The sequence below is a fragment of the Stenella coeruleoalba genome, assembly GCF_951394435.1.
Source record: "Stenella coeruleoalba genome assembly, chromosome: 3".
NCBI classification, from domain to species: Eukaryota; Metazoa; Chordata; class Mammalia; order Artiodactyla; family Delphinidae; genus Stenella; species Stenella coeruleoalba.
Window position 1 is genome coordinate 159,610,059 of NC_137148.1, and position 109,537 is coordinate 159,719,595.

General features: G+C 41.4%; 1 protein-coding gene across 2 annotated transcripts; it reads left to right on the forward strand.

Moving 5' to 3' along the window:
- The first annotated feature begins 225 nt into the window (after positions 1 to 225).
- On the forward strand, positions 226 to 91,192 carry LOC307185057 (uncharacterized protein). Of its 2 annotated transcripts, none has more exons than XR_013827871.1 (7): positions 226 to 944; positions 5,469 to 5,550; positions 7,502 to 7,592; positions 10,011 to 10,072; positions 63,059 to 63,170; positions 83,504 to 83,647; positions 91,119 to 91,192. XR_013827871.1 is itself a non-coding variant. In XM_079918840.1 (7 exons), exons 3-6 carry the CDS (start codon positions 7,511 to 7,513, stop codon positions 83,599 to 83,601), a joined length of 354 nt encoding a protein of 117 aa, XP_079774966.1. In that variant the 5' UTR covers positions 232 to 944; positions 5,469 to 5,550; positions 7,502 to 7,510; the 3' UTR covers positions 83,602 to 83,647; positions 84,325 to 88,171. The 2 variants fall into 2 exon arrangements, 1 of the variants encoding a protein (XP_079774966.1); XM_079918840.1 differs by lacking the exon at positions 91,119 to 91,192 and adding an exon at positions 84,325 to 88,171 and having other exon boundaries at positions 232 to 944.
- The last annotated feature ends 18,345 nt before the right edge of the window (positions 91,193 to 109,537 follow it).

A 109,537-nucleotide genomic window follows, 5' to 3' on the forward strand; every position in this document is an offset into this window, starting at 1 on the left:
TGTAATTGGATAGAACTGGGCACCTAGGATGATGTGGTGTTACTATAGTGGGATTTTTTTTTTTAAAAAAAACAACTCTAACTTACCCTTTTAAACATTTCATAAATACAGGTGTCAGTGCCATTTGGAATAGTCTCTATAACAATTTGTCTCCACATTTACTGTGTTTCAGCAAATTTACCTAACAGATGGTGAGTGGGCAATTTTTAAAGGGGCATTTTTTAAAGAGCGGAGGGGGAAGGAATAGAGACAGGCACATACTATATTTGAAGTTACCTCCACGTGTATTTTATGTATGTATACCCATACAATTAAGAAGTCTTTGGATGTTTTATCTTCAAGAATAATTCAGATACTGGATTACTTGAATATCATAAACATTTAGGGTTTAACAGATTCGTTACATATAGACGTTGTATCATGGATTGAAAAGACCATAGCCAGCGGGCAGCAGCGGGCGAAGCGACCGAGCGGCGGCGCGGGCTGGACGGCGGGTGCAGGGGTCCGTGCTTCCTCGCGGTGGAAGGCTGGGGTTCGCCAGAGACGCCGGGTTGCTCCGCGTTGCCAGGTTACTGAGCGCGTGCCCCCCGCCCGCTCTTCCGCCCGGGCCGCCCTCGGCGCCGCCTGAGCCGCGGTGCGGGCTGCGCGGGGCGCCGGGTCCGCGGAAGCCTGGGTCGGGGGCTGCGTGAGGGACTCTCGTCGCGCGTGGACGCTGCGCGAGCGCGCGGGGGACGTAGGGCGCCGACCTGGGGCTTCCCGGCGCTCCGGCTCCGCTCAGGGCGCCCTCTCAGGGGCCTCCGGCGCGAGGCCCCCTTCGTGGTCAAGATGGCGGCGCCCAGGCGGGCCGCGCCGAGGTGAGCTGGAGCTGGGCCCGGAGAGGGGTGAGTCAGCCACGCCCAGGACTTGGACCCCGGGCTCGTCTCCCGTCTCCCGGGGAGCGGCGGGTGAGTGGGCGCGGCCGCGCGTAGGTTCCTCTCGTGGGGTGGTCAGCTCTTCGTGCTCCGCAGACTTCTGTCGTCTGATAGATCTGGGGTGGCCCAGGTTGGAGGCGAGGGTGCTTGATTGGGGAAACCTGAGGGGTTTAAGGACTCTGTTGGGATCGTTTCCGACCCCAGCAAGAAGCTGAACAAGTTTTCTCCTCTCTTCCCGGCTAAGTGTTCTCCCTTCTCTGCAGACGCCAGCTTTTCTGAATCACCTTGTTCCCCGGGGGGATACAGTTGGTGGTTCTGACCGTGGAACGTAGGACCCGGCGCGGGGAAGCCTGAGCTGGTTCTAGTTACTTTGTTTGCAAAGCACTTGTCTTGTCTTTGGAATCTTTGTGTATATAACCAACGTTGGGAAGAGCCAGCGTTTTCTCCTCCAAAACACTGCGAGGGGTAACTTTATACGTAAGAAACAAGTGGGCGTTCACATCCATCTCTTTTCCAACCACTGAGTTTTGGTTGTGTTTCCTTTTTTTAAGTTTGTCTCGTTTTGAACTGATAACAAAACAAACAAACAAAAAAACCATAGCCAGTTACACAAAGTATATACTCTAGTCTCAGTCCTGCCATTAATTAGCTATGTTACCTTAAGTCATTTAATTTTTCTAGGCCTCATTTTTCTCATGTGATGTTTTTTCTTTGGAAAAGTATAGTTTCTCGAAGTCGCTAATCTCTGTGTCATAGTTCAGCTTAGAGAAAACCTGTTCTTATCCAAACTCCATGACATTGTATTTCAGGCTCCAGCTTTGGACTTTGAGTGAGTTGGGGGCAACTTTTTAAGGATATTTTCACACAGCTTTTTTAGTTAATATCAGTCTAGCTGACTTGTCATACTCAGACTTTCTCCCATATTCTTTTGCCAGTGTGTTCCTTAGTCATATATATAAAGACTGTTGTGGGAAAAATGACCTCCTGGGTCAGCTTACTGCATGGTCATCGACACAGGACAGGGAGTAAGATTCTGTGGAATTTACAGAAGCAGATACAGGTTTCATTTTCCATGTCCTCTCCCCTTTCATCTTACAAAAAAACAGCAGGCTTTTCTTGGAGAACTGCCAGATAATGCCATCCTGCCTCCTCAGGGGCCCCGGGGTTGAGTCGCCCAGGGACTGAACTCCAGTAAAGCAGGTGATTGGCTCATGGGTAGGCGTCTGACCTCGGCTAAGTCTATCAGACTGCTCTCCAGGACTTTTCTCTCAGAGCAAAATGGAAGAATTGTCTTTTCTCTCTGGAATTTCTAAGCTGGGGAGATATGACTCTGGGACTCCCAGTGACCATCCAGCACAAGGAGAGACTTTCTGTAAAATAAAGTCTTGCAGAGGTAAGCAGCGCTGAGGGATGGAGAGAGAGCTGGAACCCTGCTGATACTCTGGAACGTCCAGATCCAACTGTATCTGAATATGGCTGCATCCCTGAATTTCTAGTACTTGTTTGTTGAGGTGGTTGTTGTTGTTTGGTTTTTGTTTTTAAATTTCCTTTGACTATTTTGAATTTGTTTTCAGCCATGTGCATTTGAAAGCATCATAGCTAAAAGAGCTAATTTCCTACATTAATGTCAGGTTTGCTGACTGGCATTCCGTAAGTGAAAAATCATATCCGCTATTTTCTTTAAATAAAATCCTTCTAGCTCAGGTTTGAGATATTCAAAACTCTGCCTCCTACCCCCCTCTTTGCAACATTTACTGTATCACCTTGAAGCATTTGTGACCACATCTTTCCCATCTAGACGCAGTTGAGAGAGAGAGCAAAGACTTCTGATATAAACTGCAACCTATACGCCTCCTACCTGGAAGCTTTAGAACATACTTGATTCTTGTCATTAAAGCAAATCTTTTGTTGTTGTCTCCAGGGCACAGAAGCATTTTCATGGCATAATAGAGTACAAAGTACATTAAGCCTAACTCTACTTCTCACCCTCTTTGACTTTAAATAGGCAGAAAAGAACAATCTCAAACACATTTTCCCAACAAATAAAATACATATACGATTATGTTTAGAAGACATTTATGCAACATATAGTCAGACTGATTAATTAATGGCCCTTTTGCCAATTGGCACAGTAAATATATATGTTCGATGTGCTTAATTAAAAAGAAGACAATAACATATTTTTACAGGTTAATTATCTGAGAAGAGTATTGTGCCAGCACACTTGATACTACAGTATTTCATGTTTGACAAGTAACCTTCTTTGAATTATATTTACTGCTAAATGTTTCTTGGATCAAGCTATTAAATTATAAAGTCAAAAGTAAAATGATATGAAATTACAATGATAAAGGGACACATATCCCACTTTATGAGAATAGAAGTTCTAATTTCTTTTCAATACTACTAGTAGTGACCACAATACTAATTTGAGCCCTTACTATGAGCCACTGTGCCCATATACATTTAGTTCTTACAGTAGTTCTGCAAAGGGCATATAATAATCCACACTGTAAAGCTGAAGAAAGTGATTCTCATAGCTGAAAGTCACATAGCTGGTGAGTGGCAAAGTCTAGATTCAAACTTAGAGTCGTCTGACAATGCCCAGGTTGTTGACCACTATGTACACTGCTCAATTGTTGCACCAATAAAGAAGGGCTTGAAATAATTATAGATTTGCCTACCCCGAAACTGCAGTGATTTAAAGACATCAGAGTTGCCAGTTGCTTAACCACATCTACTTACAGTAAGAAATTACATTTTATTTCATTTCTAAAACAAGATTAATTCTGCAGGCCCATCGAAACTTGAGCACACAAATCCTACCTCCAAATGAAAGATGCTTGTTTTCCATTATTCAACACATGGCCCTGTACAGAGGCAATAAATATATAGTAGAATTTTCATTCAAATAAGTGAGAAGAGAGGTTTCTTCTTGTCCTGATTCAGTGCCCATCATTATGGATTATGATGGCTCTTCCCAAACTTTACTTCATTCCCTCCACTCTTTCTACAAAACTCCAGTAATGGAATCCATCATTCAGATATATGTGCAAAGCGAAAGGACTGTATTAATACAGTTGCTGAAAGTCAAGTTGATAGAGCACAGGAAATACATCCTAATAAATGCAACATTAATGTTTGTGTGGGCCTTGGAGTGAGGGGTAGAAGCATTTTCAGTTTAATGGAATATTTTGCCTCTTGCTATGAAAGTGCGGCTTAATAGTCTTGTAATTGGTCATTTACAGAATCCTCCATCTCTGGGTTTCATGCTTTCTTTACTCTGCAGCTGTTGATTCCTTCTCTTGTTCTGGATGGAAGAGAGCCACTTCAAAGGGCTCAGCCTGCCTTTTTGTGTTATTGTTGAGATGAAGATATTTCCATTTATTAAAGCACACTATTTAAACATTTTTATCATGTTTTAAACTTGACTGTGTTCTGAAGGTATGAGCACAGGCAGACATAATGGGGGATGTTTTCCAGGAGAAAACATACTCTTATCAAAGGAATTATCAGAATTTTCATGTATGGATTGAGAATCAAATTCTGGAGTTAGACCTGAATTTAAATTCATACTCACAACTTATTACCAGTCTCATCTTGATCAAACGGTTACCACACTTCTCATCAATTTCCTTATCTTTGAAAGCGGAATAAGAGAAGTATGCCTGGTGGAGTTACACATCAAGCTCATCTGATAGAATATTCATAAGGATTTTGCACAAAATGTACATGGAAATATTTTAGCACCGAGTTTAGCATGCGATTCGTCTTCAATACATTTAAGAGCTATTATTTTATTATTATTATGCTATCACTAAATATCACTATTACTTAAATGTCATTATTGCTAAAATTGCTGTAAAATTACCGCAATAACCCATGATGAATTCCCCTCTTCTGTTTCCTTTGTTTAAATGGAAAATATATATATAGATCTAGACAGAGAACACTTTAGTGATTCTATTCAGTGGAGTGAGAATTTCCATGGCACTGATTAAAACAAATCCTGAATTGCATGGACTTAAGATAGCAGAGAGGGGCTTCCCTGGTGGCGCAGTGGTTGAGAGTCCGCCTGCCGATGCAGGGGACACGGGTTCGTGCCCCGGTTCGGGAAGATCCCACATGCCGCAGAGCGGCTGGGCCCGTGAGCCATGGCTGCTGAGCCTGCGCCTCCGGAGCCTGTGCTCCGCAACGGGAGAGGCTGCAACAGTGAGAGGCCCGCGTACCGCGAAGAAAAAAAAAAAAAAAAAGATAGCAGAGAGGCTAAGAGATTTGAAGTTAGACATCCCCAAGTGTGAATTCTACTGTGACTCTCTTCTAGCTCTAAAACCTTGAGGAAGTTACTTAAACTTTCTGAGCTTTACTACTAGTTTCCTCATCTGTATCTTTTTCAGGACTATTTATCAAGCATCTTCCTGTTCTCTATGCTTGGACGTATCAATGAATAAATTAGACAAGAGCCTTTGCCTGCGTGCTCCTTCTTGCATGCTTTCTCCCTCCTTACACTCTCGTGTGGAAACGGATGTTATAAATAAATTCTATGCTTTGTCACAGGTTGATGGGCGCTACGGGATAAGGAAAAGGATGTGAAGCTCACTGAAGAGGCTTGCGTTGGGAGTGCTGGAGGCGTGTACAGGTAGGTTCTGATTTTAAATAGGGTAGTCAGGGTGGATTTTATAAGTTGACATTTGAGCAAAGACTTGAAGTGAGGGAGTTGTCAGAATGTATGATGGGGAGACCACTCCCTGGGAGCGGTCCCAAAACTCTAAGGCAGAAATACGCCGGGCAGCTTGGAGGAATATCAAGGAGGCCACCCTGGCTGACTTAGTCAGTGGGGAGGAAGAGACAGCAGGAGGGCTGGAGGTCGGATATGTGATGGGATGGATTGGGTAAGTCCTGGGAGGCCATCACATGCATTGTGTCTTTTACTCTAAGTGTAGGCAGCCAGGGGCAGGATTTTAGCCGAGGTGTGGCATGAACTGTCTCTTGTTTGAAAAGCATAGCTCTATCTGTGGTCTTGAGGATGTGGGGAGAGAGTGGAGTCAGGGAGAATCTCAGGAGGCGACTACAGGATCCTCGAGGTCTATGTTGTTGGCCTGCACCAGGCTGCTAGCGGCTGGTAATTCTCAGAAGTGGCACATTGGGAAGGTTGTGACAGCATTTCGTGGTAGACTGAATGCAAGAATGGAAAGGAAGAGGGGGTCAAGGGTGAATTCGAGATTTAGGGCCTGGGGAACTGGAAAGGTGTGGTTACTGTCACCTAAGATGGAAAAAGTTTGGGGTAGAGCATGTTTGGGGGATTAAAGACCAGTTTTGGAGGTATAAGATTTGAGATGTTTTCGTGACATCCAAGTAGAGATGCTGAGTACACAGTTGGATACACAAGTCTGCAGTTCTGAAGAAAGGTCTAAACTAGAGATACACTTTAATACCATGGAGATATTAAGAATAATTACATGGAAGCGCTATTTTAAAGATAAAATGAAGTAATGCAATTAGCACTCTGTCTTCTCAAAACATTTAATAACTGTTAGCTAAAATAATTACCTGAAATGATAAAATACCTATAGTTTCTTTTGTTGTTTGCAGTAAAAGTGAATAAAATGTCACAATTATTTTAATAGTATTTGTGACACAGTAGTTTTAGTTAAGACACCATGACTACAAACATTTACAATAAACCTTTCAGTCTCCTGCTTTTCACTCTGATAGGGTACTTGGAACCATATTTTGTAAGGTTTAAGTTAGTTGTCATAGGGTACCTCTTTAATTAGAAGTAATTCTGAACTGCCTAGTTCCATGCAGTTTTATATACATATATGTATAATTATTATTTTATGATTTATCAAACTCAGTTGAAAATTTGCATCACTGATATACATTAGAATTTAAGCATTTACCCAGGTACTCAAGGAAAAAAATGTACTTGTCTTGTAATTTCCATAGGGGTACTTACTTTCACATCTTCCCTTCACTTTGCAATTGCAAACATGGCAGGGGAAATATTATCTTACTGGTCTTTGAGTTCCCCTTAGCTATCTGCAAGTCCTTAAACAGCCTTTGTGGCTTAACCAAAATTCTCTTCCATCTTCATTCCGCTAACAGATATTGGTCTAAGCATGTACTTACACTAAAAAATGCATGACCACGTTGTCTCTACACATCTATAATTTTATGTTAACACTAACATTATGTAAGCTATACTTTAATTGTAATTATAACAGATTTTATGTCAACACACATCCATTTCTAGTGTTCATCTGGTGTTCAAGGGGAGAGCAGCATGTCGTAAATTTTATCAAAATATAACATCTGAAGAATAGAACAGAGGGTAATTGTGTAATTCTGTATTCACTCTAATTAAGTTCAGTGGAGTTGGCATAATAGAATTAAGATGAAAGAAAAAGACATCGAGGTACCATGGCTCCCTCTCCTAACACACCCTTTTTGTATCCGAGAGCAGAGACTCAGCACCTTTCTGTACCGAAATGGAGACAGGAAGAGGCCAGAGGATGAATGACAGGCACGAATGAGGTGGAACTTTGAAGAGCAACATGGAAATGAAATACTTCTTTTGTATTTGGTAGGTGGGGAACATGTACCAGCGTGTATGCCTACTGGGACCACGTTTTCCAGAACAGTTAAGCCCAGTGTCAACTATGCTGTCCCACCTTCCTCGTAAGTAGGAACATCCTGTTACTTGAATCTTTGCTTCCTGTTTCTTGATAGCTGGTTGAGAAGATTATCACAGGAACTGCATCTTGTTAGCAAATACACTGTTTTGAAATGATTGACACTCACTGAAGAGTGGCAACTCCAAGCTTGCTCTCTCTTGATCTTGGATTATTTAAGTCTGGAGTGCAGGAGTGGGTTATGGGGAAAGACCATTGGAATTCTTATGTCTTCAGCATAATGGTTATAGCATAATGGTTAGGAGTGTAGGTGCTGGTTCAAATCTCTGCTTTCCACTTGCTAACCATATGAGCTTGGGCAATTTACCTGATTACCTGAACCTCAATACTCCTGCCTATAAAATGATGTTAATAATATTTCATCCTCATAGACTTGTTTTCAATGTTAAAATGAAGTCACTTACACCAAGCACTTAATACAATGCCTAGAGCATAGTAAAGTCTATTATTATTACTATTACTACTACTAATACTATTATTACTATTACTGTCACGATGCCAGGTGCTATTTTTCCTATGCCTTATTCCATTATCTTCTGCCCTGTCCCCCCATTTCTGTCTTGTTTCTGTACAAGGGTAGGTTTGTCACAGAGCATTTTCTTTCCCTAGTGTCTGACTCTTAGTCATCAAGGTGACTGGTCCACGACGCGGCATTCATTGCTGCTCGTTGAAGCAACCCGTTTTGAGAAGGGGAGTTGGATATTGATGCCAAGTTGGGTCAAGGAGAGAGAATTTTCTCTCTTCGGCACTCAGCTAAGTGAAATATTCAGGCCTCAGAAGGAGAATCAGGCAAAGGGCAACATGCTTAATTTCATACCTTAGTGATTAAGAACAAGTCAGACAGGCTGGATTTGAACTCATTTCCGTCATGTACTGACAATGGGATCTTAGGTGCTTTTGTAACCCGTCTGAGGCTCAGTCAACATCTGAAAGAGATGAATAACATTATCAGGACCTAGCGTATAGCCTCGTTGTAATAAGTGAGTAAATCCTTTTAAAACGTTCAGCACGTTGTTTGGCATATAAACACTTAATAAAATTTAGCTTCTTTGACTACTGCCGCTGCTAATATTATTAAGTAGCTGAGCAGATCCGAGGCCCATTTTTTTCTTAGATTGCACATAATCATTTGGACAACCAGCTCACATTGATCAACCGTTGCTTATATATAAACCCCCATGAACCCAAAGGTGCTTTAACTGTCTCCCAGTCAGAGCCTGTTCTGGGAGCAGAAGCAACACCGGCACTACCCCCGTCATCTTTGCCTTTATTGTCACTACACTCGCCTGCCGTACTGAGCACTTTCTGTTTGCCAGGCACCAAATTTAGCCCTGCGTATGCACTATATCATGTAGTTCTCACACTCAGGTGGGAGACATTATCATCGTCCCCAATTTTCCGATAAAGACGCCGAGGTGTTGGAAAGGTAAGAAACTTGACCCACAGCAAGAGATGGAGCCGGAGTATTCAAACCCTTCTCTCTGACCTCAAGAACCCTTAAATATTAGCATACTACTACATCCTGGTAAGAAAATCTGCTTCCAGCCACTCTGGTGAGAGTAGAAATGATTCTCAGTCCCCACATTCCTCTATTGCCCATGCCACCCTAGCCTCAGGACTAGGTGGGAAAGGAAGTGATCTCTTCAAAGAGCAGCCAAAGGGAACCTACTCCCTTCTGCCTTTTCGTAATCAACTAACCAATATTTTATTTCCTTCTTAAGAGTCCCCACGTGTTCCTTTTGGTACTTAGCTTGGCCTTTTAGAATTCTGACATTCTGTACATGACTCATCCACTGTATTTCATGTTAATTTATTGAGGTCAAGTATAGGGTCTTACTCATCCTGAAGTCCGGTTATCCCCTGTCACATCTAACTCTGTTCTTTTCTTCTTGTAGGACATCTGCAGATATTTATTTGAATTTTGTTGAATTGTTCTCATCAATAGTACATTAAAAGTTATACAGAAAGTGATTTCTTATAAGGAAAACCATCTAAATAGATTTCTAGCTCTTTACTTTTTATAGCACTATTGTAGAGATTATAGATCTCCAGGTAATATTTTTTAGATTGAGTTCTTCATATCATCTTATTTTTACATATAATGATAAATCTGAATTTTCTCTATCAAAGCTCTGAGACTTCACTGGCTTATAACTTAGCTTGTTGATATGTGTTGTTGACTTTTCCATTTACAATGATGTTTGATCCTGGTAAGGATGGGGCTGGGTGGGAAGGTACATCTTAGGGCCATCAATTGGTTTTGTAGAGAACTAACAGAAAGATCTAAAGTCTCATCATATTTCTGCAGAACTCATGAATCATTTTATTATAATTCCATTCATTCAGGGAGTATAAAACCATTTTCAAATTGTTATTCCTAATTTGTTCATCTTCTCTTCCTTAGTCTTAGTGAGAAGAGAGCAGGCTGAATGGAAGACAGTCATTATGACCACTGGGGCCACTAAGGTAGGCATCAGTCCCAGAGTTTTGTTTTCATCTCTCCGCTATTAATAGTGGCTAATGTCTTGAGTGCTTACTTGGTGCAAATTACTTAGCCGACCATGGCAAATGGGTTGTGTCATTTCATCCCCTGATAGTCATACAATTAATGTATGTATTATTATGATATCCCATAATGCATACATGGAACAGAGCCTCAGAAGTAGTTATTTGCTCACCAAAATATGGTAGATGTGGAATTTGGACTGAGGTCTGATAGACTCCTAAATCACTCCTAGTGATTTTTACCACTAAATTAAAGTTGTATACCTCTGGAGAGTAGATAGTTTCTAAAATTTCCTCAGCTCTAATGTTTTATAATTAAATTTTTGTCTGATGGCAAGCTTAACAGTTAAGATGGGTAGGACGGAATGCCAGCCTGTTGAATGGAATTTCCCTGAAATGAGCCAGTTCACTCATTCATTCACTCAGCATGTACTGAATGTTTGCTCTGTGCAAAGGCATTTTAGGCATCACAGTGGAGTGAGCGCCCCTTCCATAGACTCTCCTGCAGCACTCAGAGAAGTCTTGGACTGGTTTGCCTGTTATGGAATGGGGCTTGGTGATAGAAGCCTGGTTTGTCCTCCACTGATAAAACTAAGACATGCTCATATGAGTTTAGAGGCATCTTGAAGCCGTGGGATAGTAACACATATGAATCTTACCATTTTTGCCTGGGATTAATGATATAAAGGCTTTGGATTTGGGTATGGAAAATGGGTGCAATTATGGGCGTGTTGGTTCTACATATATATGGACATCACGTGTCATCAGCCTGCAGCTACCTGCCATTCCTCACTACTCCTTCTTTTCACAAACCAAAGAAGTACCTTCTTATCTCTCCTGTGGATAAGCTCTTGACAGTGGCACTAGGGCCTCCCTCAATAAGTACATCATTGGCTAAACCAGTGGTTTCTCAGATATGCTCATTGAACAACCCTTAAGGTGGATTGACATTCCACTGCCGAGAATAGAATATGGTGTTCTTTAGAAATCGGGGGGAAAAAATAGGCCACCAGATGTACTTTCTTTAATTTAAATTGTTTATATATATGAACAATTGTTATATATGTGTATGTATACTTGTTCATATATATGAATGATTTAAAAGTGAAGAGATAGATATATACACACACATATATATATGTATATTTAAATTTTGGCTTCTGTTAGCAAGTAGTAGATTAAATTATTAGCAGATCCATACTGCAGGGAAATAACCAATCAGATTGCATTCAATAGCTTGCTTTTTTGTAGATTTATGGTTGTGATTTTATATCTGCAGGTATGTTTGCTGAAGAAAATATTTCTGCCACTTTACACAAAATTAAATTCATTTAATACCAATGCGGCATGTCTCAACTGTCTTAATACAGTTTTAATCTTGAATCGCATCAGAAGTATGAAATTAGAATCATACCCCAAAATCATTTGAAGATATAATTACTTTCATTTCCCTTATACTTTTGAGACTTTTGAAAAACAAGTATTTAGTTGTACTTATCTGTTTCTGTCTCTCTAAGCATAGCAAACACTGAAACACAATTCTTTTTAAAAGTCAGTATTGAAAATATATTGTCCAAGATGATCAAAACTAAGGAAGTGGCAAAGAAATTCAAAAATTTAACCTTCAAAGGGAGCTTTTTTTGTGAATGTGTAGTACTTGTTCTTCTGAAGGAATTAATCTTTTTAAAAATTTAATTAACTTATTTTTTATTGAAGGATACTTGGTTTACAGCGTTGTGTTAATTACTGCTGTACATCAAAGTGACTCTGTTATACATATGTATATACATTCTTTTTCATATTCTTTTCCATTATGGTTTATCACAGAATATTGAATATAGTTCCCTGTGCTATAGTAGGACCTTGTTGTTTAGCCAATCTATATATACCAGTTTGCATCTGCTAATCCCAAACTCCCAGTTCATCCCTCTCCCACCTGCTTCCCCCTTGGCAGCCAGCAGTCTATTCTCTATGTCTCTGATTCTGTTTCTGTTTCATAGATAGGTTCATTTGTGTCATATTTTAGATCCCACATATAAGTGGTATCATGGTATCTGTCTTTCTCTTTCTGACTTACTTTGCTTAGTATGATAATCTCTAGTTGCATCCATGTTGCTGCTGCAAATGGCATTATTTCATTCTTTTTTTTTAATGGCTGAGTAGTATTTCATTGTATATATGTACCACATCGTCTTTATCCATTCATCTGTTGATGGACATTTAGGTTGTTTCCATGTCTTGGCTATTTGTGAATATTGCTGCTGTGAAGATCAGGGTGAATGTGTCTTTTTGAATTATAGTTTGGTCTGGATATACGCCCAGGAGTGGGATTGCTGGATCATATGGTAGGTCTATTTTTAGTTTTCTGAGGAACCTCCATACTGTTTTCCACAGTGGCGGCACCAACTTACATTCCCACCAACAGTGTTGTAGGAGGGTTCCCTTTTCTCCACACCCTCTCCAGCATATGTTATTTGTAGACTTTTTAATGATGGCCATTCTGACTTGTGTGAGGTGGTACCTCATGGTAGTTTTGATTTACATTTCTTTAATAATTGGCAGTGTTGAGCATCTTTTCATGTGCCTGTTGGCCATCTGTATTTCTTCTTTGGAGAAATGTCTCTTTAAGTCTTCTGCCTATTTTTTTGATTGGGTTGTTTGCTTTTATTGTCATCGAGTTGTATGAGCTGTTTGTATATTTTGGAAATTAAGCCCTTGCTGGTCGCATCATTTGCAAATATCTTCTCCCATTCTGTAGGTTGTCTTTTCATTTTGTTTATGGTTTCCTTTGCTGTGCAAAAGCTTGTAAGTTTGATTCGGTCCCCTTTGTTTATTTTCATTTTTATTTCTATTGTCTTGGGAGACTGACCTAAGAAAACATTGGTATGATTTATGTCAGAGAATATTTTGCCTGTGTTCTCTTCTAGAAGTTTTATGGTGTCATGTCTTATGTTTAAGTCTTTAAGACATTTTGCGTTTATTTTCGTGTATGGTGAAAGGATGTGTTCTAACTTCACTGGTTTATATAAGGCTGTCCAACTTTACCAACACCACTTGCGGAAGAGACTGTCTCTTTCCCATTATATATTCTTGCCTCCTTTGTCAAAGATTAATTGTCAAAGATTAACTGAGGTGTGTGGGTTTATTTCTGGGCTCTGTATTCTGTTCCATTGATCCATATGTCTGTTTTTGTGCCAATACCACGCTGTTTTGATTACTGTGACTTTGGAGTACTGTCTGAGTCTGGGGTGGCTATGCCTCCAACGTTGTTCTTTTTCTTCAGGATTGCTTTGGCAATTCTGGGTCTTTTATGGTTCTGTATGAATTTTAGGATTATTTATTCTAATTGCGTGAAAAATGTCATGGGTAATTTGATAGGGATCGCATGAAATCTGTAGATTGCTTTGGGTAGTATGAGCATTTTAACAATATTAATTCCTCCAACCCAAGAACATGAGATGTCTTTCCATTTCTTTGAATCATCTTCACTTTCCTTTATTAATGTCTTACAGTTCTCAGCGTTTAAGTCTTTTGCCTTCTTGGTGAGGTTTATTCCTAAGTATTTTATTTTTGTGGTTGTGATTTTAAAAGGCATTGTTTTTTTACATTCCCTTTCCAATATTTCATTGTTGGTATAAAGAAATGCAACCAATTTCTGTATGTTAATCTTGTGTTCTGCTACCTTGCTGAATTCGTTTATCAGTTGTAGTAGTTTTCATGTAGAGTCTTTAGGGTTTTCTATATATAGTATCATATCATCTGCATCTAATGACAATTTTACCTCTTCCTGAAGGAATTAATCTTGAAGTTCTACTAAGACTTTTGGGATACCTGTTTTAATGAGCCACTACTTCCTGCCTGAGATTGCACTATGCACCAGAGATTCTAGAATTAGCACAATAAAACTAATAATGCAAACAACAGCAACAAATCTTCACAAACCTTCCTTGCAAGGAAGTAAAGTCCACTGGAAACACAGACAAGTGAAACACACATTCAAAATGGCAGTGATTCTCAAACATTTATGTGCTGAAAAATCATGACAAGCATGATAACCAGGGCAATTACTAGACCCCTTCTCCAGCTGGTCAGGTGTAAGGTCCTGTAACTCTATTTTTGGTGACTGCCTCCAGGAGAGTCTGAGACAGATGTTCTCAGTTGTCGTCAACCTTTAGTGTGCATCAGATTTGCCTGAGAATATTGTTAAAACACAGATTGCTGGGCTCCAGTGCCAGAGTTCTAACCAGTTCCCAGGTGTGGCTGATATTGCTGGCCCAGGGACCACATTTTGAGAACCACCTTTCAAAACTCTGCAGTATGCGGTTGTGTGTGTTGTGAATGAGACGGGCCCAGAGAACCAAAGGAGGGCAAAGGGACTCTGCCCTAAATTAGTCAAAGGTAACAGTAGCAGCTAGAATTGATTGACCCAAGAAAAAATTATAAGAACTTTACCTGCATTTGCTCATTTAATCCTTTCAGTAAGGTACGTAGGTGCTACTTAGTGTTCCTCTTTTACAGGGGTGTCCAGAGAAGGTAACTACTTTGCCCACGTCCCAAACTGGTAAGTAACAGATTAAGAATTCAAGTCTAGGAAGTCTGATTCCAGAGCCCACACCTCTCCCCTTTCTGCATGTAGAGAGGAGTAAAGGGTTGTTGTGAAGCCTTCCTGGGGGCCCTGGCCTCTGAGTGTAGATAGAAGGATGAGTGGACATAAAGATCATTATTTGTGTGTGGTGGGGGTAGGGGAGGAAGTATGAGGGCTTCCAGAAGAGCCCGCCCTCCCCATACATCTGCTATAAGCAAGTCTGATGATCAGGAGTCCGGAACATGAGTATGACTATGGGATACTGAGAAGGGTTCTAGAACCCTGAGGTTAGAGTTCTGGATCAGTTAGTAGGTAACAGAAAGTGAATGAGTGATTTACCTTACTTTCCACGGGTAGCAGGAAGTTTGGAGATAGTCCCTCTAGCGTTAGTCCAGCTGCTGAAGGGCATCACCAGGGGACTGGGTTGCTTCGCTCTTCCAGCTTCCACATCTCCAGCACGTCCACATAGCTTCAAAGTGACCCCAGAATCTCCAATAGTGTTCCAACAATTGGGGCAGGAAGAAAGAAAAGGAAAAAAAAAAGAAATTAAGTAAGAAAAAAAAGGCAGTGTCTAACTCAGAGAGCAAATTTTTTACCACAGATGGTCAGCAGACTTGCACTTAGATCTCATCAGCTCGGATTTTAAACTGGCCACCTTAGCCTTAAGGATAATGGGGTCTCCTAAACCAGGGCTCTGATAGTAAGGAATAAGGAGAGAGTGGTACTGATTAGCAGTGCCTACTGTCCCAAACAAATATTATCCCCAAACTATTTTTTTTATCCTATATTTTACTTTAAAGAATGGAGGGGAAACATTATGTATCTGTAAATAGCCTTTTAGAAAGGGTACAATTATATAGTTATACAACCCCCTGGAGGGCGCCTTTCTTCTAAAATCTCTTTAAAAACTGTTCAAGGTTAAGGACATTTTTATCTTAATTTAGTCACTTGCAGTCGATTATCTTGGAATGACATCCTCTCTCTGCAGATGTTCTGTCAGGCTTTAGAAGATTCTAGAAGTGGACAGAGAAGTGTTATGGTACATGTATTTGCAATATGCACGTCTTTGAAATGAAATCCATTTAGGGACCAAAAGGCATTCCATGTCTTTGCTATACATTTTCACATATTTGCCTTTCCAGAATTCCTTTGAGCAAATCTGTTAGATGTAACCCATCCGTTTCTCCCATCTGAATTCTTTATTACTAAACATTCTTCAGTATGCTCTCACTCCCCTCTGTCAAAGGCGTTTCTCTGGGTCCTCACCCTTCTCATCTCATATGTGAATGCGTATCTTAAACTGAAGCAACAGTCTGCTATGACTTCTCCATAACTTGAAGAACCCGTCTTTGTGGGAAAAAAAGTAGACTTACTAACTTAAAAGGTAGAATGCGCGCAATGTTTCTGAGAGTTAAAAACTAAGGTAAAAACATAAGCAAGGGAAAAAACTTACAGTGGATCCTTTTCAAAGACTTTATTTTACAGAGAAGGCAACTGAGGTTTAAAGAAAAAATGCGTTAGTTAAACACTAAATAATAAACCTTAAACCTCAGTGGAGCAACACATGGACAGTTCATTTCTCACTCACTCAGGAGTGTAGTATGGACTTTGGTGGTCTGAGGGTCAGTTTTCTGCTCAGTTATTCAGGGACCCACCACCTTCATCAAGTGGCTCTACGTTTGTCCTAAAAAGGAAAGGAGAGAGGAAGCTGCAAGCTACAATTATCAACTCGTTATCCTTCAGACATAAACTCTTCAGGTCACCTCTGGTCACATTCTTTGGGATAGAACCATACCCAGATGCAAGCGGAGATGGAGAATGTTGTTCCTATCTTGGTCCTAGTGATGCCTCTACAGGCTGGAGGAGCTAATTAAAGTGTAGTGAACAGCTCGTTGTTTCTGCCACAATGAGTGATTAGCCTAAGGCTGTGGATTAATTATGTGTGTGTCACATATACATATAATACACACAAACATATATATGTGTGTGTATATATCCATTTTTTAGCATGAGTTGACACATGGGGCTTCTGCCGTATCAAAAGAGTACAAACTGCCTCTTGTTGCTTTTTCTTAATTGAAGTTGACTACTACTATCTATTTCCCTTCATTTTGCTACCTCCCCCCCTGCCGCCTGTCAGTATTATATGAAAATTCTGAAAGAAATAATTTCAAAGTTCCCAGTGCTTTTAAGGGTAATAGAATACTCAGACCTTAACAATTTTCCTGTGTGAAACTTTTGCCAGACTAAAATAGTTAACTTACGAAAAGCAAATTTAGATTGATACAAAAGAGAAAATAAGCTGATTTTTTTTTTTTTTACACAAATACCCTGAGCCAGGATGGAAAATAAATGGAAAACTGGAGGAATTTAGATCCTTTTGTTGTAATTTAAATATTTTTAATTGTAAAAATAATACAGGCTCATTGCAGAAACTCCAAAATTGAAAGGATTTAAAGAAAAAAGGAAAAATAACTCAAAATCCCATTTTTGATAAATCATCTCTGTAACATTTTTGAGGGTATCTTTTGAAACTTTTTTGTGACGGGGTGCATATAAATACAATGCAAGTATAAAATACCTTCAATTATTATATCAAACTACAAAACAGTTCTATAACATTTTTATTTAGTAATATAAGTATGACTACTCACCACCTAATAAAAATCTGCAGCAGCATTTTTAATGGTTGAACAGCATTCTATTATTTATTGAACCAGTCCCTACTGTTCAACATTTAGATTATTCCTGTTTTGCTTTGCTAAACAATGAGACAAGCATCCTTGTTCATATGTCTTTGAGCATTTGTTTACTTCCTTAGAATGGACTTCTAGAACTTGAATGGCTGGTTGTCAGTTCTGGTACATACTGACATATTGTCTTCCAGAAAGGTTACCGTGCTTTTTATTTCTACCAAGAATTTAACATCCAATGTGGTTTCTTACACACACTCATCAGTACCAGTATTATCAATATCAATACCAGTATTATCAAGTTTTTTAAAACTTTGTCATTCTAGCTCAGTAAAATATGACACCTGAATTATTTTATTTGTATTTCTTTGATTAATAATAGCAAGGTTGAACATATTTTCATATCTTTATTGGCTGTTAATACTTTTTAGTTTGTGACTTTATGGCATCCATTTTTCATCGATGTATAACAACCTTTTATATATCAATGTGTTTATTTTGTTGTTTGTTGTACATGCAATTTTTTTCTCTTCATTTATTAATTTTTATTTTGTGTGTGTTGAACTTCTTTGATACTGTCAAGTCTATTCAAAAACCCTTTAATGAACACAACAAATGTGGAAAATCAGTCATTCTCCTGCATTTTGTAATCAATGTATTTCCTTTTGGGCAGTATGGAAATGTAGGTTCTTATTTCATCTTATGGTTGGAAAGAATCTATTCCCTCGGAAAGGGATTATAGTCTCCATGATGCAGTAATGGGAGATTTTATAGGGTAGGCAGGGTCTACAGAAGAAAAAACCCTAAATCACACTCCATTGGTGGTTGCCTTATTTATAAAAATGGCATTTGAGGTTGTGTGACTGCCATCAGGTAAGCAAAATTAATTTTTAGCATGAAGTACTCCGATCAGCAAGAACAGCCTAGGATAGGCTAGCAGTAAGAAGTGAGGGGTTATGGGATTGGGGCATAGCCTCTGTTTCCTCCAATGCAGCTGGAAATTTAAACTCTGGGGCTCCTGCTTGATCCAGTCAGCCCAGCTAGTATGTGTTGCCAGGTAGGGTGAATAGACTCAGAAGTACAAGAGCTCATCCTTGGTCCCCTCTGGAAATGAGCAGAGAATACTGTGTCAAGCAGAGGTGATCAGTCCATGGTCTGGAGACTTGGATCTCCTCACATAGTCCTTAAAGTCAGGGTGAGACAAAATGCCAATACAAATTATATTGATGACAGTATCAATGAGGTGACATTGAGTCCTTTGACCCAACGTGTGTCTGCAGTGTACCATCCATTAGTAAATGGGCAAAGCCATTTGACAGATCTATCTGATACAATGAATGAATCTGACACTCATAGTTTGAAAAACTGAAACTGTATCCATTTGTCAAGAACAGTGGCTACTTGTTCTGCTTTATTCCCCCTGGTAGAACTAGGTAACATTGCAGGCAGGCAGTAAGACGTTCCGGCATTTCACCCTGGAGTAGCCCCCAAACTGAAGAAGCTGTCTTATCAGTAGTTAGCTCCTTGTCACCAAGAATATTAAAGTAGATTTGTATGATTAGCAAATTAAAGAGACTGTAGTGCCTACCACTACTGTATTCACTAAGGCACCCAAGTTATTCTAAAGAAATCCTAATAATACATTAGGACCGTTTTGAATATTTTTATTTGATTAGCCATAATCTTCTAGTTATAACATCCATCACCATTTTGACCACTGAAACTTGGCCTTCTTTTCTTACAGCCTAGCCCTGTGGTCTTGGGCTAATCACTAACCTGCTTAGATACAATTTTCTTCTCTATGAAATAGAAACAATATTATATGCTATGAAGGACTGCAGGAAGATGAGCTGTAATGTTTATCAAGTGCCTGGTAAGTAGCCTGGCCCATAATAAATACTTGGCTAATTGTAGATGTTAGTTTCATTTTTAGTTTTATTTCCAAACATTGCTCTTTACTTTTGGAACTCTAAAATTTGTTTTGAGAGTGGAGGACTTGTTGTTTGGATTCCTCCAACACTCTCTGTATATTCTGTACTTCTATCCCTAGATCATTTATATTAATGGAATAAATGATCTTTGGTCTGGTGATTCCAAGGTGACGAGGAGCTAAGTGGAGGTTCAGTATACACCTGGAAGTATGGATTTTCATGCCCAGTGCAAATGTGGGAAAGGCATTATTCCCACATTATAAAGGGGGTAAAGACCTCCAACTTGAGGAGACTCTGGGTTGAGAGATGAGAGATCCTACAGGGTACCACAGGGGCTTTTATGTTCTGTAGCAAGAATTTGCACCTTATACCCTTGTAGTTAGAAGTAAAGCATACCACATAACTAATATGTAGTAAGCATTAGAGTTAGAATAAATACCATTTATTTAACGTTTCCTTTGTGTTAAGCATTTTACAGTTACAACATATGGATGGATACTATATTGTAATGGTTAAGAGTGTAATTTTTTGAGCTGGATAATCCTGGATTGGAGTCTCTTGTTTATTACCTCTTTTTTTTTCTGTTTTATTGAGGTATAATTGACAAAATTGTAAGATAGTCAAAGAGTATATCATGATGATTTGATATACATATGCGTTGTTAAAGGATCCTTCCCATCACGTTAATTAATACATCTTAACAGCTCATGACACCTTTTTCCTTTTTTTCTTTTTTTGGTGAGAACACTTAAGTTCTATTCTCTCAGAAAATGTTAGTTATACAATACAGTATTATTGACTGTAGTAACTATGTTATACAGTAGATCCTCAGACCTTATTCATCCTGCAGCTGAAAGTTTGTACCCTTTTACCAGTCTTCCCCTCTTTTCCCCACCCACACCCCAGCTCCTGGCAACCAGTTTTCTACTCTGTTTCTATGAGTGTGGCTTTTTTTCTTTTTAGATTCCATATATAAATGATAGAATTCGTATTTATCCTGTCTGGCTTATTTCATCAGCATAATGCACTCCTGTTTCATCTATATTGTCACAAATGAAAGGATCTCCTTCATTTTTTTAAGGCTGAATAATATTCCATTACCTCTTAAATGAGTGACTTTTGGTACATTGTTTACACTTTCTAAGCCTCAGGGTTTCTTTTCTTCTGTAAAAAAAATATATATATATACACACTAACAGGTTATTTTCTGATATGTGGAATGTTTGTTGAATCAACAAATAATTAGTTGAGATCATAAATGTGACACTTAGCACTGTATTAACATTTATTAATACTCTCCCTGTTAATTTCTACAATAAAGTGTATAATAAGTAACAATAATAATAGGACTAGTAGTAGTTTTAGCAAATGCATAGGATGTGCCAGGCATCATATACTGTACTACCCTCCTTCATGTGTACCACAAGTTACATGTGGATATCATCTTCCACGTTGTTTCCTTTAAAGAAAATTGAAGCTCAGCAAGATTGAGTAGCTTGCTCCAGATGTGAACTCAGGTCTGAATCACTCCACATATAGGTTCTTAATGACTCCATGTCTTTAATTCCACATCTGCATTTGTTTGTTGTTGTTGTTTTTAACTTTCCAAGCATCTGATCTGAAATTCCTTTCTCTGGGGAATTTTCCACTTTGTGGGTCTTGGTGAGAAACAGAGCCTTCCTCTCGTTATACAAGCTGAACACGTCAGATACACTGTTTACTCACATGCTCAGTCTCCCTTACAGATGGAAAACAGTCGGGCAACCTTGGGTTGGCCAACTGCACCCCTCTCTTGGATTTTGAATGACAAATAAATGGTGTAAAGAAGCAAGGCCAGCAGTGCTGGGTCAACCTCCTGTTTCCTGTTCCTGCTTGGTAGCAAGGCCAGCTAGGACTTATAACATCACTTTGGCCTGATCCTGTAATTGCAATAGCATAGCCTTGGCTTTCGGTTGTTTAGTTACTGAGACCTAACCATAAACTTCCAAAAGTTTCCTTTTCTGCTCAAATTAGCCGTATCCGGTTCCTGATGATTCCAAATAAGACCTTTCCTGATATACAATGGTGACCTACTTATCCAGGCAGATGTAACATCGTCCTGGTAGGGACAGGGGGCAGGCAAGTTCCTTGAACAGCTGAACAAGAAGAAAAAGACCTAAGAAGGAAGAATTGAAGCCAGTTCTGCTTGTGTTATAATTCTACCCGCAGCTGCCTCTGTTTCACAGACCACATGCTAAGGACCATGTCCCTTCCCCTGTAACAGACGAGCAAAGTAGACCCAGGCCTTCCAACCCAGAGACCAGCTGAGCTGTACCATGGGCAATCTAGGATATGAAAGACTTCACTCAATGTCTTTGTCACTTGACACATTGTTCCTCTCTTTGGGAAGTAGCTTCTTTGTGTGACAAGAATATGCTAAACCAACACTTAAGTGGACAGAGGTGAAAGATGCCAAAATTAGCTACAGAAAAAAAGGCGTAAAGACTTGTATTTTCTGTTATTTGAAGGTGTTAAGACCCCACATAGAATATGAGTCCTTTAAAGGAGAGTTGTGAATGGCCCAGGGAATGTTGAATTTCCATGTGGCAATATGTTCTTGATCAGTCATGATGATGATGATGGTAGCATCAGTAGCATTTATCAGTGTTTCCTGGGTGAGAGGCACTTTATCCTAATGACCTTTTATCCCCATAACGACCCTGTGAAGTAGGAAATACTGTTTCAGCATCTTCAGGGTTTTTCTTTCTTTCTTTTTTTTTTATCAGGAATTTACCCTAGATCACAGTTGGGTGGTAGAACGACCAGAACTGGACACTAGCCTTTCCTGAATTCCCAGAGTGTGATCTTAGCAGTTGTATTGCCTGATGCAGAGCCATGTAAATGTTGCCAAAGCAATGAAACGTGTACCTATTTCTAACAGATTCTAACTCAGAAGCTCTGGGGTTAAGTGCAGAGCAGTTGAATGTGATTGTCTTTACAGACAGTAGATAACTTAAGAGAAGTTGTTAAAAAGTATATTTGCATATTGCACTACACTGTCATATCTGTGATTGGTTAGCTATTGAGTAACACAAATCCCAATCCCATCTCTAATCTCATTCATCTCTTGTATGATATTTGACCTAATTGAGGCAGTTTTTTTTTTGTTCTTTCCCACAAACACACATCGAACATCCAAGACATGCTTACCATTTGTGAGCATATTCTCTTAGTTATTTAGGAGTTGAGTAAGAGTGAGAGAGAAGGGCTTCCCTGGTGGCGCAGTGGTTGAGAGTCCGCCTGCCGATGCAGGGGATGCGGGTTCGTGCCCCGGTCCGGGAAGATCCCACATGCCGCGGAGCGCCTGGCCCGTGAGCCATGGTCACTGAGCTTGCGCGTCCGGAGCCTGTGCTCCGCAACGGGAGAGGCCACAACAGTGAGAGGCCCGCGTACCGCAATAAAAAAAAAAAGTGAGAGAGAAAAAGACACATAAGTATGAAATATGGTGATCATTTTTTTAATATCCTTTATGATGTTAATCCCTCTTAGCATTTACTGCCATTCACTCATTTGTGTTATTTGGGGTATAGCAGTTTATTCACACAGCATTTTTACATATGGCTTATCATTTGTATTCTATTTTAATAACACTAATAATTATAGACTATTGACAAACTCATCAGACCCTACATATTCATTTCAAAATCATGAAAATAAGGTGGAAAATGAGGTGTAAAGTGGAAAATCTATGTGTATGTTTTCATTGGTGGAATGAGGAGCTACCTGAATATCACTCCTTTAGCTTTTCCTTCAAATGGTGCACTTTTTCCTCCATGCATAGGAGTCCCTTCCATTAGGTAAACAGTAGTCTTGAGGGCAAACCTCAGAAGTAGAAACAGGAGAACTTTTCAGTTATGGTAAAATCAAACATATTTTTCTTCAGTAGTGAAAAAAAATTCGTCATGAGAAGTTCTACCACCGTGAGTTCCATGGTGAAAAACTTTCCGCTTATAGATGCAACTTCCCCCAGAATTCTGAGAAATGTCGGTAGTAGAGAGGGGTGTTGCATACACCTGTTTCATTTCCCTCTGACTTTTCCTTCTCCTTTCTCTATTGACATTAAAATCTATAGTGAAAGCACATAGTAAGCAGTCTAGGACAATTGATATGACATTTGATCTAAATCTCCAAAGTCTGTTTTAGATGCGGATGCTATGAGAGTCACAGGAGGGGAAAAAATCTAGAATTATTCTTATGTGATCAAATGTACTAAAATAACAAAAGCAAATCTTATTTCTAGCTAATAACATAGCATTCCTTATATGATGTCATATTATGGCAGAAAAGAAATATATGCGTCTATTTTCTTCTGTATTAAAACTGCTAAGGAGTGGGGACCAATGAACTAAATCAATTGTTTTGGGTTCAAGTTGTAGTTTTTAGTAGCCATCCTTCTTAGCAAGTTTTCAGAAGCAAATGTAGTTTGTTTACTATCACCACTAAATGTGCAATTGTGTAGACTTGTGGAAAAAAGTATTGTCAAATATATATACTTAAAAATGATTTGTGTACATTTATCTATTCATATTATTATTCTCCCCAAGTAAATCAAAATCTACTGTATACTGTGTTTTTCTTCTATAGCTTAAAAGGGGAATGTATGTTGAAACTTATTGAAATATTTATTAGGTGTCCACTAAGTGCCAAGCACTCTACTAGGCAGTAGAGATGTTGTATTAGAGGTGGAAAATGTCCTTGACCTCCAGAACTGATACTCTTGTAAGAGAAATACTGGGTCAAACTAAGTCAACAGTTTCTTTGCTACAGAGCTTTTTACGAGTCTTGTGAATTATGAGTCTCTGATAAGGAGATGTAGTGGACAACCGATCCCAAATTTATTTGAAATCTTTTCCTTCATGGACTGTCTCATAGGATTTATGATCCACTGAACACACCTTGAGAGACACTAGTATTCTGCAGTGGTTAGTTAATTGTTTTCTATTAAACAACTATATACTGAATCCATGATATTATTATCTGGATGTTTTGGAGGATACAATGATGTACATGGCCACTGTGATGATAAGGGCGTCCAGTTTAGTGAAGAAGAGAAACCACAGAAGCTGTAACTTAATGTAACAAAGAAATACAGACACATATACATATATTTATATGTAAATTACTATTTATATAGTATACAATGTCTTCTGAAGAAGATAGAGTTGTTTGTAACTTGGGATCTCACAGGAGGTTTCACAGAGAAGGTAGACCCTGAGCTGGGCAGAATTTCAGTAAGTTAATTTGGTTCTGACCGTACGATAAAATCAGGTATTTGCACTGGTCAATCTGACCTTGATGGAACAGCATTCCATTTGCAGGGAATGGTGTGATCAAACATGCAGTGGTGGAGATTGCCAGCTTGTAATATTCTAGTACCTGGAAAGTGTTGGAACATCTGCTTTCTCCACAGTCTAGAAAAGTGAATCTCAAGTGAAATGCACGTATAATGGAGGCCAGTGCTCTTTGCTTTGTACACTGCTTTGATTCTACAACATGAACAATGTAGTGATCTGTTTCGGATTGTCATTATTCGAGAGGGTTCTTAGTAACAGGAGTGGAAAAGGAAGACCTCTCTTCCTGTGTTTCTGCCCTATGCTCTTTTTTTTTTGTTGTTGCTGTACGCAGGCCTCTCACTGCTGTGGCCTCCCCCGCTGCCGAGCACAGGCTCCGGACGCACAGGCCCAGCGGCCATGACTCAGGGGCCCAGCCGCTCCGCAGCATGTGGAATCTTCCCGGGCCAGGGCACGAACCCGTGTCCCCTGCATCGGCAGGCGGACTCTCAACCACTGCGCCACCAGGGAAGCCCTGCCCTATGCTCTTAAGCCAGAAAAGGTACCAACATCACTGACCTGACCTTGACTCAGGTATCTATCAGGATCTACTAGAATCATTCTAGTGAAAGGTAACTAGACGTCCAAAGGACTTAAAAGATACACTATAACCTTTGTATACTTTATATACCTGGTGAAACAAAAATGTCACCTGAGTGGTCCCCTTCCCTAGAAATACCAGTATGTTTTTCCAGTGCATGGCAGAACTTTGCAGGTAAAACTGGGATAAAGGTGAAGAACAGTCTTAAAATTCTAGTCCTTGAACAGCACCTAACACACAACAGGTTTTCAATAATCTTAGCAACAGTATTCACAAATAATGACCATCAGCTTAACTGCTCTTTTGTGCCAAAATATATTACCATATTACTTTTTTTCCTTCAGCTTTACAACTTGGGTTCTATTATTGTTTCCATTTTGCAGATTAGGAAAGTGAGGCTCAGAGATGCTAAGTCACTTGGGCAAGGTCACAGAGCTTGTAGGAGATAAACCTGCACCCTTACTGTTGGATCCTACAAACCAGACCATAATTTAAGTCCTTCAAAATATACCTCAGAACATTTGAGTAAATTAATGAATAAATCCTCCTAGTCAGACTGACCAGATCATTATATTAGGTTCAGCTATAAGTGGAGGAAAGTCATAATCATAGTTGGACAGTTAATACAGTAATTTACTTGCTTTGAATTTTCTAAATGATATTTAGCTGGTAGTTTCATGATGATAACCATCGAATAAAAACAGGCATATTTTGGTGTTTGGAATAAGATCTCATATTGAGTAAAATACATATTGATTCCTAGACCTATATGATGTGAGTAACAGATGACATTGAGATGTCATCTAGAAGTACTCCTGTGCAGTTCATCATGTCAACCCAGCTAATAATTTTAGAATCTTCAGAGTGAATAATATATGCAGCCATAAAGCATATTTCTAATCAATGCAAATAATATTTTTCCTATGCTAAACCCAGAGTGAAGTTATAACACGCATCATAAGATTAATGGGCCATTTTTTCTTCATCACTTTGCTAAATTACTTAGTCTGGAAACCATTCAGAAGGTTGCGAATTGGAGCTGAGCAGTAGTAGTGAGACTGTGCCTCTGATGATGAAACTATTTCCACCCCGACCCCTACTGCTCCCTTCTTGGGAAAGAAGGCAACATTTCTCCTAGAAAAAGTCACAGGTTTATAAGCTGGCTTGAATAATACGTTTGGAGGAATAATGTCTTTTAAGCAGAGCCTATCTCGGCATATAAAATAATTTTTACCTACCATTTAATGAAATTAACACTCACTTTGAGGCTAGGTCTTTTGCCATTTGACTCCTGGATCACGTCTATGGATATATGTTTTTCTTGAGACGAAGTGTGAACCCAATATAGTATCCATCATTCAGTCTATCTAGCTGAGGTACATCATCTGAAGCACAAGCTCCCTGAGGCCAGGCACTCTATCTGCTCTATCAGTGTAGCCCTGATGCCTAGTGTCTAGCTTTTGGAGATTCTTAATAAACATTTGTACTGAATACGGTATGTATATGGTGAGCAAAAGTTGGCTTCCCATTTTACAGTCAAGGGTATCCCACTCATGTTCTGTGAACACTGGATAGCAGAATCTTACTATGTTATTTTACTGTTCCCTTTGCAAATTTCCTGAAAGGGCATTCCTGTCCTTAGAATGTCCATCTCCTCCCATCTTCCTGGAGAATAACTCTTCTTTCTTAAATACTTAGCCCCATTATTGACTCTTTAAGATTGAATGTATTACCTCCTTACAAACAGGAAAATGCAGTGCTTTTTTTTTCGACATTTATCACCAGAAAATTATTCTAACACCTGAAATTCTGGACCTAAAATGCTTGGACTAGTGGTTCTCAAAGTCTGGTACCCAGACCAGCACATCAGCTGCACGTAGGAATTTTTAGAAGTGAAAGTCTTGGGCCCTGGTCCAGACCTACAGACTCGGACACTCTGGGGGTGGGGCCCACTGCCTGTTTCAGCAAGCTCTCTTGGTGATGCTGATGCATACTCAAGTTTGAGAGCCACTGCTTAGACCTAGAACTTAAGGTTTAGGCTTTGGACAGATCTGAGTCCTAAACACTACTGAGACACTGGGGTGACCATGAGCAAGTTACTTCTGGGAACCTCTTAGCATCTGTGTGCCTTGCTTAGCTAATAGTGATTTTAATTAATTAGAATAATGCACACGGTGTACTCAAGAGAGTAACCAAAGCATGCTTTATGTTCCATAAATTCTAGCTGTTTACCATTATCATCAATCAGAGCTTACTGACATATCCTGAAGACATTCTTCTAATAAGTGTAATAATGTGGTTTGTAAAATTAACAGCTTAGAAGAGCATATTACAAAGTTCATCAGACAGGGTCTCAGCAGGAAATCAGGGGTACATCAATAAGGATAAATTGAGCCCAATGTAGAGAATCAAGAGATAGTGTAGTGCCCTGGGTTCAGTAAAAGTGTGGCTACTTTATAGGAGATGAAAGAGAAAGGAAGCCTTGCTGGAGAGAGAGTCCTCCCCAAAGATGCTGTGATGCCCCACAGAGAAGCAGTATACGTTAGTTGGGGGATGCAGCCAACTCCCAGCATTTTGGCAAGAATTAATACCCTAACTTCACTCCCCTCCTTCATTCCCTACAATCTTCTATTGGTACTCTTCATTGGTGAGCCAAACAGAAGCCAGAGCAAGGACACTTACTAAGATAGGCCATGCAAGCCATCCATATAGAGTTGGGTGGAGAAAGGATGTGGAAGGGCAAAGAGGACATATTTCCCGTAGGTGGTGAGCGAGCTGTAAAATCACTCGCCCTTCTAACATCATTGCCATTGCAGGAGCACGGAGGAGCAAGTGGTTAGTTCTGACTTGGCAGATCCAGGAGACTGCAGGACAGAACTGGTATATGAGTTGGGCTTTAAAGGTAGATTTGAATTTTAATGGAGAGTATGGAGTAAGAAATGGTGAAGAACCAAGGGAAAGGGAGATTCATTGCAAATGGAGAAAAGAAAAGTGGCATAAAGACAAGAAAAGTCAAGACTTATGGAAGAGATAGCAAATACTCTGCGTGTGACTGGAGCAGAGAATGGGCAGACGAAGGCTGGAAGTTAAGATGAAGTCATCCTTGAATAACATTAAAGTTTCCTCCTTTAACCTCAATTTCCACCTTCTACTCCCTTCATTAACATTGGAAAATTAAAAGTGAATTTGACTGGGCTGGTGACAATGGCAGTATGAAGCAAAGAGAGGAGAATAAGAGTAAAAAATTTAGTAGTACCTTGGTGAAGCTGGGTAAATGATGGGTGGTGGTGTCACGTCAAAGCATGGGCAAGTGATTGTGACAAATATAGGCTTATTTCTTGACTATATGACTTCAGTTAAGGTACTTAAGCCCTCTAGGCTGCAGTCTCCCAACCTGTAAAATGGGGATAAAACCTCGCTTCCTCCAAGGTTTCTGTGAGGATCTAATGAGCAATGGAAGTAAGAGTTGAGTCCAGTAATCAGTTTTTAATACATATAAACTAATGTGAGGATAAGGGTAAGAATACTTGCTATCATTTATTGAATACTTATTATGTGTCCAATATTGTGCTAGTCTATTTACATATCTTTTCTCACTTAGCTTTCTTTTCTCTTATCTGCCTTTCTATAGGCAAGAGATAACTGATGGCTCAGTTATGAGGAAACGCAGTTGTGAGGAAAATGTCAGAGGGAAAATGTACCAGAAAGTTAATTCCTAATGGATCTGTCAGCCTTAAACAGAGCATGTCTGTGCTAAAATGTGTAAAATATCTGTGCTAAAACTACTCAATTGGACAAGTTTTGATAAAGTATTAACTTAATGAATAGGCATAAACAGCTTGGAGCTTTTTGGAGGGTATGTGGTAATATTAATATTGGTGTGATGACTTTTGAAAGTTCTATGGCGTATAGAAGTCAAAAAGAAGACCCGGAAAGGGGCAAAACTCTCTCTGAAAGTTATTGGGGAAGTCTGGCTAGTAAGACTCCAAAAGGGAGAATCAGTAAGAGGCCAGGTTATTCATAGGCCTTCTAAGAATGTGTCCATGAGAAATATTTACAATGATTGGATGCCGGAATAAAGGAGAACACTGGCTCCATAAATGGTAACTTATTTTACACAAACAGGCTAATGATAAAAAATAATGAAAATCTGATGGATTTTTGAGAGTTTCATTGACCAAACTGAGACAAAAGTGCATAACAGCTAGATGCTCATAGTTTTAATCAGTTCAGTTTGGAGTCAAGCAAAGATAGCACCTGAAATGGTAAGGGACGTTTATGCAAGGTCACAAAGATTTTTGGTGGTGCATTTGGGATATAAACCCATTTCCATAAGAATTCTTTCAGAGGTCAGATGTTTGCTTGTCAAAAATAGCATGAACTTACTTCCAGGAAAAGTTCCTAAGAAAAAATAATTTGAGTAATGAAGAACACTGATGTAACAGTTAATTTAAGAACCCAGAAATAGAGGTAAAGAGTAAAGCAATTATGGGTTAAGAGTCTGCATAAATTCCCCTGGAAGGGGGATATGGTCAGAGATGGCAGTTTGAAAACAGTGAGTCACCAAAAGTAAAAGTTTAAATTACAAGCTGTTTTGGGGGTCTTCAAGAGAGATTTTATAGATTGAACAACAACAGCAGCAAGGATAAGGTATAACGCTGTCATGTAGACTGCAGCCTGAAAAGAAAGCATTGCAGAAAAGCTGCATCATCCTGAATTTATATTTCCGTGCATTTGAACAGATTGGAGAGCAGTAAAGTTGCTTTAAGAGCGAGTGATTTAAGTCAGCCAGCTTGTGAATAATACGAGATATTTTTGCATTTACATTAACTTATGTCCATAAATAACGAACTTTAACAATGAACAAAATCCGTAATCCTGATAATGCTAAGAAAACTGGAAAGATACCTTTACCTTGAAAAGACAGGATAGGGCTTCCCTGGTGGCGCAGTGGTTGAGATTCCGCCTGCCGATGCAGGGGACGTGGGTTCGTGCCCCGGTCTGGGAAGATCCCACATGCCGCTGAGCGGCTGGGCCCGTGAGACATGGACGCTGAGCCTGCGTGTCCGGAGCCTGTGCTCCACACGGGAGAGGCCACAACAGTGAGAGGCCCGCATACCGCAAAAAAAAAAAAAAAGAAAAGACAGGATAAAGAAGACAGCATAGAAATTTAGGGAGATTGCAGTTTTGGAAAAATTATATTAACATTGATTAGCTGCTACAGCTTTGAAATGTGATGATTTAAAGAAAGAAGTAGACTGTTGATTTCTAAAAGGTAATGTGTTGGCTGAAAGAGAAGAGAATCTTGTTGAGACCTAAAGTGTTCTTTTAAGGATATATTTCAATGTCATTTCAAAAAATAAACACATTTCCCATAACAAAACAGTGAGGTTGATGGAATAATGCAGGTGAAAGCTTTTTGGCCCGAAGGAGTTCCATCCTTTGGAACAAAGTTTTATTGTTGAACACACCATGACCCAGGCCTGTGAGTGCCAGCACAGTGGCTGTTTTTACAAGATCTGGTACAATATTCACAGTAGTTCTGGCCTTAGCACTAGGCAAGGATCATTCTTTTTGTATCTTCCTGATTGCTTCCTGTACAGAAATGGGATAATCCCTCCTCTTCTAAACTGGAAAGTAGTTTCTTCCCTCAATAAAACTAGTTTCTTCTCCAGGTTGAGCTTTTCCAACTCTTAGAGGTCTAAAATGAATGATATGAAACATACTGTATTTGCATCTATTTTTATTTAAGAGTTATCTAAGGAGATTTATCTAATTAAATAGGAATTTCCTAAGAGATGCCAAAATAAACAATCAACAAGTTTTCTTTAAAGATCATATATATTATATAACAAGATCCACCTAAGAGTTAAAATATAAGTAGGTATACAATTTAACTATTTGAAGATAATTTTTCTTCTTACCACTGAAGCAATAAGCAGGTAGTAGTACAATTTGGGGAAAACAATATTTCTGGCTTTTGTTTGTTTTATTTTAATTTGTGATATTCATGAGATCTGTTGTGAAGCCTTTGGGTATATAGTAAAATTCATGGGTTTTTAACTTTGTATTGACTCGTATTTTTGTAGGTTTTAAATTTTCTTCTGGCTTTAATTTATACTATCTCCTTTTACTTCTTCATTTAGAAATAATGTATTTTTCTCAGGATTGCAATCTCAGTGCAGTCCTCTACTTTTCTATTTGTTGGACGTTCTCTTAGACATCTACATTTTTATCTAGTTAGTACATTTCTAGTTTTTTATACAATTGATAAGAAGTCTTTAATCTTATGAATTCTTTATATTTTCTCTTTGGAGACAAGATTTATAGGGATTTCCTTGGGCTTAAACTAGAAAGAAAAACGAATTTGCATATGAAATGTTGAAGGCTTTGTTACAAAGTGGATTAACATTATATGTGTGTTTGAAATAAACTACTTCAACCAGAGCACCTAGCTGTTAACCTCCAGATTAAAGCTATCATAAAATATGTGCATGCTTCCAACACATGGCATTGCCTCCTATTACTGCATGTCCAGGAGAAATTGTTTTGTCTTGTAGCAAAAGGCATTAGCTCTTTGCACTTTTTTTTTTTTTTTTTTTTACTGACAGCTATCCAAAAATCAAGCTGAACCCTTGTATGTGAGGACAGAAAAGGACAATTTTTAGACAGGTCTAATATCCAGTTGTACCTTTCAGTCACTTAGAGAGAAGGCTTAGACCCCTGAAGCCCAAAGTCACAGGTTTTTTAGGATTATGGTGGTATATACCTCCAGTTTATAGGAAAAAAATGCGTTGTAGAAAATCCAAGTTAAATTAGGACTAATATCCAAGTTAAATCTAGAACTAAAGTTTTACTGCCCCAAATACATGTAAACTCTAGGTTACTGCTCTGTTGTCCATTTCATCAGTTGCAGAATATTCAAGTTAGTCTTTCAATGCTAACAAGAACATAAAAATGCATTATGTCTAAAAGCAGAACATGATTGCCAAGCCAGATCTGCTCATTACCTGAGAGTTTGGGGGGCCACCCAAGCGGCATCTACTTGTTTGCTACTGACCTTCAGTTAGACTTGCTCAAGAATTGTTACAATGTAATAACATACACCCTTATGTACTCTTGAGTTTATTGAAAACACACAGCAAATGTGCGCACACACACACATACACACCAGCACACCAGCACGCACCTACTCTAGAGCCTAGAATTTTAAGAGTCAGAACTTTTTATTTGCTTCTGGATTAAGATGGACCCTGTATTTCCTCAGCATGCTAATTAGAAACTCGTTTTAAACAATTCAAAACCAGCTTCTTAAAATTCTGTTTTACAAAAATTGATGTTAAATATTGTCCTCAGAGAGGTCTACTCTGACTTTTCAAATTGTTTTTTTCTCCCTTCATGGGATAAACAGTTAGGGTTTCTTTTTGTTTGTTTTTTATCTCTCATTGTAAAAAATTCTATCTTAAAAGCTGATTTATTATTTCTTCCTTAGCATGGATGACGTGGGAACAAAGATGATATTTCATCAGTCTTGTTTTTATTTAAGTTGAAAGGTTATATATTTCTACTATCTACTGCAATACTGCTAAATATTTTTATAGTGCTTGTAAATCTTATGACATTATTTTTTTAGTTTGTATTTAAGGCATTTACTCAAAAGGGACCATATGCCTCAGTTCATGTCACTCTATCATCAGTGTGTATGGTCACTCTATTTTCTAATACTTTTAAGATTGGTTTTGGCCCCGACGTTCCTCTGCCAGATTTATTTCCTTTATTTTCCCCTATATAGCACCATTTGGGCCATTTAATATGTAATTTCCCAACTCACCTTTCATAGTTATTTTAAACATATGTATATATTTGAAATACCGAATTGTTTTGTATTTTCTCATTTTTGCAAAAGTAGTATCGACTAAGAATCACATCCTATTCTTTTATTTTTTCTACACAAAATTATTGTTTTAAAATTTGTCTGTGTTGCTCCATAGAAATTATTGCTTCTGGCCACTGTCTAATATTCCACCATATGTTGATACCATGTTTTGCTTATCCATTACCCTGGTGATACATACTTAGGCTATTTTCAACACTTTATGTCCACCATAAAGCATTAATACACTCTTTCCACATGTCCCCTTGAGTAACAGTGCAGAGTAACAGTGCAGCCGTGGAATAGCTGAGGTAGAAGTCATATATATGCCTTATTTCACAGATTCCTCCCCAGAATAGCTGTACCATTTTCCCCTCACCAGCAATACTTGGAATTTCTCTCTTGCCATATCCTTTGTCACCACATGCTGTTAATCTGCATTTTTAAAAATTAATTAATTTATTTATTTTTGGCTGCATTGGGTCTTCGTTGCTACACTCAGGCTCTCTCTAGTTGCAGCGAGTGGGGTCTACTCTTCGTTGCGGTGCTCAGGCTTCTCATTGCAGTGGCTTCTCTTGTTGCGGCGCACAGGCTCTAGGCGCGCGGGCTCAGTAGTTGTGGCTCCCAGGCTCTAGAGCGCAGGCTCAGTAGTTGTGATGCGCAGGCGTAGTTGCTCCACGGCATAATTTGCATTTTAACTTCTGGACATTTGGCATGTGTGGATTCATATGAAGTAAGGTGTTTTAATTCTGCATTGCTCTGATTCTAGAAAAGTTAGGTCTTCATATGCTTTCTTGCTATTCATGTTTTCCATTCTATGAATTGCCTATCATGACCTTCGCTCATCTTTCTATTGAGTATTCTGTGTCTTTAGAGATGTAGAAGTTTTTGTATTCAGATGTTGAGTCCTTTCTTGGGTTTTAGATAATGTATATGTCTTCTACCCATCAACTGTTTTTCAGTCTGACTTTGGTATCCTTTATTGTACATAAAATTCTTATTTTTTATTAAAGTATAATTGATTTACAATATTATGTTAGTTTCAGGTGTACAACATAGTGATTCAATATTTTTATAGATTATGCTCCATTGAAAGTTACTATAAAATATTGGCTATATTCCCCATGCCCTACAATATATCCTTGTATCTCATTTATTTTATACATAAGTTGTCTGCACTTCCTAATTCCCAGTCTGTATCTTGCCCCTTTCGCTTCCCTCTCCCCACTGGTAACCACTAGATTGTTTTCTATATCTGTGAATCTGTTTCTGTTTTGTTGTATCCATTCATTTGTCTTATTTTTTAGATTCTACTTATAAGTGATATCATTACAGTATTTGTCTTTGTCTGACTTATTTCACTAAGCATAATACCCTCCAGGTCCATCTATGTTGTTGCAAATGGCAAAATTTAACATTTTTTATGGCTGAGCAGTGTTCCATTGTGTACATATGGCATGTATTCTTTATTCATTCATCTGTTGATGGACACTTAGGTTGCTTGCATATCTTGGCTATTGTAAACAATGCTGTTATAAACACTGGATGTGGGTGCATGCATCTTTTCAAATCAGTGTTTCTGTTTTCTTCAGATATATACCCGGGAGTGGAATTACTGGATTATCTGGTTGTTCTGTTTTGTTTTTGTTTTTATTAACATCTTTATTGGAGTATAGTTGCTTTACAATGGTGTGTTAGTTTCTGCTTTATAACAAAGTGAGTCAGCTATACATATACATATGTCCCCATATCTTCTTCCTCTTGTATCTGCCTCCCACCCTCCCTATCCCACCCCTCTAGTGGCTACATCAGTTAACATTCCCACCAACAGTGTACCAGGGTTCCCTTTTCTCCACATCCTCACCAAGGCTTGTTAGTTTTGTTCTTTTTTATGATAGCCATTCTGACATGTGTGAGGTGATCTGTCATTGTGGTTTTGATTTGCATTTCCCTGATGGCTAGTGATGTTGAGCATCTTTTCATGTGCCTGTTGGCCATCTGTATGTTTTCTTTGGAAAAATGTCTATTCAGCTCTTCTGCCCATTTTTTTAAATCAGATTTTTTATATTAATAAATTTATAATTTTAATATAGTTAAATTCATCACTTTTGCTTCATACAATGTATGCTTCTTTATTTTTCAAAGATGTATTGCATCTCTTACCCTGAAATCACAAATATATTACCTTGCAATTTCTTTTATTCTCTCTAGATTTTATTTTTCACATTTAGATATTAAAACTATTGTATTTTAGTTTTGTACATTAGGTGGAATTATATAACATAATGGTTAATAGAATGATTTCTGTGGGGTTTAAGTTCCAGCTCCACCATGTACACTTAGGCTAGTCATTTTATCTCTCATACCTCAGTTTTTCCACCTGTAAAATGAGGATAATAGTTTATGCCTTGTGGATTTTTTTATGAAGATTAGGTGAGCTATATAGGACTGGGTACAACATAAGTGATATCACTAGGTTAAGATCCAGTCTCTCATCTCTTTTGAAAATGAGACTGTTTCCCCAAAAGCTGTAATTCAACTTCCTCCATTGGACTATGATTCCATCTCTTTCATGTGCCGACTTCCTCTCTGTATATAGCTCTATTTCTAGGCCACCTGTTTGATTTGTTTTCTTGTTTGCCGTTTCTTCCAAGGGCATCACACAGTTCTTATCTATCATGACTTCCCAATATATCTTAATGTATAGGGCACATTCTCCACTTTGAGCTTATTTTTCAAAACTACCTTAGCTGTATGGAGAACTTTATTCTTCCAGATACATTTTATTTTATTTTATTTTATTTTAATGTTTTTATAGGAGATAGAGCAATCTGCTCTTTTTTTTCTTTCTTTTTTTTTTTGGCTGTGTTGGGTCTTCATTGCTGCGTGTGAGCTTTGTCTACTTGCAGCGAGGGGTGGGGCAGGAGGCTACTCTTTGTTGTGGTGCACAGTCTTCTCATTGCAGTGGCTTCCCTTGTTGCGGAGCACAGGCTCCAGGCTCGTGGGCTTCAGTAGTTGTGGCTCGTGGGCTCTAGAGTGCAGGCTCAGCAGTTGTGGTGCACCAGCTTAGTTGCTCCGTGGCATGTGGGATCTTCCTGGACCAGGGATTGAACCCATGTTCCCTCCATTGGCAGGTGGATTCTCAAGCACTGCGCCACCAGGGAAGTCCCCCAGATACATTTTAGAATCACTTTTTTATGCTGTCCCTCAAAAAAAAAGAGCTTGGCCTTTTATTACAGTTGCATTTAATTTTATAGATTAATATAAGGACATTTATATTATTATAGTAAGTCATCTCATCCATACCTGTGATATATATTTCTTTTACTCATGTGTCCTCTAATAAAGTTTTCATTATGAAGATTTTCTGCATAATTTATTAGGTGAAACCCCATACTCTCTATAGGTTTTGTTACTGTGGTAAATTCATCTTGTATTGTATCTAGATATTGATGCTATGGAGGAACACAATTGATTTTGGTGTATTAATTTTTTTCCAGCCCCTATGTTGAGCTCTTTTCTTAGATTTAATAGCTTATTGATTTTCCTGTGTTTCCAATGAAATACATAATCAAAACAATCTATAAATATGACATTATTATCTATATTCTTCTAAACCTTCTCTCTCTTTCTATTTCTCTCAATACACAGCTCCAAAAAGGTTGGTTCCAATAGACCAGTAATGTTAGAAATCTTTATCTCAATTCTCTCCTTAAAGGAAATGCTAATTTTTTAAAAAAATTAGTAGTATAATAATTTTTGTTAGTGTATACATGTGCCATGTATTTTTGGTATATAGCCTTTATCAAGGAAAGATAGTTATTATTTGGATCTAGTTTTATAAAATTTACCCTACCCAATAGATTTTGAACCTCATGGGATGTTTTTTATCTCTTCTATCTAAAAAGAATGATGATATGATTTTCTCCTTTTATTTAACTAATATAGTGAATCACATGATTTGACTGGCTGATAGTGAACCAACCTTGCATTCTCAAGGATAAACCCACTTGACCAAATCGTATTATAGTATAGATTAGCTTTTGCTATAGTACAAACCACCTCAAAGCTTAGTGGCTTAGGGAGATCAGCTTGGTGCTTTGTGACCACCTAGAGGGGTGGGATAGGGAGGGTGGGAGGGAGGGAGACACAAGAGGGAAGAGATATGGGAACATATGTATATGTATAACTGATTCACTTTGTTATAAAGCAGAAACTAACAAACCATTGTAAAGAGATTATACTCCCATAAAGATATAAAAAACAAAACAACAACAACAAAAAACTTAGTGGCTTAAAATAGCAATTACTTGGCCATTTGGGACTGGATTCATCTGGGTAGTGTTTTACTTTTGGTTTTATCTGGGCTCCTTCATGCAGTTTTAGTCAACTGATGGATCAGCTGAGTGAGAGCTGGTCTGAGACAGCCTCACTCACAGGTTTGGTGGTTGGCATGGACAGTGGGAGCACCTGGTCCACTTGTCTTCAGAACCTAGTGGGCTAGTCCTCGGCAACTGAGCCATCAAGCTCTTTTGCTATTGTCTCATCATGTGGGTTGAGTATGCCAAAGCCCAGTCCTGCTGAAGTGGTGACTCAGGAATGAGGGTGTCAAAGGGGATTGTACCATAATTTTTGAAACATCCTATCACAATGTTTTTAATATACCTTGAAACTCTGTGGAATAATAGTGTATTTAGGTTTTTGACTTATATTTTTAATAAGGAAAATTTGATTGTAATGTTTTTTTATATTGCCCCTGTTTGGTATAATATTCTTCTTGCACCTCTAGCCCCATTATTCTAGCTTGGGGTACTTAAAATGTATTGACGGGGATAGAAATGAGTATTGCATCTTAAATAAAATAGTCTTGGACAAGTGGTTCCCACTTATCACTGAGGTTGTTCAACAGGCTGCACTCTCACAGTGGACTATTGAACCCTTACGCACACCAAGCATTACATCTCACTTATACTTTACTAGCATTCTTGTGCTGGTTCCTTGATTTTAATTTAAAAAGTAATAAGTACTTGAAAAAATACAAAGTAAGAAGCAAAAACCCTCCATCACCCTAGTCTCTTTCCCTCACAGGGGAAGCAACTATAAAGTTAAGATGTCAATTAAAAAATATTTACAAGATGAAAATGATTCTTCAAAGTCCTTGGGGGCATTTAATCATTGAAGGGTATGCTGAAGAAGGTAAGTAACAGTTTGACCTCCAATCCAGAGACTATTGGCAATAAGTGTAAACAGTGCTCTAACAACATGGCCTAATAGAACTATAGAACTAAAGAAAAAGCTAGGATTAGGATTATTGGGCCCAAATTCACATTGTTCCTAATGAAGAACCTTAAAATCACGAAATATTGACTGATCTCTAATTCTAAGTCATTCCAGAATGCTATTTTCTATGTCGAGGAGTGGAGTTTGAGAGAGAAATAAGAAGGAATAAAGTCCAATTTGGTTTTAAAGAATCATGGAGAAATGAAGATTATTTCTTTCATAATTTCCCTGTAGATAGAGCTCTTCTATGACTGACTGTTTCACTAAAGCAGGGAAATACAGGGTGTTATCCAGAAAATCATATCAGTTTACTTCAAGTCAGTCCTCTTCTGGGCAAACACATCTTTAACTTCATTTGTATTATATAGTATTTTAAATTATGAATTGTTTTGTCTTCTCAGGTCAGTTTCTTTTAGCCACGTGGGTTTGTTCTCTGTTTATTCCTTCCTCCTTCCCTCTCTTCCTTCTTCTCTCCTGTACTCCCTTTTTTATTAGTGAATTGGAAAGACGATTTCCTTATATACGCTAAACTGTGCAATAGCAAACCCCCAAAATATAACTAACGTTTTATGAAGAAGACAATAACGAAAAAAATTATAGTGGAAAAATCTTAGGAAACTGGAAGGAATTTGGGGGTCTTTCTGTCTCGAAGTAGATTTGGAATGTGCATTTCAGGTTCTCTTTTTTAATGCAGGGTTGCTAGTTGAGCCTTTATTTTGTTTCCAGAAAAACAATCAGCTTACATATTTTTTTTAACAAGGTTTTCTTCACCTTTGGAAATGAGTAATGATTAAAAAGAATATTATATAGTTAAGTGATGTCTAATTTTTTTCCTCATGGGTTCACCGTAGTTCAGGTTATAGCCCTGATCTGTTTAATCCTCCAAGAATCCTGAGAGGGAGCAAAGGGGCAGATGTTCTTTCCTTATTTCACAGATGAGAAAACTGAGGTTCAAAGATTCAAAGTGAGGTTAAGTGCTTCTGCCAAGGTCATTCTCTGAGGTGAAGCCGGAGCCAGGAATAGCACCTCATCCTCTTGTTTTCTCTCATGTGATTCTCCATGCGCTGACCCACTCTGACTATAAAAACACACTGTACCAGGCCTCACACAGTCCCTGAAACGTCCTTTTAGTAGGACACGATGGTAGTGACAAGATTGAACAGATATAAAGAATGCTGTAAAAAAGGACCTGTCTTTTTTGTTGACTCCATCCCATAAACTTCCACAGCCACACTGCATGAGAAACATGAGACATCCATTAAGATCGTATTCCCATGAGTTCCCAAATCTAGCTAGAACTAGATTTTGCAGAAATTGAAGACACATCTTGTGGCCTGACTGCTGAAAATGAGTGTCTCAGGAGTCAGAGAGGCATTGCTGCTCAACGAAGTCAAGAATGCCCTTTGCTAATTGTTTCTCCTCCATTTCTGAGGGAATTTAAATTCATGATCGGCACCATATATTATACTTCAATACTATTCATCATCCATCTTGTACGTATTTGCAGGAAAGAATGTTGCCCAAGTCATTATATCCCGCCATGATTCACAGTCGTATGACCTTAGGTGGCAGCTCAGCAGGAGCTTACCAGTGCCTTAAATCATCCCTGTTGTGGACATACAAGAGCGTGACCTCTGACTTCCCAAGCTGTCTCTTCATGAAATGAAAATGGAACTGCGAGTTTAGGGGAAAGTTTTGAAAGTGTCTGGCTCTTGTAGTCATCTAATGAGGTCCTCATTTCTAGCTGCTAAGCATGCCCTTTAATTGGTAGTCACTCGAAAATCAATGATAATATAACTGTTCAACTCTTTGGAGCTATTTTTCTCTCTGCTTTCTATCCTGCAAGTGCACGATAAAAGAAACCACCCATTCAGCCATTATCTTGTGTCACTTACTATTCAGAGATCAGTCTTCCTTTATGTGCTCTTTCAGGAAAGACCTGGGTTGTATTTTTCACTTGCATTTCAGGCAGAGAGTAGAGTCCTTGGCACAGGTTAAGTCCTCAAAAATGTTAGATGGGTGGATGGGTGGGCAGTGGATTGCAGCACATGAGCAACTACAGTAGCATTGTGATACATGACAAGGAAATGACCTCAGTTGGGGAAATAAATGCCTAGCACATATGCCACCACTTTTCCCTTCCATCTTCATTACAGTCCTTACTAATCTATTATGACATTTTTTCCCATTGGGTCTAGACGTGACCTCAGGATCCTTGTAGAATATAAACAGTCCTGTGCAATGTAAACCTTGTATAATGTAAACAGTGCTTTACTGTTTGATTTGAGTTGGGACACGAGAAGAATCCTATTTTCCGTCCATAACATAGACGTTGGGAATAATAGCTAATGCTTATGTAAACATATAGATTCATAGGATAGAAAAATAATTTTTAAGAAATGACCTAGTACAGACTCAGGGGGAAAATATATGTTACCTTGATTATAGAAATTTGGTTCAGCCACTCAGCTTCAACCTTCAAAAATCATGTCACTTTATTTTAAACCAACATATGAATCCAAGGTATAGCAAAATAAACCATAAACCTTGCAGAACAGGGCCCTTCTAGATACGATCTCGTTAGGACCTGATCCTCCATGGTTGTATCTACACAGAGGGGTAATGCCAGGTCCCCTACTGGGAAGTTGAATTGGAGGAAGAGATAGACATAGAGGTACTATGGATAATTCTAGACTGACATGGTCATCAGGAAGTCCTATGAAAAATAATTTCTGGTGAGTATAGAGTAAATCAGCAATGAGAAATGGAGAGGATTGGAATTAAGTAGACTCATCACTAGTCCGTGGTTATCACCAGTGTACCAGTTTAGCAATGAATTAATTACTCAAGGTAATTGATGCTAGGTAGTCTAACAAACACTCCTGAAAGCCAAGTGTCTTAACTTAATAAATGTTTATTTCTCTTGTCAGAGACCAGTGTGAATTAGGTGGTTCATTCTTAGCAGATTATTTTCAAGTAGTGAATCAGGAACCCATGCCCCCTCCACCTTGAGGTGTTGTCTTAAATGCATGACTACCTAAACTACAGCAGAAGGGAACATGGGCAATCATGCATAATATCTCCTGGCCAGGCCTGAAAGTGGTAGACCCATACCCTTTCAACAAGAATGCAAAAACTTGACCTCTGCCTGGCTCCAAGGGAGGTTAGGAAAGGTCATTGTTCTGTGTGTCCAGGAAGAGGAGAATGAAATGCATCTCACTATCTCATCCATAGCTGAAGGCACGTAATCTGTGGCAGAGAGCAATGTTTGCAGATGGTGATACATGAAGATTGAGGAAGATTGATTTCTCAATCATTGAGGAGTACTGTTCCATCTAACTGAGTTCTGAATGGTAATAAAGTCATCCACTGAAAACTTACCAATCTAGTTTGTGTGCAAGATATTATGAATTATAGTCTTACTGTTAATTTAGCAGACCCACAAACATTTACATCTACCAAGCACCGTGCTGGCAACTGCAGCTTACCAGTACTTCTTTCCTGGGCCCTGGATAATTTCCAGTAGTTGGTATCAGGATCTAAGCTATCCACTTGATGTGGACACTAGTCCCCTTGTAGCGTCTCACAGGAGCCTTTAACCATTCGTGGCCAAAAACAAAGGAAATGGGCAAGAGTTACTGCTCTGCTTATCAGAAAGTGTCTCCTAAATCATTTTTCTGGCCCCTTTATAGTAATTCTTTCTTTCTTCACATTTCTTGGCCTACTGAACGCTATAATCAAATCCTCCCTCAATTTTCTTTTTTCTGAAGTATATAAAACTACATTTTCTTCAGCCTTTTTTTAAAAAAAATGATAATTATCTTGTTTATTTGTATTTGGAAAATCTAATGAGATCACATATTTAAAAATCACATACTATCAAAAGATAAATAGTAGTAGTAATTCCTTCTGGAATATTTTTGCCCCTCATCCAACCAACGTTAGGTCCCTTACCCCCTTTCTTAGCAACTTTTATTAATTTCTTATGTGTCTATCAGAAGTTTTTTGTGGCAAAGGTACATGTGTATGTTTCAGAGGTTACTGTTGTCATGAATTCACAGAAGCCAGAGCCTGGAAAGCATTAAGTGGTCCTGAGCACCCCATTTCCAATGAGAGAGCGTAGCAGTGCTCAAACGGCTGGGTGTCCTATAATTCAACTCAGTTCTGGCACTATCTACCTGTAGATAGCATCAGATCTCACATGTTAAGGGCTCAGTCCAGCAGGAATGCACACACACACTTCAGGTGCCAGTCACCAAGTATATGTTGTCACCTGTGCTTCTGACCCTTGTACCACAGGTCAGAGGTTCCAACGACCCCCTTCTTAGCTTCAATTAATTTGCCCAAGTGACTCATAGAACTCACAGAAATATTCTATTAACTAGATTAACCGGTGTATTATAAAATGATAAAACTCAGCAACAGCCAGATAGAAAACATGTATAGGACGAGGTATGGAGAGAAAGCATGGAGCCCACTCTCCCCAAATCTCCATGTGCTCACCAACTGGGAAGCTCCCTGAACCCTGTCCTTGGGGGTTTATGGAGGCTTCAGTACACAGGCGTGACTGAATAACTCATTGGCCATGGGGGATTGAGCTCAATCTTGAGTGGCTCTTCCCTGCCCTGAGGGCAAGGGGGTGGGACTGAAAGTTCCAACGTCTAATCACAAGGTTGGCTCCACAGGCTGCCTGCTCCCATCCTTAGGTGCTTTCCAAAGATCACCTTGTTAACATAACAAAAGACATCATTATCATCTCATCACTTAGGAAATCCCAAGGGTTTTAAAAACTCTGGCAGAAACTGGGACACAGACCAAACATATAATTCTTATTACTCCTAAAGCACAGTTATCTAGGTAAATGTTTGTATCACCCCAAACAGGCAGTAGTCACCAGGGAAAATAAGTTAATTGCCAGTCTTTTCTATTAATTTTTAAAAATCAGATTTAAGAAGAGAATTTTTTGAATGGCCAGTGAAAATGTCTCTTACTTTAGCTCTTGCCCTTTTCTACTTATTATTTATTTTTTCAATTTTTAGTTTAGTTTTGAAAACTGTCTTTAAGTTACTTTAAGGTTAGAACCGAACCTTCCAGGGTTAAAAAAATATTGCGTCTCTTGAAAGAGATTATTTTAGACTTAGTGAAATGGATTTGATGCTAGAGAACATGTGACATCATACATTTGACCTTTTTGAAATGATTTACATTATATCAGCTACATTTTAAGTCCAGCAACTGTAACCAAAAAAAAGAAGGAAAAAACCCTACTAATTAAGGCAACTTTGCAGATTGATGGCGTTAGATTATCAATTAAGATCTCAGTTTTAAACCAGATTTTTCCTCTAAATAGTGATCCAAAGAACACTAGTTTTACGGTCATTCTAATTAGTCAGACAGCCTTCTGATTGTTTAGTGCCTTCACTTGAAGGTTGTTAAATATTTTGAATCCCACCTATGCTCCCATGGGACATAAGTGAATGTGAAGTCAACAAAAAAGAAAAAAAGTAAGAGAAAGGATTTTGTAGTAAAATAAACTTGAGCAATCCTGGGTTCAGGAAATTTAAACATGTTTCGTGACTGGAGGACTTTTGAGATGTGGAATGAGCTATAATGTGCTCTGTGATTTTCACTGTTAAGTAGAGTTTGGTCTGAAGTGTTTTTAAACTTTATTTGGCTCTACAACCCTTTGTCAGTGGAACATTTTAAAGGACTCTTTGTTTCTAGCAACTTTGGAAAATGCTGTTCTGGTCTCAGTTAAGCCCTTGAAATCTTAGCATTTGGAAGGAGATCCACACACAAGCTCATCCAATTTCTGGTACAGAAATCTACCATGTATCCATGCTATAGGCTCACTCAGCTGTGGATGAGTATTTTGATAACAAAATGCTCACTACCCATAAATCAGCTGATTCTATAGTCGGAATGCTGGTCTGTTAGGAGGTTTTAACTTTTTAAGTGCCTTTTACTCTTAGAAAATTTTAAGTTTTAAAATTTTGTCTATTGGACCTAGATCTGATCTCTGGATTAAGATAAGTCCTACTCAAGTAAAACAATCCTTATTTTTCAAGGATGATTTGTACATGAAAAAAAAAATCCATATACTTCAAATCATCTGTAAATAGTGACTGAAGAGTAATTGAAAATACATTTGAAAATAATTTTCATTTGAAATTTATGTCAAAATATGTTATTATATAAACGAATCCAGTATATTTTCTCTTATAGCCAGTAAAATTTAGGTTAAATTTTAATTAAGCACAAGTGCTACAATTAAAAAAAAGAATTACATTCTGTTTCGAGTGATATTTCAGCAAAACTGGTTTATGGGACAGTAAACTGTCCTTCACTGCATGTTCAATGTTAGCAGCTCAAACAGGCTAATTCTGGTAAAATTCAACAGTTTTCCAAGGCCTTCTCTTAATTATTTGATACTCAATTGTTTTTTCTTTTACTTCTATTGTATCTCTTCTTTAAATTGTTAACTGCACATCCTCATTTATCAATGGCTTTGTATGTTTAACCCAGCAGATCTCTGGTATTATTTACAATGGCTTCATGATATTATATCTTTAAAATTCAGAATTTCACTTTAAAGTTGATTTGAATTTTATTTCTATTATACGGTATTATGTTTATGTTATGAATCCATCAGTGAGTAATTTTCTGAAAGAGGATGAGCAGTTTGCTGACTTAGAAGGGCTGGAATCTATAGACACCTTAACATTAGGATGTAGATAACAAATAGTTGGATGACAAGAAACCCTGTTATATGAAAACAGGAATAATAATGAGTGTTCCAAATCTTATCTTTTCTGTTCTTACTTTTCTCCAAAGGTTAGTTCTAGAGTCCTTAATTCTCCATTCAGTACTAAATGATTGACTATTTGCAGCCTTCCCACCATTCTCCCCACTTCTAGGTCTGAGTTGGATAAACCTTTTGGTTTCATCCTTTCTTTGTGAAGTAGTGTTCCTAGTCAAGCCAGAAGGCTGTTCCATTAAAGGTTTAGCATTTTAGTGATTTTAGTAGTAAGGGTAAGGATAAGTGGTCTTCAGCCCGTCACAGTCTTCCACCCAACCTTTCTTCAGATGAATTTCCTGCAGTAGAAAAATTAGACAACCAGGCTGAATGATTGAGTCCCTGACTATGACTAGCAATGAACTACTCAGCCCTGGCTTCCTGAGCATGCCATCCTTCAAAAACAGCCTGCCAGATGGAATCTCAATCCCCTAGCTTGGCATTCAAGATACTCATACTCTAATCCACCAAAATCCAGTTACAGTAGTTCTCCCCACTTCTTTCATACAGCAAATATCCATTCACCCACTGCATTCACTCATCTGGAGTACAAGTTCTTTTCCTTATATTCCAATATATCCCCATTTCATCTGCCTAGGAAGTCTTTCAACTTCTTCACAATCTTAAATCCTACATGGTCTTTACTTTCCTACCTTTACAACTTGACCTTAAGAAAATTTTTGCTTTCCAAGATCTATAAGTCAATCAATCAATAAACCATTAATAAGTTCATAGGCTGCTTCAATACAGTTCTCCTCAATACAAATATAGTTGTCAATCCTTAATAATAACAGCTTATATTTGATCACATAGAAATGTATTTTAACTCACATATTTGTTATCTAAAATGATAGTATAGCACTCTTCATTTTGTTGGTTATTTTCACGTATTTTAATGTCAGTATCACCTCTTTGAAGACTTAAAGTATATGTTGTCCATTTTTTCAGTATTTTAGTACCCTGCCCTGTTTTACACTTAGTGGGTGTTCAATAAATGACTTCAACACTTCACAGAATGGAGAAAATTTTCCCAAATCCTACAAGCGTTGACCCTGTCTGACTTTGCACATCACTTGTTAATGGCAGCTGGGTAGTTGTGTTTGATAGAAATTCAAGAAAAAATTTCTACATGTTTCAAGACCAAAGCCACAGTCATATGAGGACCTTAGTCAGCATCATGAATATATTCTTAAACATATACAATGGAGAATTGCACTTTTATGATTTTATGATGAACCACATGTAAAACAGTCATTCACATTTTATTTATTTATTTATTTATTATTATTTTTAAATATCTTTATTGGAGTATAATTGCTTTACAATGGTGTGTTAGTTTCTACTTTATAACAAAGTGAATCAGCTATACATATACATATATCCCCACATCTCCTCCCTCCTGCATCTCCCTCCCACCCTCCCTATCCCACCCCTCTAGGTGGTCACAAAGCACTGAGTTGATCTCCCCGTGCTATGTGGCTACTTCCCACTAGCTGTCTATTTTACATTTGGTAGTGTATATATGTCCATGCCACTCTCTCTTTGTCCCAGCTTACCCTTCCCCCTTCCTATGTCCTCAAGTCCATCCTCTATGTCTGCGTATTTATTCCTGTCCTGCCCCTAGGTTCTTCAGAACCATTTTTTCTTTCTTTCTTTCCTTCTTTTTTAGATTCCATATATATGTGTTAGCATATGGGATTTGTTTTTCTCTTTCTGACTTACTTCACTTTGTATGACAGACTCTAGGTCCATCCACCTCACTATGAATAACTCAATTTCGTTTCTTTTTACAGCTGAGTAATATTCCATCGTATATATGTGCCACACCTTCATTATCCATTCATCTGTCGCTGGACACTTAGGATGCTTCCATGTCCTGGCTATTGTAAATAGAGCTTCAAAGAACATTCTGGTACATGTCTCTTTTTGAATGATGATTTTTCAGGGTATATGCCCAGCAGTGGGATTGCTGGGTCGTATGGTAGTCCTATTTTTAGTTTTTTAAGGACCCGACATACGGTTCTCCACAGTGACTGTATCAATTTACATTCCCAGCAACAGTACAAGAGTGTTCCCTTTTCTCCACACCCTTTCCAGCATTTATTGTTTGTAGATTTTTTTGATGATGGCCATTCTGACCGGTGTGAGGTGATACCTCATTGCACTTTTGATTTGCATTTCTCTAATGATTAGTGATGTTGAACATCCTTTCATGGGTTTGTTGTCAATCTGTATATTTTCTTTGGAGAAATGTCTGTTTAGGGCTTCTGCCCATTTTGGGATTGGCTTGTTTGTTTTTTTGATGTTGAGCTACATGAGCTGCTTGTATATTTTGAGATTAATCCTTTGTCAGTTTCTTCATTTGCAAATATTTTCTCCCATTCTCAGGATTGTCTTTTCATCTTGTTTATGGTTTCCTCTGCTGAGCAAAAGCTGTTAAGTTTCATTAGGTCCCATTTGTTTATTTTTGTTTTTATTTCCATTTCTCTAGGAGGTGGGTCACAAAGGATCTTGCTGTGATTTATGTCATACAGTATTCTGCCTATGTTTTCCTCTAAGAGTTTTATAGCGTCTGGTCTTATATTTAGGTCTTTAATCCATTTTGAGTTTATTTTTGTGTATGGTGTTAGGGAGTGTTCTAATTTCATTCTTTTAAATGTAGCTGTCCAGTTTTCCCAGCACCATTATTGAAGAGGCTGTCTTTTCTCCATTGTATATTCTTGCCTCCTTTATGAAAAATAAGGTGACCATATGTGCGTGGGTTTCTCTCTGGGCTTTCTATCCTGATCCATTGATGTATATTTCTGTCTTTGTGCCAGTACCATACTGTCTTGGTTACTGTACCTTTGTAATATCGTCTGAGGCCTGGGAGCGTAATTCCTCTAGCTCTGTTTTTCTTTCTCAAGATTGCTTTTGGTATTCAGGGTCTTTTGTGTTTCCATACAAATTGTGAAATTTTTTGTTCTAATTCTGTGGAAAATGCCGTTGGTAGTTGGATAGGTATTGCATTGAATCTGTAGATTGCCGTGGGTAGTATTGTCATTTTCACAATGTTGATTCTTCCAATCCAAGAACATGGTATATCTCTCCATCTGTTTGTATCATGTTTAATTTCTTTCCTCAGTGTCTTACCGTTTTCTGCATAAAGGTCTTTTGTCTCCTTAGGTAGGTTTATTCCTAGGTATTTTATTCTTTTTGTTGCAGTGTTAAATGGGAGTGTTTCCTTAATTTGTGTTTCAGATTTTTCATTATTAGTGTATAGGAATGCAAGAGATTTCTGTTCATTTATTTTGTATCCTGCTATATAACCAGATTCATTTATTAGCTCTAGTAGTGTTCTGGTAGCATCTTTAGGATTCTCTATATATAGTATCATGTCATCTGCAAACAGTGACAGCTTTACTTCTTCTTTTCCAATTCGGATTCCTTTTATTTCTTTTTCTTCTCTGATTTCTGTGGCTAGAACTTCCAAAACTATGTTGAATAATAGTGGTGAGAGTGAACAACCGTGTCTTGTTCCTCATCTTAGAGGAAATGGTTTCAGTTTTTCACCATTGAAAACGGTGTTGGCTGTGGGTTTGTCATATATGGCCTTTATTATGTTGAGGCAAGTTCCCTCTATGCCTACTTTCTGGAGGGTTTATATCGTAAATGGGTGTTGAATTTTGTGGAAAGCTTTTCCTGCATCTATTGAGATGATCATATGGTTTTTCTCCTTCTGTGTGTTAATATGGTTTATCACATTGATTGATTTGCATATATTGAAGAATGCTTTCATTCCTGGGATAAACGCCACTTGATCATGGTGTAGGATCCTTTTAATGTGCTGTTGGATTCTGTTTGCTAGTATTTTGTTGAGGATTTTTTCATCTATGTTCATCAGTGATATTGGCCTGTAGTTTTCTTTCTTTGTGACATCTTTGTCTGGTTTTGGTATCAGGGTGATGGTGGCCTCGTAGAATGAGTTTGGGAATGTTTCTCCCTCTGCTATATTTTGGAAGAGTTTGAGAAGGATAGGTGTTAGCTCTTCTCTAAATGTTTGCTAGAACTCGCCTGTGAAACCATCTGGTCCTGGGCTTTTGTTTGTTGGAAGATTTTTAATCATGGTCTCTATTTCAGTGCTTCTGATTGGTGTCTTTATATTTTCTATTTCTTCCTAGTTCAGTCTCAGAAGGTTGTGCATTTCTAAGAATTTGTGTGTTTCTTCCAGGTTGTCCATTTTATTGGCATAGAGTTGCTTGTAGTGATCTCTCATGATCCATTGTATTTCTGCAGTGTCTGTTGTTACTTCTCCTTTTTCATTTCTAATGCTATTGATTTGAGTCTTCTTCCTTTTTTTCTGAATGAGTCTGGCTAATGGTTTATCAATTTTGTTTATCTTCTCAAAGAACCAGCTTTTAGTTTTATTGATTTTTGCTCTCGTTTCCTTCATTTGTTTTTCATTTATTTCTGATCTGATTTTTATGATTTCTTTCCTTCTGCTAACTTTGGGGGTTTTTTTGTTCTTCTTTCCCTATTTGCTTTAAGTGTAAGGTTAGATTGTTCATTTGAGTTGTTTCTTCCTTCTTGAGGTAGGCTTGTATTTCTATAAACTGCCCTCTTACAACTGCTTTTGCAGCATCCCGTAGGTTTTGCGTCATCGTGTTTTCATTGTCATTCATTTCTAGGTATTTTTTGATTTCTTCAGTGATCTCTTGGTAATTTAGTAACATATTGTTTAGCCTCCATGTTTTTGTATTTTTTACAGTTTTTTTCCTGTAATTGATAGCTAGTCTTGTAGCATTATGGTCAGAATAGGTACTTGGTACGATTTTAATTTTCTTACATTTACCAGGGCTTGACTTGTGACAAGTCAATATATGATCTATCCTGGAAAATGTTCCATGAGCACTTGAGAAGAAAGTGTATTCTGTTCTTTATGATGGAATGTTCTATAAATATCAATTAAGTCCATCTTGTTTAATGTGTCATTTAAAGCTTGTGTTTCCTTATTTATTTTCATTTTGGATGATCTGTCCTTTGGTGAAAGTGGGGTGTTTAAAGTCCCCTCCTATGATTGTGTTACTGTTGATTTCCCCTTCTATGGCTGTTAGCATTTGCCTTATGTATTGAGGTGCTCCTGTTTTAGGTGCATAAATATTTACAATTGTTATATCTTCTTCTTGGATTGATCCCTTGATCATTATGTAGTGTTCTTCTTTGTCTCTTGTAATAGTCTTTATTTTAAAGTCTATTTCGTCTGATATGAGAATTGCTATTCCAGCTTTCTTTTGATATCCATTTGCATGGAATATCTTTTTCCATCCCCTCACTTTCAGTCTGTATGTGTCCCTACTATGTGTCTGAAGTGGTTCCTTCGTAGACAGTATATATAGGGGTCTTGTTTTTGTGTCCATTCAGCCAGTCTATGTCCTTTGGTTGGAGCATTTAATTCATTTACATTTAAGGTAGTTATTGATATGTATGTTCCTATTCCCATTTTCTTAATTCTTTTGGGTTTGGTATTGGAGGTTTTTTCCTTCTCTTGTGTTTCCTATCTAGAGAATTTCCTTTAGCATTTGTAATAAAGCTGGTTTTGTGGTGCTGAATTCTCTTAGCCTTGGCTTGTCTGTAAAGGTTTTAATTTCTCCGTCGAATCTGAATGAGATCCTTGCTGGGTAGAATTATCTTGGTTGTAGGTTTTTCCCTTTCATCACTTTGAATATGTCTTGCCACTCCCTTCTGGCTTGCAGAGTTTCTGCTGAAAGGTCAGTTGTTAACCTTATGGGGATTCCCTTGTATGTTATGTGTTGTTTTCCCTTGCTGCTTTTAATATTTTTTCTTTGTATTTAATTTTTGATAGTTTGATTAATATGTGTCTTGGCATGTTTCTCCTTGGATATTTCCTGTATGGCACTGTCTGCGCTTCCTGGACTTGATTGCCTATTTCCTTTCCCATATAAGGGAAGTTTCCAACTGTATTCTCCTCAAATATTTTCTCAGTCCCTTTCTTTTTCTCTTCTTCTTCTCCGACCCCTATAATTCGAATGTTGGTGTGTTTAATGTTGTCCCAGAGGTCTCTGAGACTGTCCTCAATTCTTTTTATTCTTTTTTCTTTATTCTGCTCTGCAGTAGTTATTTCTACTATTTTATCTTCCAGGTCACTTTTCTGTTCTTCTGCCTCAGTTATTCTGCTATTGATTCCTTACAGAGAATTTTAAATTTCATTTATTGTGTTCTTCATCATTGTTTGTTTGCTCTTTAGTTCTTCTAGGTCCTTGTTAAACGTTTGTTGTATTTTCTCCATTCTATTTCCAAGCTTTTGGCTCATCTTTACTATGATTACTCTGAGTTCTTTTTCAGGTGGACTGCCTATTTCCTCCTCATTTGTTTGGTCTGGTGGGTTTTTTCCTTGTTCCTTCATCTGCTGTGTATTTCTCTGTCTTCTCATTTTGCTTAACTTACTGTGTTTGGGGTCTCCTTTTTGCAGGCTGCAGGTTCGTAGTTCCTGCTGTTTTTGGTGTCTGCCCCCAGTGGCTAAGGTAGGTTCAGTGGGTTGTGTAGGCTTCCTGGTGGATGGGAGTGGTGCCTGTGTTCTGGTGGATGAGGCTGCATCTTGTCTTTCAGGTGGGCAGGACGGCATCCTGTGGTGTGTTTTGGGGTGTCTGTGACCTTATTATGATTTTAGGCAGCCTGTGTGCTAATGGGTGGGGTTATGTTCCTCTCTTGCTAGTTGTTTGGCATAGGGTTTCCAGCACTGTAGCTTGCTGGTCGTTGAGTGGAGCTGGGTGTTAGCGTTTAGATGGAGATCTCTGGGAGAGCTTTCTCCTTTTGATATTACGTGGTGCTGGGGGGGGTCTCTCGTGGACCAATGTCCTGAACTTGGCTCTCCTGCCTCAGAGGCACAGGCCTGACACCCTTCAGAGCACCAAGACCCTGTCAGCCACACGGCTCAGAACAAAAGGGAGAAAAAAAGAAAGAAAGTAAAAAATAAAATAAAGTTATTAAAATAAAAGATAAAAAAAATATTAAAATTTTTTAAAAATTAAAAAGTAATTTAAAAAAAGAAAGAAAGAAAGAAGAGAGCAACCAAACCAAAATAGAAATCAAGCCCTGTAAACTATACTAAAAAGCAAAGAAACAAAAGACGTACAGACAGAACCATAGGACAAATGGTATAAGCAAAGCTATACAGACAAAATCACAGAAAGTCCACCGCCTCAATTTTGGGATGATTCATTGTCTATTCAGGTATTCCACTGCTGGGATAGATTTCCCTTTTTCTTCTTTGTTTGCACAGCTCCTGGGGCTCAGCTTTGGATTTGGCCCCGCCTCTGCGTGTAGGTCACCTGAGGGCGTCTTTTCTTCACCCAGACAGTACAGGGTTAAAGGAGCAGCTGCTTCGGGGGCTCTGGCTCACTCAGGCCGGGCGGAGGGTGGGGTACGGAGTGCGGGGTGAGCCTGCCGCAGCAGAGGCCAGCGTCATGTTGCACCAGCCTGAGGCGTGCCGTGCGTTCTCCCGCGGAAGTTGTCCCTGGAATTCGGGACCCTGGCAATGGCGGGCTGCAAAGGCTCCCGGGAGGGGAAGTGTGGACAGTGGCTTGTGCTTTCACATAGGATTCTTGGTGGCTGCAGCAGCAGCCTTAGCATCTTATGCTGTCTCTGGGATCCGCGCTGATAGCCGCGGCTCACGCCCCTCTCTGGAGCTCGTTTCGGCAGTGCTTTATTAATCCCCTCTTCTTGTGCACCCCGAAACAGTGGTGTCTTGCCTCTTAGGCAGATCCAGACATTTTCCTGGACCCCCTCCCAGCTAGCTGTGGCACACTAGCCCCCTTCAGGCTGTGTTCACACAGCCAACCCCAGTCCTCTCCCTGGGATCTCACCTCTGAAGCCCGAGCCTCAGCTCCCAGCCCCCACCTGCCCTGGCAGGTGAGCAGAGAAGCCTCTGAGGCTGGTGAGTGCTGGTCAGCACCGATCTGTGCGGGATGCTCTCCGCTTTGCCCTTCGCACCCCTGTTGCCATGCTCTCCTCCGTGTCTCCAAAGCTTCCCCCCACCCACTGCTCCCTGTCTCTACCAGTGAAGGGGCTTCATAGTGTGTGGAAACTTTTCCTCCTTCACAGCTCCCTCCCAGAGGTGCAGGTCCCATCCCTATTCTTTTGTCTCTGTTTTTTCTTTTGCCCTACCCAAGTACGTGGGGAGTTTTTTGCCTTTTGGGAAGTCTGAGGTCTTCTGCCAGTGTTTAGTAGGTGTTCTGTAGTTGTTCCACATGTAGATGTATTTCTGATGTATTTGTAGAGAGGAAGGTGATCTCCACGTCTTACTCCTCTGCCATCTTGAAGGTTCATTCATATTTTAAATACTCTCCAGAGCACAATTTTTTAACTTTTATTTCTCTAAACATAATTATTTAATAATTAAGAGGTATCAAAATATTACAGTTGGTTTTTCTTGTCATTCTGTTTGTTTGTTTGATCCTATATTGTATCTTGGAGATTTGGGGGCAACTTATATTCTATAGCAGTATACAGTATATATGCACAATGTTTTAAAAATCTGATGTATAAATATTGAGTTTTACTGTTACCTAGATGGCAGATATGCAAAAAATAAATTCATTAAAATATTTCTAAGGTCCTGGTTTTAAAATAGGGAGCACTTTCTCAATGTTCATGTCCTCACATAGTCATAAAGTTTCCTACTTTAACAAAAGTCACTTGGTTCTCTGTGCGCCAATGAACTTGAATGTTAAATTTACAAGTTCATGCTAATGTGTTCTCTGCTAAATTTGGGAAATTTTCTTTTTGTGTATCCATTGATATTTCACTATTTATCATGGTGGTGTAAATGCTTGGGTTAGCTTGACCTAATGGCATCCAAATTCATGGAAATGAATGTGGAAATGGGACAATATATTTAAATATCGCAATTAATGGGCTTGATGCTCCTATTTCATTCTACACACACTCATATTAAAAGTAGGGTTTTTTTTACGTAAGACTTGGTTCTATATATAGTTCAGCCAGAAGTAAAATTATTCCTAAATCACCCTGTCTCTCAGCCTAATGCATCAGCTTCAGCCTGTACACATGACAGTCAGACCTTGATTGGCTTTTTTCTCTTCCAACTGGTGGTGTAGACAGCAAACAGGAACCCTGTCTGAGAAGAGTTTGTGTATAGACCCAGAGAAAACTTTTAACATGGCACTGTTGTTTATGTTATGATCAACCAAATTTATTGATCCAGTCATTTATTTATTTGTTCTTACAAAGTCCTGTATTCATCCATCCATCACATTTCGTGAATACTTACCATGCACCAAATACTGAAAGTACAGTAATACGCAAAACAGACATAGCCCACGTAGTCCCGGATTTCATAATTTGGAAAGCACAGCTGGACTAGAGTTACCCTTAGGAAAAATACGTTCAAATATAATTAATCACACAAATATGTGAAATGAATAATAAACATATGATGCTGTAAAAGCAACGAGACCCAGTATTTTCAGGAGGTCAAAGAAAGGCTTTTTTGTGTCAGTGCCATTTGAACTGAGATGGGAAGGACGCATTAACTGAACAATGGCGGTGATGGGGAAAGTAATCACTAGCTATCTGACCTCAGACAGGTTACTTAACCAGTTTATGCATCAGTTTTCTCATCTATCAAATGACAAGGTTAATAGTACCTACTTTATAGGGTCTGGTGAGGATTTGGTAAGAGTTTAGGACTATGTTCACTACATGGGCTCTATGTAAATATTACATACTGTTGTTACATGGCATTTTTACCCATAGTTTGCTAAGTTAGAAACATACTGAAGAAAATAAAAATAAATAATCCTGAATGTTGATTTCAGATTTATTCAAAGTAAGATGCAAGTGAAAAATAAAACTTTCCATACAAAAAGTCACAATTCAGGTAGGGAGACAACATGGAAAATGTTGAAAGCGATGAAAATGATGATGTGAACTGCATACAATAGATGCATTATGAAATGACACCTAGGAAAACTGGAAATCAATGAAGTTGTGTTAATTGCTATTTTTTCTGGAAAGGGAAGATGGATGCTTGCAATAAACTTAAATGAAAGATTTTTAAAAATGGTGCCCTGGGAACAGAGAGGCACAAAAGCATGCTCATAATTTTGTGGCTTGGGCTGAAGCATTTCTCAAATGTCCTTGAAAGTTTCCAAAGACAGTCTTTCCTCAGGAAAGTATTTCTCCTGTGAGTAAATAATGTTCTTGCCTAGAAATGAAATGCAGTAATATATTACATTGCAAGTGAACTGTTAGCAAGACTGGCAGCAGAAGTTCAGAAACAAATGTTACATTGCAATCTAGAGTTTGAGGCTCTGTATCTGAACTTCCATAACTTCTAAAGGGATGCCCTTTGTATGAAATCAAAATAGTCCAGAGAAGAATTTTGACTTCTCTTTACTTAACTATTAGAAGGATTTATTTGGAATTATTATTGTGTCATGCATGTTCCGCCTTAAATTTTCTGTGGTTGAGTTGCACAATTGATAAGCTAAGGTTTCTTTTCACCATAAAAAGGCTCCTTTTAAGGAGTCCTATAATAATGACATTTAAAGTACTTGCTTGCTTTTGAAGAAAGCTTCATGCTTGGGCTTCCCTGGTGGTGCAGTGGTTGAGAGTCCGCCTGCCGATGCAGGGGATACAGGGTCGTGCCCCGGTCCGGGAAGATCCCACATGCCGTGGAGCGGCTGGGCCCGTGAGCCATGGCTGCTGAGCCTGCGCATTCGGAGCCTGTGCTCCGCAACAGGAGAGGCCACAGCAGTGAGAAGCCCATGTACCGAAAAAAAAAAAAAAGAAAGCTTCATGCTTTCCAAAGTGCTTTATAAACGCATTTCTATGAGGCAGGTGGAACATGTCCTGTCAACAGTATTTTACAGAAAAGAAAATGGAGGCTGTAAAGGAAAGCTGCTTGGTCAAGGTCATTCAGTGCGTTAGGCGAGTTTTCATCACAGGAGTACTCACAGTTGAGCAGGGAATCCAGCAGGGAAAGTTTAAGGCTTTAGTCTATCTTTACACAAGTATTTTTGTATAAATGAAAAATTTACCCAAAATGAAGTGCATTAGGTGCCTAGTACTGCCTTCTTGTTCCTTAGAGTCTAGTGAGGGATATAGACTGAGCATATTCTATCCCAATGAATATAACTTAGATTATTCTGAGGGTGATCACTTGGGCTTCAGAATCTGAATTCCAGCTTGACCCCTTATGTGAAGGAAGTTACTTAATCTTTCAGAGCCTGTTTCTCCATCCCTTAAATGGTAATTTTAATGTTCTCTTATATGTTTATTAACTCATTCACTTAACAAAGCACCTGCTAGATCTCAAGTACTCTGCTAAGAATGGTGAAGCTTTTCTAGGAAGCCAGAAGGCCTCCTTCAGTGGATAGCGGAGATCAAGAGAGGTTAGAGTTAACACTTGAATTTGACAGTGGGAGAAGATGAAAGGTTCACACGGCAAGGAAAAGAGAAAAAGACTATTATACAGGTTAAAGAGCTAGACCTGGATATATTTGGAGTGACAAAATTTCTGAATTTTGATGTACCATACTTCCTGCCTCAGTTCCCACATCTTGGAAATGGGAATAATGATTAAACATGTTTCACAGTATTCATTTGGTAGAGATTAAATGAGGATTAAATAAGCATGGAAAGTGGCATAGGACAAATTTGATAAATTATTATGTATGAAAGTGTGTATAAATAAAATCAATTGCCATGACCCCTCTTCGTACCGAGTGATCACAGCATGCTTTAATTTTCTAGCTGAGTCTGGATATGGATTCGTAACTTTATTCAAACAGTGTATCAGGCACCACTTAACCTTTGGATTGGCTGGAAATTTTTGCTCCTCTGCTCTAATACAATTTAATTTTAATTTTGGTTTTTAAGGTACATGGGTATAAGTAAGAAGAGTGTTAAAGAAATGTATTTCAGATTTTAAATTCAAAAATGTAGAAAAACTTTCTTTTACTATTTTTCATTTTACCTTTGGGTGCACTGATCAGCTACTTTTTCTTCTGCACCCAGGCAAAAGGGATTCTGAAGAAAACACTTTAAAATTTTGATTTCGTATATAAGATAGTGGGAGCCTCTGCCTGCTTGATTTACATTTGTGCTCACCTTCCACTTTATGCGGGAGGGGGCATACGAGTAAAGGAAATTTTTATATGATTTCAAGTTATTTAATTCCTGATATTATATTTAGCCATGATAGAGTGTTATGATTTGCCTACAACATCCATCCTTCCTTTTCTTGTACCTTACCTTGTTCAGAGAGGACTTGTGCCTGTTCTGCTCTGAATTTCTCAACCAGTTCAGCTGCTAAAATCACAGGTGAAGCTTAGTTTCTGCTGATTTAATCCATCCAATCGAGATAGAGTTTCTCATTTTATTCAGCAAATATTTACGATGCCTTAAAAAAAGATTTTTAAAAAAATGCATGGTCTTATTTGCTAATGCTGCTGGGAATTAATTAAGTTTTAGGTTCACAGTAAAATTGAGCACAAGGTACAGAGATTTCCCACACATTCCTCTGGTGGGAATGTAATAAATTGGTACAGCCACTGTGGCAAACAGTACGGAGGTCCCTCAAAAGCTAAAAATAGAATTACCATATGATCCAGCAATCCCACTCCTGGGCATATATCCAGACAAAACTATAATTCAAAAAGATACACGCACCCCAATGTTCGCAGCATCATAGAGGCGTTATTTACGATTGCCAAGACGTGGAAACAACCTGAGTGTCCATCAACAGATCAATGGATAAAGAAGATTTTATATATATATATATATAATTTAAATTTATATATTTGCATACATATATATATATAAATACTACTCAGCCATAAAAAAGAATGAAATTAATTTTGCCATTTGCAGCAACATGGATGGACTTGGAGGGCATTATTCTAAGAGAAACAAGTCAGACAGAGAAAGATAAATACTGTATGATATCGCTTATATGTGGAATCTAAGAAATAAAACAAACTGGTGAATATAACATAAAAAAAGCAGACTCACAGATATAGAGAACAAACTAGTAATTGCCAGTGGGGGAGGGGGGAAAGGCAATTTAAGAGTTGGAATTGGGAAGTGGGAAGTACAAACTATTTGGTGTAAAGTAGGCTCCAGGATGTATTATACAACAGGGGGAATATAGCCAATATTTTGTAATAAATGGAAAGTAGTCTTTAAAGTTGTATAAAAATATTTTCTTTTTTAAAAAAGATACTTCTTAGCTGATAGAAGCTTTAGAAGTCTACAGAGGCAGATAATTTTAAAATTGCAGCATATAACTTCTGGAGCCTGGCTGACATTCTCATAGGAAGCCGCATGAAAATTACTTTCAAAGGCATTCATCACCTTAGCTTACAGGAGTCTGTTCCTTCAGTGTGTATTAGTCCATGGTGCATCCTTACTTTGACTTATCTGTGAGGTTCACTTCTCGCCCCCAGGAACAAAGCCTGCAGAGGGGCAACTTGTTTGGCTTGGGAGCCTGCCCAATATGAAAAGTTTGCAGGCAAAATCAGAAAGAACAGCTGCAGGAGGAGAGCTGAGGGTTGCCGACAGCTAACGATTCAGAAAGCAATTTGCATGAGAGCCTTCTGCTTAACAGGAGGCAGCATGTGCTGGGCAATGGTTTACCATCCACTGCCAAGCTGGTTTCTACACCCTGAGTCCTCATTCCATCAAAACATGTGTCCTGAGGGAACGCCCAGCCACCAGCTTGCACTTACCTGACTTAGCACGACCTGCCATCTAGAATTTCAGAGAGCTTTTCATTTATTAACTCACATGAATCTACTTTATCCTGAGGCTCTGGATACTAGTCCCATGCAAACTGATTTAATAACAAACATTTAAGTGCAAATCCAAGGTCATCTAGATAATATTCTTTGACAGCTTATTGCATATGAGGCACTGCACTGTGCACTTTTTATACCATATCGGACTTCATAACAGACCTCTGAAGTGGGTGGTTAAGTTTCCTGCCAAGGGATCCATACACAAGAAACGATAATCAGAAAAGACCAAAGTATTACTTATTACTAGTGAGCTAGCCGCTGTTACTTCATTTTGGAATTCTAATTGAGGCTTTCCTTCTCTCTCTCTCTTGCCCCCAAATCACAGCTGACTAGGTCATGGGACAAGCTTAAGCTAACATGCCTTATTCTGTGAATCATAAGCTGAGCTACTGGGACAGAACCATGTGACACGTTTGTCCCTTTCAAATGTAATAATTCTACCCATTGCTCCATAGATGTTCTGGTTACTGACCAATAACATTAACAATTCCTCTTCCAAGAATAGGATGGAGGGGAAAGGCACTGGATCTCCTATGCGTCCCAAACATGTGAAGGCCAAAGCATGGTGGGAGGAGAAGCATATCTCTTTGTAATATGTTTTATTCCCTGTTTTATAGATGTACCTATGGAAGATTAGAAAGGCTGAGTAACTTGTCCATGTCATGTAGCCCATGCTTTTAACTTTTTTATTATACCACTTACCCTTCTCACCTATCAATTTGCCTTTTATACTGATGTCCTGAGAAACAGACCACTGTATGGTATAGAAATGAACAACCATAAATAAGCTGGAAATGCATTTCTATTTACATTAACTAAGATAGTCACTTGTTTCTTTTAAGTGAGGTCCTCCGCCTTTTTAGGGACCTGAGTAAACTAACGATGTGCTTCCATTGATTAAACAAGAATTCTCCAATATTCCATAGAAGAATCATACATTTCTTTAAGCCCTGGGTATGCTTCTAGGGTTTAGATTCTAAATCAAATAGGTTTCTGTTTTTCATTTTAAAAAAACGAACACAGGATTTCACTTGTAAATTTATTAACTTTATTTTTCTGTCTAGCAACAAGCAGTGATTGTTGTTGGGTTGGTGGACATAGTAGAGATGGCCATTCAGAAAATCACAAATTTTAGGAACTCTAGCATTCATGTAGCTCAGAACTGTAAGAAGAGACCAGAGGAAGATCAACATGCTTTAAAGTATATTACAAATCAATATTGAAACAGAGCTTAACATATAATTCATCTGGAAAGAAGCTCAGAACATGATTGCCAGTTATTTAATATTCTGGTCAAAGACAATGGAAGCACTATTAAAGTATGGCACTTTGACTGCCATTGGAAAGGTCAGGTTTCAAACAGCAGTGCACTAGTTGTGCTCAAAATGACTAAAGAATGATGAATAATTAAGTGAAGAGGAAATGGGAGACCTGCATTCTAATCTTGTTTTGGCCACTGATGGGAATCATGTGGACTTTAAGGCCATCACACAGTCATTTACCACCTTGGTTTTCTCACCTGTAAAATGAGGGAGTGACTATAGTTCTTTAATAATCCTTGATGATCTTTAGCGCTATGATTCTAGAAGCATCTTGATTTAATACAGTTTGAGGATTTATGTCTAAACTCTAGCAAGCAGAAAAATGTTCTTTTATTTCTAAAATGGACTTGACATTGCGTTAACAGAGCAAATGAAATCTTTTGAAGATTGTTCAAAGAATCACCAACTTAAAATTCATCTCCATTGTTGGTTTTTATTGTCTGTTTAACTCTTACTAGATCTATAATAGTTTTATTTATTTTCCTTTGCACCTGGACTGGCAGCCTGTGTGGTTGGAGAAACACATCACCACTTATTTTAGATACTTTGTTATCAGAGTCAACTCTGTAATCTTTGCTCTGCCTGTGAATTATTTATTTAATTTGATGTGTTTTTTCCTGGATTCATAGAATTTCCTTTTGTCATGATGCTTCTTTCCATTTATGGGACTGTAAATACAGCTGACTAAACCTCTCTAGTGGCCGATACATATCAGGTCTTTTGTGTGAAGGATGCTAGCTAATCTTCCCGTTCATAGGCTGACTACATTTTTATTCATTTGCTTTTTTTCTACTCACCCCTGACAGTAGTATCTGTGGAATAAATAAAATAAGGATACCTACTACTTATTTAACTCGGATCAGAAAACTTGACCTTTTCCTAATTTTTTACATTTGCTAGCTTTGTGGCAATATGCACCCCTATTTTTCTATGAATCTCAGTTCACCCTCTACATGGGAATAATTATGCCTACCATACAACGTGGTGATCATAAAAGAAATTCTACCCATCTACTACCATATTGGGGAAAAATATTTGGATTGACTTTGACCAGACTTGGAGGCACATGTTTGCAGTGGCCTGTTTGAAAATCCTGACTACATGGGGTACAGTGGGATACTCTGAAGGCACCTTACAGAGGTAGATAATATCTCTCCCAGGGCATCAACGCTAAAAGTGAGAAGCATTTTGATTTCTCATCAAGAAAGAAATGTTCTGTGATGTTAATGGTTCTTAACTTTTGGTGATTCATTAAAATCTCCTGGGGAGCTTTTGATAATCTTAAAGCCCAGCCTGTAATTTATACCAATTAAATATGAATTTCTGGGGGTTGGACTGAGGCATTGGTATATTTTAAGGTTTGCAGAATGTAATGGTTAATATTTAAGTGTCAATTCAACTATATGCTGAGATACACAGATATTTTGCTAAACATTATTTCTGGGTGGGTCTGTTCCCAGATGAGATTAGCATTTGAATTGGTAGATGGAGTAAAGCAGATTTCCCTCCCCAGTGTAGGTGGGCCTCATCCAATCTCTTGAGGGCCCCAAAAGAATAAAAAGTCAGAGGAAAGGAGAATTTGCTCTCTCTGCCTGAGTGTTTGATCTGATCCCCTGCCCTCTGACTGTGGCTTACGTCAGTTCTGAAAACTACACCCCTGGATTTCCTAGCTTCCAGCTTATATTTAATATACAATGTATTTAATATTTAGTATGTTTAATACCTATTACATATGTTAAAGCAATTACATACATTACATTATATTTATTATGTATCTCCTATTGGTTCTGTTTCTCTGGAGTACCCTGACTACTATGGTGCTTCCAATACACTGTAAATATTGAGAACTACTATATATGTTAAAATACTATGGCTAAGTTCTTACAAAAGTGGATGCTCTGACAGTGTAGTTCTGCTTCTTAAATGGGCAACTCAATGAGGATAAGTAGCAATGTAAATTATTTTTTTCATTTTAAATGGTGGCCAGTCATATATATATATATAAACACTTTGGGAGGCTATAAGACACTAATTAAAAGAACTTATAGGATATAAGCACTAAAACCACATTGACTCACCACTCAGTAGAAGGAATTCTAGGCCCAAGATATAGAAACCTCCATACCTGAATCATTGGAAAAGATGTAGAAAAGACACTAAAACTATTGAAATTTTCAGAGATCCCTTGTGACCCTTTTGGAAGTCATGATATCAGGACTCACTGGCCCCTGAGTCTTGTTTTGTAATACAGAGAGGGACCCACAGTTACATAGTAAATTGACACCTGAGACTTGTTTTTTTTTTTCAGCTAGAAGTGGAAAGGAGAAATATCTTTCACTGAAGCAGAGGGTAGAGGTATAAGTGGGGAAGACAAGGTAAAGAAAGAGAAAAGAAAAGAATCCATTTAGAGAAGACTTGCTCTTGGGGCAAGCCCTGGACGTATAGTCATTTATATATCCTATTTCAGGATACATTGCATGCTTTACTGTAAGTAAGCATTTAATGATTTGTCTTCCACATACTTTGTTTCATTAAAGAGATTCACTTCTGCTGGCATTTTGTTTCATGGGATCCCAGGCCCTTAGCATAGTCGCTTAGTAAAGTGTTTGTAGAATGAATCAGTCAATATGTCCTCAAACTCAGTACCCTTCTCAAATCAGTTACCTGCTTTATACCATAACTGAGATGATATTATCATAGTGTTAGGACTCAAAGGGAAATATGATCTCGATTTTAGGGTGAGCGGCGAAGCTGCCGAGCGCCCGCGTCGCTGCCGCGGCCGGAAGACAGACGCCCCCCAAAGCCCCTCGCCTGGCTCGGAGCAACGGAGCCGGCAGCCCGGCACTCCGGTGAGTGGCGCCTCCTCCCCAGCCCTAGACCCCCGCTGGGGAGCGGCCGGCCGGGCTCTTTTGTGCAGCGCACCGGGGGTGCTCTGCGCCCCCTCCGCGCGCCCGGGTCCGGTCCGCCGGACCCCGTGGCTGCGGTGCCCGCGGTGCGATCGGTCTTTGTTTCCACCGGGGCCCGCGGCTCGGCTGGGCTCGGCTCGAAGCCTGGCAGGCAGCGCCGGGAAGGGGGAGGGGGAGGTGGACGAGAAGGGAGCGCGGGGAGGGGGTGTTCCCGGGTTTCCTGGCCGCCCCGCGGCTCCCCCGACTCGGGGGCGAGGTACGCACCCAGCGCTGCCGCGCGCCCCCTCCTCCTTCCCCCTCCCTCCGTCTTTGGATTTAAAACTGCAATTTGCTCTCCAGCTTGCTGAGTGTGTGGCGGGGGTGGGTGAAGGGGGGACCGTGGGACCGGAGAACAAGGCTGGATTTTAGGAACGGCCCTGGAAAAGGGGGAGACTGCGGAGGGAGGAGCCCCTTCCCCTTCAACCCCCAAATCCCAAGGTTCTGCTGGTGCTCTGGGAGTTGAGAGGCGGGGACCTAATGACCCGGAGCGGGTGTGGGGCGGAGGAGGGATTTGGGGGCGGCCAGGGCCGTAGGGGTTGGGCCGCGTGCCCGGTTACCTGGTGAACAAAGTCGGCTCACTTTTGCATAAATAAATAATCGCCTATCAATGCGTTTCCTCTGAGGCTCTGATTGAATCGGCCCCCTCTTCCCCAGGGGGTGGGGTGCTGAGTGACAGCTGTCAGCCCCCTGGGCCGGTAGCTGGGGGTGAATTGCAGAATCCCTCTGCTTTCTGGCTAAGGGCGCATTCCCCTGCTGGGTCCTGGTCCCCAGGCAGAGCCAGAGGGGCAGAGGGCTGGCTCTGAGTCTAGGAAATAACCTTGTTTCCTGTTCTACAGGAAAAGGGACAGCAACCCAGAGTTTGGGGGCTGGGGATGAAGACTGATGGGAGCTGGAGGGGTTCCCCAGCAGCCTGACCCCCCAGCCTCCTGCCAGGCGAAGGGGCCAGCTGAGGGAGGAAGGATGCGGGCCTTGCTGGCCGGAGGCGGGAGCTGGGGCCGTCCCTGAGACGGGCAGCGGGCACTGAGAGGGAGAAGGGAGAGAGAGAGAAGCGGGGGCGGGAATTCTCTACCGCAGACCCTGGGGGCCAGGGCCAGATGTGGAGGGGTGGGGAGTCCCCCCTCCCTCCTAGCTTGGGGGCCCTGGGGCTGGGCGGGGCTGAGCCTGGTGCCCTCCGTTCTGCACCAGTGGCTGACTGGCAGGGCCAGCTGAATTTGGGCCCAGGCGTCACCCTGGGAGGTAGGGCCAGGCTGCACCAGCCTGGCCCCTGAGCACAAGGAGGGACCCTTGGGGGGCCTGTGCCTGTCTGGCTGGGCAGGCGTTTCCCGCCGGACCAGTTGGTGTCAGGCGGGACTTGGCCCCAGTTCCCTGGGCAGAGCTCAGGGTGTGAGGACAAGTTTGCCTCCGGGTCAGGGTGGCCACATTTCGTCCGCTGCTGCCGCCGGCGGGGCGGGGGCATGCGCCCGGGCCTGGGCAGAGTCCTGCCAGGAGCATTTGGGGTGTTTCTATTGTTGGCTTGTTCCTGTTCCGTGTGGTCCGGTGTGTGTAGCTGTGTGAGCTGGGGCTGTAGGTGACAGATTACCAGTTGGTCCGTCCCCCACCCACACACAGCCCCCACCCCTGCCGCCTGGAGGGGCAGGCTGGGTTGTGGTGGTGAGCTGCAGGGGGACCCCCCAGGTGGCATGTGCCTGCAGCTTGCCATCTCCCTCCTTTGAGCAGATGTATATTTTTATAGTAATGGAAAATCAAACTGGATAGTAAGTTGAATTCATTTTTTTCTTCTGCTGTGTCAATAGTTGGAATAACCTCTAGAGACTAGTGAACTTCTTGCCCCAGAGCTCCTACCCTCCAGAGGTTGCAAAGATCAGTGAGGGCATGAGCTTTGGGGGACCAGTTCAAACCAGTGACTCTTGTCCCTCTTGGTCTGGCATTGGGGCAGGTGCCCAGGTGGGCGGGCATTGCCCCCTGCCCAGGCATTCCCCCCACACCCCACCCCACCCCAGGTGTAGTCTGTCCTCTGAGCCACCTCCTTGGTCAGTGCCTAAGCTGTGCCCAAGCCCTCAGGGACCTTCTCCTGGTGGGCTCTCTCCCCCTGCCTGGGCTCCCGGCCCACGTGTTGATATTTATTTTCTGCAGTAAAATCCATTTTTAATGCCGTTACTATTGAAATAATATAGAGAGAAACAAATGTGATGTGTTTAAGTTGCCCTCTGTGAGTTTTTAATGTGATCTATGGCTGAGGTAGTGATGGAAGGAGCTGTTCGGCTTGGAGGAATTTGGTGTCATAAAGAAAAAGAGCTTGCTGTTTATTATGGTTGCTGGGCTGGGGGGTCTGGAACAGGGTCGTGGGGGCAGGGAGCCCCAGCACCCCCAGGTGCTGTGGATGGACAGGGTTGCTTCTCGGTTTGAAGGTGCGTGGGTTCCAGGATTGTTTTGCATTGCTCCCCAGCCCTTGATGGGACCTTTGGTGAGGGGGCTTGGGAGCTGGGGGGCTTTGTCCCCTCCCATTCCACCTGGTTAGATTGGGGCAGGGAGGCTTATGGAACCCCCTGCTGAGCTAAGTGGAGGTGTACTGTAGGGAGGATGGATTTGGATTCTAAAGGAGATTAAGAGACAGAGACGCGGGATCTTTACCTGCTTGGTGTGGCTGTGCTGGAGGCTTGGAGGGCAAACTGTCCCTGGCAGAAGACCTTTTTTTTAGGGGGGGCTGATCTGGACCGGCAGAGCCCCAGAGGGACATTGCTTGTTCTCAATCAGCCTGGAGCGCTGGCTCGAGCCACTACCTCCTCTTGCCTCTGTTCCCCATTGGACAGGGGCTTCCTCCAGGCAAACCTGATCCCCCTTACTTCCCCTCTTCTCTGCTCTGCCCCACCCCAAGTCAACTTCTTTTTTTTTTTGGTTTGTGGAATACAGAGCTCTGTGCCTCAGGCCAGCCACCCAAGACCACAGGGTGCCATGCCTTCATACCAGATGCCCAGGCACTTCTGGTGTGATTAGTGAGGTCAAGCAGACTCACCATTATGGGATGGAGCCCAGCTCTGCCTCTGGGTCCCCTGGACAGAGGCAGGGGACAGAGCCGGGGAGGGGGAAGCCAGGATGGGTGGAGCTGGGAACTGAAGGGGGGGAGCAACAGTAACATTGTTGCTAATGTCAGCAGATGGGCCCCCCAGGGAGAGAGCAGGGGGAGGTGGGGAGGAAAGAGACCCAGAGAGCCCAACTTGAGGTGGAAAGAGGAAAAGATGGTGACAGAAGCCAGTGATGAGGGGGTGAGAGAGAAAACGGTCAAGGAGAAGAGCCAGGATCACAGCCCCTGGAGATGGCATCCAGGGGACCAAGAAGGCCTAGGCATGTGCCACTCCCCACCCCACAGCCCAAAATGAACGGGCACTGAGAGCCTCTCACCCAAGATCAATTGCTGCTAGGATAGTATCTGAAGGAGAGACAAGCAAACGTCTCTGGGAAAAGGGAGGAGGACAGGTGGGAGAGAGAGAGAAGGAAGCTCTCCCACAGGAGGAGGGAGAACGGGGAGACAGGGGGATTCCAGGGGTCACTTGACTAATGCTCCTGCCCCAGGGCAGCGTCTCCCCACTCCCCAAATGTCTGGGAAGAGAGCCGACCTCTTCTTTGGACCTGGGGGCGGAGCCTGAGGCAGGTACAGCACCCCACAGGTTGTGGGCGCTCTGTCAGGAGGCACCGGGCTTTTAAAAGCGGGGAACATTAGGACTGTTAGAGACACCAGGGGTGTCATCCGGTTGGATGCCCCCCACCTTGTTTGACAGGAGGAAATCCAGTCTAGAGGGGCCCCCTCCCCTTGCTTGCCTGGGACCTAGGCTCTTTCCGTCCACCTCTCTGTAGTTAGAGAGCTGGAACAGCTGCAGGGGGCCTCCTGGGTGCGGAGGGGGCCAGAGCCTGAGGAGAGGAGCAGGCGGGCACCCTTGTGGCCAGAGCCCCCCCAGGGGAGGGGGAGGCGCCGCTGCCGGGAGAGAGGGAGGGAGGGGAGAGAGGAGGGGAAACAGTGAGTCAGGCTTCCAAGAGCTGAGGATGAGAGAGCCAGAGCTGGGAGGGAGAGGGTAGGGAGGGCTGCTCAGAAGTGAGGAGAGGGAGGGGGCCCAGCCAGGGGCAAGGAGAGCTCTAGAGGGAGGGAGCCAGCCCCTGGCCCTGGCCCAGCGGTAGGGCTGTGCAGGGCTGTGCAGCCAACATGGACTTTGCCCGTGGCAGGTCAGGAAGGAGCCAGATTCTGCCCCTGCGGCGTCCTTTTCATTCCCTATTCCTCATTTATGATCCCACCCCAGGGTCTCAGGAAGAATGACTGACTGTGTCATCCCATCCCTTCCTCAGTTTCCCCATCTATTGTGGGATTTGGACTGTGAGCTCTTCTTAGGGAGGAACAGAGCCTCCTGGGAAGTGTTGGGGGGTACTTTCTCCAGCTGCTGGCTTTGTGCCGGGGGCCCTGCTGGAGGCTGCCACCAGTCAGTGTAGGGTGCAGGTCTCCGCGGTAGGGCTCCTCTCGAGCCCTCAGAGTTGCTGGGCCAGGGAGTGGCGGTGGTGGGCCACGAGTGCTGGGGTGCAGTGTGTGTGTGTGTGTGTGTGTGTGGTGCCGGGCTGGCAATGGTAGGTGGACTGCCTGGGGCCTCTCAGGATGGCCAGGGCGTAGACAGGGCCACGAACTCCAGATGTCCAGAGCCAACCTCCATTTGGGGAGGGAGGAGACACCCTTGTGATCCACCCCCCTCCGCCTTATCCCTGTGGGTCAGAGGCTCTGGGGCAGCTGGGAGGTAGGAATGGTCCCTGTGGGAGCTGGTGAGAACTGCCTATGGGGCCCCTCATGTCCGGAGCTGGGACCAGCACTGGAGGGATCCCCAGGGACTGCCTGGGAGGGAGGAGGGAAGGAGCCCCCCTCCCACCCATCTGACAGGAAGCTATGGCTTCGTCCAAGGCCTGGCATCCCCCAGTCCTTCCCTCCTGGATCCCCAGCATCTCTTCCATTGGTGAGGGGATGAGGGAGGTGGGCACTGAAGCTTCCTCTCCTACAGGGCCTGGCTTTGGGGGGAACGGTGAAGTGAAGGCATAGTGAGGCCCCCTGCCTCCCCCTACGTGCGCACACACAGACTCAGCTGCAGTGAGGCCCTGCTTTCTCCTCTCTCTGCTCTGGGGTCCTTGGCTTGGGAGCCCAGGGGAGGGGCCGCTTCTGCAGCTGGCTGGCCCCGAACTCCCAGCTCAGCCAGCTGCTACTGAAGCTTCCAGAAGCTGCAGTTCTGCACCCCCTCCCCGCCCCCTGAGCCAGGAGAGGCCTTTGCTGACCTGGGGGAGGGTGTCTTGGTGAGCGAGTGGGCACCCTTAGAAGGACTAGCACAGACAACCAGACAGATGGGTGGCGGAGCAGATGGACAGAGACACCCACGCACAGGCAGACGGAGAGAGACAGACAGATGGACCAGGACTGGGAGAGACGGACATACAGAGGTGCTGGCAGAGACAGGAGTCAGAAAAATGGAAGGGCCTGGGGAGAGAGTAACAGACAGGCAGAGACAGAGACTTGGAGACAGGGAGATCCAAGGGGGGGAGACAAGGTGACTGAGATGGGAGAAGGAGAGATACAGGGGAGAGAGGGAGGGGCAGGAAGAGACAAAGAAAGGGGGAAACCCAGACTGAGAGAAAGAGAGAGGAGAGACTGAAGGCTACAAACCACAAACAAGGATTTGATGAGAATCTGGAAGGTGTTTTCTCCTGCTTCCCTCCCCATACCCCCAGGCCAGCCAAGTCTCCATTCCTTCCACCCCCAGCTCAGTTTCCAGCTGCTAAAGAGGTCAGGGAGAAAGAGAGAGGAAGACACACACACACACACACACACACACACACTCCCCCCAGATCCCAGAGACCCCTTTCCCCTGATCTCTTTGTAGGGGGAGGGAGTTGCGGAGGGTGCCTCTCCTAGCCCTGACCCCTACTCGCAAATGTACATACCCCTTGTCTCAGAAAATATCCCAGAATACTTCCCACTCACTCCCCACTCACACTCACTGTGTGTCTCCTTGTGTAAGTGCACCCCCCCATACTCACGCCTGTCCACAGGGGCCTGGCCTCACACACACTCACAAATACACATTTTGTGGCATACATGTCCCTGCTCTCACACTCATCTTGAATCTCACAAACATAACCGGTGAACCTGTCCCTATGCTTTCTTACCCATACAGGCAGTGACACACAGGCCTCATCGTGGCTTCTCAGAACATGTTGATACACACACATACACAGTCACACTCTCACACAACAGTGGCAGACACCCCAGAGCAGAGAGAGGACTCTTTCTCTCTGGAGGAGAAGATCAGGGTTCCCAGGGAGCCATGGTGGGGGGGTATGCCCCCCGACTCTGACCTAGCTGGCAGGGCAGGGAGGCAGGAGACACTTTCAGCGGGTGGCAGCCTTCCTGCAGGGCCTGGCCTGGACACAGAGAAACTGGCTGGTGTGAAAGAGCTGAGAGCTGGTGAGAGTGTGTATGCACGTGTACAAACATGTGCGCGTATGTACAGGTATAAGGGATGGTGAGTGTCTGTTACAATGTGTATGAGAGAGACTGAGTGCATATGAGGTGGGATATGGGTGTGACAGGAAGATCCACTCCCCAAGGTGTGTGGAGTGTGTGGGTGTGGGTGTGACAGCTACTTGTCGGGTATGTCTGTGTGGAGGCATGCATATGTGACAGGTGCATGTGGCTGTACCTGGCTTTGCAGTGTGCGGGTGTGTGTCATGGGCGTACACATGTGAAGGACTGGGACTCTGGGGCTGAGGGGCATGTGTACCAGGGTGCAGTGTTCTGCAGATGTGAAGGTGTGGGAGATGTTTGCGTGTGAGTGTAGTGTAGGCAGGGTGCATGGATGAGGGGGTAGCTGTGTGAGGCTGTGAGCTCGTAGCCTGGGTTGGAGGGCTGTTTTCCAAGGCAAGGATGCTGCGTGAACAGAGGCCACCAGCATGAACACATGCGAAGGGGCTCCAAGGCACACAGTTGGGCGCTGACCCACACGACGTACGAGGACAGACAAACCCGCCCCTGTCCTCCCTCTTGGTCTCTCCTGGCGTCAGTGGTTTTCAAAGGAGCCTCCACGAGGACTGTTTGCTGTGCAGTTCCCCCCACCCCCCAGCCCGTGCCTCTTCAAACACAGGGATGCCCCCCAGGCAGCTTTGTGGAGGCTCCTGCCTCGACCATCTGAAGGCAGATGGGTGGGCTGGGATCTGCTGCCGCCCCCCCAGGGAGCGAGGAGGCGGCACTGCTCCTTCGGCCTGGGCACAGGAAGAGACAGATGGACTGCCTGTCTCGACACCCGGACGTGGGGTCTGGGGGTGGGCGGGCACCACCGGCAGAGGGGCTCTAGCGGGCAGCCCCCAGGTGGGCCCGAGCAAAGGCCAGGACTCTGCCCTTCACCTCCTCAGAGGGGCACCCGCCCTCACCCCGCAGCCCCATCACCTGTCTGGGCACAGGGGCCCAACTCCAGCCCCTTGTACCTCCTAAATACACAACCACTTCCCCACTCTCAGCTCCAGCACCCCTAAACACACAGCCCCAGCACGCCCCCAAACACACAACCACCACATGCCTACCCACCCAAACACATATTACAGCCCTAGTACTTAACCAAAACCCAGATGTTTATGACCCCCAATATACCCCCAGACACCCCAACACACACACAAGGCTTCTACCACATCCTGAAACAGATCAACTCTTCCTCCAATCCCAGCACCTCCCCAGATACACCCAGGACCCTACTGTAGCCCTAATACCTTCCACACACCCAGGTTCTCAGAGTCCCAGCACCTAACCAGACACCCACAGACTCTCCCGACGGCCCCAGCGTTTCCCTCCGCTGCAGCTCATCACGTCCCCAGACACACCGATACAGCCCCCTACACCTTTCCAAACTCTCCCCGCGACATACACGTACACACACCGCCTCAACACCCACGCAGAGGAGGACACCCCTGTAGCCACACCATTTACCTCAAACACACAGACACGGTGCATCTTTGAACAGTAATGTCCCCTCAGCTTCTCGTACCTTCCAGGCCGTGCACGTGCATGTGCATCCCACACACGCACACACCCCCCCCAGATCCCAGCACCTCCGCAAACAAGCAGTCCTCTGTGTGTTCCCCAGCAAGCTGCAGCTCCAGTACTTTCCTCAGCCATCCAAGGGCCCAGGGACAGCCCCCACCCCTCTCCAAACACCAGTCCCGCACTCATACACAGACACACAGGGCCCCAGCCCAGTCACCCCTCAGAGCAGCTCCGCCCTGCGCCCACACCTCACCCTGCAGCCGCACTCCCACCATCACACGTTCCAGCACAGCCTCCCTCCTCAGCGCTCTCCATCACCGCTCCCCCACCCCACCTTGTCCTCCCCAGCCTCCCTCCCCCAAACTCCCCCCAGATAGCCTCAGCCTTGCAGACACACTGGCCCACTCTTCCGTGCTCTCTCTCATTCTCGGCTGCCTGGTCCTCCCCCACTTCCCAGAGCCTCCTCTGCCTGGGGAGGCATCTCCACCCTCCCATTGCCCCAGGCCTTTCATTCCTGGACAGTGAGGCTGTACATCTGGTTCAAAGCTGCCCCACCCAAGACCCTGTGCTCTGGGCACCCTGGCCTGGGCTTTGGGGGTTTGGGGCCTCTTTGGGGGCTCTTGGCACCTGGTCATCCTGGTGTGTCAGCCAAGAACTCTGAGTACCCAGCCATGCCCTGACTCTGTCGTGTATGGGTGGGGGTGGGGGGGTCTGGGCAGAGGGATTTACCCCCAGCCTGCACATTCTCAGGTGCTTGCCAAATCCCCCTCTTCTTGGGCTCACCTGAGGGGGACATTGGGTCTGGAGCTTCAGGAAAAAAAGATGGAGAAGGTGCTGGCTTGACATGCTTCCCCTCCCACCCCACCCCACCCCCAGACCCGGGTTTGGGGCTTGGTCTCCCTGGGAGTCAGTTCCAACAGTGAAGGTTACTTTACTAGATGCATGATTTTAAATGGAATCTGCACCATCTGTTCCACCCCCTAATTACAGATGCACAGAATCCGCCTCAGAGGGCAGCATGAGGGGAGTGATTTAGAGGCTGAGCTGCTTCTGCCTGCATTAGGGCTGGGGAGACTGGGGGGGGCCTCTGGGTATTGCTCACAGCCCCCCAATCCCATCTCTTTCCCAGGGGCCCCTCGTGCCTCTTCTCTTGTTGGGGGAAAGGCTCCTAGAAAGGTGCCCCGACCCCCTAGAGCTGAAAGAGGAAGCAACTGCAATGCTGAGGGAGGGGTCCCTGAGAGATCGCCTGTGTCCCAGGCCCCAAGTCTGGGGAGGCAGGCTCCATTAGAGCCTTAAAAAATTCAGTGGATCGATCTCTTGCCTGCTTCTTGTGCCCTGGGGAGCCACAGGCGCTGGCCTGGCCCAGGTGTCTGCCCACCCCAGGGGTAGCAAGGATTAGTGAGGTTAGGGAGGGGGCGGTTAGAGCAGAGGTGGGGACATCCAGGTTTTGGCAGCAGAGGATGTGGCCAGGCACGCCAGGACCCACCAGGTGTGTTTGCACGTATGTGCCGGTCTTCCTTGGCGCAGCTGGCAGGCCCGACCCCAGCTTGAGCCTTGCCCTGTGGGGCTGGACGGGCACCAGGGGCCGGAGGGGATGGGCCAGGGCCTGGGCCTCAGAGGGTTCCGAGGGACACCCCGAGGATGGGTCTACCTTTGCCTGTGGCTCCGGGGACCTGGGGCCCCGGCCAGCTCGCTGGTGGTGGTGGCGGCCGCGGGCACGCTGCGGTAGAAGCTGGAGCATTCACTGTGGGGAGAAAGGGAGAGAGGCCGGCTACAGGAATTTTAAAGATTGCTGCAGGCAGGAGGGTCTCTGGAACCTTGTGGAGCGGGCAGTCATGCAGAAGTAATCCTATCGCTGCCTGCCTGGAGGAGAGGAGAGGAGAGGGGGCTGGGAGGGGAAGGATGGCGCAGCCGCCCCTTTCCCACCTCAGCCCCTGCCCCAGCCAGCTGTGGAGGGAGCCCGGGACCCCAGGGGGCTCCCCCCGGGAGGCACCACCCTTCCACCGCTGCCTGTGCCCCCTGGAGGGGCGGCACCGCAGCTGTTGCTCGGCTAGGAGCTCTGGGTTTTATAAATAATGCAGCTTGGAGGTGGGGGCCCACTCAGCCTTGGGTCACCCACTGTGGCATCATCTCCAGCTGGCAGTCCTGTGGCAGAGCCCCTCTGCCTTCCAGCCTGCTCCTCCTCTTTTGCTATGTGAGTTTGGGCCAGAGGCCCAGCCTGTGTGAGCTGGGCCAGGGCAAAGGAGTGTGGAAGAACCCAGAACCCCCTGTCCTTTTGTACCCCGCCCCCACCAGCCTTCACAGGTTAACTGGCCACTGGCTCAGCAAATCCAGGCTGGGAAGGGATGACCCGCTGTACGGGGGCCTCCCCAGTTCCAGCCCCTCCATTTTGCAGATGGAGTAACCAAGTCCAGAGAGGGCAGGGATGGCCAAGGCCAGCCAGCTGATGAGCAGCTCCTTCCTGTCCCATTCTGCTGTCAGTCAAGGCTCTTCTCAGCCTCAGCTCAGCTAAAGAGCAGGGCCTGGGGGGCGGGGGGGATGTTTGGGAAAGTGGTTGCGGCTGAGACGTTGCCATGGCGATGTTGCAGGATGCCGAGCTGAAGTGGGGGTCTTACAGGGTCTCTGGGGCCCCCAGCTCCACATCCCTGTGGTCTTCTCCTCCCCATCTCCTGTCCCTCACCCAGAGGCCTGTCAGGCAGCTCCGGTGACAGGCTGGGTGGGTGACAGGTGGTGCAGGTGATGGGCTGGGTGGGTGACGAGCTGGGTGGGTGACAGGTGGTGCAGGTGATGGGCTGGGTGGGTGACGAGCTGGGTGGGTGACAGGTGGTGCGGGTGCGAGGCAGGCAGGTGACAAGCTGGGTGGTGACGGGCCCTGCTGATGACAGGCAGGGGGTGTGGTTGGCGGGGATGCTGTCTCCTGGCTGGTGGCCTGTCGCAGCCCCCCACCCTCACGCGTGTGCACATGCACAGACTCTGGGCTCAGAGCTTGGGGCTAAGATACTAATGAGGCTTATTACGTGTGGGGGGGCAGGTGCCCAGGCTCACTAATGAGAGGCCTTTAACGAAGAGGGGAGACAGCTGGGGGGCTTTGAGGAATTTGGCTGGCCCTCCTGGTCTGGAGGATGAGCCAGGTCGGGGCCCCACCTACCCTTCCCCCCGGCCACTTGGCTTTGTGTTAATACTACCCACAGTCATGATAGTTACCATTGTCCAAGCGTTTGCTACACTGGCCGAGCCCTTTACATGCGTTTTCTTATTTCAACTCAGCAGTCGTAGGAGGGAGGCACTATTGCCCATTTTATGGATGAGGAATCTGAGGCTGAGAAGGCAAGGGACTTCACGTAACAAGTTTCTGTTGCAGCTGACATTTTAATCTTAAGTCTTTCTGTCCCCAGAGCCCGTGCTCTTAACCATCCCACCAGTAACACTCAGGTCTTGGCGCAGACCCCGACCTTCTCTCAGGGCCTCAGTTTCACTCTTCTGGAAAATGGATGTGCGGTGGAGGAGTGAGCACCATACGCTCTTCAGCTCTGACTTGGGTGGCTTCAGGGGCTCCTCCAGTTAACTGTCAAAGCCTCACCCCATCTGGCCCAGATTCTAGGTGACACCCCTGGACTGGAGAGAGGGCAGGGCTTAGCACTGAGGGAGCGGAGCTGAAGGGGGATGCCTGGGGTATCCAGACCACTTCCTGCATTGTGTGGTGGGGAGGCTGAGGCCTGGAGAGGAGCAGCAAGGGCCCAAGGCCACACACCCTGTAAGCTGTAGGGCCCCGTGGGATCCCAGGTCTCCTGGCCTGTTGGAAGGGCGGGGCTGGGAGTGGTGCCAGAGCTGGGAGGTCACCTCCTCCTGGACCCCACCCACCAGCCTAGCTTCTGCCCTGGAGGTTGTGAGCCCCTACATCCTGGGAGGGGGCAGGGGGCTGTTGGCCACCTCTTTAGGGCCATGCCCCTTCCCCGTCAGTCTGGGCCCGTAGTGTCAGTTGATCTCCTCCCTTTGGGACCCATTGGGGTGGAAACTCCCTGGCAACAGCTGATGGATGGGTTAAGGCCTTGACATTGGCCTGGGGCCACAGCATGACCCTGGAGGGACCAGGCTAGGGCTGGGGGGCTTGGAGGGGAATTTAAGGGAGAAGAATTAGGGTCATAAATCTTGGAGCGTCTGGGTTCTCTTCTCCTCGACCTTAATCTCTTACCAAACCTGCTCTCCGGCTGCTCATCCAAGTCTGAGGGTTGAGGGGGGTCCACCTGCCCATTCCCCTCTCCCTCCAACTGATGCCTCCCCCCCCCCCCGAAATTGCACCCCCTATGGGGAAGAACAAGTTGCAGCCACTGCCGCTGGACAGAATTAAGAACTTGTGTGTCTAGACTACTGGATTTGGCCTCTGATTCATAACGGTAGGCAGGGCAGAGAGCTTCACTGCCTCAGTGTCCCCAGCCTTGGGTTTGAAATCCTCTCCTGGTGCCTGACTGCTCAGTCAGGAAGGAGTGCTAAGACCAAGAGGGATTTCACAGCTGCGGGACACATGGCCCTGTCCTCAGAAGCCCCATTCTGAGATAAGCAGCACAGTCCTGGCCTTGAGAGCCCTCAAACCCAGAGGTGAGGTCTTGAACTCAGGCTGGGTGTGCGCTGAGGCTCAGGTAGGGAGTGGGTGGTGCTGGGTGGCTGGTCTGTTTTCTGAAGCAAAGGCCGAGGCTGGGGAGAGGCCAGAAGAAGGGTGGAGGTTTGCCTGGGGGCCTGAGGAGCCGTCTGTGGTTGGGGGTGGGAGCCTGGAAGGGTCTGGCTTTCCCATAGTCCCGGGCAGCTGTAGCCTGAAGTTCTGGGGCCCTCCTAGCTCCCCAGGGAACCCGCTGCTGCCCGGCCCTGGGGACCCAGGCGTCCTGGCGGGTGAGGGCGGGTCTCCGGCAGGCGCCCTGCCAAGCCTCGCAGCCTGCTCACCAGGAATCTTGCTGCTGAGAGATGGAAGATCCAGGTCGGGCCTGCAGCTCATCTCTCCCCTCCGGGAGGAGGAGGGGCCCAAAGATTCCTTCCTGCACCTGCCCTCCCATCTGGGGCAGGGCCCTCCTCAGCAGTGGGTGGGGCTGGGGGGCCCAGGACAGGCCTCTAAGGCTCCGTCACATGTCCTGGAGCCTAGCCCAGCCAGCAGTGGGCACCGGGGCACTCTGGAGGCAGAATGAGCCTGGTGTGGCAGAGGAGAGGCGGGGGTAGGGTGCTGAGGCCACAGGGGGCCCTGCATAGGGGCCTAAGCCTGGCCCTGGCCCCCACTGGCTCCCCCAGGGCAGAGGGTGAAGAGTTGGTTCTCTTCCATTATGGGAGCGTGATTTTATTCCACGTGTCACGGAGTCTGAGATTAACTTGCTCACCAGTCTGTGACAAACCCCTCACACCCAACACACACATACACACAGGCAGAGACACACGGAGATCCTTGGTCTCACAAAGGCACCTTCCACAGACACACATAAGCATTTCCATGCTACAACGCATGGCAGACTCTCACATGCAGATGCACAAGCACACACCGAGATACAGTGTGTAAAGATACACCGAGATCTAGATCCACAGTCTCCAAAGCACAACGTTCTCCCACTCACACTAAGGCCACACAGACAGAGATACAAACAGGCGGTCCAGGGGGCTGCTCGCAGCCCTACCTAGACATGCACAGATCAAGGACGCCCGGTGCCCCACAGGCACAGACACATAGACACACACAACCCCAGACACAGTCTTGTGGGCAAGCCTAGACCAACCGCCACACACACTGAGACAAAGGCCCAGATACATACAGAGACAAAGACAGGCACAGACACACAGCCGGCAGCACGCACACAAGCACAGGCGTGCACACCCGGACACAGACAAAGACAAATAAATGCCCAGAGGTTTTGCTGTGGACAAAATGTGAGGCGCACACACACATCTGGGCCTCCTGCTCGACCTCTCTACCTGGGGACGTGGTGATCTGGTGCCCGTGGCTCCAGGGAGAACGCTGAGGAACCTTCTGCTTGGTCAGAGCCCCCCACCCTGGGCCCAGGGCCAGCCCCCACCTCTGGCTCCCGGCCCGTGGCCGAGGCCATGCAGCCACACCCTCAGCAGCGCCCTGACATCCTACCTTACCCTCCGTGTCGTGCACACTCACGGTCACACCGTCTCCTCCTGCACGTGCTCACGACACCCTCCACGCCCGCACACTTATGGTTTCTCCCTCATACCCCCCTCAGGTGTCCCCTCCTTGTTGTCTTTCTCAATCACTGTCCCCACCCCCTCGCCCCGCAGACATGCACAACCTCCAGCACAGCCTTCGTGGCCCACACCCTCGCCTTCTCACGCAGACCCCCATGCACAAATAGAACGCACGGGCTCTCCGCCACAGACCCACAAGCCACGTACACGCGCTCCTTCACATACTTCCTCAGCACCGCTCTCACAGACTGATTCACAAATGCAGCACACTCACACACGCACACTCCCCCGCATACATCCCCACCGCCTTCTCACATGCGCGTGTGCGTGCACACACACACTTTCAGAGCCTCCCTCACACCATCACTTTCCTTCCTCTGTCTCTCACAAACACTCCCTCTGCCAAGAGCGTGGCTCTGCTGCAGAGCAGCCCCTGAAGTACTTGTCACTGTACTCCACCACGTCCTTGGCCTTCCTGGCCTCAGTCTCTTCCCTTCCACCTCCAGCCCTGCATACTGTGGCCTTGTATTCTTTTGCCATTTCTCTGTTTAGTCAACAAGAATATAGAGAGTATTCATTTATTCATTCAACAAATGTTGACTGAGCACTGATTATGGGTTAAGCATTGGGGATACTATGATGACACAGGTCCTTCCCTCGTAGAGCTCTCAATTTTGTGTCCAATTCGTTTGCTGCTTGTCTCATCTGACTAGAATGGAAGGTAACCCTTGATCTTGGATGTTGAGAGATGTGTAGGAGTTCACAGGAGGAAAAGTAGGGGAAGGATGTTCTAGGCAGAGGGCAAAGCATGTGCAGAGCCTACAAGTAAATCAAGGTACAGTAGGCTGGAAACTGAGGTGATGCTCAGAGACTAGAGGAGAAGCTGCAAAGAGGGAAGAAGCCAGATGTCACAGAGTTTAGATGCCATGCTCAGGGGTTTAGATTTTGTCTAGTGGGCCACAAGGAGTCATGGGAAGTCTTTAGTGACAGGACAGGGTGAGGAAATGATGGTGGTCTGACCTAGAAGAGGTGAGTGGGAAGGAAAGGAGACTCATTTAGGCACAAGAACCAGTGGGGTTCCAGTTCCAGAGCTGTGACCTCAGGAAAGTCACACAACCTCTGTGACCTGGGTCCATCACATGAGGATGGGAGACAGTACCAGAGCCGGGCTTATGGTATATGCTCGGTAAACAATAGGCATTATTGTCAGTTATCGGTAGGACACGGCAGGGCATCAGATGAGGAGGAGATTTTACTGAGCACCTACTGAGTGCTGGGTACTGCGCCAGGTGCTGGGGCCCAGAGGGGAGGTGGTCTGCGGCTTCAGGAAGCTCACACACCGTAACCACAGCTCACGTGGACAACAGAGCGCGGGGTGTGAGGGTAGAGGAAGCACCTCGGAAGGTTAGAGGAGCATGAGGACTCTGGGTGGCTCACGAAGGAGCTGGCATTGAGCCGGACCCTAAAGAGGCTGGTTGAACTTGGGCAGGCAGAGGTGGGAGAAGGAGCTTCGGGGAGAAGGAGCCCTGTGAACGACAGCCTGAGGGCAAGGGGTCTAATCCGGCTGTTGTGCGGGACACAGGAAGGGGGTGTCGTGGGATGGGATTATGGAGGCGAGACCTTGGTGGCCAGGCTAAGAGGGGGGGTCAGCACGGGGTGAGCTGCACTCTAGAAATCCCATGTTTTGGTGGTAACATGGAATGTGTCCATTAGAGACTCTGCTCCAGGCTCCGCCAGTAAGCCGTTGCCCTCTTCGACCTCAGTTTCCCCATCTGTGTGATGAGTTCAGTCTTGTTTAGGAGGGAGTTCCGGTATCATGTCCTGGGGCTGGCCTAGCCTACTTTGTTGGGCATCTTCTGGCCTGGGATTCTGGGTCTCAGCAGTGCTTCCTTCCTGAGCACCCTCAGCCAAAGAAAGGAGCAAAATGAGGGGTTCCCCAGAGGCAGGTTTTGGGCGCTGCAAATGAGGGGCCAGGAGCTCCACACGGAAGGGTGGGGTCTTTGCCTGGATCTGACTCCAAGCCCCAGAGGGAAACCAGAAGAGAATGTCAAGGTCCCTCTTCCCTCTCGCCCTGACCCGTGTGGTGGCAGATGTGGGCCATGTGCCCAGTCCCTGGTCCCAGGGGGTATCAGGACTATTCTGCCCACTGACAGAGGAGCGGGGCTTGGGTTCAAGAATGTGGCCCAGGGCTTAGAGTCCCCTGGGGTTAAGGAGCCAGGAGGCCAATCTTAGGGTGGCAGAGCCAAGTAAACGCCCATGGGTAACAGGGTTCATTTATATTTGGTGTTGCCAGGAGTTGTGGTCTAAGGCAAGTCCTGGTGACACCCAAAAAAATAAAAAATGAAAAAAAGTGCTGATTTTATAAAGACTGCTTTCTTCCATAGTTGACAAACTTATGATGGTACCGATGGTTGGATACTACTCTTAGAGATGAAAAAGGTCTTAAGGAATCTTCCATATTCCATTCACCAATCTGTGTTCTTGTTCAAAGCAAAATTAATTCCTTTCAAAATTAACGTATTAGCTTAATAATAATTTTTAATCTTAAAATAATCTATCTGTGAGAATGGGAATTTTGGGTAGGAAAAAGTGACAGAAGATGGGACAAAAAGAGAATTCATAGAAAGACAAAACAGAATTTTTTAAATGGTGGGTACAAACTTCTGTTTCCAACTATATCAGTTTACCTTAGGAAAACATATTAGAAAGGCCAGATAAATCATAAGCAACATTTGACTGTGAGCGTTAGAAAGCTACTGAGGTAGCCATGACCTAGAAAAGTAAAATAGAGAAAGAAACTCACTGAAGTGAGAACAATATTCTGCACATGCGTTTCTAGCCCAGTCATTTAGAAACTACTGATGAAGAGCAAAAGTCTGAGAAAGCAAACGTGGCTCCTAAGAGGTAGAAAAGCCAGTAGAACGTAGGACAATGTCATAGGACTAAGGAAACCAGAGTTGGAATTGAGAAATAACAAGGCAGCTAGAATTTTAAGGACCAAAATCACAGAGAGAGTAAAGATTCAGAGAACGGAGCTGCATTCAGCAACAGTGTTCCCTTGCAGTATTTTCCATGTATAAAAGGTAGACAAGACAAGATGCTAAGAAGTCAAACAAAAGCTAACTGAAGTCAAAGCAAAGACTTAGTTGGCTCATAATGCTGAAGAGACAAAATTGGGGTTCAGAACCTATGAAAGATTTGTGGCCCAATGGAAAACTAATGATACGAATTAGGACACTGGAAGTCTCTACATGTGTGTGTGTGTGTGTGTGTGTGTGTGTGTGTGTGTGTGTGTCTGTCTGTCTGTCTGTCTGTGTGTCTGTGTGTCTGTGTGTTAGGAAGGTTGATGCAACATCTACATTGAACCTTACAAAGAAGGAAAATGAGTATGAAGTTGGTCCAGGTGACTGAGGTGATCTTCCCCTACCTAAGAATAGGAAATTCTCTCCTCAAGAAAATACAGTTGACCCTGGAACAATGTAGTATTTAGAGCCGCTGATTCCCTGTGCAGTCAAATATCCACATACAACTTTATGGTCGGCCCTTCTTATCTGTGGTTCTGAATCTGAGGATTCAACCAACCACAGCTCATGTAGTACTGTATTACTTATTGAAAAAAAAATCCATGTATAAGTGGATCTGTGCAGTTCAAACCCAGGTTGTCCAAAGGGCAACTGTAATGTCATTCAGATTCTCTACAACTTGTCATATCCCAAGTCTGGTATTCACTGAAGAACCACCAAGACTACCAAGAAAAGGAGAATTAGAATAAAAAACAAAACAGAATCAGAATCATAGATGACCTAAACATTAAATTTCATACATATTTTGGTAAATATTATCAAGGTCAAGAAAATAGATGACAAGGTGAAGAATTTAACTTGACAACTAGAAACTAGAAACTGATTGAAGTTGAACTGATAGAGTTAAAAATTATACGAAATTTAAAACTCGGTAGTGGATTGGACACAGGTAAAGAGAGGTAAGTGAACTGGAAGATAGAGTAGTAACAATATAAAGACTAAAGCACGGGAAACGAAAAGAATAAAAAGTACACATAAGCGCATTTGAGACATATGGGCCACAGTAAACATTTTTATCATATGTGTAAACTGGAGTCCAAAGAAAAAAGGAGAGAGAGATTGGGATGAAAACAATATTTCAGAAATATTAACAGCTGAGAGTTCTCTAAAACTAAAAGGAATATATGGAGCCTTAAATTCAACAAGCACTAAAAAAAAAGCAACAAGAACAAATACAAAGAAAACCACACCTAAGATCACCACAGTACAATTCATGAACAGCAAAGAAAAACATGACATCTTAAAAGCAGCCCAACGAAAAAGAGAGAGATTACTTTCAAAGGAACAATAGGATTAAGATTACAGTTTACTTCTCAGAGAAACTGAATGGATACTAGAAAATAATGGAATAACATTTTTAAGTGCTAAAGAAAAGAGCTGCCCATTGGGAATTCTAGAGGCAGAGAAATTGTTGTTTGGAAGGAGAGATGCAATAAGGAAATTTGCAGACAAACAAAATTTAGAAAATATTTTCTCATCAGAACTGACTGAATTAAATTATAAACGGAGACCTGCAGGCAGAAGGAAGATTATCACAGATGAAAATAAGGACTTTATAAAGAATTATGTATAACAGAAAGGATAAATAAGTGGATAAACCTAAATAAAATCTAACAACACAAAAGGGTAATAATAAAATATATCAAAAATTAGAATGCATTAAAACAAATGGAAGAGGAAAATATAGTAAAAGAAATGTAAGATTTCAGCATTGCCTGAGAAGCAGTAAAACAGCTAATAAGTCATGGTACATGTGTAACTGCTACTTATATAAAAATAACAAGCTAATACAAGGCAAAACGGAATTTGAAGAAATCTCAAAGGAAGAAAGAAGAGCAAAAGGAACATAACAAGGTGGGACAAATAGTAAACAAGGAGTAAACGATCTGTAAGAAAATACATTAACTGTAAATACTCAAATGACAAGGATTATTGAAACAAACAAAAAACCTAATTCTATGCCACCTACAAGAGACAAGAGTCAGATTGAAAATGAAAGGATTCAACAATTATGTCATAACAACAATAAGTAAAATTGAAGAAGATTTTTTAATGTTAACATAGATTTGAAAGCAAAAAGTATCACTGGCGATAATGCAGGATAATAAAACCCACTGTTACTTTACAAGGAATATATTATAAATCTAAACTTCAATGCAATATATGAAGGGAAATTCCAAAAATCTAAGTAGAAATAGAAAAATCTGAATTACCTAGATCAGTAACATAGAACCACAACAATAAATCAGCAGATTATAGAAGATCTGAATACCATCATTAAAACTTTGGCCTAAATTTATATAAAACACTGCACCAACCATGATGGAATATATATATCCCGCAGAAATTTTTAGGTGCACATGGCACGTTTATAAAATTGACTATATTCTGGTTATAAAACAAGACTCTGAATAAGCAAGAAATTTAAAACTATATAACCAATATTTTAGCAAATAGTTGGATATTAAAGACATACGTCTGATCATTATGTAGGTCAAAGATAAAGTTGCAATGGGAATTAGAATTTTATTAATTGAATGATAATGAAAACATGCCATAACAAAACCTGTGGGTTGCAAATAAAGCTGTGGTCATAGAGAAGTTTATGTATTCCAATTATACTCTCTAAATGTAAAAGGGAAAGGAATAAAGCAACTAGAAGATAACCTATCACCCTGAGGTAGGCAGCTCCTGAACTGTACCTGGTGGGGAAGGCAGGGCAGAACTTCAGGAGGCCAGCTGAGAGCACGGTGAACACCATGTCAGGAGCAGTCTCCAAGAAAGAGAATTTAATGTACAAAGGGATGACAAATATATTTAAGAGCTAGCACCCTGACCCTTCTTAAGGATGACTTACGTTGCTGGGGAAAAAATAAGAAGTGCTCGATGTAGCAGGTGAATAGCTTTATAATTCCCAGGAGAATCTTGGTACCAGGACCACACAATGAAGAACTTGGAGTCCCCATGGCTAATCCAGCAGAGAAAAAAGGAGGAACAGAGATGCGAGAGAAAATAAAGGGAACTCTTGGTGCAATTCGGTGCTGCTGCATGCCCAAGTCCAGGTATGTGCTCTGTATCTCCACATCTTAAATAAAAGCCACCATGTTCCTCAGTCTTTCAGGTACTTAGAATTTCTCTTTAGAACCTGAAAATGGGGTCAGGTTTCCGGTCTGCATTGCTAGAGTACAAAATAGAGGCAGGATGTTTGAAATAGTTCTCCATCTGGCAGAGGAGGCCTTGAAGCTGTGAGCCACTCGCTGCAAACCAGCAGGACATGAAGGATTCTTGAAGGATTCTCCCGTGGGGGCCCAAAGGGGTTAAATGAGCACTCTTTGACTTGTACTTGGTGGTCCCAGAACTTGACGTGGGCTTGGAGACTTCCAGGAAAAGTCTGCCTTCCATCTACTGGCTTGGGTTTCTTGGGCTCTCTGCTCCAGGCTAATCCCTTCAACCTGCTTTTCCCATTTCTGCCAATAATCCCCCTCTCCAGACCTTCCTAATGCTCTTCTGGGGCAGGGGGGAGACTTACTGAGGGCAATGTTTATTTCTAGAGGGAGAGGTGACCACATGACTTCACACTGGTCGTCCCCTTGATTATTCAGTTTCTGTCTAGATTAGTCGTGGGTGTTTGTGCACCCCAGCCTCACCCGCAGGAGGCTTTAGAACACTGTCCTTATCTCAGCACTGAGCCTCTATCTAGCCTCCTTCCCTCTCTCTCCTTACCCATCTTTACCCACAGACTCGCAGGCTTTCTGGACCTCAGAGGAAGATAAGCACTTCACAGAACCTCTGCTACAGAACCAAACATATTGAAATGACTCTTTACGAAGATACTGAAACAACAGAAAAAGAATACATGATGATTGTTTCTCCTGAGGGTTCAGTTACCTAGGGGGCCTTTAGCAAACTTTGACTGATAAATCTAACCTTTCCTTCCTTGGCAATAGTTGATAACACTGTGAGGAAAACAAGTTAGAGAATGGAAAAACAATATTTGGATTTCAACGAAATAATAAAGATGCAGGGACTATCTTTGACTTTTGCAAGGTAAGAAGAGAGTTTACATTTTGATTATTTGATGGCAGGAATCCCTTTTACAACAGGGCCAGTCTGCATGATGCATTTAAAAATCAACCTTTTCAAATATAGCCATAACCCCCACAAGATTTCTTGATTTCTCTGGGGTCAGATAAACTGTCACATTTCACAGTGGTGCCCTGTACATGAAAATGATAAACATAATCTGGAAGCACGGCAGTGGCTAAAACTATGGAGCTGGCAGCCATTCGCTGAAAGGATTTTTTGCTTTTAATTCATTGCATAAAATGCTAATGTCCAAATTCAGGCAGGTAGCTCTTACCAACCATCAAGAGCTTCAACCCTGCTAACAGCTAAGTATGCACTTTTAAACCCTACTTTGACTGCTCCAGAAACTTACTGGGTTTCGTTAATGCCTCTGTTACTATTTCCTTTGTGTCGTTTTCTTTTTCTTTAAAAACACAGCTGTGTGATCTTGGGGAAGTTATATTATTTCCTTGAGACTTGGTTGCCTTCTCTGTGAATATCTGGGTATAATTTTAGTATTGCTCAATAGAATTTTTGGTGATAATGAAAATATTCTATATCTGTACCATGCAATGCAGTATTCAATAGCTACATGGAGCTAATAAACATCTTTGAAATATGGCAAATGCAACTGAGGAACTGAATTTTTAATCTTATTTTTAAATTTGTTTAAATATAAATAATGCCATGTGGCTAGCATCTGTTGACAGTACAGATCTACATAATATTTTAAGGACACTCTCCACTCAAAAACTCTACCATTCATTAACTCAACCTAAATATTTTTGCCCTCTGACAAACAAAAAATAATTTATGCTTCCCTTGAAATTTTCTGTCAAGACCTTTATCAGTTTGGGGACATTATATTCTTAAAATTGACTTTGCTTTATGAAACTTTAATAATGCTGGAGTTTCCTGCCCTTGGTAACACCTTTGTGTTGATGGGAAATATTGTGGATGATCAAGGACCATTTCAAGAGATCATGGAGAGAAACCTCCTTCTGGATTTAATTTCATTATGAGGATGTCAAAATGCTACATTACTTAAAATAAAACCCGTACCGTTTTTATGCTAAGTTATAGTCTACATGTAGATGGAAAAATGTTAAAAAGATTTTTAAAGAACTGCGCATCTGTTTTTGAAGCTGATTTGCCTCTTCAAGGCTTGCTAGCACTTTATCCATCTCAGTGCTATTTCACTTAGTAAACAAATGCAGTTGCCATAATTGCTGCATATGTGTCTGTGTTCCCTTCTAGGCTATATGTTTTTGAAATTAGATACAATATTTATATCACAGGCCCTATGTATAGCACAATACCCATTGCTAATTCAGATTGTGCTTAAAGATATGAGACAAAATTTAAGACTTTTATTATAGTCATAAACATCTAGCAAACCAACCAGAAAATAAATGCTAGTTTTCAGTTGGTTGGCCGAGAACAAAAAAGTGAAGAATACCTAATGCAAAACCATATCTCTAATAACTACTGTTGGATTTAGAGCACACACATGCTAAAAAATATCTTCTTATCAAAGATTTGAGGTTGGACCTGAAAAAATTATATCAGAAGTGAAAATAATCATGTGGTCTGACCAGCGTGGATCACACAAAGTAAGTGTATACTATGTATAAAGTAGATAACTACGAGGTCCTGCTGTATAGCACAGGCAACTATATTCAATACCTTGTAATAACCTATAATGGAAAAGGATCTGAAGAAGAAATACATATATCGGAATCACTTGGCTGTACACCTGAAACACAACATTGTCAATCAACTATACTTCAAGTAAAACAAAACAAAACAAAAAACTAAGTGTAAAGGGAAGTATAGTTTTATAAATTCACCTCTGATATCCAATGGACCAACTGAAAGACAACAGAAACTACAACTATCTAGGAGACAGGACATGGCCGGCAAACCAGGCCGTTACCCTCGGTAACGGTCATACCTGCCAAAAAATATACAGACTAGCCTGCATTCATGAATACATAGGAATTCTTCATTTATCTGGCATTGTTAGGCAATGAGGTATTGTATGTTAGGAGAAGTTTTTTTAAAATGACAAATTGAAGAGGAGTTATTTTAACCTTCACTCGGTAATGTTTTTCTAAAATTAAGAAATGTATCTACTGGTGTATCTAATGTTTCCTTGATAACTCGGGGTCATCAGTTCAATCAACGTTTGCATGAATAATGCAAATGGAAACAAGACAGGCATGCTTACTGAAACTGAAAATGACATAGCAATGGCTGGAATAACTGATGAGAGAGCAAGAAAAAAGCAAAACTGAAAACAAACCGTGATCAGGAAACAATCAGTCAAGTTCTGACTTTCTGTACTTAGTTTCAAAAAGAGACACCACAAATCCCAGCGAGAGACTCCAGCATCATTAGCTGTCTTTCTCCTTTGTTTCCACCTTCCTTTCCTTTTCCTTCTACCCTAGATTGTTCCAGGAAGTGTTTATAGCTCCTTGCAAGACAAATTCTAATACTTGCTTTCTCTCACACAAACTTCACAATATGTCCATGTGGTAAATGGTGTGGAGGTAAAAGAGAATTCATCACAGGGACAGCTCCTACGAAAATAAAATTAGAAACTAGCTTCTAAACATGCAGAGAGAAGGGCGTGGTGTCAGGCACTAATTTCCTTGCGCATTCCTCTCCATTTCTAATAGACGTTCTTCTTTACCAAGATCCGTTTTTTTTGGTGTCCTGTTCCAGACTGCTCCACTCCGCCCATCCTCATCCTGTAAAATACATTCACACTCTTTTGTGACCCTCCTTATTTGCCCATTAAAGAATCAATCATAGAACTGTCGGAATTAAATACAGAGTGAAATTAAAATACTGGAGTCACTTGGAGGGTTTAAGCAGCTCCACCAGAAAATACTGGGCATGGATTTAAAAGAGGCTGCGTGGGACTTGCTCTTGTCCAAGTTCTTTCTCAAGAAGTATCTGAAATAAGCCTAAATTCAGAGTTAATCAGACTGGCCTGCTTTCTCAGGTGGACTGGAATTCTGCTCTTTCCTCTCAACTCCCTGATGTCAGTGGTACTTTCCGGAGAGGAGGTGGACTTCTCTGCCTACTGCAGAAGCTCAGTTCCCCCAGGACCCACTCCCCATCTGAATCCCACACTGGAGGCCAGATGCCAGCCTTCCCAGAACATTCGTGGCCTCCTTTCAGTTTTTGACCTGCTCAGATTGAGTCCCTCTAGACTCTTTCTGGAAACCTGATCTTCAACCCCTTTCCCTGACCTCGATGGTTACCTTCCTACTTTAGGCCTCAGGTGCTTTAGCTATAAAATGATATAGTTGCCCTTAATTCTAAAGTCTTCTTTCTAAAGCTCTACAATGTGGTGGCTCCTTGAAAATGTTTCTCTTTGCTGGTTTTAATTTTGTAGAGAATTAAAACCCCAGCCACTCTAAAAGACAGTAAGTTACATTGGATAAGGAAAGTGTGCTTTTGTAGTTAGATTAACAGGGATGGAAGACGACTTAGTATGTTTTAAGATACTCATGATCCGTTCTCGCGAGAGTCGGGCAAGAAGGGGAAGAGAGTTAATAAAATACCAAACAATTGTGACAAATTAAGTTCACCAAGATGTAGGTGATTAGTTACTACTTGAATAAGCCACACAAATCCAATCCAAGTTTTCCTTTAGTTTTCTAAGAAGGATCCCAGTGAACTGAGTCCCATGTTCAGTGACTCCACGTTCAATGGCTTAGTCTTTAAAAACCGTTACGTTGCTGGAAGCAGAAATATTGCCCATCAGTCCTAATTGATGTTTAGCTATCACGCACATTTGAAATAAATTTATTACTTTGCCTGATCTCAGTGTAATACATTCCAAAGGGGCAAAGAGCACACGAAAAGTTATGGAGTCTCCATCTTCTACACTGAAGTGTGCAATAAATTACATATTATTTGGCCGTGAAATTCACAAGCCATAGAAACCACACCATTAGCAATGTATACAGTGGTAAACAGCAAGTAATGAGAATGATATAAAACCAAACAGACTGTGTAGGTTGGCACTGCTGCCAATAAAGCAATTATTAAATGCATTCATATGCATCTACGCTAGGTAAGCTCTTTAGGGCAATTGATATGAGTTCTACATACCTGTCAGGATATTATATGTAAAACTAACCTGAGGTTTCCCTGAATTATTAGCATATGCTATAGAAACTTAAATGAAAAAATAAAAAAATCCAGCAAGGGAAACTCAAAGATTCTTTGCTTTTTCACTTTACTGCATATACACGTCCATCTTAAACAATCTATATGCTTATATCCAACAAGAGAGCATTGTTTTGCAAGACTGTTTGGGTTCTATCAGCATGTAAAGGTCGGACAACTCAACTTTAGCAGAGTCAGCTTTCAGGTGAATAATTGTTTCTTTCAGGTTGCGAGCATTTGAATTCTCCAGAAATGTTTCCCAAAATATGAAAATTAAAAGAGTCCTAGGACACCGTCCTTTAGAAGTTTTATAGTATCAAGGTTTTTGGAGGAGGAGTATCCTTGTCCATTATCAACACAATGATTCCAAGCAGGTCAATTTTTGCTGAGAATATTATATAACAGAACCCACTTCACCTCCATTATACTGACAATGATCTTCCTTACTTCAACCTTGTGCTTCTTATAAAGTTGAAAATACTGAGCCAAGAACAGACAGTGACAATGCCAGAGACTCAGATGTACCTATAGGTGCCTTCAGACAACATCAGCCACCCAGGCTAAAGTCCTGGTTTAAAACATCCCAACATGAATGAATCTCAAAAACCATATGCTGAGCAAGTGAAGCCAGATCAGAAGGGCACCTACTGTATTATTCAACTTACATGAAATTGTAAACTGGGCAAAAGTCATCTCTAAAGATAAAAAACAGATCCGTGGTGGCCTTGGGGTGGGAGATGGGGATACTTTTGCAAAAGCCTAGGAGGAAACTTTCTAGGGTTTTAGAATTGTTATCTATCTTTATGGGGGTGCTAGTTATACAAATGTATACATTAATTAAAAGTCACTGAGCCGTTGACTAAAAATGTCTGCATTTTATTGTATGTAAATGATACCTTAATAAGGTTGATTACAAAATGAACCAAAACCAAAACAAAGCAGAAGAAAAACCTCTCAAGACCTTAAAGAAAATACACTGTTTTCTTCCAGGGTACCAGACTGGAAATGAGGCATTGGTCTGTTCTACCCTAAGATTATCCTTAGGATTATCTAGTCTATTTTAAAGCACTAGAGTCCCCTATCAGGAAAACTCACCCCACGTTTAATTACGTTGATTTCTTCTGTGCCTCTTCTCCCAGCACAGTGAAGCCATTCACGGAAGAAAAACCAGCTTTTTCCAACTTTGCATCACCATATATTATTTGCAAAGCTATTATTTATAGAATAAAATTTGGCTACACTTTGTAAAAATCTAGCTTTTTGAGGCTTACAAATCTTAACAGTTAACCTATTGCCTCCACTGGAATTTGGAAAAAAAATTATATTGAAAATGAATAGCTGAGAATTGACATTTTTGCTTTTTGTGATTTTCTCTTCCCCTAAGATAGAAGTGAGTAGGAATGAGAAACACATACATAAAGAAAAAAAATTATCTTGCTGCCTTTGCATGGTTATAATTTATAGGAGGCCCTTTTCAACAATAATCTATTATCAGAATCAATAAAATATAATCTCCATGAAGGCCAGGCCAGGATATTTGTCTCTTTTTCAGCAGATTGCAATACAAACCACATTCATGGATATGCTTCTTGATGATCTTTGTAATACTGGAACAGTTGCCCATTTCCTCATGCCTCTTCACCTTAACTTCAACCTGGTTTTTCACCAATGACCTCACATTTCCTTCTCTATCACTTGGTTGTGGGCCTCTTTTCCAACTCCAACTCCAACTCCCATTTCACTCTGGCACCAAAGGAAGACTCACACCTTCCTGCTTTTTAGTGATACCTCAAGGTCATTACCGTATTGTGATCACCCTGAAGAATAGCCAGACAATTGTCATTTCAGAGCCATCTGACAGTTTGTAGCTCTAAAAATTAACTAAGGGCCAAATTTGTCAAAAATATCCTAGTTTAAGATTTTGGTAATACAGCAACAGTAATCGCGAAGTCACTTATGACAATCAGTGTGGGAAGCACCCTCCTTCAGGAAGATCCTTTGCCATACAATACTCTTTCCCTGTCGGGTAATAAGGAAGAATGGCCGTGGAAAGTAACCTTTTGTGGAAAGAAATACTTGGCTTCGAGAAGCCAAGCAGTTCATATCTTTTTCTTAAATTAGATTCCCCATTAATTACTTTATCCACAAAGAGGTAATTATCAGAGTTATGTAAGCAATTAAGGAGATACTACTCCACATTCTTTCAGCTTGTTGACCTTTCTCACTTTATTTCATGTGGCTATCTGAAACATCAGTGATTTACATGCCTTTTTTTTTTGACAGATTTCTGTGTGTGTGTGTGTCCCCATGATGAAAACATCATTAAAGTAAAATATCAGGAATACATTCTTAAGAAGCAGTCGACTTAAAGTCCTAGAAAAAATGAAAGCACTAATATTCATGGACAACTCTACACTCTGAAAGTTACTCCAAATTTTGTTGACCTCTCTTTTGTCTAGGAGTTTTTCAAATTTTCTACCATGATCATTTGTTAGTTTTATAATTACATAATAAAGGCATTACATCATACAATCTTTTGTTATCCATTGCAGTTTTAAAACTATTCCTTTCTTTGTCCTCAGCAGATATGTCATAGATTATTAGTACACAAGCAAAGACTTTCAATGTAACAGTACTTTATAGTGAGAAGAACTGTACTGAGCTATCTCTAGCCTAAGACAATGCACTAGGAAAGCACTAGGAATTCTTAAGCACTAGGAATACAGAGACGATCAAGGGGCAAGTTCCTTGCCTTCGAGTATACATGATCATTATAGCAAATGCTTAAATAGCACTTAGTATGTAACTCACCACAGCAGTCTTATTATCCTCCTTTTTAATAGGTGAGCAGAAGAAGCCACAGGGAAGTCATAGGGTAAAGCCAGAATTTGAACCTAGGTAGACTAGTACACTCTCCACGGCTTTAACTACTACATTTATATATATATATATATAAACTCCAAGTATTCCAAAGTTACAAAACACTTATCTACCAAAACTCAAAAAGGAGCACACAAACTTGCATAGAAAATAAACATGTAAAAGTTCATAAATAAACCACAATATAACCTGCTCCACATAATATACTGACTGCAGTGTCCTGGGCCTCTCCCATCCTTAGGTAGCTGGAAATTACAACAAAATAATACTTTTCACCTTTGGAAGCCACACCATCTCCCATACCAACCAACCAATTACTTCCTTAGAGAGAATAGGAAATTAACCTGAATATCATAAAAAAAATATATATATATAGCATTACTGATGTAGAACCTTTGTTTAAAGACAATAACTTCAATAGCAGAGGGAACGTTACCATTGCAGGCTTCCGATAACCTCTATATTTCTCAGATTTCATGCTAAATCATAAAATGCCATATTGTGTCTGAAGCTATTTTTTCAATACTCCATTTTCTTAAATGGACTAGCAATGCCATAAATACTGAGGAACATTTTGGCTCCCAAATCCTAAAGCCATTCTGATTATGCCTGGGTGATCATGGGGACGTCATCGGAACTACCAGAGGACTGGCTGAAATACCAGTGTTCTGGCCAGCTTACAAATTAGAAATTATACAGAATCCAATTTTATTTTTTTGTTAAATAATTCCTATGAGGCTGTTGGGATGTCAATGTAAAGTCCTTTCATGTGTAATCTTTATCCATTAGATAGGGAACAGTGCCAATCCCCGTCATAAATACTTTCACAACCTGACGTTGAAAATCCACTGTAGGGCATAGGACCTGCAAATAGGAGGTGAATCACACACATCCACTCATTCAGACAATCCACAAATATCCATTTTTAAGTCTACTATATGCCAATAATGTACCGGCCTCTCAGATGCTAGACCATGCTAAATGCTGAAACAGACATACTCAGTTCGGGCCCTCCTGGAACTTATTACCTACAGAAGTGCCTTCATTGTAAATGGTCAGGTCTCAGCCAATGCTATTATCATCAGCAGGTGACCAAATGATACAGCTTGCTTTCTAAACAAGCTCCACACTGTTTGCTTTCAACATATTTGCTTTCCTTCAAGGCACATAATCCAGTGGTCAGTTTCTCCCAGTTAGTGAGGTTTGGGGAAAAGGTACCCAGTGAACAATTCCCTGTGGCCTCACTCTTTCCTCACACTCTCCTGTGTGCTTTTGAGCTAAAGAGACCTGGATTAAAGTCATTTGTTCTAACCTTATTATTTTAAAATACGGCTGCTCCTGCTTTGAGGATTTCCACTGGACCAACAGAGCAGCAAAGCAGCACTGAATCAGAAGCAGGTAAATTTGAAAATGACAGCTCTAAACATATCCACTCTCCTTTTGTTCTCCTCCTATCCCTTTGCTCTGAACACCTCTGCCCTGAGGCTTTGCCTTTACCCTTCTCTGATTACTGCTCCAAAAGGGTTTCCAAGAGCAGGGAGTATTTATGGCTTCATTTGCTCCCAAGTCCTTGGTGGAAAAGGATGCTTGCTTCCTGATTCTTACTAATTCCACACTCACATCATCAACACAAAAATCATCATTAAAAAAAAATTTCCTCAGCTTCATATTTCTTCTGGGCCAACACTGAAAGAATATTTTCAAAGAAACAATATCCTCTCTCCTTTGCTCTTCTGAGTTTCACGTTCTTACCTCCAGTCTCATTTTCAACCCTTATTATGGGATGCATCACAAAAACAGAAGAAAGTTCATTGTGCTTTCCTGTACCAGCTAATTATTCTAATTTGTTCTGTCTCTACCGAACAGAATGCGAAATCAACACAAAGCCTGATTATGCGACCTCTTCCAAGGGAATGGTCTGAGAGTTGTCTACTTACTAATGAAGCTCAGTGTGTATTAAGGGTTGACTGAAGCAATCATCAGGAATTTTCATCCCTTAAATTAGTCTTTTCTACCAGATGCACATCTTTCATTTCGGATAATATAACTTTTAAGTTCAGGATACAACTGGACAAAAGAAAAGAAAAAAAGGTAACCAACACAACATTTGCAGTAATAACACAGTAACAGCTATCATCCTTCCCTGAGGAATTCAGCCTACTTTATGGACACAATTTAGTACAAACTCATAAGAAAGCTAACAAAGCCCCAAACCACTTCACAAGAGCGTAGAGAGGTAAAGGTCAGAAATTATTACCGCCAGACCCAGCAGACAATGGCACCTACCGGAAAGAGCACAGGACAGGAAAACCTGGAAGCCTGTGTTCCAGTTTCGGTTATTCCTTTAAGCACTAGTACGATCTGAGTGAACTCAGCCTGCCCTGCTTTTTCCGTTTATAAAAACCTACATCATCCTCTCAGTAGAATGAAATGCCACATCTGAAAAGTTGCAGATCTCTTTAGGAAAGAAAAAAGCTCATGCTTTCCAACCAAAATGGAATAATTCAGTCAATGGAGACTTGATAAAAATTTGCCATAAAGCAATTGTTCACTTGAAATCTATCTTTTGTGGTATATTTATTGGGGTAAGGAGTGTAAGCAAATCATAATTAGAGTTACCGATTATTCCAGAAATCAAGGTCATTGAGTTCAGATTCCAACTTTGACCCTGACCCAGGCTTACAGAGATGTAAGATGTCCCAATACCTCATACCCACCATACATGGGAGAAACAAGGTATGCAGACAGATCCTCTTATAAATATCCCATATGTCGTGGTTTTAATACAGGGTCTCAGATTCACTGCCATTCTTCGCATCCAGATTGTGGGCGTTTTCCCTTGAATTTGGGCAGGCTTTCCATGGCTTCAAACAATAGAGCAGGGGTCAGTAAATTATGGCTGGTGGGCCAAGTCTAGGCCTCTACCAGCTTTTATAAATGAAGCTTTATTGGAACACAGCCATGTTCCTTAGTATATGTATTGTTTGTGTCTGTTTTCACATCACAGCAGCAGAGCTAAGTAGTTGCAAAAGAGACTGTATGGCTTGTAAAGCCTAAAATATTGACTGTCTGACACTTTATGGAAAAAGGTCTCCAACGCCTGCAATAGTATATAATGAAAGTGATGCTATGTAACATCTAAGACTAGGTCATAAAAGGTCATGCAGCTTTTGCATGATTCTCGTGGAATGCTTCAACCCTGGACACTCATTCTCTTGGGATACTCTATCTTGAATCCTAACTACCACGTTATGAGAAGTCCAAGCCACCTGGGCAGCCATCTATAGGCACTCCAGTCAACAGTCCTTGTTGGGCCCAGTCTTCAAGGGCCAGACATGTGAATTAAAATTATCTAGATGATTCCAGCTCCAGCCATCCGAATCCTCATGAGCTGAGGTTTCAGATATCAGTCATGGCGTAGAGACAAGCCATCTCCTCTGTGTACTGTTTGAATTGCTGACCCACAGAATCTGGGCACATATTAAAATTTTTGTTTATTTCACCACTAAGTTTGGACTTCTTTATTATGTAGCAATAGATAACTATAGCACTGTGTCTGTACACAGGAGATCTACATTTCACAGAGCACAGATTTTTAGATGTGAATGTTGACTGCTCACTTTCTAAGAAGAACGTATACACACACATAGGTACAAAATGTTTATGCATATGTAAATATTAGACCTATATAAACTAATCTATATTATCCATAAAATGAGGGGGCCTTGATAATGGCTAACATTATTTTTCGGTATTTATTGTGTTCCAAGAACTGATAAATTCTTGCATTGTATGAATTTTCTCTTTCACCCTCATAGCAACTCCCTGAGAGAAGTAATGGTATCTCTATTTTATAGATGAGAAAACTGAGGCAAAAACAGATAACATGCTCAAGAGTACTCAACAAGTAAATTTTAGAGTCAAGATTTGAACCCAGGTTCTCAAGTTTTAGATCCCTTACTCATACTCACCAAGCTATATACTGAGGAAGGGGATGAAAGCTGACACCATTACCTCATGCTCAAGAAGTTAGACAAACTTAGCAGGTATGGTTGAAAGAAGACAGAACTTGGAGTCATAAGTCCAGAGCCTGAGTTACGAGATGAATTCTCCTCTCATCTAGATATAGGTTTGTTTTTAGAAAATGAAGACGGTCACTGCATATTTTGATTGTTAATTTCTGTACTTAATGATTACCAAAGAATGGAATTTTACCAGGGAGCTATTTTGCAATGACATAAATTATTGATTCAAACTCAAACTTTTATTATAAATTATTGATTCAAAATCAAATCTTTATTAAGTCTCCCTTGCATCAGAAGTTTTTCCCACTCTTCATTTCTTTGAAACCCTTTCCTGTCTACTCTTGGCCAAAGCTTGAAGCCTAATTTAACACTTGGAAATAAACTAATGAAATAGTCATAACACAGCAATTCCAATGCCTACTGAAATGGAAGCTCTAAATAATTTTTCAGATAATTTAGGAGATTAAAAATATTTACATCATAGATGCAAAGACAGAAGTTACTTGTGTAATAAATGGTGAGACAAAAAGTTTCTGGTCAAGTAGATTTGTTTATATATGATCACTAATCTGAGTTCTACCCCTGTGCTAAAACCCAGTGACAGGTTGCATACAGCTTCTAAAGGGATAGTTCAGTGCATTGGGTCAAATTCATGCCATAAAATGTGGTATTAATAGTAGTACTAGAAGACAGAGTGACTGTCTTCTTTGGGACATAGATGAAGACCCCAAGATAGACAATATCAAGGACAAATTATGTAGAATAAGATATTATCTCAGTCCTTGGAACATGTCATCCAGGATAGAACAAGAAGTAGATTTATTATCAAGTACATGAAGCCAGAGACAGTAAGCAATGAGTGGTAGTTGGTTAAAATAGACAGGTTTTAGAAGTAGAGGCACGGATGTAGAAAACAAACTTAGGGTTACCAGGGGATTGTGGCGGGGAGGCTAAATTGGGAGATTGGGACTGAAATATACACACTACTATACATAAAATAGATAACTAGTAAGAACCTGCTCTTCTTATTAGCCCAGGGAACTCCATTCAGTACTCTGTAATGGGCTATTTGGAAAAGACTCCAAAAAAAAAATAAAAGTGGGGCTTCCCTGGTGGCACAGTGGTTGAGAGTCCGCCTGCCGATGCAGGGGACACGGGTTCGTGCCCCGGTCCGCGAAGATCCCACATGCCGCGGAGCGGCTGGGCCCGTGAGCCATGGCTGCTGAGCCTGCGCGTCTGGAGCCTGTGCTCCGCAACGGGAAAGGCCACAACAGTGAGAGGCCCGCGTACTGAAAAAAGAAAAAAAAAAAAAGTGGATATATGTACATGTATAACTGATTAACTTTGCTGTACACCTGAAACTAACACAACACTGTAAATCAACTATACTCCAATAAAAATTTTAAAAAAAAAAAGGTTTTAAGAACCATAGTCAGGGAGCAGTGTGGATTGGAAAGACCTGGCAAGAAAAATTTCTGCATCCTCAGACAATGCTCCCCAAGCTGGCTATTGCAAGGGTGAGCATTTAAGAGATCTTTGACCTAAGGAGGACATGAGATTAACAATCTATCCCAATGTGCATGAATTATTCTCCTCGGTGCTATCAGAAATCAGATGGCATCCTAGAGCAGGGGTCAGCAGATCTTCTTTGTAAAGGGTCAGATAGTAAATATTTTGGATTTTCTGTACCATACGTCTCCATTGCAACTGCCCATCTGCTGCTGTAGCACAGAAACAGCCATGCACGATACGTTAATGAATGAGTGCGGCTGGGTTCAAGCAAAACGTTATGTACAAAACCAGGAGTCAAGCGAGATCTGATCAGTGGGCCAGAGTGTGCGGACGCCAGTTCTGGGTCAGTGTTCACAGCTGAATGAGTCATGAGGCCTTAAGTTCCAGTTCTCATTGTACTACTTTCTACCTGGGTGAACTTGGGTTCATCCTTTTATTTATATGGGCCACTGTATTAGTCAAGGTTCTCCAGAAAAACAGAACCAACAGCATGTGTATACAATGTGCCCATATATACTGACAGATATAGATCTAGATATCGATATTGATACCTAGATCTATATCCATATCTATATAAAGATAGAGAAAGAGAGAGAGATTTTAAACAATTGGTTCACACAATAATAGAGGCTTGGTAAATTCAAAATCTGCAGGTTAGGCTGTCTAGAGACTCGGAAGAGTTGCAGTTCAATTTCTGTAAGTCTTCTGGCAGAATTCCTTTTTGTGACAGGGAGGTCAGTCTTTATTAAGAGCTTCACCTGATTGGATGAGGCCCATGCATATTATGGAGGATAATCTGCTTTACTCAAAGTCCACCACAAATTTAATTATGAATTTCATCCAAAAACACCCTGGTGGCATAGTGGTTAAGAATCCGCCTGCCAATGCAGGGGACACGGGTTTGAGCCCTGGTCTGGGAAGATCTCACATGCCATAGAGCAACTAAGCCCATGCACCACAGCTACTGAGCCCGTGCACCTAGCGCCCATGCTCTGCAACAAGAGAAGCCACCGCAATGAGAAGCCCGCACACCACAACAAAGAGTAGCCCTCGCTTGCTGCAAATAGAGAAAGCCCATGTGCAGCAACGAAGACCCAATGCAGCCAAAAATATAAATAAATAAAACATAAAAATTTTTAAAAACACAAAAACACCATCACAGAAATATCCAGAATAATATTTGACCAAATAACTGGGCATGGTGGCCCAGACAAATTGACATGGAAAATTCACCACCTAAGCCATAGTTTTGTCACCTTTTACTGAGAAATATGACTTATCTGAGCTATTTTGATACCTAGAAGATACCTTCTAGAGGTAATACCCTCAGTATTTTACATGGTAGGCAGTAGAGGGAATGAGCCCATTTGCCCAGTCATATGACACCTAAAGGATAAAATTCTGTCTTCTCTCTCCAACCCACAAGGATGAATGCCAAAAATACATCACTTATATCTGCTTTAGCTAACATAGGATAGGTCTGGAACAGACCTATGCTCCCAGTAAGTCTCATGAAATGCTGTTTCATTAAGGAGAGACTTTACTTGCTAAGATTAGAAGCAAAAGAGGGTGGTGGATGAAAAACTGCCCAAAGATATAAGCTCATGCAAGGAAGCAGGAGAGAGAATGGGTATCCGAAGATGTGCGCTCTGAGCCAACACTAATTCTACAGCATCAGGTTATAATTCAGGGAGCCCAACCGCTGGGGTTTTTTTCCCCTTCTTCTTTTCCCCCAAAGAGGGACAAGCATACTGACAAAGGAAGAGCATCAGTCACCACAGATAAATTGCTTTTTAGAGCTGATCTCGCAAATGATTTGGCTCAGTGTAGACTATGATTTGGCTCCCCAAACCATAAGCTAGAGCATTTCATTCCAGGTCCCTCCTCAAATATCCATGATAGGTAAAACTTTGGCATCAAGTAGGTCTTGAAATCTCCCCAGGTGAATATAATATGCAACCAGGGCTGAGAATCTGGAGAGGTAGAGCAAATTTAAATTGAACTTTAGTTAAACAGTAAAACAAACTCTGACTCTACTGGCTGGAGCTAGACAAGGGATATGGATTTAGTGGGATGAGAAGATAAAGGACACCAGGGAGTAAATCAAATGCTTTACACCTGTGCTTAGCTAATTGTTACTCAGATAATTCAGACAATCTTACAGCACCTGAACCCTGAAATTCCTTAGTTCTGTTTAAAAAAAAGTAACTCTTCAAGTAACTGAACTCTGAGAATCATGCCAATCATAAAGAAAAAGAAGAAATCTTATTTTTTGAATTAGTTGATTTCATATATACTGTTTCACTTTCATGATATTAACTAGTTATCTTTCTTTCCATTTTATGTTTGAGGAAAGTAAGGCTTTAAAGTCTCAGTAATTTTCTCAAGGTCACTTGTTAAGGGTGTGGTAGGCAGCATAATGGCTCCTAAAAATGCCCTCACCCTAATCCCTAGAACCCAATAATATGTTACTTTACATGGTAAAGAGGACTTTGCAGATATGACTGAAGTTATAGGCCTTGAGATAGAAAGATTATCCTGGACTACCTCATGGAACAAATCTAATTGCATGAGTCCTTAAAAGCAGAAAACCATTCCCAACTGTAGAAAGAGAAAGAGAGAGATGTCCTAATAGAAGCAGAATCAGAGAGATGCAACATTTTGGGGTTTGTAGGTGGAGGAAGGGGACTCTGAGTCAAGGACTACAAGTGACCGCTGGAAGCGGATAAAGTCCAGGGAACAGAAACACCCCTAAGAGCCTCCAGAAAAGAATGTAGCTCTGCCAACACTTTTTTTTCTTTTTTAACCATCTTTATTGGCGTATAATTGCTTTACAATGGCGTGTTAGTTTCTGCTTCATAACAAAGTGAATCAGCTATACATATACATATATCCCCATATCTCCTCCCTCTTGCATCTCCCTCCCACCCTCCCTTCCCTATCCCACACATCTAGGTGGACACAAAGCACAGAGCTGATCTCCCTGTGCTTTGTGGCTGCTTCCCACTAGCTAGCTATTTTACATTTGGTAGTGTATATATGTCCATGCCACTCTCTCACTTCATCCCAGATTACCCTTCCCCGTCCCTGTGTCCTCAAGTCCACTCTCTATGGCTGCGTCTTTATTCCTGCCCTGCCCCTAGGTTCTTCATAACCATTTTTTCTTGTTTTTTTAGATTCCATATATATGTGTTAGCATATGGTATTTGTTTTTCTCTTTCTGACTTACTTCACTCTGTATGACAGTCTCTAGGTCAATCCACCTCACTACAAATAAGTCAATTTCATTTCTTTTTATGGCTCAGTAATATTCCATTGTATATATGTGCCACAGCTTTATCCATTCATCTGTTGATCCTGCCAACACTTTTACTTAATTGAGACCAATGTCAGACTTGTAAGGTAATAAATTTACGTTGTTTTGAGTCACTAAATTTGGGATAATTTGTATGAAAGCAATAAAAAAAAAAAAAACAGAGGTCCTACAAGAGCCAGGCTATATATTTATACTTAAGTATTTCTGAAATGAATTTAACCTTGTGATTGACAGCAGCAGCAGCAGCAGCTTCCAAGGGATCCCACCACACACCTGAGGCAAAAGGAGCCTAATACAAAGCAGTGACAGCAGCAGGTCACTGCCCCACACTTGGGGTAGAGGGGGACTTGATCTACTGTAGCAGCAGCATAGCCTGAATGGGAACCCATCCTCCTGTGGCACTAGTCCCATCAACATTAGTCTAATCTGCTAGCATCTGCTGTGCCAACAGGCCCAACGTATACAAACCCTCCAACTCAGTAGCATTAAGTGAGCCAGGCTCAGTGTTTCCTGAAACTCATATCCAGTTGCACTGGAAATCCAAGATATCACCTACTGTTATGAAAACATAAACAATAACAGAAGACTGGGAACTTCAGAAAGAAAAGGGGAACAATGGAATGGGTGAAAACAAATGGGGTAAATATAAGAGACTATCATTAGCCTCATGAGTTTCTTAAATTCTATATGATGGTCAAAGCAAAAATGATGACACCATCTGATGGGGTTCTCAATGTAGAGAAAGGAAATACTACAGAAAATCATACTTTAAAACTGGGGAATATTAAGAGACCTAAATGGAAGTAAAATTTTGAAACTTCACTTGAAGTAATGAAACGCTGATTCCAGTAGGCTATGATAAGTTACATATGTATACTGTCATGCCAAAAGCAACCACTAAGAAAACTATACAAACAGTATACACAAATGATTATAAATGAATTAAATTAAAATGGACTTATTAAAAAATGTTTAAGTAACCCACAAGAAGGAAAAATAAGGGAAACACAGGATTGAGAAACTAAGGTAAAAGACAAAACAAAAAATAACATGGTAGACCAAATCTTTGACATGGCAATAATTACATTAACAGTAAATGATCTACATAACCAAGTCAAAGACAGAGATTGGAAGAGTAGATTAAAAAATCGCAAGCATGATCCAACTATATACTGTCTATAAGAAGCTTACTTTAAACATCATGATATAGGTAGTTCAAAGTAAAAGGATGAAAATGATATATCATGTGAACATTAATCAGAAAAAGCAGGAATGGCTATATTAATATCAGACAAAGTAGACTTCAGAGCAAAGGAAATTATTAGGGGCAAAGAGGGTCATTACATAAAGATAACAGGAATAATCCACCTAGATGACCTAGTGATACTAAATGTGTGTGCACCAAACAACAGAACTTCAAAATGCATGAAGCAAACACTGAAAAAGGTAAAAGGAGAAAGTTTTAAATCCACAATTATTATTTGAGACTTCAACACAGCAATTTATACAACTACCAGAGAGAAAAATCAGCAAGGATATGGAAGAACTGAAAACATCATCAATCAACAGGATATAACTGACATTTAAAGAACACACTCAGTAAGAGCAGAATACATATTCAAGTGTCCATGGAACATTCACTCATATACCATATACTGGGCGATAAAAAAACATTAGCAGATTTAAAAGAATTAAAATCATAGAGAGTATGTTCTCTAGCCATAATGGAATCAGACTAGAAATCAATAAGAGAAAGACAACAGGAAAACCTTCAATCACATGAAAACTAAACATCACACTTCCAAATAACTCATGGGTAAAAAAGACAGCATCAAGAAAAAAATTTTTAAATGCATAGAATAAAAGAAAATGGAGATATAACAGATCAAAGTTTGCGGAATGAAGCGAAAGCAATGCTGAAAGGGAAGTTTATAGCACTAAATTGGGAAAGAAAATATTTCAAAGCAATAATCTAATTTTCTATATTAAAATAGTAAAAAAGGAAGAGGAAAAAACACTAAACAAGCAGAAAGAAGGAAATAATAAAGATGAAACAGAAATCCATGAAACTGAAAACAGGAAAATAGGGGGGGAAATCAATGAAACAAAAGGCTGGTTCTTTGAAATAAGCAATCTAACCAATAAAGATCTAGCAAGACTGATAAAGATAAACAGAGAGATGGCACAAATCACAGATATCAGAAATGCAACCAGGGATACCATGACATATCCTGCAGGTTAATGAGGGACAAGTTACTATGAACAAGTCTACACTACAAATTCAAAAATGTAGATGAAATGGGCCAATGTTTCTACACCCAAAACTACCAAAACTCAGCCAAGATGAAATAGATAATCTCAATTTTCCTGTAACCATTAGAAACACTGGTTTTTCATTTAAAAACTCCCAAAAGAAATGTTCAGGCTTAGATGTTTCACTTTTACCCAAGACTTAAAGAATTAACACCAATTTTACATGATTTGATAAGAAATAGAAGTAGAGGGAACAGTTTCTAATTAATTTTATGAAGGCAGTATTACCTTGATACCAAAACCAGACAGGGATAGTATAGAAAGAAGAAACCTACAGACCAATATTTTTTATGAAATTGGCTGAAAAACCCTCAGGCAAATATTAGCAAATTAAATCCAGAAATATATGAAAAGAATAATATACCATGACCAAGTGGGATTTATTCCAGTTATGCAAAGTTGGTTAAATATTTGAAAATTAAACAGTGTAATCCACCATATCCAATAGATTAAGGGGGAAAAGTCATGTGATCCTATCCATTAATGCAGAGAAAGCATTTGACAAAATCCAATCCCATTCATGATTTTAAAAAAAGAAGAAAAAAACTCCAAGCAAACTAGGAATAGAAAAGGAGCATACTGAAACTCATAAAGATGATCTACAAACAACCTGTACCGACATGATATTTAACTGTGGAAGACTGGATGCTTTCTCTGTAAGATCAGAAACAAGGCACCGATATCTGCTCTCACCACTTTTATTAAATATATCACTGGAGGGTCTAGTAAGAAAATAAAGCAAAAATAAATAAATACATAAATTTAAAAGTTAAATTTTTAAAAAAGTTTATTTAAAAGATAAAAGGACTATTCCTACTACGTTGCATAGGAAGGAACATATCCTACTGAATGTTGAATAGTAATATATCCTATTATACTGAATAAGGAAAAGTAAAACTGTCTGTATCTGAAGATGAGATGATAATCTAAATGGAGAAAATACCAAGGAATCCACAAAAAGCTTGAGAAATAATATTAGTTTGTAAATGATTTAGAGTACAAGATCACCACAATTTTATCAAATTATATATTAATAACAAATGTGTAGAAGCTTAAATAAAAATATGTGATGCCATTTACAACTGACCTAAATAAATACCTAAATATAAGCCCAATAAGACATTTATAGGACCTCTAGACTGAAAATTACAAAATGCTGATGAAGGAAAATTTTTAAGTCCCAAACAAATAGGGAGACATACCTTGTTCATGGATTAGAAAACACAACATGGTAAAGATGTCAATTCTCCCCAAGTTAAGAGGCTTAACACAATTACTCTTAAAATGCCCTCAAGGTTTCTGTGGATATAGACAAGCTTATTCTAAGATTTATATGGTAAGAAGAGGCTGAAGAATAGCTAAAACAACTTGTAAAGGAAGATGAAAATGGGAGGAATTAATCTACCCAATTTCAAGATTTTGCAGTAATGATGGAGGGTAGATACATAGATCAATGGAATGGAATAGAGAACCCAGAAATAGACTGACATAAATACACATAACTTGTTTTTGACAGCAGTGCAAAAGCTATCAAGGAAGAATAGACTTTTCAAAAAATGGTACTGAAACAGTTGGACATCCCTCGACAAAAACAAACAAAAAATGAACCTTAACCTCCACACCTTACGCAAAAATTAAATCAAAGTGGATCATAATCTTAAATGTAAAAGCAGGGCATTTTTAGAAAAAAAATAGGAGAAAATGTTTGGCATCTAGAACAAGGGGAATAATTCTTAGACTTGACACCAAAAGTATGATCAATAAAGGCAAAAACTGATAAATTGGATCTCATCAAAATGAGTTAAAAATGCTTCATAGAAGATCCTTTTAAGTGGATGAAAACTCAAATTACACAGTAGGAAAACATATTTGAAAATCCCATATGAGACAAATGACTTGTATCTATAATATACAAAAAACTCTCCAAACAACTTAAAAAAATCCAACTAGAAAATAGGCAGAAGACAGGAACAGACATTTCATGGAAGAGAATATACACACGGCAAAGGAGCACATGAAAAGATGCTCAGCATCATTAGCCATTAGGGAAATGCAAATTAAGACCATAATGAGATGTCAGAGAGTAACTAAAATTAAAGTATAGTGACAACATCAAATGCTGGCGAGTACATAGAAAAATTATATCACATCACTGGTGGGAAAATAAAATGGTTTAGCCACTCTGATCAACAGCTTGACAGTCTCTTTTAATCCTAAAAGTAGATTCACCCTACAACGCAGTAATTGTACTCTTGAGCATTTATCCAAAAGAAACAAAAACTTAATTAAGTTCCCACAGAAACTTACACATAAATGTTCATAGCAGTTTTATTTATAATAGCCAAAAACTGGCAACTACTCAAATGTCTTTCAGTGGATGAATGTTGAAACAAATTGTGATAAAATCTGATGATAGAATACTACCGAGCAACAAAAAGGAACAAATTATTTTTTTAACATCTTTATTGGAGTATAATTGCTTTACAATGGTATGTTAGTTTCAGCTTCACAACAAAATGAATCAGTTATATATACACATATGTTCCCATATCTCTTCCCGCTTGCGTCTCCCTCCCTCCCACCCTCCCTATCCCACCCCTCCAGGCGGTCACAAAGCACCGAGCTGATCTCCCTGTGCTATGTGGCTGCTTCCCACTAGCTATCTACCTTACGTTTGGTAGTGTATATATGTCCATGCCTCTTTCTCGCTTTGTCACCGTTTACCCTTCCCCCTCCCCATAGCCTCAAGTCCATTCTCTAGTAAGTCTGTGTCTTTATTCCTGTTTCACCCCTAGGTTTTTCATGACATTTTTTTTTCTTAAATTCCATATATATGTGTTAGCATACGGTATTTGTCTCTCTCTTTCTGACTTACTTCACTCTGTATGACTCTAGGTCTATCCACCTCATTACAAATAGCTCAATTTCGTTTCTTTTTATGGCTGAGTAATATTCCATTGTATATATGTGCCACATCTTCTTTATCCATTCATCCGATGGTGGGCACTTAGGTTGTTTCCATCTCCGGGCTATTGTAAATAGAGCTGCAATGAACATTTTGGTACGTGACTCTTTTTGAATTATGGTTTTCTCAGGGTATATGCCCAGTAGTGGGATTGCTGGGTCATATGGTAGTTCTATTTGTAGCTTTTTAAGGAACCTCCATACTGTTCTCCACAGTGGCTGTATCAATTTACATTCCCACCAACAGTGTAAGAGGGTTCCCTTTTCTCCACACCCTCTCCAGCATTTATTGTTTGTAGATTTTTTGATGATGGCCATTCTGACTGGTGTGAGATGATATCTCATTGTAGTTTTGATTTGCATTTCTCTAATGATTAGTGATGTTGAGCATTCTTTCATGTGTTTGTTGGCAGTCTGTGTATCTTCTTTGGAGAAATGTCTATTTAGGTCTTCTGCCCATTTTTGGATTGGGTTGTTTGTTTTCTTGTTATTAAGCTGCATGAGCTGCTTATAAATTTTGGAGATTAATCCTTTGTCAGTTGCTTCATTTGCAAATATTTTCTCCCATTCTGAGGGTTGTCTTTTGGTCTTCTTTATGGTTTCCTTTGCTGCGCAACAGCTTTGAAGTTTCATTAGGTCCCATTTGTTTACTTTTGTTTTTATTTCCATTACTCTAGGAGGTGGGTCAAAAAGGACCTTGCTGTGATTTATGTCATAGACTGTCCTGCCTATGTTTTCCTCTAAGAGTTTGATAGTTTCTGGCCTTACATTTAGGTCTTTAATCCATTTTGAGCTTATTTTTGTGTATGGTGTTAGGGAGTGATCTAATCTCATACTTTTACATGTACCTGTCCAGTTTTCCCAGCACCACTTATTGAAGAGGCTGTCCTTTCTCCACTGTACATTACTGCCACCTTTATCAAAGATAAGGTGTCCATATGTGCATGGGTTTCTCTCTGGGCTTTCTATCCTGTTCCATTGATGTATCTTTCTGTTTTTGTGCCAGTACCATACCGTCTTGATAACTGTAGCTTTGTAGTATAGTCTGAAGTCAGGGAGCCTGATTCCTCCAGTTCCTTCTTTCGTTCTCAAGATTGCTTTGGCTATTCGGGGTCTTTTGTGTTTCCATACAAATTGCAAAATTTTTTGTTCTAGTTCTGTGAAAAATGCCAGTGGTAGTTTGATAGGGATTGCATTGAATCTATAGATTGCTTTGGGTAGTAGAGTCATTTTCACAATGTTGATTCTTCCAATCCAAGAACATGGTATATCTCTCCATCTATTTGTATCATCTTTAATTTCTTTCATCAGTGTCTTATAATTTTCTGCATACAGGTCTTTTGTCTCCTTAGGTAGGTTTATTCCTAGATATTTTATTCTTTTTGTTGCAATGCTAAATGGGAGTGTTTTCTTGATTTCACTTTCAGATTTTTCATCATTAGTATATAGGAATGCCAGAGATTTCTGTGCATTAATTTTGTATCCTGTCACTTTACCAAATTCATTGATTAGCTCTAGTAGTTTTCTGGTAGCATCTTTAGGGTTCTCTATGTATAGGATCATGTCATCTGTAAACAGTGACAGCTTTACTTCTTCTTTTCCAATTTGGATTCCTTTTATTTCCTTTTCTCTCTGATTGCTGTGGCTAAAACTTCCAAAACTATGTTGAATAAGAGTGGTGAGAGTGGGCAACCTTGTCTTGTTCCTGATCTTAGTGGAAATGCTTTCAGTTTTTCACCATTGAGGACGATGTTGGCTGTGGGTTTGTCATATATGGCCTTTATTATGTTGAGGAAAGTTCCCTCTATGCCTACTTTCTGCAGGGTTTTTATCATAAATGGGTGTTGAATTTTGTCAAAAGCTTTCTCTACATCTATTGAGATGATCATATGGTTTTTCTCCTTCAATTTGTTAATATGGTGTATCACGTTGATTGATTTGCATATATTGAAGAATCCTTGCATACCTGGGATAAACCCCACTTGATCATGGTGTATGATCCGTTTAATGTGCTGTTGGATTCTGTCTGCTAGTATTTTGTTGAGGATCTTTGCATCTATGTTCATCAGTGATATTGGCCTGTAGTTTTCTTTCTTTGTGACACCCTTGTCTGGTTTTGGTATCAGGGTGATGGTGGCCTCGTAGAATGAGTTGGGGAGTGTTCCTCCCTCTGCTATATTTTGGAAGAGTCTGAGAAGGATAGGTGTTGGCTCTTCTCTAAATGTTTGATAGAATTCGCCTGTGAAGCCATCTGGTCCTGGGGTTTTGCTTGTTGGAAGATTTTTAATCACAGTTTCAATTTCAGTGCTTGTGATTGGTCTGTTCATATTTTCTATTTCTTCCTGATTCAGTCTTGGCAGGTTGTGCCTTTCTAAGAATTTGTCCATTTCTTCCAGGTTGTCCATTTTATTGGCATAGAGTTGCCTGTAGTAATCTCTCATGATCTTTTGTATTTCTGCAGTGTCAGTTGTTACTTCTCCTTTTTCATTTCTAATTCTATTGATTTGAGTCTTCTCCCTTTTTTTCTTGGTGAGTCTGGCTAATGGCTTATCAATTTTGTTTATCCTTTCAAAGAACCAGCTTTTAGTTTTATTGATCTTTGCTATCGTTTCCTTCATTTCTTTTTCATTTATTTCTGATCTGATTTTTATGATTTCTTTCCTTCTGCTAACTTTGGGGGTTTTTTGTTCTTCTTTCTCTAATTGCTTTAGGTGCAAGGTTAGGTTGTTTATTCGAGATGTTTCCTGTTTCTTAAGGTAGGATTGTATTGCTATAAACTTCCCTCTTAGGACTGCTTTTGCTGCATCCCATAGATTTTGAGTCGTCGTGTCTCCATTGTCATTTGTTTCTAGGTATTTTTTGATTTCCTCTTTGATTTCTTCAGTGATCACTTCGTTATTAAGTAGTGTATTGTTTAGCCTCCATGTGTTTGTATTTTTTTACAGATCGTTTCCTGTAATTGATATCGAGTCTCATAGCGTTGTGGTCGGAAAAGATACTTGATACAATTTCAATTTTCTTAAATTTACCAAGGCTTGATTTGTGACCCAAGATATGATCTATCCTGGAGAATGTTCCACGACCACTTGAGAAAAATGTGTATTCTGTTGTTTTTGGATGGAATGCCCTATAAATATCAATTAAGTCCATCTCGTTTAATGTATCATTTAAAGCTTGTGTTTCCTTATTTATTTTCATTTTGGATGATCTGTCCATGGGTGAAAGTGGGGTGTTAAAGTCCCCTACTATGAATGTGTTACTGTCGATTTCCCCTTTTATGGCTGTCAGTATTTGCCTTATGTATTGAGGTGCTCCTATGTTGGGTGCATAAATATTTACAATTGTTATATCTTCTTCTTGGATCGATCCCTTGATCGTTATGTAGTGTCCTTGTTTGTCTCTTCTAATAGTCTTTGTTTTAAAGTCTATTTTGTCTGATATGAGAATTGCTACTCCAGCTTTCTTTTGGTTTCTATTTGCATGAAATACCTTTTTCCATCCCCTTACTTTCAGTCTGTATGTGTCTCTAGGTCTGAAGTGGGTCTCTTGTAGACAGCAAATATATGCGTCTTGTTTTTGTATCCATTCAGCCAATCTGTGTCTTTTGGTGGGAGCATTTAGTCCATTTACATTTAAGGTAATTATCGATATGTGTGTTCCCATTCCCATTTTCTTAATTGTTTTGGGTTCGT

Bases quoted from the DNA above. Each gene is read 5' to 3' on its own strand.
- LOC307185057 (XM_079918840.1), top strand. From the start codon at position 7,511: ATGTACCAGCGTGTATGCCTACTGGGACCACGTTTTCCAGAACAGTTA. The intron at 7,593-10,010 runs GTAAGTAGGAAC...TCTCTTCCTTAG, and splicing joins TATGCTGTCCCACCTTCCTC to TCTTAGTGAGAAGAGAGCAG. The intron at 63,171-83,503 runs GTGAGTGGCGCC...TATAATTCCCAG, and splicing joins GCCGGCAGCCCGGCACTCCG to GAGAATCTTGGTACCAGGAC.